Source organism: Telmatherina bonti (genome assembly GCF_933228915.1).
Source record: "Telmatherina bonti genome assembly, chromosome: 6".
Taxonomy (NCBI): domain Eukaryota; kingdom Metazoa; phylum Chordata; class Actinopteri; order Atheriniformes; family Telmatherinidae; genus Telmatherina; species Telmatherina bonti.
Window position 1 is genome coordinate 13,571,864 of NC_136624.1, and position 144,179 is coordinate 13,716,042.

Here is a 144,179-nt window from a genome sequence, read left to right on the forward strand (position 1 = left end):
CCATCCATCCATCCCTCCGGCCATCCATCTATCCATCCATCCATCCATCCATCCATCCATCCAATCCATCCATCCATCCATCCGGCCATCCATCCATCCATCCATCCATCCATTCATCCATCCATCCATCCGGCCATCCATCCATCCATCCATCCATTCATCCATCCATCCATCCATCCCTCCGGCCATCCATCCATCCATCCATCCAATCCATCCATCCATCCATCCATTCATCCATCCATCCATCCATCCATCCCTCCGGCCATCCATCCATCCATCCATCCAATCCATCCATCCATCCATCCATCCATTCATTTATACATCACCAATTATTCAAACCTAAATCGATTAACACCCATGGCAGACTATACTAAAGCTAAACAAATTACAATGACAGACCTTCTTATTATTTTAATACCAATGTTACTGAACCATAAAGGATAATGTGTCTCTCAAACTGAGGTTAATGTATCCTATCTCCGATTGACTAGTTTTGTCTCATGTCAGGTGTCAGTTATGTGGCACAAAAGTTTGTTTTAGAATTTGAATGGAAACAACTGAAACTGAATTAGTAAAATGATTTATGGAAACGGCTGCACTGTGGAAAAGTGGTTAGCACTGTGGCTCACAGCAAGAAGGTTGCTGGTCCGGTCCTCGGCTGGGGCAAGGTTTGGACAGTGCCATCTCTGTGTGGAGTTTCCATGTTCTTCCCATGAATGCGTAGGTTCTCTCCGAATACTCCGGCTTCCTCCCACCGTCCAAAGACATGCATGTTAAGTTAATTGGTTAGTCTACATTGCTCGTAGGAGTGAGTGTGTGTGGTTGTTTGTCTCTGTGTGGTCCTGCGATGGACTGGCGAGCTGTCCAGGGTGTACCCCGCCTTTCGCACAAACACTGCTGGGATTAGGCTCAGGCTTCCTCACAACTCTTCATCGGACTAAGCAGTTAGGATGATTAAGGAATGAATTTGGGAAACAAATGTTTCAAATACAAAAGTTTCAATTTTACTACAATACACATTAAATAAAAAACAAAGATTTAAATACAATTTCTAAAGCAATTATTCAAACAGGCATGTTCAGATTGAAATGGAAAAATTCATATTCAAAGATAAGGAATTCTGATTTGCTCCCTTGTGGCACAAAGTTCACCCCATAGAAATGGCTCACAGAAGAATTTTTTTAAAGTTCTGATAGAAATCAGGATCAACTCGAACCACTAAGATCTGATGCAGATCTACATTTCCTTTCTTCTGGTGGAGAGTGAAAGTGAGAAGTGTGAACACAATCTGTGTCTGGAATAACGTACCTCCTACCAACTGAACCAGGTCCCCAATCAGACCGAATCTACCGGACTATCCTGATGTGAATGCACCCTTAATGTTTCCACGGTAACGTCAGATATTGACCACAGTTTGTTTGTTGTCCTGCAGGACTTGTTCCAGGGATGCTGCGACATCTTCAGATCTAATCCATCAACTTGGTGAGTAAAGATGACTGTTAAACAAAAATAAAATATTGCCCACATTCAAAAGCTAACACACACACACACACACACACACACACAATGCAAAACCATCAAGGTGTTCATGTTATCAGCTGCATCATTACCAGATCTGATGCAGCAGGTACGCAGCAGCACATAGACCAGCCACACAGACTTCTCTGCATTAGGAGAAGTTCAGGGAAAGAGATCTGAGTATTAGCTCTACAAGCTGGAACATATATATATAATATAATCGCTCCGATGTCGCTTTTCCCTGCCAGAAGCAGACTTGGAAACATAATCAGTGAAGTGACCAAAGGGCTTGTCGGGCATCATGTTAGTATTGTGGAGAAGCGTCATTTTTGTGAAAATACTGTAGTAAAGTTTCTGTCTAGATGTTTATAAAAAAGAGAAAAATCGTCATCAGTTCACTTTGCAGAGCCTGTGGAGACGATGCAGCCGGCTTGCTCCATCTTTTTGTCGATTTTCCACTCAGTTGTTCACACACAGGACAGTTTGTGTTTTCTCTACATGGCTTCAGAAAAATAAAGTTTGTGCCATGCCACAGGTGTTAAATATGATCTCAGTCCAGTCTTGCCACTTTAAATCCCAAAATCTGTCTCCTTGAAGGAGACTCTGTTTTGATCTGCCGAAGCCAAAAGCAGCAATTACTGCAATTATTCATTTTAGATGCCATTATGCCAAATTTGGGTTTATTATTTAGTTATCTCAAGATCATGTTGCTCATTTTCACATTTTTAAAAAATTTTTTTATTAATATTATTTTCTGGAGAAAGTTTCCTTTTCTGAAGATAACCACCTACTGTAATGTTTTATGATAAAATGACCACATGACTCATTTTGGACAGCTGCTTTGTGGAACTTTCTGCTTTTCTTCTTGAAAAAAGGGACAAAATGAAACATGACATCTCTGAAATGTTGATGTTTTGGTCAGGAACTGATTCAAAGAAATCCATGAAACTCATCGAACCCGGTTGTTAAATATCATGACACTTTGGATTCACTTTACAGTTTGGCCTTCTGAAAGTTTACCATCAACAGAGATGCTCTGTTGTACAAAAGCATCTTTCTAAAGGCGTTGCTGTGGATGGGTAACTACAACAGTACGAGTGTGATTAGTATCCAGCCAAACACACTCAAAGGGAGGAGTTTTATTTCAGTTTTGGGGGAAAAGGTTTTGTTGCATCTTTTATTATATATTTTATTTTATCGCGGCTCGAGTTGGTCTGATTGTGCTTCAGTTTAGTTTTTTCTTGGTCTGTCTTTCTCTTCCTGAACTCCCCTTCTTCTTTCTGTCATTTTCCACTCATCCACCCTCCTGCTTTAATCTCTCCAGTGGTCTTTTTCGTTAACTTTCCATCCCATTCTACCTTTCATCTCTCTGGTCCTCGCCTGCCCGTCCTTCTCTTCAATCTTTGGTTTCAAATCCACTTTCCTGTCGAGCGCCGTCTCTCCTCCGCTGCTCTTATTTCTCTCTGCTGAGATGCCAATTAGTGTGGAAAATACAAACCTCAAAAAAGCCCCATGTGTTCATGCATATAGAGAAAAAGTGGGAGCAGAAATCAGATGGATTTGGGTCATCAGTGAGCAGAGCTCACTCAGCAACAGAAATTGTTATATTTTTTTTTCATCCTGGCTGCATTTTTAATGCTTTACTTTGTTCAGTAACTCCATCAGACATGTCTCTTGCAGCTTCTGTTGATCTTTGCAGAAGTGCTCTCTGATCTTATAAACTCATCTGAATTGGACTGAATTGAGACAGATTTTGGATTAAGTTCATTAGCAAGTTCGACAGATTTCCAATTATGAGAAGAAATGTAAGAAGAAAAGAAACATCTGCCCCACTTTAAGTTCTGTGCAGCAGAAGCTGCAGGATGAGCTGGACGCGTGGGATGGGATTAGTTTCTCAGAGGGCAGAGCAGTGGGTGACTTCTGTCTGATAAGCCACATCCTAAATGAGACTTTTTTCTTTTGGTAAAGCTGCTGTTTTCCCATTTGCCAAGTTAAACGTATTCCTGACATTTTATCCGTCCAGTCCCTCCGCTCCCCTGCTCTAATTGTGAGATGGTACGAGGTCGCGGGGGTCAAGTGAAGCAGCCGTTCTGTTATATGAGCTCATTTCCTACTGACATTGCCACTGCATGACCGATGCGACCTGCTCAGACCGTAGGGTATCCGTGTGTGTGTTTCATATGCTTAGTTCTGTCTGATACTTTGTGTATTATTCAGTGCATTTCCGTCCATCTCTTTTATTTATCTTCAGTCTGTGCATGGACAGATCCCCTGAGAGGAAACACTGTAAGTGATTTAAATATATATTACAAACGTTTTGATACTCTGCAGGTGAAAAAAAAAAGTTTAATTTTGATCAAATTAACTGTTTATTGCACATAAAATAAAATGAAAAAAGGCTTTATTAATCCCTGAAGGGAAATTATGAATAACGATACTTATAAGAACTACAGAAACTTGTACACTCACCATTAACTTTGTCAGGTCTACGTCTACAACTTCATGTGGAAACAAATATCTAATCAGCCAATCACATGGCAGAATTCCTATAAAGTGTCAAGCTCCACTGGACAAATGTTAAGCCAATGCTGAAGTTGCCCCCTCATCCACTAGGGTCTTCAATACAGAGCAAATCCCCTTAGACTCCAATGTTAAAAAGACCAACTTCACCGTCAAAAGAAACATGTTTACAGCCTGGTTCAAAAACCATTTTAGGTCTAAAAGGTCAGGTTTATCTTTGTGACGACTGTAGGGGAAGTGAATTCTTTTAAGGGGCTTTTCTCTTTAATTGACATGTCCCTGATCTCCAGCTGCAAGAAGGCAGAATGTAACACAATCTCAGTTTTTAGCTGGTTAACAGTGTGATTTAGCTTTAGCCCACTTAACTCCACTGATTAGCTCCTGTTAGCTCCAGTTAGCTCCTGTTAGCTCCGGTTAGCTGCTGTTAGCTCCTGTTAGCTGTTTTTAGCTCCTGTTAGCTGCTGTTAGCTCCTGTTAGCTTCGACTTAGCTCCTGTTAGCGCTTAGCTACCGGCAGGTCACAGTTAGATATATGTCAATCAGTGAACTAATATGAAACAGTACAATCTTTCCCCTAACATCTGATATGTTCTCAATGTTCTAATTAAAAAATTGCTCCATGAGATTCAGAAATTCAATTTATTTCAATTCTAATTTTATTTATATGGCACATTTACCACAACTTCCGTTGACCAAAGTGCTGAGTAAAATTAAAATCAAGTATGCATACCAAAGATATCAATTAAAAACTATTTTTGGTTTAAAAGAAAATACTATAAGAACAGGTAAAACACAATAAGCAGTTATAAACAACAAAAAGAAATAATTGCATTTTGGTTTTATCTACATTATTTTAACTTCTTGCAACTCTGCATTGAACATTCATATTTCTTCTAGTGTGTGATATATGAGCTGGAGCAGGTGGAGTGGGTTTCCCTGCAGTTATTGCTCAGTAAACCTTGTCAGGAAACACACTTTTTATGTTTAGCTGTTTATAAAAAAAGAACGGCATAAAGAAAGAAATTAGTAGCGGTATCTGTGTCAACCAAACCAAACCTCAGCTCCAGATGATAAGTAAGCACCAAATAAAATATTAAAAAAAAAAAAAAAAAAAAAAAAAAATCAGATTAATGGATCCTGTTATCAGCGGCTGTGTCAGGATCTCAGCTGGATAATAATGACTGCTCTGCTTTTGTGGAGCATCTAATTCAATAAAGAGTCCATTACTTCCTGCCTGTTAGTCCCAAAAGCCTCTGCTGCCCGCCTCTCTGGTTCTCCTCCATCACATCTGCTACTTTCTTTGTAATGTCGGCCTCTCACTCCTTTCTGCAAATTAAATCACTTCATTACTGTGCATGCTAATTAAGAAACAGAACTACTTCAGCACAAAGTGTATGGAGGCCACTGAGATCAGAGATGAAAGTGCTTGAAAGAGTTTTTGTTGGGGTATTCAGTCAGCGTCTGGGTCTAACTTTGCGCTGTATGTGACGCCAAAGAGAAGAGGGGAAAAAGATTTATTACATGTTGAAATCTTAGGAAAAATATCTTGAGTGGGCTCAATGAACAGGATAGCCTTCAGAAGGACCATCAAGCACCAGAACCTCCATCTGGGCCCAGTTTGTTGGTTTGAAGACTGACTCTGAAGTAGCTTCTAAAATCTGCTGCAAAATTAAAAAATAAAACATAAAATAGACTCATAATGCAGGTAGACAATCAGTGTTGTAAACATAAATATGTAAGTTCAATTCAGCTTTAGGCGGCACCGGTTCACAACAGTTAATGCAAAACACTTTTACAGACACAGTCCAGCTTGTTGCAGTCCAATTATAACCCAATTAAACCGACTAATATGATTTAAATTAATCTAATTTGTAGTAATTTATAGCGTTTATATAAACAAATTTATAAAAATAATTACCTAGGCAAGGAAACGATCTGCTTGGAGGACCGGAGGACATGAAAACTGACGGTTCTGCTTTGTGAGCGCAAATGTAGGAACTTGTTCCACAAAGATGGACCTCTTTTCAGAAAAATCTATTTGGTATTTTCTGTTTTCCCAGTGACTGGGTGGAAACAATATTCCTGTCTTTTTTTTATACCTGCATGTAATTATAAGACTTGTTTAGTCTCCTTTATGTACAATAATGCCAATTTGATGTTAAGTATGTAAAAATAAGGCAAACTTGGAAACATTCTGCATCCTGGTCTTTCTCTGTTGTGTGCCTGGTGTGGATGCAACATTTTATAAAAAAAAAAAAAAAAAAAAAAAAAAAAAAAAAAAAGATCTTCACACCTCAGAATCCTCTTACGTACTCAGTTTCATAAAATCCTGTTGGAAAAACAAAACAAAAACATGTAGTTTTATATGGTCTTGCAACAAAAATATAATATAAATATAATTCCACCTGATGTCTCATGGCTCTCCCCAGTGGCTCCACTGGAGTTTGAAAAACTGTGCGAAAATGAAACCATCTCAGTGAAATGCAAATATGGGTCCATTCAGCAGCAGAACAGGGGGATAATATCTACACACTCACTCAGTGGTGAATGATGCTCTTCTGCAACTCTTCTGCCGTAAACAGAGCAAAGATGCCAGGACGAGTGTGTGAGTTTTGTTCAGAGCAAAAGGTGGAAAATGAGAAGGGAGAGAGGAAAGGAAGCCCGAGAGCAGAGAGGAAGAGTTTGGTGTGTGGGTGGTGACAGATCTTTTATGTAATTAGAATTTTCTGACAGCCAGAAGGTTATGAAAGTTCAGGAGGAAACTTGTCGCACTGGAGGGAACGATCTGCGGAATACTATTTCTTCTTACAGAAACTGTCCCCAACTGTTTTCATGCATCGCACTCATCTCTGTCCAGTGGTCACATGAAGAATGTAAGAGCTGTGATTGGTTGTGATGCCTCGCTCCTTCCCGCCCTGAGGCATCCTCTGGTGTCGTGTTGTATGCGGTTTGTTTGTGAATTGATATGGAGCAGTGGCTCAGTAAACCAGGAGAGTAAACACAGAAGAAGGCTGCAGTCAGGAAAAAGACAATACTCTTCCTCACTTATATGGTCAAGTATGTGTAAATAACAGAGACTGGATATTAAAGATGGTCAGTGGCTCCATGATTTCACCCATAGGTTTCTGAAGAGTTGAACTGAAGCTCGTTGGGAAGTTTATACCATTGCCATCTTGGCAGCATCATGTGTGTCGTTTCTCCCTGAAAATACAAAAATGGGCAGACAGGTAAAGCTGAAAGGGGGTCTGTGGGAGTTGGGGTGGATGATTGACATCTAGCAAATTCCAAACCTGTAGCTAAGAGATATTCGAGCTAACCTGAAGCTAACAGGAGCTAACCAGCAAACAGAGGTAGGCAGGTTAACAGGTACCTGTCAATCAAAAGGACACGCCCCTAATTATGCCAAATTTCACGATGAAATTGGTTATAAACTGATGAGTTATGAAAATACTTCAGTCCCCCCACAGTTGTCATGAAGGTAAACCTGACCTATTAACCTAAAAATATTTTTTGTTGGTCATTTTAACCTGGGACTCTGTGGGGATTCGCTCTGTTTTGGAGCCTCTAGTGGATGAGAGGGGAACTGCATTTTCCTGCACTTCCACACAGGCTTCTTTTTTAACCAGCGCAGGATGCTGCTTGGTAAATAAACATCGACGGTTGCCTATCTGTCATCTCCAACCAATTCCCCTCTGGCCTCTACATTCAAAAAGGCATTTAGGTCCAGACGACTGCACCTCACTGGATATTTTCTCTTTTTCAGGCCATTCTCTGTAAACCATAAGAGATGGATGTGTGTGAAAATCCCAGTAGATCAGCAGCTTCTGAAATCCTCAGACCAGCAACCATGCCACGTTCGAAGTTAATTGAATCTAATTTCTTCTACATTCAGATTCTCTTTTTGAACTTCAGCAGTCTTCACCACGTCATGTCTAAATACTGTGAAGGGATTGGCTAATTAAATATTTAAGAAGCAGTAGAACAGCTCTTCCATTCTGCTTTAATCATAGGGAAATGGTCTTTTCTTAAAAGTATTAGTTGTTATTTTTCAACTAAATATCAGCTAATTTTCGTTAAAACACAAGTTTTTCTTTGGTCTCTGTTTTCCTCTGAAGTTGATACAACCTATAATAAAACTGTCAGGCTGAAATCCTCTCGCATAGCAGCTGCCAAAACTAAAGTCTGTCTCTGGTGTGTGAAAATGAAGGATTAAAATGACACGACTGTCCTGAAAAAGCTCTCAAACCATTTCCAAAGGATTCAGAAATGCCAGTGAGCGTCGTCACAGTGAATCTTCTCTAAATACAGAAGAAATCAGGAATTTTCAGTGCAAATTAAACTTTATGGGGAAAGCTTTGACCCCAAAACATCTCCCAAACATGAAAAAAAATGTCAGACCATAACAAAATCATGATGTTTTGCTCCTGCGACCTTCACACACACTCGTGCTGTAAGCAGTCACGTCGTGATTTATAAATGACAGGCGCATAAATATTTTGGTGTGATGAAATCAGAGAGCGTTGCAGCTCGTTCAGCTCTTTCAGCCAAGGCCGGGTCAGTTTGTGGAGATTACACGATGACCTGCCATAAACCCACACACATGGACACACTCCTGTTCCACACACTCAAATATCAAACATGTTGGATCTCTGTCATAAATAACTCATGTCTCATCATGCATTCCTCCTCTGTCTGACTCTACAAACAGAAGTCTGTGTTTCTAATATTGATGAGCAGCAGCTCTGAGCTGAGTCTAATTTCAGCATCATGGACGCCCATAAAAACCAGATCCTGGCTTTCAGGTGGGTTTTTGCCCAGACTGTCCGGGGAAGTCAGTGACGGCTTAGAGCCCAACGAAAAAAAACAAGTAACCCAGGAAATGAAGAAATGCTACCCTGGGTGGCTCCAGAAAGAATGAAAAAGCTGCCTGTGTCTTTTTGGTAAAGTGTTACAAATGAGGAGAAGCATCAGAAAACAAGAGCAGCGTCATCAGATTCACGTGTTTGTTTACTCCACCACAGCAAAGGCCATGTGTCAGCGTCCGTTTGTCTGTGTGCCTGTGTTAGCAACATAATTCATAAAAAATTATGGATGGACTGTGATTGAATTATCATGAAACACTTAAAAATACTAGATTGTGGGGGTGGATCACTGGATCCCTGTGTGGGTTTAGGAATTTTTGTAAAGGATTCTTTATGAAGAGGGGATTGTGATAGTTTTTTTTTTTTTTGTTTTTTTTTTCCCATTAGAGCTTTTAACTCAAAAATGCCCGCAATCACCTGAAAAAAAAGAAAAAAAAAGAAAAAAAAAGACAAAATCGAGCTGTGAACTCTGCACTGCCCTCTAGTGGCGGCATTGCCCCACAGACACGCCAACATAAGAGACACATGGGAGTGTGTGGGTAATGACACGATGACACCTGTCAAGGTTTGAAATGGACATTCCCATTTATATATGTAAAGGGAGCAGAAAAAATCTACTCAGACAACTGACAAGTACATAAAGCTGGTGAATATTTTATAATCAGTTACCAAAATGAATCCATATTTAGCTTATCTCAAACGCCTGACGTCTGCCTCTATGTCCCGGGGATGAGAATTATCATCCAAACTCAGAGAAAGCTACGATGCTGTTGAGGAGATCAATGTTAATGTAACTTCAACTTGAGGGTACCATTGATGCAGAGAGGCTAGTTTTGGAGAGGCGTACTGTTATCAAGGTGACGTCTTTTCCCATAATGAAAGACGTCACCTTGACAACATCCAGCAGGACGGGTGGTAGACGTCACTCTGAACAACTTCCACCATTTGGAGCATCATAAAGAGAAAGATCAGGCAGCGCAGACTGTTGAGCAGCTGAAACATTAGATTCAGCAGGAAAAACCCAACAATCATAGATTAATTCAAAAGTCTCTCAGTGGAAACGGGACTCTATCCAACATCCATGGAGTGTGTTTGAGCAGAAAAATCTACATTTGTTTCTATTTCCAGAAACTTACAGTCCATGTCTCAGCCATTATACCATGAAAATAGCTTGTTCTCAGCTGTTTGAGCAGGATGAGATAAAGAGAATTAAAGAAGGAAGATTCCCTCCTTACACTTCTGTTTTCCTTCTCTCAACCAGAGCCGACAGCGACTCATCAGGGAAAAGTCTGAAATACAATGCAAACTAAATAAAGTCTGCCACCAAGATGAATGTGTCTTCCCCTCTAATCCAGACCCTGCAGATTTGATCTGTTTTCATAAATTACCGTTCTTTCTCCCATATGATTACAGGAGGGAGATCGTTTCAAAACTCATCAGTGGAATTTAACTTAAACAATGTCTCCATGGCAACAGCAAACACTCATTTACTGTAACCTGCAGAGCCGCCTCTTTTGAGGAAGCGAAGTCGAGCTGAATTAGACACACACAGGTCCATTCACGTTCAGATTCATCAAGCAGCTACAGATTAATTCAGTGAATAAGAGTTGGATGTTTACCAGCAGGAAACAGCGTGTCGGAGACGGCGACGGTGAAGACACATCTGATACCTGAGATTTTGGAAGCTATTAAAAGCATTTTCTTCAAGGATTCTGACCCTGTTCTGTGGTCACTGTAACCAGATGGGATCCAAAGGTCTGATCCATCTCTGTGGATGTTAGCCTGGCGGCTGATCTGCATATTCTGTTATGGCATTCAAATATTCTCTGGCTGGCAGGAAGTGACATTTGAATCTGGGTGTGGAGTGGCCTGACACAAAGAAAAATGTCAGAGTCCGATCTTTTCACTGAGGCCTTGTTTTCTTTCCCTGAATGTGTCTTCTGTCAAACCCACAGCTTTGTGACAATTATTAAGAAATGACACAGATGTCGTGGTGATGCGAAAGTTTGACTGTCGGCAGACCGACTCTCTGTGGAATTTTAATTTGCTACAGCCTTGTGTCCACGTGACCATTCCTGTACTGTTAATATGAATGTTTAATGTTAATGTGTTGTGAAAAATAAACAGAGCGTCTACATTAAACTTTAATTATAAAGAGGAAAAAACTAGGTCGTTAAATAACCAACAAAACAAAGAAAAGAATCCAGATCAGACCTGAACTGAAGCTGATGTAGACTAATGGAGGTGTGTTTTAGTAGCCAGGCCAGTGAGACAGTTTTCTCCGAATGATCAGCTGCATGCTTTGTTTTTGTCAGTTTTAATTACTGTCAGAGGAAACTCATCAGTTTTAAATACAATTGTTTATTTTTAAAGTTAAATCACACATGTTTTTGCAAACTTGCAAATCAAGTCTGCATTCACCTCCTTCGGTCAATCATTTCATTTCATTCATTCCTTTTGCCACTTACGTTGACTGTTTTATTTCATGTTTAGATGACCATCAGAATCACTGGGAGTAACTCTGTGTACTTCTGAAATACATTTCCAGACCATAATTTAATTCCTTGCACAAGTAATGACATAAAATCTGCTATTTCCGAAACATTTGAGGTTTGTTCAACATGATGGCACCAACAGTCTTAGCTTTAGCTGTGCTAATGTGGGCACTGATAAACCTAGAAAATAGACAACTCATGAATGTTAAACTTAGTTTATAGTCCCTCCCACTGCTGCAGACACTGTGTTTTTCTTATGTCTTCTCCTCACGTTATCACTGTGGTGATAAATACGTTAAAAATATGGAATAAATGCCATTTTTGGACCTGCACAGGCGTTAAAAAGCTAAATAAAACAGATATGCATGTCTATATGTGTGAATACGTAGGGATATTGGTGTTATAACTGGTCATATAAAGGTCAGACGAGGTAGAAACAGCAGGAAGTAAAAGTGTTCGACAGATGTTGAATACAGTAAATAATGCAGATAACCCCAGTGTCCAAATGAATCATGCTGTGGCTCAACGAAAACTTCTGTTGGCTGGTAGAGATCCTTCCAAAGCAGGCAGATGTTAGTAAGGTAAAGGCGGAGGTAGATGTGGTGGAAGAGCAGCAGGGGAAAAAAAAAAACAAGCTCAACTTGACTGTGAATGTGCTTCCCCAGTCTTGGCGGGGTTCTCCCTCTGGGAAGAGGTAGACAACAACAAATAATCTGAACAAACAAACCCAAAACTTCTCCAGAGCAAAACATTTGAACATTGTCTGGCATTTTACCACTCTTGGTGAGGCAAAAAATGTTGCAGTGTGACGACTGCAGACTGGAGGTTAAGTAGACAGTGGTTGGTAATCTCCTGGGCTGCATCCATGACCAACACCGCCATGCCCAGCAGGAAATCCCCGAGCCACAGAGGAAGCAAAAGAGAAACAAAACCAAGAAACACACAAGGTTCCTGTCAGTTGGGGAGAAATGTAGGCGCGTTAAGGCTCATATATGCTGTAGGCAAGGAGGGACATGAAGCTGTCGACCTTTTTCCTGTGATTTACACGCGTCCCCCCGCCGCAGCAAATGGAGCAGTTCCATCAGAAACGATGGGGGCATGTTGAGCCGTAAAACTGATGGGCAGGCAGTGAAAAGATAAAAAAGCTGTGACAGACTTAGTGGCTCTACAGACCACCACCATCACTGCTCTGCCTCTTTTCATGTCTATTACTAAGAATTTGCATGACTGTGATCTTCTCCACTGTTGCCATGTTTACTTAAATCTAAAGCTGATGTTGAAACTTAGAGGTGAACTCTGGTGGATGCATTGGTGTAGAACTGTGCCAACATCAGTAATGCACGGAGGAAAGAGGGTAGTGATAATGGAAAAGGACTGAACTATTTACGTCCATATAAGGATCATAAATGTGCTTCTGTTCTGTTAATATGTAACCTCCTCCTATGACCTGGCATCTTCTTACAATGACTGCACATTTATGATTGTCTGCACCAAAATGCTTATAAATCAGTGAGTTTAATTATAACTGATGATTTTAATGATGATATTATCCAAAAGAAGCGTCCAGTAAAGTGTTTGAGGAACAGCTGACTGGATGTTCAGAGTATTCCCAGTTTGGGTCCCTTTGTGAGGAAATAAAATCAAAGTTTCTTGAAGACAGACTGCATGTTTGTCTCTCTACAGTCAGAATATAATGACATCATTCAGTCAGTCTGAGATGGGGTCCCTTTGATAGCTTATTGCTGGACGACAGTTTCCTTCATCTATAAGTGCTCATCAACCCAGCTGCTCAGTAGATATAGAACATAGTTTTGATGTATTGTCAACGCAGTGGAAACAACAGAGCAGCGATAGCTTCTGAGTCACCTGATGAAAAAACTCAAACCTGTCAGGGTTTGGACTCTTGGTGTGTCTTCATTTCCAGTTTCCTGTTTTATTTTGTAGTTTTCCTGTTTAGTTTACTTGTCTTGTTTCTTGTTTGACCTTTGTTTCTGTTCATTGGATCACCTGGTCCTCAGTTAAGTCATTACACCTGAGTCTCATTATGTTGGCTGTATGTATTCTCCTGGTTTTCTGTTCCCAGATCATTTTGTTGTTTTTGTCCCCTGAGTTCCTTTGGTTAAAATGAATCAGTCTTCAACCTGCATCCCAGTTCCTGACTCCTGCATTTGGGTCCACACCTTCACCTCCCCCATGTCACCATCGTGACACAAACCAAACTCATCAGTTTTCCTGCACTTTTCTTCTGAGCACAAATCAGAAAACTAATAAAATGGTTCATGGTCCCATTTGTCTTTTTGGTTTCAGAAACCAACATAAAACCAAGTGATGTTTCTGTTTGTTTCAGATGGAAAACAAACATTTCTTCCTCATTCTGCGCTGTCATGTCCTGTTGGGCTGGTTTTGACTGTTGATGTAACCGTCAGTTGGAGGTCAGGTTTATCTTGTGTTTAAGTGAAGACGGTGCCGAGACTCGCTGTTGTTTGTTGACATCAGCTTGGTATAATACAGCATAACAATACAAATGCATCATTGCATCCCATCTCTCTGTGTTTTCCTTCCTGCTGGAGGACTGTTATGTCATTGCACACACTGTCACGTCGGTGATGCTTTTCTTTCATGGTGTCGCCGCTGCTGCAGAAATGGCTCAGAAAACGGGATTCTGTTGTCTTCAGTGCATCCTGATGGCTGTCGGGTTGAATTTTACCATCCCTGTTTTTAACACCTGTGTGAGAGCATTAAAAGAATAAATGTCAGCAGCATCATCTTCCTCCTTCGCTCTGATCTGCAGTCATCGTGCATGTTAACAGAGTAATTACACCATCTCACAGTTTCTTATGAAAGGCGCTTGATTCTGCTCGCAGTCACAGGGAGGATAAATGTATGCGTCCGCACAGTTGTGCTCGGTCTGCGGTTTCTGTGGAAGTCTCAGTCGGCCGCCAGCCTTTGTAATCCGACGCTGCTGGCCTGGAACAAGCTAGGACCTCCTGTCTTCGGAGCACTGACGGGGTACGGCATGGATTGTGGGCACATGTTTTACTTGGTTAGAAATAAATTTTAAAAATATTAATTAAATTAAAACTAGCATGAAGTCAGATTGTGTGTGTGTGTGTGTGTGTGTGTGTGTGTGTGTGTGTGTCCTGTAAGCCTCACTATGTGTAAGTGGTTTTAGCAGGCTGGCCTGTGTGTGCAGGCAGCACATGTTTTCTGCGTGTGTTTGCTTGCGTATACATGCAAGCATGTGTGTCCACGCCGCTCTGTATTTGCGTATCTGTGTGTGTGTGTTCAAGGATGTTGGGTATAATTATCTGTGTGCACTTCAAATAAGCATTGAGTAAATATGACAAGGTCTCTGCTGTCAATTACCTGCCTCACACACACACACACACACACACACACACACACACACACACACACACACACACACACACACACACACACACACACACACACACATATTGGTGCAAACACACTAATTTGAATCAAACAGCATTTTAACTCAAACCTTTCTTATCAGCACTCCAGCAGACACTTCAAAATGTCCTTTTCAGGCCTTTGTCTTAAACACACTGACAGCGTGTAAATGTTAAACACAATGTGAAAATAAATTGGTCCAGGATGGATTTATTTGCAAGATTTCTTGCAAATAAATCTAGAAACTAAAAAAAAACTAAAAAAAAATATCCAACAAAGTTTTGGTCAAGACCAAATGGACAAGTTTTCTGCTGACTGTTTGGATGAATATTAATAACATAACCAATAGCAGAAATGAAGTGAAAGCATGAAAGCGATACTGGCATCGCCACAGGAAGGATATACATGCTGCTGGCAAAGCGTCTGCGTACGTATCATGGTGCCCACACATTCTTAGCTTATGTTTAACATGCAGGCCACACATGTTGACAAGAGGTAATATGTCATGTGTGCAAGATGCAATATTGACATCTACAGGTGCTCACGTGAACAAGACCATAAACACAAGTTTGAAGGAAGACTTAATGCTGGATAGTTTTGTAAAGTCAGTCTCTGACCTTGTTCCCAACTATTTTCTTTTTTGTCTACTTTTAGAATTGTTCCTCAACCTGCACAGCGACAAACACTAGTGCCTCACATTGGTAAACTGTTCACCAAACTGCCACAGGAATACTACGTTACTAGCAGAATAATCTTTTTACAAGTTCAGAGTCCTAGTGCTGTCTACTGCCCCCCAGAGGTGACCTCCAATATTGAAAGTTTTGACCACAGCTTGTATGCAGCATGAATATACGCAGATGTAGCTGAACGCAGCTGAAAGTATACCCCATCTCTTCAGACTGGAGCTCTAGCTACTCTGCATTTCTTGCAGTCATTATATTTCCCAGTAGATGTCACTGTGGACAACATGACACCACTGCATGGAATAATACTAGAAGAAGCTGTACAAGAAGTATAGCATCCAAACCAAGCGGCAACTTCTAGCGGTTAAAAGTGAAGCCTATGCGGAAGTGCATAAAACTGCAGTTCCCCCTTCATCCACTAGGGGCTGGCTGCAAAACAGAGCAAATCCCCGTAGACTCCCATGTTAAAAAGGCCAACTTCACAGCAGAAATAAACATGTTTACAGCCTGGTTCAAAGATCCATTTTCGGTTAAAAGGTCAGGTTTACCTTCATGACAACTGTGGGGGGAGTGAATTTTTTTTCTAACTCACTCGTTTAAAAGTAATTTAATCTCGAAATTTGGCATATTTAGGGGCGTGTCCTTTTGATTGACAGGTAACAGTCTCACGCTTCAAGTCAGAAGAACGTTGAACAACCGCAGTTTTTAGCCGGTTAACAACGGTTACCTCCGATGGCTGGTTAGCTCCCGTTATCTCCGGGTTAACTCGGTTAGCTCTCAGCTACAGGCAGCTCAGAGTTCGCTCGATGTGAATCATCCACCATGATGCTCACAGCCCCCCCCCTCTTAGCTCCACCTCTTTGCCCATATTTGTATTTTCCGGGTATGACGATGTGCATGCCCCTGCCAAGATGGCGATGGTAGGAACCGCCCACCGAGCTTCAATTCAGCTCTTCAGAAACTTATGGGTGACGTCACGGAGGCTACATCCATCTCTTTATATACAGTCTATGATGCAAACACAAAAGCGACTACACATCATGCTATCAAAACTGTCTGCTACATACTGTGTATTAGCTACACTATATACATAAGATGTGTTTGTCACAAATACATAGTACTTGAGTTTGTCAGCAGTTTGTTTTGTGGCATGCAACATTTTAGGCCTGTGCAGAAAAGTGTAAGTACACAATGATAGTACCAGTCAAACATTTGGGCATATTTTCCTTTAGAGTTATAAAGACCTTCTCCTCATCTAAAGATGGTCCGTGATGGCGCTTCCAGCAGAGACATTCTGATGGTTATTCATATGGCAACCTTTCAGAGGCTCTGCTGGATACACTGTAGAAGGTGGAAACTGCTAGAATACTGCAGGATGTTTACCTCTGTAGTGTGTTTGTTTCTAAATAGAAAAAAACACCATTCTCTTTAAAATAGATAATGTGTGTGTGTTATATGGACTAATTGTGTGTGTGTGTGTGTGTGTTACTAAAGGTAATGTGCTTTATTCTATTACTGCAGGTACATACCGGCTTATAGGAGCATTAAAAACATGATAAATGTCCTGTCACGGTGCATTTAGAATAGTTTAAAAAATTATGTATATATACCTCTACATATATTACACATATGAATATATCTTCAATATATTCACAATTAATCACATTTGAATGTTTTGATCAGCTGATAGCCCTAATATAAATATATGCATGTATGTATAGAAATTCTGCAAATTTTACATATAGAATATATAGGATAAAAGAAAACCAACTAAATATATTTGGTAGCACCATATGTATTATTATTAAATAATAGAATAAAGAGTTAATGAAAATGGATTTGTTATTGCAATCTTCATATAAAGGAGCAGTTCTCTTGTAGCATCAGTACTCAGCTCTGGTTTCTATTCTGAGGACTGCTTTCCCACCCCAGCCTTTAAGTTTTCCATATAAACTGTGCTATCATCCTGCATCCTGCTTCACTTGTTATTTCAGTGTTAGCATCTTAACATTAAGCCGTCTTTGTAATTACAGTGATTATGAAGAAAACTGGCAGCGTTGAAGCTTGTTGCTTCCCTGTCTGTTCATCTCTGTTACTTTAAATAAAAACTAAATCTTAATCTACTTTTTGATCTTTTTTTCCTTCTTCCTCGCTGCCTCGCTCTTAGTCAGACTGTGTCTTGCCCCTCCTCTTCCTCATTCTGGATTCTAATGTCTTTAAATAGAGACGTGTGTCACCCTCATCCAGACGTGGTGCACACACATAGATTGTCAGTGATGTCAGTTTCTCTTAGACACACACACACACACACACACACACTCCTCGCTGCTCAGCCATCCCATGCTATGACATCATCCTCTGATACCAAGATTAGCACACATGTATGGTTTTCAACACATAACAAGCTCTTGAACCAACAAGGACACTAAAATTTAAAGTTATTGACGATTATGAATGTATAAAAATGAAAAAGTAACTTTAGGTGATGTGATATCTGGATTAATTGTCAGATTTCAGCTTTAATAGCTTTGATTGCCTGAAAAAATATGAGAAAATACAAGAGCAGACAAATGACAGAAAAATAAGCTCTGTTTGACACTGAAACACTGTACAGAAAAACAGAGATGATTGTTCAAAAATATTAATCCCAGTATGAAGGTAAGATGTGCAGGAATTGCACGACTTTGGATATATTCATCTTTTTTTATTCACTTTATCAGCTGACATAACGAATATCTTTTCATTTACATTTTCTTTGCTTATCTTTGGGCCAAATATGTTAAGAAAGTAGATAAAGTGAAAATGTATTGGTGATGTGCTGAAAAATAAGAAGAGGGGGGTGGGACACATTTCTATGGGACATATTAAGCAAAAAAAGTATTTGTGGGCAAACATAAGCTGAGGTTCTAAACTGTTAAAGCAGGTAGAAGGTATAGTTGATGCTAATAACAGCTAGCTAGCAAGGTTTCATCTGAGTCTCATTTTTCAAGAAGGAATGCTTTCAAGAAGCTCTTAAAATGTTTCCAATATGAAAGGAGTATTTAATCATCTACAAGGGTTTAGGTCAACAGCAACAACTACAAAACTTCTTCACAACACTCAATGATTTTCTACTGTTTGGCTCCTTTCAAGCTACTTTGAATACTTCAGTCATTCCTGTGGAGTGTGGGCAGTATAGGATGTATCAGACCAGTAGCTCCATCTCAGATCACTTACTGAGATTGTTAATCCCCCATCGACATCATGATTATCCCTCAGGATAAATACGTCCACCTCAAACCAAATGAACTCAGCTCTTCTAAATAAACTCCCCTCCTTGATGCTAACAGCTCTCCCCACAGCCAGACAAATCCTCCTCTGGATCCTCCAGCTGAGAATGACAACAGATTGTTGGATTTTTAGGAAATAAAATGCGTAAAAACCAAAGTTGGAAGTGTAAGTTTAAGTACATTTTTAAATTGGATTGTTTGAGTTGGAATCTTACTTGAGACTTGAGAACAGTTTTTTCTGTGATCTTTAATAAAAATTTAACAGTTAGGATGACATGCGTTTTAGCATTAGCATGTGTTTAATGTGTGGCGTTTGACCTTGATCTGCAGTGATAGAATATTTTTTCTAGACACCAAAGAAATGAGGTTAAATGATCATAAAATTTTTAAGGTAAAGATATGGCCACATACTGATTTGACTGTTTCCTTGGTAACCAAGAAAATGGAGGATACAGGATAGAAGTTGGACACAGACTGTTTCTAGTGACTTTTTGTTTTTTATTGGTGTTCTTGGCTGTAAGCCTAATGTGAGCCCTGAGGTCACCCTGAGTGGAGGTGTTGGATTTGGATAAATCTACTTTAGACATCATTGTTAACCCAAGAACACGAATGTACGGTAGAAGGTGTGTAGCCGTTAAAAATTTGATGTAGCGAGGCTAAAAATCACCAGTGTTCTAGGTTCAAGCCCATTACATATTCTATCAGAACCGAGACCTTTTTTCTTGTTGTTGAGGCCACAAGAACATAGTTGCATCAGTTTTTTTTTTCATTGCAGACATGATGGGAGACATTGTGTGTCTTGGTCTCAACGCATTAACCAAGCAGAATTTTCTTCTCATGGCACTCCGGGAAGTATTTTGTGATTTGTCAGACATTTTAGCCAGGTGTGGTTATGGATGTGGAAAAGGATATGGCAGGAAGTTGTTACTTCTGCATCTTTGATAATATGAATTGATCAAGGTGGTGAGAAAGTACATGTAACATTTAAAGACACTGTAACATGCACAACCCCACCTTGCCATGGACAAAGTTTCTCATTAAACAGTAAATTAATTTACAAGGGGTTGGAAAATCGAATCGAAAAATCAGAAATTGGGATTTTTTTTGCTTCACAATTTTAAAATAGATTTTTTCTTTTTTTGTTAAAAAAAAATCTATTCTTTTTTTAAACAAATACAAATAAGCCATAATAAAATTTTTGTCATTTTTATTTTTTTCATTGATCTTTTTACTCATGTTCTTGGGCATTATAGCAGCAGAATGATGGTCTGGCCACTGTGTTGTTTTTTTCCTCATTGAAATCAAGAAAAACGATGATCAAAAAAAAAAGTTTTGTACATTTATTTTGGTTTTAATTTACAAAAATCATCAATATCGAAGAATTGTGAGAATTGCAATTTAAATCGAATCGGCACCCAAAAAATCGGAATCAGTATCGAATCGGGACAAAAGCATACCGTCACAGCCCTAGAATTTACACAGTAATTCCATGCATTTGGTCACGTAGGTGTGATCAAGACCATTAGCTATCTTTAAAGTCCATTTGCTTTCAATTACATCTTTTTTTTTCCAGTTCCAGAAAAAAAACAGCAAGGAAGTAATACAAAGTACAGTAATATATTCAACATTATTCAGTCAATCATAATCATAATCATAATAAAAGTTTCTGGTTTTGTTCAGGCTACTTGTTGGAATTAACGTTGGTTTCCCAAGTGTGTAGAATAGTGGCAATAATGACAGAGACTTTAGAGGGAGTGGGGTCATAAAAATACTAAAATAACAAAAACAAAAAAAAACAAAAAAAAAAAAACACTTCCCTGCATCTTTAACTGATGTCACAGGAAGATGTCTTACAAGTGGCTTGACCTTGACATCCTCATTGACCAACTACCAGACTTAAATCACCCGGATGCCGTTTTAATCTAATCAGCTTTAAGGAGTGAGTGGTTTGTCTGTGTTTAATCCAATCACATTTTAGAAACAAGCTGGAGCTGCTGGCCAGAATCAATTGGGGCTGGCCGCCTGGTAATCAAATCCAAGACAATGATTTACTGTATGGACATAAAACCCTGCCTCTTTGTTTCTTCATGTCTTTCTCCATGTCTCCTTTTTTTTCCTTTTAAATTCTGTCTCGCGTTCACATGCTGCATGTTTCTCAGGTTTTCATTCCGAGGGAGACAAGTTGTCGACTGGTCTAATGCTCTTTGTCCCTGTACTTGTTGGGTTAAACTGGAAAAAAAAGAGCCAATCTCTTTCTTTTTTTTTCTTTGTTTCTATGTCGTTACAATTCCCTACAAAAATAGAGTTAACTATAGAGAATTTATTAACAATTTGAAGAAACAAATTGTACTAAGCCAGTGGTTCCCAAACATTTTTGGCAGAGCCCCCTTTTCATCGACTGCAGTAATGTCAAGCCCCCCCCCCCCCCCCCCCCCCCCCCCCTCATCACATGAACCAAAGAAACTTATAAAGTCATCACTTTATTGGCTGCAATTTAGTTAACTGTAGTCGAAACCATCTGTATTATTATCCATCCTTCTGCTTCCGTGTGAAATGTTTTAAACCAGGAATCTTTGAGGACTTCTTCAGGTCAGCCGGATCTTCAATGAGATGAATAGAATAGAATAGAATAGAATAGAATAGAATAGAATAGAATAGAATAGAATAGAAAATGCTTCAGATGGTGAAGTTGTCCAAGTCTTCTAATTTTTACATTTACATTTTTTAGAGCCAGTTTGCCTCAGATTAGTGAACCTGTGCCCAGCTCTGCCTCTCTGACATGTTACTGACCTGTGGATGAAGATGAACCTAATTAGCTGTCAGACATTCATCCAGCTGTTTCTGATTTATCACAATTACATTTCCAGGCTTCTGCTGACCCTCTTCTAACCTTATGGAGAGCTCGTGTTTTCTATGAAATGGGAAAATGCCACAGTTTAAACATCTGATGGCTGTGTTGTTGTTTATCCTCCCTAAAACATGGCTGGGTGAAGTTTACAAATCATTATGTTCTCATTTGGTTTAGAGTTCACACAGCATCCCAAGACTGTTTGGAATTGAGACTGTACATAAAGTTTATTTTTTATTTATTTTTTTTTACTTTTAAAGTTGTCACGGTGATATAGCTTTTAAGACTTTAACCCAGACGTGTCCAAAGTCGGTTGTCAAGGGCTGCTGTCCTGCAGGTTTTTTATGTATTCCTACACACCAGACACAGATTAAATGGAACTAACAGCCTATAAAGGTCTCCAAAATGACTCATTATTTAAGTCTGCTGTGTTGGAGCAGGGATGCTTGGAATACTTGCAGGATTGTGGCCCTCCACTGGAGCTGGACACCTCGGTATCAACCAAACGTTGCCTTAATATAACTTTGACCTTCCCTCATTGCTTCAGGTGGTGAAAACCAGACAAAAAGGTTGTTTGGATATGTTTCCAAAATGATAGCTTCTCAGATGGTGGTTCTGTGGCATTTATCACATGGAACTGAGCAGAAAATGGAGATTTAAAACAAAACGTGACCAAGGATGGAAATACAGCCTGAGAAATACGGTGACAAATGATTTTTCAGGTTGTTGCTATGATAACTGAGTCCCAGCTCTGTCTGAAAACTAGTAAATATATTTTTCATCAGAGCTGACCTCATGCATGGCTGATCCAACACTTATTCCCTCAAGTCCATTTGTACAAGGACAAGTCCACGGCGTGTTACTGCTGGCTATGTGTGTGTGTTCTGTCATATATGAACCCAAGGGGGGGATGGGCAGGCAGGATTTTACTGCATGCTGAAGCATCTGAAAGAGCTTCAATAATTCATATGTTCAGTATTTGCATCTCTCCCACCCTCTTTCCCACACACACACAGACACACACACACACACACACAGGTCGCAGAGAAAAACCAAATAGATCTTTTCAAATGCATGCAGTCATGCAGCCAAACACATGCACACACTCCAGTGCGCACACATATCCCACCTTACCGACACACTGCACAAGAATGCACACGATTTCCATAGAGTGACTGAAAGTCAATGCCGACTCTTCCGTCCCACTTTTCATCTTTTTGTTTCTCTGCAGCTCGTCATGATTTTAATGTTCCTGAGGTGGAATTTCTTTGGTTAAAGCTACATCATTTTGTGTATATGTGTGTATATGTGTGTCTCTGGGAGTTGCGTCGTCATGAGAGGCTGCTTGTCTAGTGTGCCAGACAGCCTGCATCGCATTTGTGACCTACTTTGGTTGAGAATGTGTATTTTTCATGAGGCTGGGAGATGCTAACGCTCTCAGCGCAAAGTTTTCATGCAAACATTTCTCACACACGTACAGATGTTTCGATGTGAAGCAGCGCCCATTCACACACACCTACTTATTTATCTGTATCACCTTATTGTTGCCAAGGATCTTGGTTGGCATAGTGACAGATGCCTGAAGGAGGGATCTCCAGACAGCGCGCGCAGAAACATGAAACCACACAGATGCTGAAGCTTATTCAGAAACAGATCAAAGTGTGACACAGATATGTACATACACCCCAACAAAGACACACAAGACAGAGTGAAAGCGCCTCGTTAGCATGCGGAAAAGGCTGCTCTTCGGTTCTGTTTTGTCTGGTTTATGTAAAAAGAGGTACTTAAGTGCCATCTCGGCTGAGTGGCGTTTCCACGGCCCCCCCGAAGCTTTTGAAACAGAGCTGCCAATTAATTTTTAAATAACAGCGCTGACTTGTTGACTAGCTTCTGACACTTGAGAAATAATGTTAATTTCCACACCTCGCATGGAGCTGGAATCAGCTCGCCGCCGCGCCGCTGCTCAGGATGTTGGATCAATGTAGCGCCTTGTAGGCACTGTGGTGCTCTCCTACAAAGAGAATTTTTAACTGGAGAATGCATGAGGTGCACACTCATGAGGACTCTCAGCGCTGGGCTCTGACAGAATAAGTGTTATTAAAAGCAGAATGACTGGCATCAGAGGGAAGGCAAGGTCATCTTAACACCAATCCCTTTCCAGTTTTAAATAGATTTCTAACCATCATCCCAGCAAAGCCATTGCAGGTAAGGTCAGCTTCACAGCTCATGTGTTGATTTTCACTACAGCTGCTGTGCTGATTGACCAGAGTGTCCATGCTGGCATCAAAGCAGCCCCGGAAATTACTCAGCACCATTTGTGGGTCATTATTTTCACCTGGCATCAAAAATAATAGATCTTTTCCTGCAGTTTCCATTGAGAGAAAATTAAAAATCTAAATATCATTAGCTGTTGTAATGGTGATACACAAAGAGCTGAACATGGCAGAAGCGGCTCATTTTAGCTTGTTACAGGGAGACCAAAGGAGTGACCATCCAACACACCAACATGGGGGCAGTGACATTATCCACATGGGGACAGAATTACTTTTAGAGTTTAATTAAATTCAGCTTTATTTATACATCACCAGTTCACAACTTAATCACAGGGCAGTTTAACAAATATGGTCAATTCAATATAATCCAATTAAAACGTAAGCATTATAAGACCCTCATTAGTCCAAGTTACTGTGTTCTATAAAACCAGTTCATGAAATAAAAGAAAACTAACGCAATGCATATATTTCTTCTTGGTTAAATCCTCATGAAGTGCGCGAACAGACAGTGGAGAGGAAAAACTCCCTTTCATCAGAACCAGAACCAGGAAGGATGGCCATCTGTATTGACCAGCTGGGGATGGAGTGGACAGGAAATGGAAATGGAAATGAGTCAACGATCACTCTTGTGAATATAACTCTAACCAAGACGAGAAGAGAAAGTTTATTTTGTTTGACCCTCGGTTGCAGGAAGGTTTTATCAGTGGCCTTTGTGTGTTGAGTTTGCATGTTGTCCCTGTGTATGCATGGGTTCTCTCTGAATACTCTGGCTTCCTCCCACCATCCAAACATGTGCATGTTAGGTTAATTGATCATTCTAAATTCTCCCGATAAAGGTGACCGTGCCTGGTTGTTTGTCTCTGTGTTGCCCTGTGATGGACTGGCGACCTGTAAAGGGTGTACCCTGCCTCTCGCCCAATGAATGCTGGGATAGGCTCCAGCTCCCTGCAGCCCTAAATTGGACTACGTGGTTCAGAAAATAATGAATATTGTTTACATTTCATTTGTAGTTTTGTTGTCTAGACTCCCCAGAAGCTCTGTGTAGGGGCTCACATACATCGCATATATCAATGTGCAAAGGTTTTTCAACAAAATTCATATTTGTATAATCCCACTGCTTCTTATAACTATGCTAAAAAATGTTAAAACATTTGTATACATCTGCCTTTTATGTAATATAATAAGATTACAAACACTGAATATCAGAAAAATTGAATCATTCAGACAGATAAGCCAACCAGATGAAGTCTGTGCATCAGCCATGTGGGGTTTGTTCTTATTAAGTAGTAATAAACTTTGCTTAAGATGTTGTTTAAATATATTCAGTGAGGCTAGTTCTTTTATAGCGCTGTCAATCTCATTCCAGATCTCCAGGCTCTCGCACGCTACACTGAAGCTAGAAGACTTCAGCTCAGGCATCTTCCCATGTAGAAATGATTTCCCACTAGTGTTATAGTCCTGGGAAGGAGACGTCACTGGAATGAGCTGACAGAGTCTAGAATTGAATTATAAACTACACTATACATAATGCAAGAATTTTGAAGTATGTTGCCTCCAGTGAGCTTCACAAGCTTGAAAGTCTAAAAAAAAAAAAAAAAAAAAAGAGAGAGAGAGAGAGAATCAGAGGGAGCGTTACAATTTGCTCATGTGTGATAGCTGATCAAATAACTGGTAATAAAAATGAGTAACCCAAGCAAACGACATGAAACAAACTGACCTACAAATGACACACAAGGAGAAACGTAAGTAGTGGCTGATTAGCCCAAACAGAGAACGACAAAGGGGATGACATACAAAAAACTACCAAATTAAACAAAAGAAAACCCAAATTCCTGGTTCTGCAGCTATGCCATGTGTGAGGATTATTATTAACATCATTATTTCAGATGTAACCCAGTGGAGCTAAACGGACTGGTATAGAGTCAAAAACAAGAACAGAAACTTCAAAGCAGTGACTGACAAGACATTATTTCTTCATCAAAAAGACACATCTAACCCTAATGACTCTTTCTCTCCAAAGCACTCCTCTCAAGATCTGTACACCACTGTCGTAAGAATGGGTGTTATAAGAATGGATTTGTCAAGAAGTGGCACTTTTATACTCCCTGATCTCTCATCCAGAACATAACCTGCTCCGTTAGCCGTTTAGCATAAGTTACCGTTTAGAAGTGAAGCAGCATTGTAGGACAGAAACCCAGTTCATCCTCAAGTTAGCTTGATAAGAAGAAATCCAGCTTCCAGTACAGGCTTCTGCAGGGAAAGACAAGAAAAACACTACAATAATGATGGCGTAGCATTGTTTAAAACATGGTTCTTGGATTAGGTTATGGTTAGATTTATAGGGTAAGACATTCTACTGTAATAGTCAAGGAAGGCGTCAGCAGAGAGCAATGCTAACACGACCTTAATTGAAATGCTACACGCATCTACGAACATTACAGCAAATAGTTTGTACCACTTCAAAAATATTAAAAGTTATAAACTTTTCATTTCGAACTGACTTTGGTTCATGCAACGATATTGACCACATCAGCCTGCTGTGCCAGTTTATTTGGAGGGTTATTCAAACAATCAATAGGACGACTTCAACTCATTCAAGATGCAGCAGACAGACTTTTACACCAATACAGAAATTTTAAATTAGTCCAGTCCACTTCTACTACAAGACTATGAATAACGAAGAAGTACATCTCTGGCTTGCTCACTCTGTTGAGCCCAACCGGGTCTCTCAGGTCTGTCAGTTCCCAATATGAAATCCAAGCTGCCTTCAGTTCCTATGATCCACGTCTGTGGTGACCATTACAGCTGTGTCGGCATTCCAAACAGACAGTTCTTATTCTGCGATATTATATATACATACTTTATTCTTAATATGCTCTGTAATGTATACCTCTAGTACACTGTTTGCAGTGTACTAGAGGTACTACCAGTACTTGCAGTTTGGGGAGAGGCAAGGGCCTTGCTCAGGGTCCTACAGTGGTTTGCCTCTATTACCAAACCAGGAACTTGAACCTGGGTCCTCCAGACCAAAATCCACCTTTATAAACACAAGGCTACCCCCACAAGTTGTGTTCATATTTAACATCTAAACTTCAGTTTTAAAACTGATGAACTTTCCTTACATGGAAAGGTTTTACCCATACATAAAACTGAGCAACTTCCCTTTAATCCCTTCAGAATCCCTTCAGACTGTGTGTCTCTGGATTGCATCTGTGTGTGAAGTGTGCAGTTTTCTCCTTGGCTGTTAGGATTTTGCCATGTAACACACTCTCCAACCATTTCAATGCTGACTTTCCAAATATCAAAAGTTGCCATCTTTGTTTTTCTCTCTTTCCAGACTAAATTATCCACAGTCATATGACTGAAAATTATTATTAGGATTATTAAAACAGTCAATGAATGAAACCATTGTTCCCAACTTAAAACCACCATCAGTTCAAAAATGAATCATCTGAAACACGATGATGGAGTAATTCTGTAAAGTGTGATTGAAATCAACAGGAAGCATTCACTGAGATATTTGGCTCATAACAAGATTTTGATTGATCTGATGATAGATATTCATCATCAGATGAGCAGGGAAACCACACGCAGGTTTCCCTTTCTGATATTTAGATATGATCTGTTATCAGCTGAGCTCTTGTTGATTTTACCTTCATCAGGTCTAATTAAAGCTGTTCGTAATCAGATAACAGGTTTCAAACCTATTTCTGTTCCTCTTGTTGACACAGAACAGAAACAGGAGTGAGGGTGAATCCCACTCCTGCCTCCAGTCTCACGAGTCCAGTTCGAGCAGACCCAGAACCCGCCATCTACTCATCCCTCCGACAGCTCCAGAGCTCTCCAAGGGATCCTCACCGGCTTCTCCAAAGGGTTCTCTGTGGTGTTCTGGACAGCTCCTTACGGCTCGGGGCCTTGGACCTTCATGCGTCTCCCAGCGACAGAGTCCACTCACACCTCCACCCACCACACCAACACTTCTACCATGAGCTGTGAAAAAGAGTTTGGAGATGGTGCCATGGGGGTCACGCTCACGCTGCGCCTCCTCATGCACGGAAAGGTGAGAAAGAGCAGGAACATCAAGCAGTGCTTGATTTAAAGCTCCTAGTTTTCAGCATTTACCTTGAATAAAAGAAATCTGAAGAAATGAATAAATGATTTTAGATCAGAAAACGGGATCAGACAGATTATATACCAGTTTGGATCTGAATATAATAAATTAAAGTGCTTCATGAATATTTTCTTAACTTCCATCTAATATAAAATACATCAACTTTAATATCAGAATTGTCACAGCAGTGAATTAGTTTTTGTTTTTTTGCTTTTTCAAATTTCTTAATAATGTAAAAGCTACCATTATTATATCACTGTCCACTTTATCAGCTCCACCTTACTAGTGCTGCGTTAGACCCCCCTTTTCCTTCAGAACTGCTTTAATGCTTGGTGTCATAGAGTAAACAAAATGTGGAAAACATTCCTCAGGGATTTTACTCCATATTGACATGATAGCATCACACAGTTGCTGCAGATTAGTTGGCTGCACATCCCTGAGAATCTTCCATTCCACCACATCCTAAAAATGTTGTAATGGACCAAGATCTGGTCACTGTGGAGGCCCCTCGAGTACAGTGAACGGAAGTGAACTGAACTAAAGAAACCAGTTGCAGATGATTTGCACTGTGTGGCATGATGCATGACGCTGCTGGTTACCATCCAAAGATGCTATGCTGTGTTCATAAAGAGATGGACATGGTCAGAAATAATACTTTGGTGGTTCAACCATGGCTGGTACTAAGGCAAGGCAATTTATTGCATAGTACATTTCAAGTAAAAGACAATTCCACTGTGGATGGAAATCCCAACAACCATGCTGCATTTAAAATCTCCTAGATCCTCTCTTCCTCATCTACATCCACAACTGATGCTCAGTTTGAACTTCAGCAAGTCGTCTTGAACATGTCTATCGATCTGATTAAATGCACTGACTTCCTGCCATGTGATTGGCTGATTAACAGGATATTGGATACCAACAGGAAATAGCACAGGTGAACTTGATAAAGTGAAAAGAGTATTTCAATTTTGTACATTTTATTAGAAAATATCATTCTGATCAATATATTCTAAATTATGTTAATGATCTGGATTTAAAGGCTTCTCATCAGCAGTCGCTTTTTTAATTGATTTTGTTTTTTTAAGACGTCATCAACACACAGTCTGAGTTTGAAGTTTTTTCTCATACAAAAGATTCATTGTTGTGTGATTGATTCACGTTTCCTCTTTGTGGTTTTTGTTTTTTCCAGGAAGTCGGAAGCATTATTGGAAAGGTGAGTTCTTTTGCCTCTTTGACTGCATGTGTCATGGTAACCCTGGTCATGCGAGGAGCGTAGCTGTTCATGGCATGCAAAAGAAAAAATGTGAAGAAAACTCTCCATGTCAGGCAATTTAAGTGTTCGTTCTACCAGAATAGATTTTACTGGAGATGTGACTTTACTGCCTTAACACTGGAACAAATGATGGCATCTGTGCTAAATTGATTAAATGGAACATTACATTTGTAATAACTCCTCTTTAAACTAATCAAATCTGAGGCATCTTCTTCCTTTGGCTCTTTCTAAAACTGCATGCAGCTCAAGTTAACATTCGATGTGATCCTCCTCTGACAGCATCCAGCTGCCATGAAATGTGCATTAAAAGTGTGTAAAATTTCCAGTCAAGCCATGTCATCTAGATCTGTGCTCTCTGAGGAGCAGATTTCAGGGCTGGGAGCCAGGTATGGTAAAAAAAATATTATTTTTCCAAATATTACAGCAGAATGAAGTGTGATAATGACTTCTGCCACTGCAAATGTTAACAAATCTACCGTATGGGTTGATTTTCTTCACTATATATGTAGATTTACCCTGAATGTGTAACATAATCTGTGACATAAAGATGACTTAAAGGTTTCATTACCGTGCAGCAGAGCTGTAGTTGGGTTGTGTCAGTCTGTATTTGCAAAGTAGGAGCTGCTCTCCAGGGCTTCTTGCAGCTTTAAAGCGGCCTGTCAGGCACAGAGCAGAACTGATGCACACTAAGGACATCCTATCAGACTTAAACAAGTCGGCGTGACAGCCAGATAAGTCTTCCACAGCTCCAACCAGTTGGAAAAGAGAAACAAACATAATACTTGCAGTTCATTTCTGTTGTTTTTTATTGCTGGGACTTTGTCTCTGAGACGTTTACTTGTTAGACAGATTTCTTTTTCTCACTCGCAGACACTCCGACCTGTTTTCAGCCCAAAGCGCCAAGAGGATGCTCCAGGGCGTCCCAGTGGCTGTTGATTAGTAGGCGCCAAGCGTCACTGATTCATGTTACTCACCTGGATATTTTGAACATTTTACACTATATCTATTGGACAGAACATGAGAAAAACCAGGATCAGAGGTGAATTCAGCTTGTTCAGACTTGTAGTGGAAATTCAAAGGTTTCTGTATCCTCACAAGTCAGAGAAGGTCCACCAGGTTACCCATCAGTTGGCCCTCACTTTCTGTGTTCATTTGCTGTGTTGAAGTGCTCAGAGATGCTGTTCTGCTTCAGAGCCAGTGTCTACAGTCATCCCTACGGTTCCTGTCTCCAATCCAGGAAACCGGTGCTATCATGGCATCCAGAATATTCTATGACACTGAAAATATGTCCATGATTTTATCTTATCAAGGATTGTTTAGAAAGAGGCTCGTTTTAGTTTGCTTCATAACTGGGGTCTTGGTTCACTTGCAGGTGAACCTTGTTGGGGTTTGCCTACAACGTGAAAGCTAATGGACCATCCAGTGAATCAAAGACAGGAAGTGAATGACATAGAACGCATCATCGAGCATCATGTTAGACGTCTCAGTACCTTCAACTACCCATAGTGGACAGATTCTAAAACAGAAATTTCTGAACTGCATTGCCCATTCCTGGTCAATCAATGAGCAAGGTTTTTGTTCGTTCTCTTTTTCTTTTTGGTCAGTGATCATTTCAGACAACATCACTCCTACTGAGCAGTTGATCTTAATATGTTATGTTGTCCAAGGGATTTTGTCCACTTGAGTAAAAAACCAGTAAAATGAAGTAAGATGCAGTATTTATTTAAATTTCCTGCCCAGTGGAACCAATCCCACCGTTTAGCCTTGTGTTAATGTGCCCATCAATTCCTCCAGTTGAGCCTGAACTCTACAACCAGAGTTCTGACTGGCATGACCGAGATTAATCAGGATTTTCCAGTGTAAAATTTCCTTTTTGAATTTAAAGTTCAATGTTTTCTCCCATAAAAATTTAGAGAACAGTGCAAAATTTTAATTACTAACAAATTACAAACAATTACCCTGAATTGGTCACTCCGAAATTTGTGAAAAACTAGCAATGCAAATTCAACCAGTCCTCCTGAATTCTGCATGTTTTTGCAATTTTGTCTGATCACATAAATTTAAAAGGAGGTTTAACCAATTAAAGCACTACTCCACATTACCTGATATATCATAATGCATCATCAATTTTACTTCATGTTCCTGATTGTGGTCATGCATGAAGACTGTGCTGCCCAAATCACCACCACACCAAGGACCGACCACTACATTTCCCAGAGTTCTGTATGAAAGTGGAAGTAAACTGTTTTGTAGCACTGCAACAAACAAAAGTCATCAACTGCCAGCCTTTTTTTTCCCCAACAAAACTCCCCCAGGAAATGTCTGAGAGAAAAAAACCATGACAGAGGTTGAGCAAACAGATCTAATGATTATCATTAAAGAATATAAATATTCACAAAAGAAAAAAAATATGCTGTAAAATCCTCAAGGTGCTGGAGTTAGCCTCAACATATACATATATATATATATATATATATATATATATATATATATATATATATATATATATATATATATATATATATAGGACTAGAAATCCAGAATGAAAGGCAGAACATTTCCACTATGTTTCCACCTACAGGCATGATTCAGGACAGTTTAGTGTGGTTTGGACTCTGTTCATATCCACATCCAATTACCATTACCTGGCAGTTGGGATATATGCTGGAAAGTTATAGATGCATCAGCTGCACAGTGGCGTGATATTATAATGCCGTCCTTGATTCATAAAGTGTCATCAGCAACACTGAAAATAAAGGCTAAGGATGACGGACATCCAGCAGTTTCCCTTCTTTTTTCTTGGCATGGAGCTTTAAACAACCAAAACATCCATTAATAAAACATGGAGCTGTTCCAACTATGTTCGTTTTCTGAGTTGGATGGGAAGTGATGATTCTTTCAATAAATCAGTTAATTGCATTTTGCCAATCTTCACCTTTCTGGCTTGGACTGGTAAGACTGGACATCAGTGGACATGTCCCAGAATAGCAGGTCAGATTGCAAATATCTTCTCACCTTTTGCTTGTGGAAATGCAAAAAATTCTGGCCCTCAGGTCTCTTTTTGGGACCAGCTCCTGCTTTTTGTTGGTGACACAAAAACTCTGTTAGGTTGGGTTGAGTTAAGTTGAGTTAAGACCAAGCAGGTCTTATAGGAATGTCACCACTATATTTAAAAGATCCAGTATAGCATCTCAGCATGAACATAAATGTGAAGTTCAAGCGGTCAGAGTTTATTACAGTAAGAAATGCTGTAAATTCCATTGGTTCTTTTGGTAAGGGAGGTTACTGTCTCTCTGGAACATTATTCATGTTCTTAGACGGTTCTAAAGTTGAATAATGTCTGAACTGGCGCTAGTACCAGTTTAGACCTGGTCCAACAAATCAGCACCAATAGACTGACCAAATAATTGCTTGTTGATAGGCTTCAAATGGAGGCCAGCAAGTTCCCATGGTGCAGATGATGCATTAAATCAGGGATCTTCAGTTCTGGTCCTCAGGGCCCAGAGTCCAGCAGGTTTACCAAGTGTTCCTTTTTTTTCTTATAATTTTTTTTTCATGTAACCTTCATTTAACCAGGTAAAATCAGTTGAGAACAACTTCTTAATTACAAGGATCCTGCTGGAACACACCAGACTCAGACTCAGACAAGCTCTGCATATGTCTGCTAAATACTCATTGATTTGAAACAAGTGTGTTGCAGCTGGGGTACATGGAAAACCTGCAGGACTCAAGTCTTCGAGGACCTGGATCCCTGTTTTACACTCCAAAACATCAACGAGACTCCCAACAGTGGCTGATTCTCAGGTCGAAGTTTGATGTGACGCCCCTGTTCTGACTTTGTTAACTTGTTTCACGAGCAAAACAACCAAATGACATTCCTGAGAGGAACACAGTGTCAAGTATGATCGAAAGCTTGTGTGACTGAGTTCAAACATCAGCTGGAAACCCTGAAATCTCTCTTTAGGCAGCATCAGGCATCTGAATTTGATTCAGGTGGCCATTTTGCGTTTTTGGTTGACGGAAAAGCCAACAGTCCATTGGGTTCTGGATCACCTGTGGGGGTTCTACTATCCATGCTGAGATGCCTGGTAGAAAAGCAGCGAAGGAGAGACAATCATCATCTGAATTTCCTACAATATCGTTTCACACCCTATGAAACCTGATTACCAGTTGTAAAATAGGAACACAATTACACATATAACCCACACACACGAACATGCCATTATAAAACCTAATCCTCATTCTGAACATCATAAATTAATACGTCATTGTAATACTTATTCTTTGTTACCTCTGTAGCATTTTTCGAGCTTCCAAGAAGATTGTTTCAAACTCTGTTTTGTGTCTGTTGTCTTTCCACAGAAAGGAGAAACCGTGAAGAGAATACGTGAAGAGGTAAGACTCCACCACCCGCCATCCACACTCTTCTTCTCTCCTGTTAATCCATAGCACGACTTCAAATGCAGCTCACATGCATCTCAATAACGGCAGCATGCTCTGAAAGAAGCACGGCTCAGAGATAATCTATGAAGAGGTGACGAGTTTGAACCGTGGGAACATCGGGGTATTTAGCCGTTTAATCGCCTTTTAATCAGCAAAAAACTTCTGTTTGCAATGATCACCGAGACTACAGCGACATGTCACTTTTCCATCTGTTTTCAGAATGCAGCAGACATCTGAAGGCTTACTCATGGTGGCGTTTGCACATTCAGCTTTTCTCTGCAAACAGAAGCATTTAAAATGGCTGTGAAACTTGGAGCTGTATGTGTGTCACTCCCTGTGGAATAGCTGTCCTCTCTGACTTCCTGTCGTGTTAAGAAAAAGTAGTGGATGCGAATGCAAATAAAGCGGCACACAAAACGGTGAGGACAAAGTAGAAAAGAGAGGTACGAATAAAACAGCCTTTAAATGGAAAAGTATTACTGTCTTTATCAGGAAATAATGTCTGCGTAAAAGCATATAAGGCAGAAAAATAAACAATTTCTTGATCCGAAGGAATCATTCGTCTAAGTCTCGATCAGGATGAAGGAGTGTTGGTGTAATCAGAGGAGGGAGCACAACTCTGGGAATATTAGCTATATCTGTGTGACCTGAGCAGCTTTGCTCAAACAGCAGGGTTTGATCCGACTCCCCGTTCGGTTTCTGTTGAGCAGAGCGAAGAGTTTGGTCAGGGACTTGGACTCCACTGGTGCTGCCTTTCGTCATGGATTCTGTTTAGATTTTTTATGGGCAGAAACTCTGAGTGCAGCCAAGGAGCGGGAGGTGTCTGGTTCAGTAGGTTCGGGATCACGTCGCTGTTTTTAGAGGGTGATGTGTTTTATTGGCTTCTTCAAGCTGTGGCCAGCTGTCAGGATGAGCATATATACATATATATATATATATACATATATATATATATATATATATATATATATATATATATATATATATATATATATATATATATATATGTATATGTAGCTCTATCACTCGTTTCTCATTTTATAAGACTCTTAGCATAGAATATTGGGACTTAATATCCCCCGCTCTCAAAGTTGTTTAAAATTTGCTAGATTGTCAGGACATCTCTTGCTCTCGGATCATTGTTCATTTATTTATTTTATTTATTTTTGGATTTCGGTTCTGGCTTTCAGCTGGTCTGCTTCAAAACCTTAAAAGGATGCTATTATGGTATTTCAAGTTTTCTGAGCTTTCTACAGTGTTACAGTGTTGAATCCTCATCAGACATGTGAACGGCACTGTTTTTTATCACCTAAACGCATGTTTGAGTTTGAGTTTGAGTTCCAGGACGCTCTCCATTCAGTTTCCGTGGCGACGAAAAACGCGTCGTTTTAGAGAGTGTTTTCGACTTGGAAATCCTTGTGACGTCCCGGGGAATAAGGTTCGGTGATTGGTTACCTTCTACTGGTTAACAAGGGCATGTACAAATACACCAGGCGGGTGGAAAACGTCGGATAAAGTTATTTCCAACGATGGCTGGTGAGTTTACCAAAGAGAGACATCCTGCTGCAGTCGTTGCTGTGGGTTGCTGTTTTCCACTTCGTTTTCAGGCTCTGATTCAGGTTCCAACATGTAGGGCTGTATGCTATGTGTTGACATTGTATTTTGTTTTTTTATTGAGTTCATATTAGCCTAATCCTTCTGTTTACGAGATGTTACAATGACGGCGAAAGCAGGTGCGGTGCGCGCTCCCGATGTAGTGCAGTGGCGGGAGGCGGGGCTTAATGTGGAAGAGTCTCAATCCACTCGTTTTGCCCGCAGGCTGATCTGACAGCCTACGGAGAGGGTCGGTCTGAAGTAAATAAAGCCATTTGTGACAATAACTCCATCAATCCCAGCCCTTCTGGTCTCAGAAATAAAAATAAATTAGCCTGAAATGCACATAATAATCTTCTTCTGGTGAAGCTTTTTTGTTGATGTGAACGTCTTTTAGAATTGATTGTCATTGTGAAAGATTATACTCCTCTTTAGCTCCAGCATTCTCACAATAATCTAAAGGTTTCAGGGGAAAAGTGAGTGGTATTTGGAAATGTTCAGAAATTCAATTTGAATAACACCTCAGTTTCAGTTGAAATAAAGCAACCCCACAGCATGATCCCACCACCGCCATGCTTCACAGTGGGAATGCTGTTGTTTTGGAATTGTTGCCTAAAAGTTCAACCTTAGTATCATCACAGCTGAAAATATTTTTCCGCATGATTTTGGGAGACGTGACATTGAAATTTTTTATTATTTTTATTTGTTTTAGTTGGCCCTGTAGCCAAGTTTGGATATTTTTACGTCCATCTCCAACCCTACCCAGTAGTCTAGACACATGGACAATACGGGATATTGGTAGCATGTAGAGCAACTTCCAGTTTTTCCAGCAGTCCCTCACTGTTGCTGTAGGTAGTTTGGAGCTTCCCTGAGTACTTTTATTTCCTCTTTTCATCAGTGTTCTTTGCACAGTCTCTTTTGTTCCAGAGTTTCACCTGTTTTCCCTTCTTGTCCTTAACGTGCTCCATGGTAAAAATGTCTTGGTACTTTTCTCCTGACTGATACCTTTGAACAATGGTTAATGGCTTGTTCATGCAGCCACCTTATTACACAACATACACAACATGTTGAAGGGGATGATTTTCCCCTCTAACAGGTTCATTTGTTTTTTAGTTTAAGTGTTCAGGTTAAAGGTCACATTAAAAACAAGAACTCTTTGGTGATACTTAACTTTTCTGCTGAGTGTTCACCCTTTAAAGGACATTGATGGGGTTTTGAAATGCATGATTTGAGTCTCCAAAGCTTACATGGTTTCAAAAATCTCTTTCTGTCACATTTTGATGTCAGCCTTGTAATGTGTTATTGTCTTGTAGTCCACAACCATCTCAATTTCACAACCACTGAAATCCTCCGAGTCGTTTGCTTGAGCAGATAGTCTGTTTACTTCTCCCAGCAAGACATTTGTTTGCAATCAGGCCTGAGCTGCAGCTGTGTGAATACTTAAACATGCAGATCGATAACCTCAAATGGTCTGCATTCATGTTGGTGAAAGCAGAAATCAGACTCATCAGCGGCTTGCTAAGCGTTGCAGACCTGATGTGAATACTGGAGTTTTCTCTAAATGAGCAAAGCTGCAGAGACTTCCAGAGAACAGCTACTGTATAGTCCAGATTTTTCATCCAGCAGGAAAACGAATGTTCAAGAGACTCAGGAGTGCAAACAAGAACGTTTGTGTGAGCATTTATTGTAAAATGGTTTTTACATAGTACTCAGGAAAAATACAAATTATTATGTTGCACAAGCTGACTGAAGAAAAAGCAGCGTGTCAGAGCGCCAGAAGCATGAAGCAGAGAGAAATCTGTGAGAAATGACTCAAATCAGGTCACATAACACTCTGTTTCAGTGAGGAAACAACATTTCTGTGTTTTAATCTAAATTTACTCAGTTTAGTTCTCTGCTTGTCTGGAATAATGTGAAATAATAACCACCCAAATTTCCTCAGGAGGAAAAAATGAGTTTGGAAATGAGGATCCTCGGAAAAAGAGGTTGAGGATGATTGTACATGAATGAAACGCAGAGAGAGAAACAGGAATCCTTGTTTTCTTTATTGTGTCCAAAAAACTTAAATGGTTCAGATTCAGATTCTTTATCATTGTATCATTGTCATTGTACAATATAAGAGAACGTAAAACGCAGAAAGACTTAAAGCGCAGACTTCTTAAATACTAAATGAATACTAAACAATGTAAAGAGTTCAAATATGCATACTCAACACACTTGCATACCCCCACACATAATAATAACAATACATTTTATATTTAATGCACTTAATAATAAGAAAACTCAAAGTGCTTCATACTAAAAGGTAGAAACAATAAAATTGAAATGAAATAACAAAACACAAAATGAAATGGAACACGAGGATAAAAGTGAATATTGAGTTTTATATTGCTTAATTCATAGTAAAAACAGGGTTTAAAACCATACCAATGAGAAAGTAATCCAAAAATTCTGATCAAAAGGAATGTCTAAAGTATCTTTAATACCTTAAGGGTATCAGGGAGAGCATCAACGGCAAAACATAATAAAATATAAGAAGGGATGGAAGACACGGTGGAACACATGCTAAATCTGCCCAGCTTCTCTTACAGTAAATAACCTGTCATTCATCTTCAGGTTTTAGAAGTTATATTGGTATTCAGAGTTAAGAGGAGCTTTCTCAACATCATACCCTGTCTGGACTGAAGGTTTCTAATATGCTGTGTTTAAGCTCAGGATCAGTAGACTGAGAAGCAGCTCACCACAGATACAGAACTGAGTTAATGAAGAACTTGAGGCTCCATTCGGCAAGCGCCCCATCAAAAGGTAGAGACTGGTCGAGCCTATAAGGATGAGGGGAAACACTAAACCTGTTCTCAGGAGAAAGGGAACAATGGTTGCTACATACAGTAGCTGCAGCTTAACTGGGCTTGTATCACACCCACAAAATTAAGAGAGCTGTCAGTGGAAACAATGGAAAAGACTCTAAAACACCTTGAGGGAAGTAATTCATCCCAGACTGTGGGAAAAATAAAAATGGTTGTTCTCAGCAATGTGTTACAATTTGGAGCGAGAACAAACAAAATGGGAAAAATGTAAAAAGGAAACATGCAGGTTAAACAAGGAAGATGTCAAAAACTTTAAATCAACATCAGTGGGAGTTTAAAAACTCTGAATAAGCCCATCTTCCAGGAGACCACCAGATAAAGAGGCAAATAAAATACTGTTTTTGTCGCTATGCTTCAGTCTGACAGCGTAACACACACACACACACACACACACACACACACACACAGGGAGCATGAATATTTAAACAGATATTTACCTCTCAAGGACAAACACTGAATACATCTTCCCCTCATTACTCTTCTTTATTCTCAAACCTGCTGCCTGAGTCCTTCACTCATTGTTTATCCATGCTGACTGATCCAACACACACACACACACACACACACACACACACAGCATGTAAGAAGTTGCTTTTCAAAAAGCCGTCGATGGCCTTAATGTCAGGTTAGTCTCTCCCTAATAAAGCAGAGTAATCCGACTGAATGACACCGCTGTCCATCCTTCCTGCGCTCCAAATGAAGAGTAATGAAGACACCCGGCCCACGCTGAAATGGCAAGACATCACACCGCTGCGCTCATTAGGGCAACACAAGGAGGACAGAGGGCTGATGGAGAGGAGATGGATGGGGATGGGGGTGAGACTGGATAGATTCTGAGTACAATGAGGGCCCAGATTCAGACTAACAGAAGCCAATAAATATAACCCAATTAGTTGGAGAAAGACGATGCAAAGAGCTGCTCTGGTGGGATGATGAAATGTTCATAATACAAATACAAACCCCACGAAATGCTGCTTTTATTTTCAAATGAAATAAATATGTAAGTTAGTTCCTTTAGAGTCCAAGCGAACTGTTTTCAGCATCTGCACAAACTTCACTGCACATAGAAAAGATAAATGAATCTAGAATGTGCTGCAGAAACGTAGTCAGTGGTGGGCGGATCGGGTCATGCCTCCATTGTGTTCCAACAGCTTCTGTTAATGACAAACCCTTAAAGCTCCATGAAGAATTTTTAAGCAAAATTGAATGCAGAAGCACAACTCTTAGATAAAGAGAACACAATCATGCAGGATTTTTTTCAGGAAAACCTCAGTTGTCAGATTATGAGGCCGGATTGATGTAAGGTGAATTTATCAGTATTTAAACCATGGACAGTCAGAATTCTAAAGTCATCTTACGTACATTATTTTTATATTTACGCACACATATTTTGGCAAGTTAAATCACTGTCATATCACATTGTTATGGACACCACCATGGCAACGCAACAATCAACTGGTTAAGATTAGCTGACTTTAAACAGGTGACTGAGAGAAATGCGCTGTTTTCCATTAAAGGAAAAGAAACATCATCTTTCATCAAGACCAAGACAAAATAGTTCCTATACTTAAGCATATTTTGCAAGTTTTGTAAAAAAAGAAATAAACACTTGTGGGATAAATAGAGTCTCGAACACCACGCCACAGTGCAATAAAACCATGTAATACACAGATCTGAGTTGTTTAAACCTTAAATTTAGCACCACAAAGACCAACCAGAACTTATTAATAATAATACTTTATAAAAATAACACAGAGATAAACATTAATCGAGCCTTTTCTGATCTGCATATCATCTTCTCAAGTCTTGGCTCTCAGGAGAAAAATGTTGGCATTGAAACAAACACAACAGAAACTAGTTACATATTTACATCTTTTCCTCCGGCTGTCGCTATTCATAATTGTTTATGCTAGTATTAATCACCCACTATCACAAAGCCAACTCCACAGGTTGTTGGTGCCACTCTACATGAAAAGATCTTCTTGGCTCTAGTCCAGCTATAGAGGACCAATAGTTGGTTCTTTTCAGTAAAACATACAGGTCTAAGTGGTTCGAGTTTTTCTTTCTTGAAACATTTTGAAAAAATAAACAGTCCTCATTGGACATCCTTGTTCTGGGTCAAAGTTTTATCAGGAGGTGGTGTCATGATAATTCCAGAGTCAAAGTAGAGGTTCCTTACCATCATAACAGTGATAACAATTTTTTTAATTATAAAAATGTGATAAATATTGGTGTTATCATGGTCCACTCATTGTGGATTTGTCAGAGTTCCTGAGGAAACGGAACATTTTGAAACTAATTTATAAACCTCCTGGACAGAATATAAATGTCTGGAAAACTTTGCACTGTTCCATGTCTTTTGGTGAAAAAATCATGGCAATATACATTATCAATCAAAGACATGAGTAAGAGTGCGCAGTAGACAGTGGTGGTCTGTATACCCATTATATATTTTGACTTAATCCCAAACTGCCCTCACACTAACCGTCCTTTTGCATCTTCTCAAACAGGTTCTGGTATATTTATAAGTCCCATCCTGAACCGGTACAGTGGGCTAGTGGACTGTTCAGCGAGTCTGCTATGCGCCACACTGGATGGATTTTTTAGATGGTTTGATCGCAAAACAGAACAGGAAATAGCCTTAAGATATTAGTTCTGAATGTGTCCTGAATGAAAACTACAAAAGGTTTAGGAAGATAGAACAAAACAGTAAGACTTACTCTATGCTGTGGTTTGATTTGATGTAAGTACAATCAGCAGCATTCATGTTTTTATTAGATATGGTATTTGAAAGATTTGTGGAATCCATTAGAAATCGTTTAAGTATAATGGAACTCCTGTCATTGTCATGGTCACTGAATTTATAATGTTTCAGGAACAGCTGAGATAAAAGAGCCAGCTGGTGCGGCTCTGAAAGTAACATGATGTCAGTTTCACCAAGTCAGTTCAAACAAGTTCAAACTTGTAAAAAGAAAAAAGTTAAAACCTAGTAAGATGTCTTACGATGACATTCCAATATTAGGATAACATATGTGGATCACGCACAAGAAGACAACCAAAAAGTACAATTCTGCAAAACATGAATGGTGGTAGGTATCTGTCATGTCACGAGTTCATCTGTGTCGCCATTAACTTAGTGTGTAAAAAGGAAGTTAGCAAGTTATATAATCTCAGTGACATTCTCCCGATTTGTGCGTTTTGCAGCCTGTTCTACAACACTACCGCCATACACATGTCCATTCCCATGGCGACAAGTGCTTTTCTTTTGGAGGGAAAAAGGCATCCCATTCCTGCCCATGATCTATATACCCCCCACCCCCAACCCCACTCTTCCTCCCACTCCAATTAAAGGTCCATCACACCTGTGAGTGTGACTTCGCTAAGAGTGACACTCTGTAGCAAAGCAGTAGCATTTAGGGGGCGGTTTGGGATTAGGCCATTGTTTTTATTTCCTTCTCTTTTTGTTCCTTTCCCTGGTGGCACATCAGCTATATGGCACAGCACTGCTCTCATTGTTTCCAGTGGTATTGCTCTGTTTGCTTTAAATGGCCACACATGCACAAAAGGCTGATTTAGCTTAGGAGGAAGACCAGTCATTTACCAAACGGAAGGTCAGTCAGGCTTCCCTGGACTACATCAGTAAGTGTTCTTGGGCAAGACCAACAACCCCTGCTTTGTGTATGAGGGTATTAGTTTGTTGTGTGAATGTGTGAATGTGACATACAGTGTTAAACACTTTGAGTAATCAACATGGCTGGAAAAGTTTTATACAAATTTTGCCATTCTTAGGAAACCCTGGAAACAGATGAAATTACTTGCATAAATTACACAAAAGATGTCCATCCCCAGCATAGAGCTTGAATGGATTTTCACTCTGAGCCCCTCTTGGACGACCAATCGTTCCTCCCTATCTCCATGGGAGAGTCCTGACACCCTGATGAGGAAACTTGTCTCCTGCTTCATGTCTTCCTCTTCCTCTTCTTGTTGGACTTGAATGTACTACTTGAGACAGGGTCTCATTCCTGACCTGGACCATGAAGACTGTGCTCTCTGATTTGAAGATGCTGATCCTCCAGTTGCTGAAAGTCCTGGCCTGATGAAACAGCCAGGACCAGGATCTTCTGTAAGAGCAGAGACTTGGGGTGCCTTAGCCCAGTGTCTGAGATCTGCTGTCCTGCAACTTTTAGATACATCCCGTCTCCCACACACCTGAACCAAATGAAAGGCTTGTCACCAGGCCTCTGCAGAGCTGGATTACACAGATGAAGAAATAAACAATTTGAGTCATGTGTGCTGGAGAATGGATGAATCTAAAAGTTGCAGAAAGGACTTAAACACTGGACTTGAATTTGTGTGTGATGACTCTATATCAGGGTTGGGCAACTCAAGGGCCGCAGCAAGTTTCCCTGCTGCTACCCATTGACTCAAATCAATGGTAATTTGAAGACTTGTGCAGAGGTTGATGGCAAGCTCTTTATAAATTAAGTCTGATGTGTGTCTGGTGTGTTGCAGCAGGGAAACTTTTAACACTTGCAGGACTGCGGGCCTTGAGGACTGGGGTTGCCCACTCCTGCTCAATATAAGAATGGGGAAAACAATACTGTGCGGAGATTTATTCTGTATATACTTTTTCTTTAATCACATCTGCTGCTGCTTCAAAACTCAGCTGTCAGACATTTAACTGGTACCAAAAACAAAACAAAAACCAAAATAGTACTCCTGTTTTGCCTCTTTCAGTTGGCTTCCAGTCAAGTTTAAAGTTGATTTTTAAATTATTTTGTATATGTATTCAATGCTCTGAATGGCTTGGCTCCTGAGTACCTTTCTGACTTTCTCTCTCAGTACGTTTATATCAGACCTCTGAGATCTTGTGAAGAGCTGCTGTTAACCTGCATCTGCTTTTTGCTCACTGCTCATGGTTGATTTCCAAAGTGCATCCTGCTTTTGTGATGGCAGACCCAAAACTGTATTGTTGTCAGTCAGATGTGCTACTTCTAATTACACTTTTGAAAGACTGCCGAAGTCTTATTTGTTGGATATTTTGTGTTGTGATTGTTTTTTTTAAATGTGCTTTACAAATAGACTTGACCTGACTTGACCTCTAATATATTCAGACACACTTTTATGATAGAACATGCTGCCGTATAGCAAGAAGGTCGCTGGTTCAAGCCTCGGCTGGGGAGGGGTTCTAACAGTGGCCTTTATGTGTGGAGTTGGCGTGTTCTCACCATGTTTTTGTGAGTTTTGTCTAAATATTCCAGCTTCCTCCCACCATCCAAAGACACGCATGTTAGCTTTGTAGTCACTCTGAATTCTTCCTGTGAGCGAATGTTTGTTTGTGTCTTAGTGTTGGCTCTGTGATGGACTGGTCCAGGGTGTACCCTGCCTCTTGCCTGCTAATTGTCAGGATAAGTTCCAGCTTGCCTGTGACACTGAATTGGATTGAGCGGAATAGAAAATGAATGAACAGATGGAAAAGAGCACGTGCCAAATAATCATCTTGAACATTGAAGCAGCAGCAACAGATATTTGCAGGTAGATAAAAAATAGGGAAAAAAAAAAAAAAGGATTTAGTCTTTGCAGATTTGGAAGTAATTGAGTTGAAGCTGCCTAATGAAGACAAAGACAGGACCATTTGGAAGCAGGAAATGTCTTTGGGAACTAAGCTCCGAGTTGGAAGTGACGCAGAATTATGTAGCGCCCATGAAACGAATCCAACCTCAGTGAGGCTCATTCAGCTCATTTCACTGAAACGTTTACTGAACTGAGTCAGATTGGAGGGAATTGGATGAGTTCATGATGCTGCTGAAATGTGTTTCATTAAGGGACCAGTTTGACTTTTAACTGACTGAGTGAATATGAAGCTAACTATCACGTTAAATGTGTCACACAGGACAGCCGGAAAATATCTCCTCTTTCCAATAACATTTTGGTAATAAAGAAGCAGCATGAAGCAGGTGTGTGTGTGTGTGTGTGTGTGTGTGTGTGTGTGTGTGTGTGTGTGTGTGCGTGCATGTATTGGGGGGGAGTTAATAGAGACAGGAAGCAAATGTGAATGAAAAGGGAGAATGGGAGGATGAGTTGGAGAAGTAATTGATAGGATCAGGGTTAAGTAGGAGGATCAGAGAGCAGACAGGACATGATGCATGGAGTGACTGACACAGTGAGATAGATGGAGAGCGGGAACAGGAAGTACTGGTAAATAAACTAAATGGACAAAAGGATGGGTGGATGGATGAATGGGAGACAGAGAAAATTGTTATTGTATTTTGATTGCACCCAAATTATTCTATCCCTCCTCTATTACCACTTGCAAACACACAGCGAGACAAAGAGAGTCTATCTGTTTTGTCGTGAGAATAATAAGAGAAAGCCGCACGATAATAAGACAGAATATAACTGCAAAATAATACACAAAATTAAATCCACGCACACACTCCTAACTTCACAGAAATGTGGACAAACTGGGTGTAGACCCTCAAACTGTTTCTGTTGAGACACAAACAAATAAAAACAGTGTGTTTGATTCTGGAGTTGTAGTTTTTACAGCTGGCGTTGTGTGTGAATGAGGAGAGAGATTTCTGTGTTCTGCTGGTAGATGTGGGAGAGACACTGCTTCTTGCTCATCATCCCCACAATCTGAGTAAATTAACAAGAGAAGCACCCCCCCCCCCTGTTTGCAGACCCTCATAGCATTCTGCAGACAGGCTCATGTGATATTTTACTGCAGACACTAATGAAGGTTAAAGTGGAACTATTATGTGCATTTCAGGCTAATTTATTTTTATTTCTGAGACCAGAAGGGCTGGGATTGATGGAGTTATTGTCACAAATGGCTTTATTTACTTCAGACCGACCCTCTCCGTAGGCTGTCAGATCAGCCTGTGGGCAAAATGAGTGGATTGAGACTCTTCCCCATTAAGCCCCGCCTCCTGCCAGATATAAGTTGCCACTGATTGGTCAGCTGCCACTGCACTACATCGGGAGCACGCACGGCACCTGCTTTCGCCGTCATTGTAACATCTCATAAACAGAAGGATTAGGCTCATATGGACTCAATAAAAAAACAAAATACAATGTCAACACATAGCATACAGCCCTACATGTTGGAACCTGAATCAGAGCCTGAAAACGAAGTGGAAAACAGCAACCCACAGCAACGAATGCAGCAGGATGTCTCTCTTTAGTAAACTCACCAGCCATCGTTGGAAATAACTTTATCCCACGTTTTCCACCCGCCTGATGTATTTGTACATGTCCTTGTTAACCAGTAGAAGGTAACCAATCACCGAACCTTATCCCCCGGGACGTCACAAGGATTTCCAAGTAGAAAAACTCTAAAACGACGCGTTTTTCGTCACCATGGAAACTGAACGGAGAGCGTGCTGGAACTCAAACTCAAACGCAAACATGCGTTTAGGTGATAAAAAACAGTGCCGTTCACATGTCTGATGAGGATTCAACACTGTAACACTGTAGAAAGCTCAGAAAACTCCAAATACCATAATAGCACCCCTTTAACACTAAATGTGATGTAATTATATAGCTGCAAAACTCCTCTCAAATCTTTCCTTGCTGTAAAATATCATTAATTCATAGTGTTGTTTTTTTTTAAATAAAATGATCATAATTAAACCAGTGAATTATTACATAACTAACTTTAATATAAACACTAACAGCATCACGTTCAAAGTCACTTCCTCAGTTTGAACTTCAGCATGTTGACCATGTCTACGTGACTAAATGCAGAGTTGCTGCCGTGTGATTGGCCGATGATACAAAACACATGAATTTTCTTTGGTTTTACATTCATTTAAAAGAAAAGATTTGCATTTGTCAAGCGTTTTCTGATTTCTTGATGTATCTTGTTTTTTTATTTAACTCGTTTTTAAAAAAAAAAAAAACAACTAAATAAGTTTGCTAATTCCGGAAAAAAAAACCAAAAAAAAAAAAAAACCCATCAGAGCGGATCCTCAAAAAGTTTAATTATCAGTGTTTATCTGTAATTTCCCACCTCACACTTTAATTTCCTCCTCACACCGTCATCCATCCTCAGGCGGTTATTGCTGCACCTTCTTTATAGCTTCACCTTCTCTTATTTCTCCTCAAATATTTGCACCACCTTGTCTTTCTTCTCTCCTCCTCATCCATCCCCCTTGCTCTCCTCTGTCCTCGTCTTCCTCCTTCAACCCTTCCTCCTCTTCATCCTATAATACATTTCTTCACTCCTTTCCATCTCCTGGGCTGGAATCCCATCTTCGTCTTTCCTCCTCTTCCTCATCAAAATCATCTTAATCTTTCTCTCCCTCATCTCCCCCAGCTATCTCCTCCGCCCTCCCTGTTTTCATTTCCTCCTCTGTCCTCCTGCCCTCCCTTTCCTGGAAACGTCACTCTGCTCCTTGGCTCTTCTCATGCGCTTGCCTCCCTCCCTCTTCCAGCCTCCTCCTAATCCCTTTCTCCTCCTCTATCACAGGTGAATCTCCTTTAGGGAGCGAGGAAGGAGCAGTGTGGTGAAAATGGTTCTCCTCCTCTTCTGTCTCAGCCCATGTATCCCTTCCTCCCACTAATGTGTTTTCTCTCTCCCCTGCCCCCCCGACCCCACACACTCTTTTCCTTCTCATACCCGACCCCACTATCATACACCTCCTCTTTCTGCTCCCCACCTGCTTCCTCTCCTACCTCAACCCCCCTTTGCTTCACATAACTCCTTCATCCAACTTTATCCTCTTCCTTATATCCCTCTTTGCCTCCTACCTGCCCTGACATCCACCCCTCCCCCCTTAAAAATGAAAATAAATTTCCTACAACACCCCCCCCCCTCCCTTGTCCCTCCATCTCTGCCTGGCCCCCATGCACCCCCACCCCCTACAGAGCAGCGCCCGGATCAACATCTCAGAGGGCTCCTGTCCAGAGAGGATCATCACCATCACGGGTCCGACAGACTGTGTCTTCAGAGCCTTCACCATGATCACCTTCAAACTGGAGGAGGTAAAAGCACTTTAACCAATCCAGTCAGACCGAGATTAAAGAGATTAGAGAGGAGCCCGGACCCCTCATGGGACATGTGCAAAATCACATCTGATCTCTCAGCACCTGAGTTTTGTATAGAAAGATACTTGGCTTTCCTGCCTGGAAATATTCCAAAACCACATTTTCCATGTAACAAAGTACGAATTCCACTTGTGTTCCGCAACGTACATGTTGTTTAAAGTTTGTGTGTTTTCCCTGAATAGGTGGTATTTGAGAGTTTTACATATGAGAGAGGAATTTCAAATTCTGTTCTGGGTTTAAAGCAGAGCCAATGAAGAGGAGCTAAAATAAGGATCTGATAAAAGGATCTGACAGGAGTTTTTAGGAACAGAGCAATAATAAGAAATTAAAGCCACAAGCAGCATCCATTGGGTCCTCGCCTCATGCCGAAGAACCTCCCTCCCCACATTGTGGACTATGTAAAGGACCAAACACTTTTATATGCCTTTATTTTTGATGCAGATCCATTGTATTTCTATGGGGATATACAATGCACTTTAAGTAAAGAAAGTGGGCATAAATACCAAGATGGTGGACACCCTGTTGCCACAGTAACAGGTGCTTAATACACTTTATGCTTCTCATGGGAGAATTCAGACGTGTGTCTGAATTTCATAGCCCTAGGCCAAAGTAGATGTTTGGGGCACTCGGGACCCTCAAAAGGACACGCCCCTAAATATGCCGAACTTCAAGATTAAATTACTTTTAAACGGGCGAGTTAGAAAAAAATTCACTCCCCCCACAGTTGTCATGAAGGTAAACCTGACCTATTAAACCAAAAATGGATTTTTGAACCAGGCTGTAAACATGTTTATTTCTGCTGTGAAGTTGGTCTTTTTAACATGGGAGTCTATGGGGATTTGCTCTGTTTTGCAGCCAGCCCCCAGTGGATGAAGGGGGAACTGCAGGTTTATGCACTTCCACATAGGCTTCACTTTTAATCGCCGGAGGTTGCCGCTTGCTCAGACCCTAATGACAGTAGTCCAGCATGGAAGTAAGAAATCCATGGACTGCATTTCTGCATCAGTCTGAGACGGATACCCCCTCGTGTTGAGAATATTATATTGGTGAACTTGCTTGGTCCTAGAGATCTGTATCGTATGTGAGTAAAATAACAGATGCTGGTCCGAATAGAAGTGTCATGTCACACAGCACTGCATTGCTGTGCTTTGTGGTCAGACAAGCTGGTGGAGGCAGCTGCTGGTGGGTCTGATGATGAGCCAGAGCTGGTAACTGACACACTGGTGCAGTGAAAAGAGAAGCATCCATCCTGCATCTAACTTGCATCAGCAGCTGGCTCAACTAGGAGTTGATGCATTAAGGTAGCTGAGGCTGAGAAGTCAGCTGATGTTCACGACTCGGTGCTCAAACCAACCAGCCAGGCATTTGGAGTGTTTGTTGTCAGGATAAATTATTGAAAAGGTGCTGAGCAAGATGACATGCAGAGTTCTTTCTATCAGTCACTGCAGTATAGCAGGGAAAAAAAGTTTCTTAAAAGAAAAAGAATCCAAATAAACACACAAAACTGACAAATTTCTATTTGTTCAGTAAAGCTAAACACAGAAAAGGTCAGCAAGAAATGTGTTACAAACAAAACAGAAATATAAAATGTGTTTAAAATGACTTAATGTTCTGACTGAAAGGCAGGGATCCTCCGTTCTGTCCAACAGCTTCTTTTTTATCTAATATAATCACAATAAATGGCAACGATGAAAAATTTTTACATCATTTGTCACATCTGAACTGGAATTGTGTCGTTTCTGCTGGGACTCTAAATCATCACAAGTACTGCTTCAGCTGGAAAACTGACAAATGGAAGCATCGCCGCAGTGGCTTCTTGTAAAATCCAGAGCTGACAATCCATCATCAGATGTAGAAAGTCTTCAGGAGTCTGGCTGAGTGTTGGAGCAACAATTTCATGTTTGGGTTTCCAGGAATTTCCAGGACCACAAGTTTTTCACTAGAAATGTTCTTCCCGAGTGAACATTTAGAAAATATCTCTGAATGTTATATTATATTCACAGATATCTGAATACATAGAAAAATTAAAACAGAAAAATTCTAATTATTATACAAATGTTTATCTTAATTTGTTATAAAGTCTATATGAGCACAGTCACCTCAAAGCACTTCTAAAGGTGAAGTTGAATCATGTCTATTAAATTTAATTTATTTCAAACAAATCCACTATATGATCCCATTAGTCCAATTAATAATACCTGTCTTCATTTCAACTATTTCCTAAAAACAAAGCCCAGGAATTTAGTGGATTACATTGGATATTTTCTTTGATTCAGTCTTCCATTCTGAGCTTCACAGACAGTGGAGAGGAATAATTCCCCTCTAACAGGAAACCTCCAGAACCAGGAAGGACGACCATCCACCTGGACTGTTGGGGGTGAAGAGGACAGGCTACATGGGTCAATATGCACCAGAACTGAATATCTGCTGAAAAAGAATGAAATTAAGACACACAATTTAAAGAAAAAAAAAAAAAAAAAACAATGTCAGATTTTTTATGGGGAGTAAAGAAAGCAGAGAGGAGCCCAGTGCATCCTGGGACGTCCCACAGCAGCCTCAGCCTATAAATGGACAACAGTCACCAAGGCAGACCTAACTATAGCCTGATCTTAAAGGTAGAGAATGTGTCTGCTTCCTGAAGCCAAACCAGGAGCTGCTTCCACAGAGAGGGTCTGAAAGCTGATGGTTCTGCCTCCCATTCTGCCATCAGTTCCTGTAGGAACCAAAAGTAAACCTGCAGTCTGAGAGTGAAGTGCTCCGGAGGTTTTTTTTTTTTTCTGGTCAGTTGACTGTAGAGGCTGAGTTGAGCAGCGGTGCCAGCAGCTAATGCAGGGATTGATGGCTGCAAAGGAGTGAACTCTTAAAATAGATGAGTGGTTGATTTCAGGTTACTAGAAATAAAGCAACCCTGAATGTTGCTGAATCAGTTGGCAAATCAGTTCATTTGCCAACGACCAAGAAATCTGCCTCCTTTGTTTCTACTGAAACATTTGCGATGCTCATTTTTCTGAAGTAGAGACGGAGCTCCATGTGTGCCAAGCCATGCCAACGTGCTTCTGGCTGTGGAACATGTGAGCATCTTGTTGTCATTTTACAAACATGTTGTATGCGGAGGAATAAAATCCCAGCAGCTGGTTTTTGAATCTCGGTGATCCTGATGGATAGAAAATGAGATGCAAATGAAATGAGTGGAGAGGAGGAACGGATGGAGGCAGAGTGGACTGATTTAGAGAGCGGCGAAGAAGTGGCAGGAGGGATTTAAAACTATGAAATGAGAAGGAGCTGGAGAGGTGGTGGAGAGGGATTTAAAGAAAAGAATATGAAAGAGATGGATGGAGCCGAGGAAACAGCAGGTTCTATGAAAAGTTAATGAGACTGAAATGAAGAGATTATAAAACACAGGTATGCGAGTGTGGTCTGGGGATTAAATGAGGACTGGATTCAGAGAGACTGTGCAGTCTTTTAACCTGCTGAGGCTCAGGTTTAGGATCTGAAACTGGCCCAGGAGACACGTTTCTGTTTACCCACCAGGTCAGGAGATCATGCTGCCTCCTGTTAAAAGAGATGGATCACTGTTTGTTAAGATAAATGAACCTGAAACTGTTCTATATATTACTGACCAAACTCAAAAGAACCAAACAGGTACTTTTATATACAATATCTGATCAAATGAGTCTTTATCACCTGCAATTCAATTCAATTCAACTTTATTTATATAGCGTCAAATTACGGCAAGGCCATCTCAAGACGCAGACAGGAAAAAAAATATAATGAAAGCCAATTCATAATAACCTATATAAGGAAACCAACAGATTGAGTTGGAGGGTCCAACTCAATCTCCCATCCTGAGAAAGCACACTACCGACAGTGGGAAGGAAATAACAAAAACCTGCAACATTTTAACAGAAATAATTTTAACAGAAATTTTTGCTCCTTTTAAAGAGAGTAATTACTTTTATCCATCAGTGCACAATATTTAAATACATTTACCATCCACTTTATCAGGTCGATCATGGTATTAACTCATACCTCCTTTTTCCTTCAAAACTGGCTTTATTCTTGGTGTCATAGATTCAACAAGATGTTAGAAACATTCCTCCGAAATTTTGCTTCATATTAACATGAGGCATCACACAGTTGCTGCAGATTTGTCACATCTGCACATCCATAATGAGAATCTCCTGTTCCACCACATCCTGAAGATGCTCTGTTGGAGATATGCTGACTGTAGAGGCCATTTGAGTACAGTGACCTCATCATCATCTTCAAAAGAGCAGTTGGAGATGATCTGAGCTTTGTGACATGATGCATTATCCTGCTGGAGGTAGCAAACGGAAGATGCTACACTGGTCATAAAGGGATGGACATGGTCAGCAACAATACTCTGGTAGGCTGTTCTGGTTAAATATGTATATAAATATGTTATATGTTAGTTTTAACCAACTCAAATTGTGATAACAAATGGGAAAAAAAAAAAAAAAACCTTTATCATTACACCAGCAGCAGCCTGAACTGTTCATACAAAGCAGGATGGATCCATGCTTTTATGTTATTTCCACAAAATTCTGACTACCTACTGAATGTGAAGCTAATTTGGAAACCAGGCAACATTTTTCCATCTTCTATTGTCTGGCTTTGGTGAGTCAATGTGATATGTTGCCAGTTTTCTGTTTGACGTGGGAGGAAATGTGGGCCTTCAGTTTGGTCATTTTGCTTTACAGCACTATGTCACACCCTAGCAATAGATACCAACACACCTTCTTCAATATGTGCCATGGCTAGAGGATGTTATCAGATGGAGAAAGGATAATGTTAGATTGACTTTTACCGACTGCAGAGATCTTAGAGAAGAGTCAGGAGTAAAGATAGATGCCAAATTAGCCTTATATCGGAGCGACAAAGTGAGAAGATCTGGCAAAAGCACTGCCTTTAAGTGGGATCACCACTTAAAATTAAAAACCTGAAGCTCCATAAGCAAACCTTAAGCATACTTGAACTTTCTGACTTTTCCAAAAAATTGTTTTTAACTTATCAATAAGTCATTATTTGCATTCTGAGAAATTATCTATGGTATGTTCTGTTTCCAAGCATTTCCAACATCCATTAAATTACAGTTGTAACTGCTTGATTTTAGATGCGTTCAAACTAAAGATGTCTAATACTATCGGCTGATGTTGGCATTAAATGCAACATCGGATATCATTGGCATTGGTTGTTTACTTTTTTATCGACAAAACCTTTACACAAGATGTTGATATTATAATTCAAACTCTTCAGCTAAGTCACCTCTAACTCAAAATGACAAATATAAGAGACATTGTGAATAGTTGTCCAGATATTTGCCTTGATATTTTTGTTTGTTATGTTTAACTCACTCCAAAAAATATCAGTATTTATATATTGGCATTAGTTGATATCAGTATCAGAAATTAAGAGTAGCATAAAATCAGTCTATCAGATATTGGTTAAAATAAAAAGTCAAAATTGAACATGCTTCTAAATATAACATCCAATTCAAATAATGTAGTTCATACATTAAGGATATGGATGATGCACGACCAGACTCGTATGCTGTAGAAAAATAAATGATTAATGACAAAGACCTAATAACTTCATTTAAACACTTTATTTATCATAGAACACAAACTTGTAATAATTCTACTTGCAGAAAAAATACAACAATAAAGCCAAAAGAAAGATGAGCCGAAAGCAAAATATCATGACAGAAAGAAAACCAGAGTACCTTTTGGTTTACTTTTTAAGTGTTATTGAGATTCACCAAAGAAACTAAGTCTCTGTTTCATGTTTCCCTTATGCCCTGCAGAATGTCCAGCAAGGTAAGGAAATGGTCTGACCAATCACAGATCCACAATTCACTTACCATTAAGGACAGGTCAAACATGAGCGATGAGTCCTTGCTTGGGGCCATCCCTGGACAGAGTCCTCTGGAGGTGAAGGACAATCAAAGATGAAGCTTAGGGTAAAGAAAAACAACCTGACCAATAGCAACTAAATACAGGCTTGTTGGGGACCGCTGGCGAATAGGTCGGTGCCATGAAGAAACATCATAGCAAACACAGACTTAATCCAGACAGCAGAGGTCTACAGAAAACTGATGAGTTTTCTGTTTCTCTCCATTAATATTTTTTTTAATCCAGAGGGAAAGCTCAACAGCATTCCCATTCTTTGGCTTTTTCTGTGCTCTTCACTGCATACTTGGAAAAGCAGCTCCTTCATTTCATCTGACTCTAAACCATTTTGACTCAAGGAAAATAATATTACATTTTCTTAGCTAACTGCAGTAACATAAAATAAATAAATAAAAGCTTCTTTTCTACTCAGGTAAAAAAATGCCAGACTTCAGTTTACTGACACAACAGAGCATTAATTAGGTGCAATAAAATCACAAATAAAAATTAGATAATTCCATTAAAACATAAAAAGTAAAAGACTAAAACTGCACAAACTCAGAATAATCATTGGAAAATGTTAAGGCCAATATAAGAGCCTGGAACTTTAATTTTCACATGACTTAGGAGAGTCCATACAGCTGCTCTGAAGGTTTGAGAAGGAAGAGCTAAACCTGGTATGAGAAAGTAGGGAGCGTTTGGGCACATTTTTAACCAAGCGACAACCTCCAGCGTTTAAAAGGGCAGCCTGAAGACGTGCTAAAAATTTCAGCTAGGCACTCCAAAACAGAGCAACTCCACATTGAGTCCCATGTTAAAAAGACCAACTTCACAGCAGAAAAAAACATGTTTAAAACAGGTTTAGTAGGTCAAGTTTAGCTTCATGCTAACTCTGGGGCAGTGAATTTTTTAATAATTCCTCCGTTTAGAAGTCATTTAATCTCAAAATTCAGCATTATTAGGGCTGTGTCCTTTTGTATGACAGGTACCTGATATCCTGCTGCATGAAGGCAAAGTTTAATACAACAGTGTAGCTTAACTGTTTTTGCTGGTTCACTGCATGATTTAGCTTTAGCCCACCTACCTCTGTTAGCTGGTTAGCTCCTGTTAGCTCCAGGTTACGTCAGTTAGCTCCTAGCTACAAACAGGTCAGAGTTTGATAGACGTGACTCATCCACCCTGACCCTCACAGCCCCCCTCTCAGCTCTAACTCTTTGTCCATTTTTATATTTTCTGTCAAGATGGCAACAGTAGGAATCACCCAATGAGCTTCATTTCAGCTCTTCAGAAACCTACGCGTGACATCACAGAGGCTCCTATGTTTTTACCATGGTTAAAATGAATGTTTCCATGGAAACAAAGACAAAGTCTGCATATAATCTGATGTTGAATCATGGAGATAGTACACGTTTTGAAAAATCAATCTAAAAATGGACGTAAAAGTAGACTGGAATATGACATTCCCTGAATAACATCATTTCCTGTTTTTCTAGATAATAAACCATCTCACAGAGAGGAGATGGACATCACAATAGTCCTGCTTTTTCAGCTGATCACAGTTGAGTGAATCAATATGCACATCAAGTCTTCCTCCAGCTTGTAATGCGTCTTCTTTGTCCATCTCAGTGCGGTCCAGTCAGTTAAAGGTTAGCTCGGATTGAACAGACAGCTTCCACACTTGTCCATCATCGCTTGAATTTGGATGCAGATCACAGTTTATATTTGCCCCAGTCAAGTCTCTGTCTTTGACCTTCTCTTTCTGTTTTTCATGAATAACTCTATTCCCGTTTTTTTCTGATTCATGGAGTTCCATGAATCTACATCATTCAGGTTGCCGAGAACAACACGATACATTCTGAAAATGGTTTGGTTTCATATCCTCGTGGGCAATCTGACATTTCAGAATGAGTTTCTGAGGCTTTGGATGAGGATTCCAGATCTTTTCACTACGACTGAAAAGTTCATTTCTTGAACACAAAGATTTACACTCCATCTCCTTTATTTCAGTCTGCAGTAATCAAAACTGTTATATTTCCAAAACGTGTAGTGTTTCAGATTTTCTGGTTGCTTTTTCATTACAACCCCAATGCCAAAAAAGTTGGGACACTGTATAAGATGTAAATGAGAATAGAAACAATGATTTACTAACCTTAACTAAAACATTAGACCCAGAAATTTACTAAACAACATATCAAATGTTTAAAATAAGACTATTTTTTTGTGGAAACTTTTTATTTTGGATCTGATTGCAGCGATACATATCTAAAAAGTAGTTCCAGGGTGTAATTTACCTATGTGTAGCATCACCTCTTCATGTAATACACTGTCTGTAAAGGTCTGGGAAGTGAGGAGACCAGCAGCTGTAGTTTTAGGGGAGGAATGTTGCCCCATTCTGCTCTGATGCAGGATTCTAGCTTCTCAACAGTCCTGGACCTTCACTGGTGGATTTTTGGTTTCATGATGCTCCAGATGTTTTTTTTATCAGTGCAAGACCTGGACTGCAGGCAGGACAGTTCAGCACCTGGACTCTTCTCCTGTGAAGCCCTGCAGTTGTGAAATATACAATATGTGGTTTTGTATCGTCTTGCTGAAATCTGCAAGACCTTCCCTGAGAGAGACATTCTTTGGATGGGAACAGACGTTGCTCTAAAACCTCCATGTACTTTTCAGCATTGATGGAGCGTCACAGATGTGGAAGTTCTCACAGGTACTCATGCAACCACATACCATCACAAATTCACTGATGACAAGATGGATGGTCCCCTTCATGGTCCCAGTGTCTCCAGGACTCTGTCTATGGTTTCCCAAAAGAATTTGGCATTTTGATCTATTTGACCATTTTAAATGAGCTTTGGTCCAGAGAAGATGTTTCTGGTTCACACAAGGCTTCTTATTTGCATGATGCACTTTAAGCTGTATTATGTGTTTCAGAGTGAACTATGCTCACAGACAGGGATTTCTAGAAGTCTTCCTGAGTCCGTCATGTCTATTCTTAATGCAGTGCTGCCTGAGGGCCCCAAGATCACCAGTATCCAGTTTAACCTCTCCCAGTGCGCAGAGATTTCTCCTGATTATTTGAGCCTTTTAATAGTATTGTACACTATCAATGGTTGGATCTTCAGGGTGTTCATAATTTCATATTGAGAAACATTCCCCAATCTTTACTTCTGAGAGACTCTACCTCTCTGAAATGCTCCTTCGCTTTTTTATTTGTACCATATACTTTTTTAGCTTTTGTTTACCACCATTTCACCTTATTGATACGTTTAAATGCCATAAAATTTAAAACAACCTAATATTTTTCATGAAATGATGAAATGTCTCAGTTTCTACATTCCATCTATTGTTTGTGTTCTTTCAGCATCCCAACATGTTTGGAGTTGAGACTATAAAAACTTTACATGAAATGCTGTTTTTCACAGGAACATCTTATTTATAACACTTAACAAACTGCTTCTTTTAGAAATGCAAACACAAACATAATTTCTGGTCTTCGCGTTAGTCTCATCTCCACCTCTCAATTATTTCACCTCCTACAACTCTTCTCTATTAGTCATAAAGGCTTCTGTCACTCTCCCACTTTTTTTAATTGCATCCCATCTTTTCCTCTTCAGCAGCTCTTCTTAAACTGCCCTTCCCTCTCTTTTCTCATTACTAACCATCTTCCCCTCCAGCAGCTTTTTCTTCCATCCTCTGTTCAATCTCCCTCTCCACTCTTCCTGTAAGACTTTCCCCCCTCTTTCTTTAATTAACTCAGGTAATAAATAACGGCCTAAATCACCGGCTCTTAATACGATTGGTTCAATCAATTAGGCCGAGCTGGACTCGGCGCAGACTTGCATCTGAAATGTAAATAGCTGCCTCGTCTGGGCTGCCCATCAGATGTACGTGGTCTGAATGAAATAAGTCCCCGCTGCAGATATTTCTATCATCAACAGTGTTGGTTTGTGTCCCACTCTGAGTGCAGAAACAGTTTGGTGGAAGAAAATGGAGAGACAGCAGATTCTGATGCTGATAGTTGATTATTTTGGAGATGCACACGTTCGACAGGTAATTTTTCTTGTTTCCTGAACTGAACTTGTTTTGTTTGTCTACCGCGGCGCTGTGTGACGTGATGTGAGCAACTTTGGGTGATTAAGATGGTTTAGGGGAGTTTTATGAACTTCCTTGGCAGCTCGCCTCCCACGTATTTCTGTAGGTGTATGAAATCATTTTATTCAGGTTTATTGTTCTGCATTGCTGAAATAAACCACACATTTAGTTTCTTTTTCCATCTCTGTTTACTCTCTTGTCCTTCCATCTTCCTGTCTGTTAATACTTTTTTTTTTTTTTTTTTAAAGAGATTCACATTTTTATGTGTCTCCTTGTATTTTCTGGGCCTTTTTCTTTTACGTAAAATGAACTGTCATTCGACAGCTTTTTTTTTTTTTTTTTTTTTTAATTACACAGTTTCTGTTCAGACATTTGTCTTTGCACAACCATCAGACTCCTGTCATTCATCTTTGCATTTTTTTTCTAATTGGATTGTTTGTTTCTCATCTTATTTTAGCTCACAGACAGCTCAATGTATACTGCTACTGTGAATACCTGCTGGATATGAAAGTGTCAGAAAATGAACAAATAATAAAAATAAAAATCCAAAACACAAGGATTCACCTCCTGACAGATAAGGAAACGAGGATACAAATCACACAGACCTCTCAAATCTGGACAATAGAAGGTGGAGAAATGTTACCTGGTCTGATGAGTCTCTGACTGACCATAACTCGTGAGTGACAACTCAGTTTGGCTATATTGTTACCAAACTTGCATTCTATGAAATCCATGAAAATGTGGATCCATCCTGGCTTGTATCAACAACTGAGACTGCTGGTGTAATGGTGTGGAGAATATTTTACTTTGCCTACTTAAGGCCAAATTTTGCATGTTTTAAACTCTACAGCCTATCTGAGTAGCTGACCATGTCCATTCCTTTATGACCACAGAGTAGCATCCTCTGATGGCTACTTCCAACACGATGATGCACCATATCACACAGCTCAACTAATCTCCAACTACTCTTTTGAATATGACAGTAAGTTTGCTGTTTCTAACACTAAATTCAATCTTTCCAACACCTTGTTGTATCTATAACACCAGAAATTGAAACCAGTTGGAGTTGATAAAGTGGATGAAAACATGTATCTTCTTACAGTCTGGTTATTGTACAGTTTTATAATACACAAAAAAGCAGAGTCCAGCAGATCCCAACATAAAGCTTTGTGTCTGATTGTAGTGGAGACTGAGAATGAATTCCTCCACCACATTTTGCCCCCTTTGAACTTTCTGTTAATCATGTGTTTTGATGCTTATGACGTTGAATGTGTGAGAATGCAGAGCACCTTATCTTCTAGCTTGTGATAACGTTGTGATAGACGCTCAAATCCACAGGGTCATGATTGAAACACGGATTCCAAAGCTCAGTTTAAAAAGAATAAAGTGAAAGAGACTGAAAGAAAGAAAGAAGTATCAAAAAAGAGATTTTACCAAGTCACTATAGTTTGATGTCCATTGAGTGAGAATGTGTAACTTCTTCTTTCTTGAAAGTGTTTGTAGTGACTGTGTGGTGATGTACCTCCACCTTATAATGTGGTATCAAGATGTCATAATTATTTATTGCTGTAATACCAGGCTCCTTTTAACCAAGGAGATTAGCTATTTTAATATGCATATGAATTTTAGTTCACTTTCAAATTTATGTTTACTAGACCAAGTTTTTGCCTACACATACAGCTGCCTCCACCCACGCAAGATTCTAAGCTCATCTATCACTTACCTCTCATTACCACACCCAGCTCAGATAAAGTAGATATGAACAACTACAGACCGATTTTCAATAACACCTTATCTATTTACATGTTCCACAAAGATCTAATTCTGTACAGATGATGCCCCAATCTCTCTCTCTCAATAAATCCAAAATATTTTCCATGAGTCAAACTGTCTCTGGGAGGTAAACTTCTGGATTGTCAGCAACTCTCTACAGTAAGACAAGGCAAATTTTTATATATAGAACCAGTCATGTACAAGACAATTCAGTCAGCTGGTTGTGTTTTTATTGTTTTTTTTTGTTTGTTTGTTTGTTTGTTTTATTGAAATGACAATTACAGACAATCTCATTCAATTTTCAGATCCATGTAAAGAATTTTGGAGTTTGAGAATCTAAATTTGAGCTAAATTTCTATCAACTTATAAATGCAGAGGGACAAAAAAAATTACATTACACAATTTCATTACAGGTCTTTTTGATCAGTTCTTTATCTTCCGACACACAGGACCTGTTTGTCTTGTATGCCCCAATCATATGCATAAAGTCCCCCAATGACTATACTCCTAGGATCAGTGGAGAACAAGAAGGTACAAGTTTGAGGAAGGAGTTTTGTAAATATTGCTAAACTAAATTCTGTCTTCTCCATTAATGAATTAATCATTGGACTGGCGAGCTGTCCAGAATGTACCCTGCCTCCTCTCACCCAATGATTACTGGGATAGACTCCAGCTTCCCTGCAACCTTTAATTGGACTAAGTGGTTAAGAAAATCAATGGATTGATGAATTAAAGACAGTAATTCCAGCCTTAATCACTTCCCTGTTTATTTGAACTTTCTGGACTTTGGTATGAGTCAGCCTTTTTTTATTACACCTACAGCTGGTACAGACCTCACCAGCCAGAATTCTAACTGGTGCCACACTGTCCTTCCTGTTTTCACCACCGTCTACTACCTCCATGTTAAATAGAGGATTGATTTTAAGATTCTTTTGGATGCCTTTTAGGCTTTTCATGAATGTGATCATATATCTGAAGTCCTTATTCTGACTCCAGACCTCTTGGAACTGATTCCAGCTGTCCCCCTGTCAGGATTAGTTAATTAAAGAGATTACATCTTTGTAGTAGCAGCTTGGAAACAGCCTTTCAATGTCAATTATTCTCATTTATGAACACAGAGCTTTGATCTAATGTGTTTTGGTTTTTTTTTTGTTCTTTTTCAATACACCTTATGGACGTATTCATCCTTCCCAAGAAGTAAACAGTTAGATCTGTTTAGTCACACCTGTGATGTCTTTCTTTTGACAGATGGTCGAGTAGACCATATGTCATCTCCCCTTAGGTGGATGAATCCAGACAAAATGAAATAATATACGTTTTCTCCTCTTCTCAGGACCTGACAGCTTTGGTAGCTAATGGCACAGTAACCAGCAAGCCTCCAGTCACCTTGCGGTTGGTCATCCCTGCCAGCCAGTGCGGTTCCCTCATTGGTAAAGGCGGGTCAAAAATCAAGGAGATTAGAGAGGTGAGTTGGTGGAGCTGAGATGACATCTTTCACTCAATAACGCAGCAAACAGTGTAAATGAATGAATAATGAAACTTGTGTCCAATAAACATTTTTAGGATTTTAAACCTTTAAATGCCAGTTTGAATATCTGAACTCCAGCCTAATGTTATCTAAAAAAAAAAAAAAAAAAAAAAAAAAAAAACACAAACAAAAACTTAATTTTCCATATGATAAAAGTAATGTTTATGATTGAACACTTGCAAATTAGAAACAAAATTGATATGATTCCATATATATTCTTTATGTAGCATAAGAAACTCCAATATTTCTCTAGCTTAATACTTAAAACTGTCTTTGATAACAGAGAAAGCTCTCTTGCGTCGCATTGCTTGATTCTTTTAAAGGAATCTAGAGCTGACCTACTCTATCCTACAGTCATTTAGCAGACACTTTTCTCCAAAGCAACTTACATCTTAGAGTGAGAACACCACAAGAAATCAGTCACAGGGGACATGCTGTGAATCCAGCTGGACACAGGTGCTGCTCTGTAGTATTAGAGGCAGTTGGTTCCCTTCCCCTCCCTACAATTTATATTTTGTTTAATACAATTTCATCACACAATATCTTATTTGGGAAAGATAATGTCGCTTATTCAGAGCTGCATTGGGTTAGAAAGAGTTGTCCAACTCTTTCTAACCCATTCTGACGAGAAGAAGAGTAAGAGATAAGCTACGTGCAAAAATGCTACTTGAATAACGGAGTCTTTAGCTTTCTCTTTAAAGTTGATAAGAACTCTGAATTAGAGTTTGGTAGATCAATTCACCACCAGTGATGAACAGAAAGAATGAGCCTAACTACTGATTCCGCACCATGTGTGCGAGTACTAGGCGTCTTTCACTGGCAGAGTGCAAATGTCAAGAGAGTGTATATCTGAATTAAGTAGAGAAAGTAGGCAGGAGCCGTTTGGGTTATTGTTTTGTAAGCCAGAAACATTGCTTTGAAGTTTATGCACACTGCAACTGGAAGCGAGTGAAGTATGATTAGCACCGGAGTGACCTGAGCTTGAAGGCCAGATGTGCTGCTGAATTCTGAATCATCTGCAGAGGTTTAACAGAGTATGCAAGCTGACCTGCCAGTAAGGAACTGCAGCAGTCAGTGTGGAATCACAAGAGCCAGAGAACCAAATGTTGTGTCTTTGTTCTATCAGGGCAGGGTCTGATCCTCCTGATGTTATAGAAATCAAACTGGCAATACTGGGCGACCAAAGGCAACATGGACCATAAAGGTCAGCTGGTAGTCTACCATGACACCAAGATTCCTAGAAGACATAGACTCAAGTGTGATAGAATCTAACTGTACACTTATTCGCAGAGGTAAGAAAAGACTGGCAAGACAGACAATAAGCACTGTCTTGGGCAAATTTAGCTGAAGGTGGCGAGCCTTCATCTACGTAGATGTACCAGCAAGCCATGTTGAGTTTCGCATTAAGGTGCTTGTATCGTCAGGTGGGAAAGAAGGAAAAAGTGATGTCATCTGCATAGCAGTGGTAGGAGATGCAATTAGTAGATTAGTAGTTTTTTTTTGTTGTTTTTTTTTAGTAGATTTTCCAGATATTATTGGACTGAAAAGACCTAAATGTGATCATAAAGAATGATTTTATAGGGTTTGACTTAATCTCCAATTAACATCTGTCATTTGCTAGTGAAGCCATTTCAAATCTGATTGTTTACTGTAATGGTACCATATAAAAGTAAACACAAAGATTCTGGTACAATAACCTTGGTCTACCTCTACAGACTACTCCCTTACATTCAGATAACTGTCTGCAGAGATCATTGGTTATCTTTGTGCCATCCATTATCCAAACTGCTTAATCGGATAAAGGGTCGCGGGGAAGCTGGATCCTATCCCAGCAGTCTTTGAGCGAAAGGCAGGGTACACCTTGGACAGCACGCCAGTCCATCGCAGAGCGGTTATCTGAGTGCTATATTAAAATTTTCCACTACAGATCAGCAACTCACTGAGAAAACTTAGAGCCCCTGGGGGTTAGACTGCAACCAGCATCGATTTGGACTTGACTAGGTCCTTCTGATATCAGTTCTCCCCATTACACACAATACACTGTTTTAGAGACTGATGTTGCAGACATTATCCTGTAGGACAACCCCTTTGAACACTTATTTGTTTTGATTTTTCCAGGTTAAATTAATGTTTGTCAGACTAAAGCCTTTTAAAAGAAAAAATATTTTTTTTGGGACCAAAGCAGATCAGAGTTTATTGTTCAGATGTGTAAATTGTGGTCAGTAGTGTGAAAAGGAAGGTAGAGCTGAACAAGACCTTGAAAACCTCACAAAGCTGCAACTCAACAATCATTTTGCTCTACAAATTAGGTCTGACAGTTTCCATAGCAACACAAGAAGCTAAATAACAAATTGCACATTAATCTTAAAGAATTGTTTTCACAGATGTTGGCTTACATTTCAAACACATGAAACAAACAGCTTCAATTTACTTTGATTTGCTCTGAAGGTCTTAAGAAATACTTTATTATTTGTGTTTTATCAATCAATACTGAGCGTGTGTGTGTGTGTGTGTGTGTGTGTGTGTATAGACAACAGGTGCTCAGGTGCAGGTGGCTGGTGACCTCCTCCCCAACTCCACAGAGAGGGAGGTGACAATATCAGGAAGCCAGGACGCCATCATCCAGTGTGTTAAACTCATCTGTACTGTAATCCTGGAGGTACGTGTTCGAGCTGCACAGCAACATTAGCTTCATCTCAGAGATCAGGAACTTAAACTGAAAAGTAGTGACATTATTTTTAATATCCAGCTGTTTCACAATGTTTTTTTGTTATACATGATAACAGAGCAGATATTTACAGGAAAACTGACTTCTTTCATTTGGTCTGAAATGGGAATGGACGATTCGGTCCTCAAAGTCCATTGTGTTACAGGTTTATAGGTTTCTCTGCTGAAAAACACCCGATTCAAATGAATGAATCATTATGCAGAACTTCAAAAGAAGGTGTTAGATGTAATGGATTTGAGTCAGGTGTGTTGGAGCAGGCAATCATCTACAACCTGCAGAACAGTAACAGTCAAGCACAGGAGTTGCCCATCCCTGGTGTGACATCTTAAGTTAAGTCAGAGGTGGGAAACTCTGGTCCTCGAGGGCCGCGGTCCTTCAGATGTTTGGAGTTTCCCTGCTGCAACACACCTGACTCAAATCAATAGGTACTTAGTCGGCCTGTGTAGAGTTTGTAGTAAAGCTCCTCACTAGTCTTCTAGTTAGATCTGAGGTGTGTTGCATCAGGGAAACTCCCAACACTTGCATGACTGCAGCCCTTGGGAACCGGAGTTACCAACCCCTGCTTTCAGCACATGGGAGAATGTAGTTTCATCATCTGGTCCAGGTTAAAAAAATAAAACTGCAGATTAGTTTCTGGTTATAAAATACACCCGCCAGCCATTTTATCAGATCCACCTTGCATGTGCCAAGTTGGACCCCTTGCCTTTGTTCTTGCTGTCACAGATTTCACAAAGTACTGGAAACAGTGACTTGACTCCATGTTGATGTGACAGCATCACACAGTTGCTGCAGATTTGTCACATCTGCACATGCATGATGAGTATCTCCCGTTCCAACACTTCCCAGTTCTGCTCTATTGCATTGAGATCTGGTGACTCTGGAGGCCATTGGAGCACAGTGAACTCTTTATGTTCTAGAAACCAGTTGGAGATGATTTGAGCTTTGTGACATGGTGCATTATCCTGCTGGAAGTACTTAACTGCTGGAAGTCATCACTGCTTAGGGAGGCTGTGGTGTTTAAACCCTGCTGCGTTTGTACTAAAGGGCAAGAGCGTGCCAAGAGAATATCGCCCACACATTTACACCTCCAGCAATCCATACTGTTGAGACAAGGCACCATGTTTTCAAGTTTACTTCAAATTATGAGCTAAACATCAAGATACCTCAAGTTTTACTATCCTGTAACCTGTACATACCTTCTCCAACACACCTGAATCAAATGAATGGCTCATTTGCGGACCTCTGCAAAGCTGAATGACGTGCAAATAAGGGAATTGAAATCAAACTTTATTTCTTGAGCACTTTTCATGCCACGGCCAACACAAAGTGCTTTACAAGATAAAATCAAGTCAAAAGGATTAAAACAGTAGAAAAAAAACATTTCAAAACAATAAAGACACAAGCTCTTTCCACACACTCATACACACAGATAGACAAAGAGCAAACGCCCCCCCAATCCCCCACCCCCACATTCCCCACAATACATCATTCCCCAAATACTCTTTAACTGAACGCAGGTTAATAAAACAAATAAAAACATTAATTAAGTGATAAAAATTCTGACTTGGTGCTGATGTGAGGAAACGATACCTAGGGATCCATCCACACCAGTAGCCAGTCCCCCGCATTCATTCAGCCTTTTACTCAGCATGCAATTCCAAAACAAAAAAAAAATGTTTGTTAATTTAACCAAATATTTCTCAGATGTTTTTATCTGTTTGATTCTATCTCATTTGTTTAACCTGCAAGGTTTTTTGTATGTACAGTTTCAGTAATCGTTTTTATGACAACCACCTCCAGCACCGTCATCAATATGTAGCTATTATCTGCCAACAATCTGTCAACACGTCTGATGTGAGTTAACACGTTTAAAATGTGGAGCTTTTTCTGTTAATAAACTGAAAAATGATGTGACATAAACATGGACTTCTCTCCTCATCCCAACATAATGTGTGGTTTAAAATCACTTCATGATCTCAAACAAAGCAAAGCTTTCTTTCCAGTGCAACTTGATGCTAATTCTAATTGTGGACAGAAGGTACTGAGGTCCACCTGTCTGCTTTACGTTGACCTCACATAAGAGCTTTTTTGTGCCATCCAAAGTCCTAATAAATCTTCAAATGGAAACACTAAAATCTATAATTCATGGCTGTAGCATAATTAATCAGGGGCTGCACTCATTCAGATTAGCTCCATGGTGGAGAATTGAAGCTGAATTGATGAAATCAAAGGCTTCAGGAGCTCGTTAGCGTTCCAAGCACCTTAATGTGCACCCAGAAAGAAGGAATGAAAGAAAGAAAAGAGAGAAAGAGAAAATGCTGATGTTAGCTAAACTACTTCCCTTTTAAGTGTCTGTGGACTCTGCGTGGAGATCCATCCTTCAGCTCACAGTTTGTTTGATCTCATATCAGAAATCTTTTGATCCGCTTTTTGCCCTCTAATGGATTGTTGTCTCTATGCCTTCCACCCGGTATACATGCTGGGATGGGATACACCCCAACAGAGAAAATGCATGAAAATTTGCTTTTGAGCTGCTGAGCTTTAAGTTTTACCAAACAAAATGTGGATCCACACAGGAGGGATGATGCCGAGATAAAAAGTAAAGGCACAAGGACATGCCAGAGTACAGTCTGATAATTATGAGCCTGACTGATATCAAACAGGCCAGGAAAGAAAAAGGATAAGGAGAAATGCATCCCTTCAGAGAAACTGCTATCCCGCAGCGTTTAGATGCATCCCTTCTCCAACACACGTGGATCAAACTTATTGGCTTGTAAGCAGGCCACTGAGCTGACTGGCATGTGGATGAGAGAATTCTGATTTGTTTCAGGTGTGTCGGAGCATTAAAACAAAGCTTAAAGTAGTGCTAAATGTGTACAAATAGCAGGCTGATGGTTTCTCTGCTCACAAAATAAAGTTTTATTCTTTCTCGTGCAGTTCATAAATGCCTCCTAATGATTGGTAGATAGATTCTACTGTGAAGATGTTCTGTTAACTGGTTCTGTCCACAGAATAAGTCTGTGGAGTCATAATAAGTGACAGCCAATCAGAGAGAGGGGCAGAAAGTGAGGTTGGAAAATGTTTGAAGATGCAACACAGTCCCCACCTCTGCAGTCTGAGAAGTTTCGCAGTTGAGCAAATAGCATCTGAGCATGATTTGACAGTTAATCTGATCCCCGCAGCATGACTCATTGGGACACATTTGGTCACAGAGAAGGTTGATGAACCATCTCTGCTCCCCAGAACAGTTTTTTTTTCCCCTCTCAGTCCAGAATGCCTCTTCATAATGTTTCTTCTCACTTGCAGGTTCTGGTTTACACTTATTGTTTAGGACATTATTATGCATATGTTTTCAAACTACCATCAATAAATACCATTGAGGAAACATGTCACTTTAAGCATCCAATCAAAAGACACTTGTTTTGGATGTTATGAACCAACAACACTGTTTTGCTGTGCCTTTTTTCCCACTATTTTCATTTTTGCTTCAAATGGTCAGCTTGGTTTTTAAATGTAAAATGAATGTAGAAGCTCAGCCATTTTAATCAGCATCCAGACATTATATTTTCAGGACAACCTCAGTTTTTAGATATGGGGCTATATATGATATGGATCAATAGATATAGCAACATAAAGACCAAACAGAACAAAAACAGAATTTGTTACCTACAGTATTTTGTAGAGAGAGCAGGTCAGAACAATCCAGGAGGCTCCAGAGGTAGAGCTAGAGTCTGGTCCAGGTCCAGGTCCAGGTCCAGGTCCAGGTCCAGATTCACGGCCAAGTCCACGTCAGATCAATTCAAGAGGGGCCAGAGGCAGAGGGCAACCTCAGGCTCACAGAGCAGACTCAAAGACAGGCCTGCAGATAATCTGACAGAGAAGTGAGGGTTGCATGGTGTCTAAGTGGACACCACTGGAGTGGAGCAGGTGAGATGAATTGTGTTGATTGATGGTAATTGCAGTCAGGAGAAAGCATGCCCAAATAAGGCATGAGCCAATGAGTCAGACTGGAAACAATGACATCACCACCCAAACAAACCTGAAATTATTTTGAAGTGAGGCCAAACATTAATACTTTTTTTTTTTTTAGAAGAAAAGGTCCACAGTTACCATGTAAAGATTTATTGTTCCTCACTGAGACAGAATTGTGTGACCTTTATGTCACTTCTTCCATTTAGTTTTTCTAATAAAAGCCAGGAGAACACAATAGACAACAAAGTGCTCCTTGCACAGTTATGACTTGAACAGACACTGCATTGGTAATCAATATGAAGACATTTGTTTTAGACTCGCCCGCTCCACAGTGAATAAGCAGAGAGGCAGCACAGAAAGATGTCGTAAAACAACAATGCAAAAAAGACCAGTAGAACTGCACATTAAACGTCAAATTCTTTTTAACTTTATCAATACTTTAATAATATAACCACGAGAAGACATGCTGGGTAGAAATTCTGTTCATCAATGCTGACTCTTTAAACCAAATACTTGCTGTTTTAGTGAGCGTTACGTCAGCAGAACAAATGATCCTCTAATATAAGCTTTCTGCAACAAAATCTTTTCCCCAACTGTGAGGAATAATTCAGCTTTCTGTCTGAGATTCATGTTACTGCTGTTTCTGTTCTGCAGAGATTCAAACAAGTCAGTAAAACTGTGTAAGGATGTGAGCTCTCAGCAGCCACTCGAGCATGGACCAACTATTTCAAACATGTGGTAATAAGGCCTTGACAGAACTTCAAATATTTCATCCGCATGCACATTTTTTATAACCTTAATAGGAACGTTCACATGCATGATAAAATTCCATCCAGTAATTTTGTGATTTTTTTCTTTTTTTTTAATGAGATTGATTTTGTAATATTTGCATCTGATAGATATATAATTGACCAATCAGAGAAGGGGCTGACTGATAGATCAACAGTGCAGGTATAACTTTCACTGCTATTTCATTCAAGCTTTGTATCATCATGGTTTAGAGTCTTTGTTGTTTCTTCTTTGGTTCTTCTGGACCTAAAGTCCATCCTGAAGCAGCTGTGATCCAGCTTCTGCTCCTGGATTAAACAATGAAACTCCCGAAGAACTCTCTGTTCTACAACAATATGGACCCAATGTGCTCTTCTGGTCTTTTCTTCTGGTCTTTTTCTTTTCCACATCAAGCCACTGTGGTTGTGGCTTGATGTGGAATCCACCTTGCAAGTTTGTTTTTAGAATTTTCATAATTTATTAACAATTTTGCATCGCACTTAGTGTCCATGGACAAAAGCTTTGATAATACCTCCAAATTATTTGCAACTTTGTATCGTTTATTCACATTGATCCCAGTGTGAGAAGGCCTTCAGTCCCACTGAAAGGAGATGCAAAAACACCTTTAAGAAGGTTTGACCTCCTGCATGAGCAAGGACCTATTAAATACCTCAACACAGCACTGAGACCGTCCTAGTTAATGTCTTTAATGGCGCAGTCCATCATAATATCCTACTAGACAGACTGAACAACTGTGTAGGACTATCTGGCAAAGTACTTAAGCAGTTGGAATCGTATGTTTGTGTCTATAAGTAACTACAAAAATGAGTGAGCTAAAATAACCTCTTGAGTTCCACAAGGCTCCACTTTAGGCCCACTGTGGTTTGACCCTTGCTCAAGTTATGAAAAACAACAAATACGTCACTGTAATCATGTCAATGACATACAGATTTTTATAAAAATTACTACAGAAGTAAAAGAAATAATATATGTGTTTCTGTGCCAGAGTAAATTCACCTGGAACACAGTAAAACATTTAAATTGCTATCTCCTTCTCAAAGAAAACCTTGTTTTCAGTGTAAACCAGAGGATACCAGTCCAATCCATCTATGAGTAACATAACATCTGATGAGAAACTGTGCAAAAGTAGAAGCTAAAAAAGTGAAGCTGGGTAGTTTTTAGGGGTGTTTCTTTTACATTAGTGTTATTAAGGTTAATATCTTAAAATCTCAGAAACCCATTTACCAATCTTAATAATGAACCTTTCTGTCAATGTTCAGAGTAATTGGAATCAAGGGATAGTCTTCAAATCCACCATTAAGCACCATGAAGACCCAGAAAGAAGTGAAGCCCAAGACAGTATAGCATAGGAAGTGGTAATACTTCAGCATAAAACCTCCTTAATCTCAATGGAAACTACCAGGACCTTCATGATTCTTGTCAAACAAAAGCAGAATTATCACACTAGCAGAGTTTTTTTTTTCTGCTAAGATAAAACTTTGACCATAAAACAACAAACTCTTGTCCCACAGTGATAAGACACACATTGCTGTAGTCAGCAGAATGTCTACTTTCATATGACACCCTGTTTGTGTGGTTTTGCTTGAAGTGGAGAAATTAGCACAAACTCTAAAGTGGACAAAGCTGTTCTCATGTTTCTGTTACATTCCCATATAAATGTGTGAACTGTGAACTGTGCCAGTGCTTGATAGAGTCTTTTGCTCAGCTTCTCTCCATGATTTTGGAATGCTTCTTGTTAGGATCGATGCTTATTCATGTGCAGACATCTTCTGTACTGCAGGTATCTCATGCTGCCCTCTGTACTGGGAGCTCTGTGATGAATAGGTTGTATTGAAAGGACTGATGTCTGAGCAGGATTTAGAAGCACTTGCCCCATGTATTTATTTTTAGACTAATTCTCTGTAATGCTCCCTTTTATCAAACAGACTGTTGGTTCTTCACACTGTCACTTTTATTTCTTGCATTTAATCTGCCTTTTTCTATTATGGATTTTTGGCATCTGTTTCTAGCCTGGTCTTCATTCTATTACAACTTCTACTGATAATCTTAAGGAAGAGGAAGTGGTGCATTATTGACTCTGAAAAAAGTTGTGTTTAGCAGTCCTTTTGGCTATCTGGTTCACTCGTCCAACATACAAGGCTTTTACTGTTTTTCTGTTCCATCAAAACAGATCTAAGACTCATGGTGAGCACTGCTTTATGGTGTAAATTTACCTCCAGGTTTCTGTTCACATCATTCAGATGGGAAACAGGAATAGCAAATGTGAGGATAAAATAGTACAAAGCCCAGTTTTGGAGATTTAATGCTGGAGGAGGAGTGAAATGTGAAATGTGAAATGTTCGCCAAGATGGAAAGATTTTGTCCCGTTTTAGTTCTTTTCTTTTTTATTTATTTTAATTGTTCTGTTCTGCAAATAAACTGTACACTATGCCGTAGACTATGTCGTCTGACTGATGGGAAGGTGGGGTTATTCGGCAAAAGTGAATGTGTGTTGGACGACTAACAACAGCCTTACTTATTGTAATCATATTAAAATGAGCAGGAAAGAATATAATAAACACAACATCAAGCCACACAGCAGGAAATATGTTAAGCATCACTTTTTTTCAGTTTTTAATGATGAGATGTTATGTCAGTAGTTATTTAAGATCTCTCAGTTGTCTCCGTAACACAATCCAAACAGCAAATGCAGCACACAGTTGACAATCAATCAACAAGCCTTTGATTTATTTTTAGAGAGGGTGCGCGACATGACGACATTAGACATGTCGGTGAAGGTAAAAATAGTTAGTAGTGACAAACAGAATAAAAAAACATGTCTAATTAGCCAATATATTGACTATTGATGTCAGCGGAAGAAGGAACCTGACTCTACGCAGCTCACCTGCAGCCATGAAACTAACAGGACTAGATGTTCTGTCTCATATGTAGATCTCATCATTTTTTAACCAAACGCCTCTGGCCTGGAACAGGAAGGCATTTGTGAGTGGGAATGGAATAAATGGAAAGATACAAAAACAATTAAACAATATGTCAGTATTTTTCTGATCAGCTTTGTTGGCAAGATTAATAAAGATTAGTTTTAGCTAATAAGGGTTTATTTGATATTCACTACTTGCTTCTTTTTCATCTTATTACTCTTTCCATGTTTTCCCATCCATCTGCAGTCTCCACCGAAGGGAGCAACAATTCCATACCGACCCAGTCCAACGCCGGGAACAGTGCTACTGGCAGGAAACCAGGTAAGCCAACAGTTAACTGGGTTCAGCCATGTGATTTTATCAGATGGGCCGTAACTACAGAGGAAAACCATAATACCTCATTTCCACCTCCTCATATGTTGGAATGAGTCAAACCAAAGTCCAACCATTCCTGTCAAAGAGATGCTGAATTTTGATTTTATTGAAAAAAGTCTACCAATTATAAAAGGAACCTTTCCTTCATTTATACCATGGCAAGATGTGGTCAGTTAGGCCACCTGAAAGGGTCCTACTATTTCACTCCTTCTTACTCCAGCCCAAAACATCTATCCATGACATGGTAGACTTATTGGGACATGATGATCAGCCACCAACCATCCAGAACTTCATTGATTTGTACAGTCCAGTGTAGTACATCGATCATCAGGGAAAGAAACTGTTTGACAGTGAGTCTTTATGTTAGTTGCATTTCTGAGTCTGCTGAAAATGTGTCTGTGTGAGCGTTGGTTAAGGGAGGTCCAATTAGAGCTTTATGCACAGTATCCTGCATGAGGAGATTCCCTAGCAGCTTAAGATACGTGCTGACTACTCATCAGGGGCTTTTTAACATCAGTAAGATCCTTCTTTTTTCCCATACTAAACTGAGTCTTTTTATGTTTTATCCTGTCCAGCATAATAGCAGAAGAATAATGGTCTTGCTGCTATGTTGTGCCAAACAAATTAGCTTTGTCAAGGGAATGTAGTGGCTTTGATGGAAATAAAGCTTTGCACATTTAAACCCCCCTTTGATACCTGAGCATTGTTCTTTATTTTAACTACTGCCAAGTTACATGTGTATGCTAGACCTGACAAGGGTAAACAAAGGGAAAGTCTAAAGAGAAGTAAAAATGGGAGCAATTTACACCTTTATAAGGGAAACAGAAACCAGAAAAAAATTAAACGAAAACATCCTGTTGGTTCTGTAAGAAAACAAACCTGGTAATCATCAGGAGGACTTCTCAGAAGACCAGCTGAGTCAAGGTTCAGTCACACCAAGCAGAAGACTGCCAACACAGAAAACAAATTTAATATAGAGACTGTTTAGTTGGGTAGTTCAGGGTACCACCAACCATTCATTTAACCCTCATATCCACTATAGTACTCATGATTTCCAACCTTCCATAGACAAATTCTCATACACACCCAACCCCTACTGTGGAGTTTAACCCAGTCGAGTTGTATATATAGTTGTATTTAACCAATGGTTTTAGGTGAATGGATAGCGAATTCGCCCCATGTGGAGCGCCATTGGGTGTTTTTACAGATAAACAGATAACTGGAGTGGTTTGTCACATTTTTTACTCATTTGGGTTAAGCTGACAAAAAGAAAACTTTTAAATGTGGACCTGTATGTGCAGTTTGCTAAAAAGACAGAAAATATGTGAAGATTCATCTTTCATCTGGAAGTTTCACTCTTCTTCGGTGTCACTGCCTCAGGCTTCTACAACTGTCTGTTTAATTACATGAACTCCTTTCTGTTGATTACACAGTCTGCTGGGACCATTTAGAGCTGCTGCTGATTAGAACTATAACTGATTTTAATGTTTTGCTATATGGAATTCATTTAGGTAATTATATTGTGTTGTTAGTGTATTACTATCAAGCCAGGAAAAGAAAGTCTTGATTAACTTAGTTTACATTCATATACAGACAAATGGCTCTGTTGCAGGATATTCCAGCAGCAGGAAGAAGTTCCTTTCTGCCTGGTGCTGGTAAATGTAGCCGATGTAAACACTGTGAGGATGGTAAAAATGAGCTGCGTTTTTGACAGTGTGAAAAGGAAAACGGAACAGTTGCTGACATTGTGAGATGAACACGAGTGGAGATGAAGATGAGGGTTTGGTCAGTCAATCATGGTCGGTTTTAGTAGCTCCAGTCAGGTCAGCAGTAGAAGGATTCTTTAAAAATAGTAAAACTGTAAATTCTCCAAATGATCTGCAAATAATTTTGTTACTGGTTACCATGCTATTACACTGATCGCCCACCCCATCAGCTCAATTGCTTGTTAACACAAATATCTAATCAGCCAATCACATGGAAGCATCTCAACACATTTAGATATGTAGAAATGATCAAAATGACTTGCTAAAATTTAACCTAAGCATCAGAATGAGGAAGGAAGGGGATTTAAGTGACTTTGAATGTGGTATTTTAGAAACTGCTGATCTACTGGTATTTTCACACACAATCCTCTTCACGGTTTACCTAGAATGGTCTGGAAAAAAAAGAAAATATCCAGCGAGCAGCAGTTTTCTGGACCAGAATTATTTGATGTCAGAGGTCATGGGAGAAGAGGCAAGCTGGTTGGAGATGATAGAAAGGTAACAGATAGTGAAATAACCACAGGTTCCAACCAAGACATACAGAATAGAATCTCAGAACACACAACACATTCAACCTTGAAGCAGATGATCTCCAACTGTGGAAGACCACACTGGGTGCTAATCCAGTCAGCTAAGAACATGAAAATGGGGCTAAAATTTACACAGATCCCCCAAAACTGGACAGTAGAATATGGAAAAACTGTTGCCTGGTTGGATGAGTCTTCATTTCAGCTCCACATTCAGGTGGTGGGATCAGAATCTGGTGGAAAAAACGTGACAAATCGGATTCATCCATTGTAATAATGATTCAGGCTGTTGGTTCAAGGGCGTGGGGTATATTTTCTTGGCAAACTTGTGACTTTTGACCAACTGAACATGGTTTATATACCACAGTCTACATGAGTCTGACTTTTCAGTACAGAAGAGAAGCAGCTTGACGCTAAAATCCCTCCAGATTTGTGAGTTCCTCACCTGATTGGTAACAGTTGCCACTCAGATATGGTGCCTGTAGATGAGGTTTGAAACGTAGAAGGAGCAGCAAATGGAACCTCTGACTTTCAGCTCAGCCCCTTTTTCACCACAGTGGATCAGTGCAACGTCCTCATTCATGCTGTTGCAGCTCAAATCCATCTATCCATCTTTTGGCTCCATTCTACAATCACTCTACTGGGTTGGAAGCACTTCATTTTTTTAGCCAGACAATGTGCCATGTCACAAAGCTCAAAACATCTCCAACTGCCTTCTTGAATATGCCGATTAGTTCATTGTACTCCAACGGCCTCCACAGTCGCCAGATCTCAAATCAACACAGCAGCTTTGGCACGTTGTGGAAAGAGTGATTCTCATCATGATTTGCAGCCGACAAATCTGCAAGAACTGTGTGATGGTATCATGTAAACATCAAGCAAAATCTCTGAGGAATGTTTCCAACACATTGATGACTCTATGAAGCCAAGAGTTAAAGTTGTAATAGAATATTTTCTTCACTTTTATTCTCTGCTTACCACCTAAATGCATGTACCTCATTCCACACACACGTAGATTTATTCCTGCAACATTAAAGTAAAAAATCTTTCATTAAATATTCTTTAGGTTTCTCTCAGGACCCAATTTCAGAAAAATTTTCAGGGACATAAACTCCACTATTTAATTGGTCATAGTTCTTTTTTCAGGCTGACTGCTCCATCAGAGCTCGGCTGTGTGAAGTCCGAGGTGCGGATGATTTTCCCAAAGAGCTCACAGATCCATGTGTACTCTGTCACACATCAGTGAAGCGGAACAGAGACTGTTTGAAGATGGATGTTTCTGTGTTGTTATCTGAGGTGTTTGCTTTTTTTTTGTGGTTGAACGGTGTGCAGCTTGGAGGTGTTACCGAGTCCATTGTGTTTCTGTTGTGTCAAAGCTTAAAATGCTCCTCACAGGTCCCTCTTTGAAATGTCAAATCTTTAATACGCTGCGGGAGATCTGATGACACAAGGTCACTTCTAACTTTGTGTGTGGATGGTGTCCTGACAGCATTTAGAGAAACACTTTGTTTCGGTTCTGACAACCAGGTCAGGTTAAAATGAGTTGTGGAGACACGCCCACGCCCAGTGAGCTGTCTTCAGATTGGTTCTGTCTGTTGAAAAAAAGTCAAAGCTTATTGAGCAACAACCTTTGAAAATCACCATGGTAACTGATGAAACTTATATAATGCAAAGACCAATGTGAAAGCTCTGTCATGTGGGTTTTCACGTGGTCACATGCTTTTCCTGTTTTTTGGGGGTTTTTTTTATTAGTTTTTTACATGTTAAAATAACTTAAATATTTGGACTTCATGTGAAAAACTAGCTACATACATTAAGAACAAGTAGTTGTTAAACACTTTCATGGTAATACAGCATGAAATCTGTAAAAATCTTGATCTTGATCTTGAGAAGAGAATACCCATATAAAACCTGTGGGACTAAATGTGGGAAACATGAAATCCATGTTTTTTTTATAGGGGGCTTTTGTTGTTTTGTATGTTTTTTTAGGAAAGCTACTAAAAGTGAATAATAAAATGGCTCCCTCTGTGTTACATCTGAAATATGAAATATATATACTTTTAAATGAGCAGATATGAATCTGTTTCTGTCACATACATGAACTGAAGTCCAGCTTATTTCTCATTACAAGTTGTTGGATCATTTAACAGCTTGCTCTAACTGAAGTCTAACCCTCACACCTGATGATGATGTTTAGATGTGTGAAATGCTGGTTGCTCTGCAGTGGGGAGGCTCTAACACCAGCGTTGACTCTGCTTGTGTCTCTCTGTGCTGACTGAAGGTGTTCGAGGCTTCAGACTTTGGCTCTCATCCCCTGTTCTCAGTGGCACAGGGAGCAGTGGACCTGCAGCAAGTGAGTATGTCCGCCTTAGGGCTTGGAGCTTGGGACACTATTTCATTTCATGAAAAAATAACTAAAGAAGATGAAATATGGTCATCTTATATAAAAAAAAAAAAAACATATATAACCTCCACACTCTTCAGCACTAGTGCTGTTATTATTCAGTTAAAACAAATCAGTTATATAATCAATACTCAGTTGTGGAAGTTCTTGTTGGGTCCAACATGTGACAACAATCTTAAGTATTCCCTATGGTAGGGGGAAGATGGAAGCCTTTTTTGACGAAAAAAAAAAAATCCAATTTGTAAAAAGAAATACCTCAAATCTTCTAAAACCTTGTTGGGTAATGTGTTCATGTCTAAACGGACCAAGGTAGATATTTTTGGTCACATTTCCAAATGAAAAAGAAAACTTTGCATCACCAAATAACACGTTGTCCACAGTGAAGCAGGGTGGTGGGAGGATCATGCTGTGTTGTTGAATGGGGACTTTTGTCAAGCTACTCTTGGCCCAAAACCCTCTAGCATCTGTTACAATCTGAAGCTGACCCTATGACCCAATGACCCCAAACAGACATCCCGATCAACAAGAAAAACTGATTTTCAAGAAGAAAATAGAAGATTTGGAACGACCCACAGTCCAGAAGCTAAATTCAGCTGAAATTCTGTGGGGTGACATGAAGATGAATTTGAGCAAGAGATGTCCTTAAAATCTCGCAGATATAGTGTGTGTAAGGAAGAGTGGGAAGTTGGGTAGAGATAGACGTGAGTCCCATGTCAGAGTCCGTCATATACTGGGATTGAATAAAAACCACTTTATCCTAGTACAGGCCCATATTTCTTTAATATTGTGATAAATACAGTAGTATTTGTACATTTAGTTGCCCTGAGCTGGTCAGCTAAGCTTCCCCTGGTCCAAAGGGCCTGAATTTAAAAAAACTGTGCTGTTTCTGTGTAGATTGCCACTCTGCTTGCAGTCGTTGGCGGCATCGTATAAAATCACAGAGGTCAAGGTTCCCAGATTAACACCTCCGCACAGAGGGACTCGGTGAATATAAATCATCTTTTGTTCACCAAAAGCTGACAAAATGCAAGCGTCATTGCCGCCAAGGCTGAGTGAGGATGAAGGCCGCGGAGTGAAATATGAAAATCTGAGAATGGGGAAGGAAAAAAGGAAGACAGGAAGGTGACAAATGGGGAATAGCCTGAGACAAGAGGGCAGTCGGGGGGGATTAAAGAGAACGGGACACACCTGAGAGAAAACAATGGAGAAACCAAGTTATTGTTCAACTTATCTGTCAGTCGGTAGTTAAACCTTACAGGAAACATTTCCATTTAGGATTATTACCACGTTTTTCCACTTAATTTGCTCGCTGGTTTAAAGGCACAAATGGCACAAGAGTAGAATCGTGTCTTCATAGAAAATTTTTCATTTCACAGTTCAGTTTTCACTTGCTTTGATTAGATGTTTCAGCAGGATCTTCCAGCTGCTCAGACACACTAAAACACACCATTCACCAGTCAAAATCTTCTCTGCACTGCTTCTGCTACATTACCAAGAAATCTACTCTGTTTAACAAGTAAATAGCTGGTTTATTTATACCCTCACATACGACCCACACACTAATTTGGGATTTAGGTCTACATAGAAAACAAATTTACCTGCCTTTACTTAATTCAGCTTTAAATCTAGGGATTGAGAAGGCTTTTGATTGGATAGAGGGTCGACATAAATTACCTAGCTGGAAAAAAACAAACTCCACTTCCTGCTTCCTTTGTTTTTCAGCTACAACATAAAAACCAAATAATAAGAACCATTTTCACTTTTATTTTGATTATAATTTCAGCTCGACATGAGCAAACTACTTCACTTTTTTCAGCAGCTGAGGAGAAGAAGGAAGATACCGGAGACAAGAGGCATCAAACCAGGCAGAATATGTGCATCATTGAGATGGGACAAGGGAACAAGCGTGTGCAGCATGTCTAGAATTAACTTAAAATAAACATTTACATGATAGACTAGATTTGATTTGATTCAATTAGAGGAATTAATTAAATCAGATTTAAAATTGGAATAAGCAAGCCACTTACTTTGGAAATAAGTTATATTTGGAATTGAATGAGGTGTTCACATGGTTATTTTTCATCTCTTTAAGCAGATTTAACTGTTATTCTGAATTAAAGAGGAATAAAAAAGACTCTCATGTAAATGTGGCCAGTGTGGGAAATTCCTCATTTCAAACTTGTACGGTTTTTTTTTAGAAACTGGAGCTAATATTTGGTGGATCTTTACTCTTCATCTGCTGCTCGCTCTGTGATTGCTGTTCCAACAGCTTTCATGTCAAGGACGAGACAAGTTGTTTGGATCAGTCTATCCACAGCTGAGTGGTCTGAGGCCAGTTTCCATCACTTCCAGTGTCACCATCATTAGCTAATTGTCCTTCAACAGACACTGAACCCCCAACGAGCGCTTCGTGTTAGTTTAGAGTGTGCCTCAGGCCAGATTTCTGCTACATTGAAGTACTTTTCATCCACCTGCCCACAGTGTCTGTGATCAGACGGTGTGCTGCTGCAGCAGTTCATGGCTTCATAAAATATGCAAACATCTCTTCTCTCCATTTTTACTCACTGCTTCTTTGTCTCCTACCTTTGGAAATCATCCACAGCTCCTAATATTAGACCAGACTTCTTTTGATCTGAATGTCGGACAAACAGGCTGTAATACCTTAAAAGACATCATGAAATCAAATCATCCTTAACTTTTTATGTAAACTTGAGATGTTTTTTTAGTACATGCCCAAAAAGACTGTGTATATCAGTGCGTATGCTCTGGAAGTGGTGCATCATGGGGCTCTGAGATCTCATTTTAGATCTTTTAATCATCATTGTTTGTAAAAGAAACATGTTGGATGTGTTTTGCTAACACATCGGCTAAGATATTGGCATATTCTCATTTATGGGGCTATTCTTGGTCTATTTCCTTTTTACCTGTTGACCTTCCTTCCCAGCAGATGTCAGATTATTATTGCAATAGACAATCTGGTAATGTTTTAGGATTTTTTTCAGGAGCGCATATGTCCCTCCAGGGTTACCATAAACAAATTGTTGCCATTTTTTTGTTGGTTTTCTAGTTTTTGGGAAACAATGAATTGATGGAGCTGCTGGTGAATGCTGTACCCATTTCTGCTGTTTGGTATTAAACTGCTTTTTCAGGTGAACCCAGCTCAGTTACATCACAATAAATCATCCCAAGATTAGAATGAAATTAATTTACATCATGATTATCTCTTTCCCATGTATTGGTGATCAAGGGCCACAGAGTAAACATAGAACAAAAACTGTCCACTATTTGGTTATTTTCAGTCAACCTTTATCTTGCTATACTTTCATACAACATGATATGCGTTCACTGTGATTAAAAGAGTTGTAAATGTAGTTTAACTTTTATCAAAACAAACAGGTTGACCAAAAATAGAAAAAAAAATGGCTTGATATTTTAAGGGTTAAAACCTAGACTTTATCTAAAACATAGGGTAAACATAAATACTAAAGCTTGTTCCATACTCCACGAGAAGCAAGAACTGAGTTGTTGTTCTAGAGGCTGCAAGAACGAGAAAAAACTTCTTTTTCGTCAGGTCCATACATACTCCACAAGAAGCACGTCTGCAGCGGGGAGGGGTCATTGCGGGGGTCGATGTCTGCTTTTATGTTCAATAAATCCAGTTGTTGCCTCCACCAAGGAGTTTGTTTTTCCTGGCGTCTTTGTGCTCAAGATAACTCAAAAGGTTACAGACGGATTTTTATGAAAGTTTCAGGAGTTGTTAGAAAGGTAAAAATGAAGAACTGATTAAATTTTGGTGGTGATCCGGATCACCGTTTGGATCCAGGAATTTTTAAAAAGGATTCTTTAAAGTGGAACTATTATGTGCATTTCAGGCTAATTTAATTTTATTTCTGAGCCCAGAAGGGCTGGGATTGATCAAGTTATTGTTACAAATCGCTTTGTTTACTTCAGACCGACCCTCTCCGTAGGCTGTCAGATCAGCCCAGCGGGCAAAACGAGTGGATTGAGACTCTTCCGCATTAAGCCCCGCCTCCCACCACTGCACTACATCGGGAGCGCGCACCGCACCTGCTTTCGCCGTCATTGTAACATCTCATAAACAGAAGGATTAGGCTAATATGAACTCAATGAAAAAAACAAAATACAATGTCAACACATAGCATACAGCCCTACATGTTGGAACCTGAATCAGACCCTGAAAACGAAGTGGAAAACAGCAACCCACAGCAACGAATGCAGCAGGATGTCTCTCTTTGGTAAACTCACCAGCCATCGTTGGAAATAACTTTATCCCACGTTTTCCACCCGCCTGGTGTATTTGTACATGCCCTTGTTAACCAGTAGAAGGTAACCAATCACCGAACCTTATCCCCCGGGATGTCCAAGTAGAAAAAATTCTCTAAAACGATGCATTTTTCGTCGCCATGGAAACCGAACGGCAAGAGTGCTGGAACTCAAACTCAAACTCAAACATGCGTTTAGGTGATAAAAAACAGTGCCGTTCACATGTCTGATGAGGATTCAACACTGTAACACTGTAGAAAGCTCAGAAAACCTAAAATACCATAATAGCACCCCTTTAACATTGTGCTTGGCGGAGGTTTCAACTCTCCGAGTGCTTTTCTAGTTTCACATTTAACGAGCAACTTCGTCCGTTGCAGGGCGGCTCGTGCACTCGACAGGGAGAGTTGTGCACGTGGCTGGGTCCGAGTGTTTTAGTGCTACATGTAAAAATGTTTATACTTTCTCACCACCTCGATCAGCTGTTTTATTAAAACAATCCATTCTACCTGCAACAACAAAAACGTGGAAGCAGCAACTCCGCTTCATGCTGGTTTTCTGTGTTAACCACGCCCACCTCAAATGTCTGACCAATCACACGATACTTCTCGCAGCCCCGCAAGAAAAAAGTTCTGCCAGCCCGGTGTATCAAGAACTGTCTTCAAACACGTCCGCGAGAACAAAAGGACATCATTTTCTTCTCGGAGCCTCGAGAACAAGAAAAAAGTTCTCGCTTCTCATGGAGTACGTAACAAGCTTAACTCTAATCCAACAAACGAACCAAAATCAGCAGTAAGACTAAATTTCAACAAGCCTTTACTTGTCCTGGCCTGTATGGAAGACCAGAATGGTACTCGTGAGACAGAATGGCAGGGAGATGTGAATTAAGAAAAACAACACCAAAAGCCACCTGCAGGTATTAACAGTGTGGGTTAATTAACTAACTCAGACTCTTCATGACAAGTCAAACAGATCAGCTAAACGACCAACTGGTTGATCTGAAGACAGATCCAGACTATCAGGGACTACCAGCTTCACAAAGTTTAAATGATGTAGGGGTTGAGTGAGTCTGACCAGGTACAGACCACCCTCGTTGCAGGTGTCTTCAGGGACAGGAAGCAGACAATTGGACGTGTAGACAGGTTGACAAATAACACTGCAGCCTTAAAGACAGAAAAAGACAGACATGTGCAAACTAGAACAGAAGAACACTTTATTCCATCATGCTGACAGCCCTGAATGCCTGACAGCCAAATTTAGCTAACCGAGTGAGTGCACGCGCATGTGTGCGTGTGTGTTGAATGGGTGAGTGGGTGCATGCAGGTCTCTTTATCAGGCACATCGCCTTGGGAGTGTCAGTTAAAACAACAGTAACACAAGCTAATGGAGGCTCAGTGATGCTGATGGGAGGACAGAGGGAGGGATGAGGTGACAGGCTGGGACAAGACCAAGAGAGGAGAAATGTGAAAAAGCTCTCCGGAGGTGACAAATCAATGGTTGGACAGTTTTAAAGGCTGGTTTTGCAGCGGACTGGCAGACACGTGGTGCATATGGATGCTGCTGCACCAAAAGTCTCAACTTAAACAAATGGCCTGTTTTAACCCAAACCAGGAAGTTTTTCTGAACGTTAATGCTTGGTTTTAGTGTAATTTATCTAAATACAATGTCATCATAAAAGGGATGATTGGGTCATTAGGGATTTGTTTGTATTAGCCCTAACAGCAAAATGGGGAGAAGGACTACTGAAATGCAATTGTTTCTTGTTGTTATTCTTTAGGATTCATATACTTTTGTCAAATATATTGCCTTTTTGGAGGCCAGAACATGCCCCCAAACTCACCAAAGCTAACATACCCCTAAAGGCACTATGTGACATTTCCTATCCTAGGATGAACAGGCATTTTCATGCAGAATAGCTGCCACAGTACAACCTATTGTGTCATTAATATTTATGAAAGTCATTTTTTACATGGTAAGGTTGTAGACAAATCACCTCTGACCTAAAACCAACAGGGAGATGACCAAAATGGTTTAAAGTCTGGCTATTTCCTCATGTCACATGTTAATGTATTCTTCCTACATATTTCATTGTACTGCCAACAACATTGATAAATCTCAAGGCAGGTGTAATTAAAAGTCCTTAAAAAACTTCTCAGCATGGGTGGGACTTCAAAGTCATGAAACATATAATTGATATGACATTAAACATGCTATGCACAAAATTACACATGTATGGTTCTAGTCACATCTACATGTCAGTATTAACATCTACTAGCCCCGCCCACTGGTGACAATGATGTCATAGTTAGACTCAAAGGTTCATTGACTCTTTTGACTAAATTAATACTAATGTGGTCAGTGAGAAGACCACAAGTTGATGACAATATTCAGTAAAAGCTGTTGTTTAAAACAGCAGGGCATGACCGCAGCACCATGGCAAACTTTGATATGATACCATGACAGAATTGGATTTTCATTCAATCACCTTCAAACTTACAGTGCTTAATTTGGATCCCTCCCTGAAAATGTTCATATGTCACTTTCCTGTCTGAGTCACATCTCTGCCCACTTACAATAGGAAACGTTTTCTTTTTGTTGTTGTTGTTGAATGTTGCAGTGACTATATCTATATTGCAGTATGTTAAAGGATCAGTGTTATATTTCTACATGTTTTCTGGCTTATCTGTGGTGTTAAAACAGTTTCATCAACTTAAATATCACCCCTTAGTGGCTATCATGTCATACTTTCTGGATTTCCTTTGATGGCCAGATTATCCAGGCAGTATTCACTACAATCACCTTAAACTGACAAGAAGCAACTCCAGATGATTGCAGGGTGAGATTGTTCAGTTATTTATTATTTAATGTGAGGAATGGATGAAATGATAAGCTGGCAAAAGTCAAGCAGAGATGCCAGCTTGGGGACAGCAGCAGCTGCTTTCCAGGCTAAATGAGCAGGTGCTAGTAGTAAGCTTGCTAGGACTCGGTCCTGCTGAGTGAGCAGGCTTTGGCTGCTCTCCACCTGGACAGAGCTGTTGTCATTAGCCACCGTCAGCCCCATCCAACCCCTTCTCGCTGCCTGCACCAGCTTCTCACCTCATAGTGAGGGGAAATTTGCATAGTATAAAGGCATGTAAAGGATCTAATAGTAGTGTCAATACACATTTGCACTAAAAATCTCCATTTGTTGCTTCAACAACTTCTCAGAAACATGGAGTTATTCACACACGCAACATTAGCATGCATTTACCAACCTTAGCACATATACTTCTTATAATGTGCACAAAGTACAGCCATCAGCAACTTAGTCTCAGCTAACAAAGTTGGAGAGCACAACCTTCATCACCTTTCTAGATGTTTTCTGTCTCCACCTTTAACTAAACTTCTCACATTGCACATTTTATCATGGGGTAAACGGAAAATGTTTGTAGGGTGTAATGAACATGTTATTCATTGGTAGATATTGAGTAGAGATTACTCATATCTGGATCCAGTACTGACTTAGATGAGTTGAACTGGTTTTGTTGTTATGTCATGCTCAAAAAACAGCCTGGTTGCAAAAGGTTTTCTGTTTGTTTTCAAACTGTGGACAACAAAAAATACCAGTTATCTTAGTAAAATGATTAGATACCAACAGAAAACAGTTTTTAAATGATATATTACATGTGTCACGAGGGCTTCACTGATCACTTCTCACCTGTGCATTCTGGTAAATTGTAAAACCAGCACAAACAAGAAGTCTTCTTCCAAGTGGTATAATCATTATTAAACCTCTGCGTGTCTTAATAATTCATGTCAAAATTATTACTGTGGAAAATGTCTACAGCAGTTTTCTGTGATATCGATGTTCAGTCCTAAATTGATACTGTACATCTCAACAGCTCACTGACTCAAGCATTCATAGGTTGAGGTGGCCCAAAAGAATACTAAAAATCATTAAAAACAACTTTAAAAAAACATATTGCCATGCCACATATGTTGATATACAAAAAGAGAAATGCAATTTGAACAGTATGTCTATATGTGCTGCTGGACCTGCAGCAGTTAGTTGGCAACTAATCTTTAACAGAAACTGCTGTCTGAAGGGAGCTTTTAAGCTAATTTAAAAACTTTGTATAACAGCTGTGTCAAACGGTATAAGCTATGGCTCAACCAACAGCGTGAAAAGGTTAGACCAAACTTGAAGTCTAAAAACGGGGAAAAAGCAATCCATCTGCTCCCAACTAGTGTTTGCTACAGTCGTGTCACCTGAGTCCCGCCTCATACTGAGGTGATGGCAGAATCAAAATAACTACCGAGAGCAAGATGTATGGGGTGGTAGAAGAAGAAAGAGGATGAGGGGGATTCAGTGGAAAGAAAGAAGTGATAGAGTGACAGAAAAGGGAGTAAAGGAGGGTTAGTGCTTTGTTAAAAGGCTGAGCGAGGAGATTTATATCTGTAATTCATTATTCAGCCTACAGACATGCAGAGGAGGCAAAGTGATTGAGGGAGCGATGGAGGGCAGTAGGGGGAGGACTTGTTAAAAAGTTTAATGTAAAAGTAACGTCACCTCATTCTTCCCCTTCAGGGAAGCTAACAGTGTTGAAACATCTGTTCCTTGGACTACTGAAAGTCTCCATTTATTGCTATGACAACAGCTCAAAACATGGAGTTACTTGCACAAGCAGCCACAGTTGGCAATCACAATGCCCACCAAACACACACGTTCCCTGCAGTGTGTACATAGAAAAGTCATTAGCAACTCAGACCAAAGTTTTTCTTTGGTAAATTGCTGCATTATCCACCGGTAAATACAGCTGACTGTTGTGTATAACTCATCTGAATGGTAAGTTTGTCAAATATTGTGTTTATAAAGTCAGGATTTTATCACCACATAGCAGCAGCCGTCAAACGCTTTATATCTGCTCAGCCCCTCAGTACCAACTAAGCATGGTTTAAACACCACAGCCTACATGAGTATTGTTAAGTATTGGTTGTTTAGCCATCCTTCTCAGATACCTGAAACATCTCAGCTCACTCCTTTTGAAATGGAAAAGCAGTAGCTCCCCACCAAAGTCATTTGAGCTTTGTGAGCTCCTCACCAAATCAGCATCTATGACACCCTCCTTTCAGTCACTCCCTAGACCTGGTGGCCATAGGTTAAGATTAGAATGTAGACAGTCCAATAAATAAAACTCTTTGGCTGTCAGTTCTTCTCTTTCTTTTCCACAATGGACCAGTGTAGCGCCCTAATTAATGCTAAAACTGTCATCCATTGGCCTATCTCTTGCCCCAGTCAATTGTCACGCATAAACAAGGTACTGAAAAGCTCTATCTTTTTTAAAGAATAGCACACCATATCAAACGCTTACGTCATCTCCAAATGGTTTCTTGATCATGACAACTAGTTCACTCTACTTCACACCGTCACCAGATCTTAATCCAGCAATCACCTTTGAGATGTGATGGAACAATAGTTTCTCATCATGGACAAACCTGAAGCAACTGTGTGATGTTATCATGTTAAAATGAAGAATGCTTCCAATACCTTAATGACTTTATGCCACCATGAATTAAGGCAGATCTGATGGTAAAAGAGGTCCAAGTATGATGTACCTGATAAAGTGTCCAGTAAATGTGTTTACTGTGAAAGTAGAGTGTTGTGAAGAATAAAGTAGTTTGTAAAGGCTAAATCACCACTGCATCTGTTGTTGATGTTTGATTGAGTAGATATGAACATCATGAGTTGTTTTATTTTGTTGCAGCATGGAACTTTTTCATTCAGGTGTGAACTGTGACTCTTCACTGTGTATGACTGTTTAGTTGCAATCTGCAGATCAGGGAGAGACTACCAATATCAAGGACACAAAGAGCAGGTTGATTAATCTCATGAATGCTTCTCTCTCTCTTTGAGGCTTTTCTTTTTCCTGCCAACAGGCTTTTTCCACATCCTGAGTTAGCAGTGGGAGTCAAAAGTTCAGCAGCAGTGATAATGCAGTCTGCATCAAGGATAGCAACTTTCAAATCTATTATGTAAGGTGCAGTGAATCTCAGGGAGATGCACAAACAGGTCTCCAGAGACTTTTCCATGGACACACACAACTTTGTCCCCACTGAACATACACCATCTCCTCCTAGCTTCATTAGCTGCTGCTGGGTGTGTTTCTCATCTTAGGAACTCATTGTGGGGTCTGGAGAGGTGTTTTTTTTTGTAGTCATGATCTTGCAGACAAACAGAGAAATGATTTGATTAAAGAGTTCTGAATAATTCACCTGGCACCGTGCTATTTTTATTGCAAATTTTAGTTTTAAACTGGAGACATTGAGCTCATAGTTGACTTATTTTGCATTAGATTATAGTGACTCTAACAGCTGTATATTTTTAAGTCTGCTGCCTTGTGAAAGCAACTGTAGATTAGCTTTCTGTTCTGCCAGGAATTGAAGTTTTATCGTATTCAATATGTGAGACAACTTGTGAGATGCTTATACAGTTTTCTCGGGGCTAAATCAGAAGTGTCCTGATCAGCAGTTGGTGTTTATAAAAGTTGCCATTCAACTAGAATACAGGGAAAATAATCCAATTATCACTCCAACTGAATGCATTTATTCCCATGTTTCTGTAAATTGTTTTTTTTTTTCTTTTCATAAAAATGGTAACCGGCATTCTGTCAACATTTTCTTTTCTACCTGTTGGGGTGGTCTTTGTCTCCAAGCTGTCTTGGTGACTCTCAGAGTATTCATATTGACTAAACTTGTCATTTAAGGTTGTTACGTACATACTCATTGAGAAACAAGAACATTGTAATTGTTCTCCAGGCCAGAAAAACAAGTAAAAAGTTGTCTTGGTCTGGTTAATTCATACTTCACAAAGAGCTTCATCTACGACAAACCGGAGATTACTGTGAGCGGATGGCTGTGTTTTTATGTGCAATAAACAACTGATATCGTTATTTTGGAGTTGTGCACGCAACAGGGTCCATGTCTTTAAACGCCACATCTGCTGTGTACGTTTCCATACTTTCTCACCACCTCAATCAACTGTTTATCAAAACTATCTTTTCAACCCGCATCAGCAGGTTTTCTGCCAAGTTTTAACTACGCCCACCTTAACTGTCTGACCAATTACACAACACTTCTAAGAGCCTCACGAGAAGGAAGTTCTGCAACAAACATTGCAACATTTGACAAGAAATTGCAAGATGCTCTCATTCATGTCAATGAGAACAAATGCAATTTTGTTCCCATGGCCTCAAGAGCAAGAGTTCTGGCGGCGCATGGAACTAGCTCAACAATGCTACTTTCAACTTTCAAATAAATACTACAAAAGGAAAAATGACTTTTTTTTTTTTTGCTATGTCATCAAACCACACCTTGTTTTAAAAACATAAAAGAACAAAGTGATCCACAGTGAGATGAGTGAAAAACTGAAGATCTCGCGAAGACCAAACTGTCCCTCTTTGACCTTCATCTGGTCTCAATAATTTGGTGTAATCTTACAAAAAGTCAACAACCAAATCGTAGTGCCCTCCTCAACAAAGATGAATAGAATATATCAGCAGATTTCTATGCAAATTTCAGTATTTTCAGCTTTCAGAGGAATGACACTTTATGATTTATAAATAATTCAGAAGCTACAGAAAGCTTCAGCTGAGTTGTCAGCAGGCAGTCACAGACTTCACTCTTTACTTAGACTGATGCAAAATTCAGTCCAGTCGGCTTGTGTTGCCTGGAGAGTCTAACTTTCATGTATAGAAACTTAAAATGTCCTTATTCAACCAGCATTTGAATGAAGTCCTCTAGTCTGCTTCTATGTGTTGATTGACAGTTAAAAGATTCATTTTTGGAGACTTCAGTGAGGAAATCAAACTGTTATTCTCTGCAGAAGTAAAGACAAAACTGTGCTGCAACCATCTTTGACACATCTTTGTTCGATCTGTTTCAGGCGTATGCAGTGCAGAGCCACTATGGCATTCCACATTCAGAGGTAAGACACTTTTTATTCATCCCGATGATGGTCGTTTTCTGTAGCTTGTCAGAGTTGTTGGTCTGTTTTAGGCTGACTATTTCATGTCATTTCTTTCTGTCAGTTAGCAAAGCTGCACCAGTTGTCCATGCAGCAGCAAGGCCTCGCCCAAATCAGCCAGCCGGCTGCTCAGGTCCTGCCTGGTATGTGTGCACATTCTATGGCTTTTACGTTTGTTTGTTTTTTTTCAGCTGTCTATTTTGTTTAGCCACCATTGCTAACCAGTCAGAGAGCTAATCTGGACTTTAAAATTGTCATTAAAGGTTTGTTTATATCAACTGGTGTACATCATGTGGTCAGCAGGTGGCGCTGTAGACAGTTCTACATGGTTGCCAATTACCCTAATAACATTGTCAATCCAGATAGCAACAAATGTTTGGCTGAAATATGGTCAAAATGACCATTTTTGTCTGCATGGTGGTGCAATGGCTAGCACTGTGGCCTCACAGCAAGAAGTTCGGGAGTTGAAGCCTAAGTTGGGGGGAGGTCCAGACGATGGCCTTTCTGTGGGGAGTATGCGTATTCTCCCCATGTATGCCTGGGTTCTCCCCTGGTACTCTAGCTTCTTCCCACCCCTCAAAGACATGCATGTTGGGTTGATTGATTTCTCTAAAATTTACCTCGGCATGAATGTGAGTATGAATGTTTTTTTGTTCTTCTCTGTGTGGCCCTGTGATAGTTTGGCGACCTGTCCAGGGTGTACCCTGACTCTCACCCAATGACTGCTGGGATAGGCTCCAGCTTCCCTGCAACCCTTAATTAGACTGAACGGTTAGGAAAATGAATGAATTACCTTTTTTGTTTGGCCTTGATTGATGCCATTTACTAAATAATTTACTTGTACATGAATTGGTCTTAGAAACAAAATTTTATTTGATTCAAAATATAAGTATAGCTGCTAAAACTCAGCCACATTACGACCACATGTGGCCCACAAGTAAATTGCCATTAGGATGGCGTTCCCATATGAGGAACACTTCTGCCTCACAAAATTCTCTCTGTAGTCCACATCCAGGCCAGAAACTGACATCTGCACCACATGTGGCCCATAGGACCATTGCCATAATCTAAGCCAACCGGGAATTGACATCTGATCCACTTCTAGCCCATCACAACATGTGCTAGTGCTACTGCTAAGCCATAAGTGCCAAAAGAAGCCTGGATTCAGCCCAAATATGTCTCTTCTGTGTGTGACCTCTGACATCAACAAGACATTTAAGTCCCGAAAACTGCTGCTCACTGGATATTTTCTCTTTTTCAGACCATTATCTGTAAACCACATGGTTGTGTATCAAAATCTCAGTAGATCAGCAGTTTCTGAAAGAATCAGACCTCCAACCATGCCTCACTCAATTCTGATTCTCAGTTTGAACTTCACAAGTTGTTTTGGGCCATGTCTTCGTGACTAAATGTATCGAGATGCTGCCATGTGATTGGCTGATTAGTTCTTTGTGTTGTAACTGGACCTAAAAAAGTAGACCGTGAGTGTATCTTCAGTGATTACAACCTTCAGTACACGTTCCCACTGAGGCTTAAAGAAGGGTTGCAGTTTAAAGAAAAATGTACGGTACACACACACACACAGAGACCAAATCATGAAAAGATTTCTGATATATTGTGTGTGTGTGTGTGTGTGTGTGCATTTAACTTTGAAGTCTTATATTTGTCCTCTGACACAAACACTGTTTGAACATTTAAAAAAACAGATTTATTCAGAAACCTCATTTCCATTTTTAGAAACAGTTTTATTACTTCAGGTTTCATCATTTCTCTGTCACGTCTGCAGAAGACATCTGAAGGAAATCGGCTATTTTATCAGACACAAAGTTCACCTTTCAAACAGCTCCTCTCTTCTGCCCATCTCTCATTTTCTAAGAAAAGTTTGGAGCATTGCACCATCGTTATTTGAGAGCAGTGCTGGGAATGATAATCAGAGTGTGAAGGCTTCGACTGGAAGCGTCCAGCTGGGCATATGTGGTCGCTGCAGAGCAACTCTCTCTTGTCTGTCATTGCATGCGGCTTTCTGGACACATTACTTAGACTTCCATCTGCTCTGGAAGAACATGACTGCTTATTGACTAAAGGTGGAAATCAGGTGTGCGTCGTTCCAAGAGCTGATGTAGACACACACCTACATTTCAAATATTCTTCAATATTTAAACGGAATGAAAACTGAGCAAAAGTTTATTCTCTAAGGTTAGGAGGCCAATCTGGCTTCAGGTTGACAGGTTCAGTGTCTTGCTTTAGGTCACCTGGGCAGACTGATGTTTCTGCCACTGAGGATGACGCGGGTTCTGGTGATGCTCCATGTAAAATAAAATACTCATGGAAGTGGATGGGAAAAAAAGGGAAAGGAGAAGGAAAAGACATGGGTGCATGACAGATGAAGAAAGATGGAAAAGAAAAGGAAAAGCAGATCAAGGAAAGAATCAAGTCTTCCCTTTATTCAATCTCCATCCAGACCCACAGGAGTGGAGAGGAAAAACTTCCATCATAACCAGAACCAGGAAGGACGGCCATCTATCTGTATGTGTTGGGGTGAAAAGGACAGAAAAGAGGGGTCAACAAACCCCATAACTCTAAGCCATGCATACCTGCTGAGGAAAAGGTTGAGAAACAGAAATTAATAACAACAATGTCAGATATTTGTACATGGGGAGTAAAGAGAGCAGAGAGGAACCCAGTGCATTATGGGATGTCCACCAGCAGCCTCAGCCTAAAACAGCAGAACTAATGAGATGGATCAGGATCCTCAAACCAGACTTAACTATAAGATTCATCAGAAAGAAAAGTTTGAAAGTTTGATCTTAGAAATAAAGAGAGCAATTAGATGAATTGACAAAACAATATAAGTGTTTCTTTAATTTGATTTTGGTAAGACAAGCATTTTCACCATGGTGGTTCAGCATCAGTTTGAAACGATGTTTTATTTTTACTTTAAAGGCAATGAAGTGGAGATCAAACAAATGAAAGTAACTGATGTTGTTCTGAGAGGTGTGAGATGTTGTCAAAGTTTTTTCTCAATTTAGACGTGAGTACCATTAAAGAAGTTGAGTGACATGATGTCCTACATCCCTTTATCTTATCCAAGAAAGATTTAAAGGGATACTGTGTCACTCTTAACCCAAACATTAGCCTAATATGAGTTATAATGGATCATTTCTGGGGTCAATATACAGTGCTTGACAATGGCGCTCTGAGGGGGTCACCCTCTTCTGAAACCATTGTAACTTTTCAGGAGCATCTCATGGGATCATGTGACTTGGAGTGCTTGGCTTTACCGCTTGCCCTTTATAAACACAGAGGTCTTTGCTTTGTGCTACTTTTCCCTCCTCTTCGAATGAAAGTTTTTCATGGGTAAATGACGTAAGAAGGTAAAAACGGTGTCTGAGGAGACCAGAAAGAGAAAGCAGGTAGAGGGATCATTTCAGAGAATAAAAAACAGGTCAACCTTGCTCAAGAATTTGCTCGTTGGAGTCTGAGAAAGGAGTCTGGAAAGGAACAGTGTGGATGTGACACCCACTGTCTGTTTGCCTTATTAGTATTAGTAGAATGGTAAATTAGCTCTTTGCCTGTTGCGCAAAGTGATGTGACATAAATTTTTCACATTTTTCTTTTCTTTTATTCAGAACACTGGCAGTCAGTGCCTGATGAGCTGCAGAACATTGCAGAATATGTCGATGTCTTAATTTTGCTGTTTAAAAGCTACTGGCGTCTAGTTGAAGCTAATCGGCTCCGGACCAAAGCTAACACGACTCCCTAACATTTTGTACCAGTTGGGCTGCTTTGCATGCAATACATGCATTTCAAATACAGTCATTTCCAGGCTATAAGCCACTATTTATTTTACATTATTTAAAGCCTACAACTTAAATAACAATGCTGCTAATGTAAATATTTTTACTGGCTAATGCATCATTTTGCTCTTCATGCACGAACCCTCATAATTGAGAACACACAAATAAATGCATATGATACAGCCTCCACGTTAAAGGCGATCAATGTGGCTGCTGCACCCTCGGTGAACATGCGACTTACGTTCAGATACGCTTTATAACCTGGAAATTACTGTAACTCTTGTAAATATCGAAGAAATAACAGAACAATTAGCAACTAGCCTAACTTATTTTTATGCTTTTCATACACTATTCAATAAGAAGCAGTACTAGTTTTTATTGTTTGTTTGTTGATTATTTGATCCCTATTAGCTTTTGCAATGCAGCAGCTAGTGTAATGGCCCATGAGCTAGGGCTGATGCTAATGTTTTCATAACAATAAGTTATTGATCAGAACTATAACTTATATAATTATTTTTGGGGCAGTTTATGCTTTGTGTGAGTTTTGTTGTTTCTCATGTTTTTTAAGTTAGTGTCACAGATGGAAACCGTTGTTTATTTTTGCTCATGTTTTGTGCCCTGTGGGAAGTTACAGGCTTAGTGCCCCTATTGACCAAAATTCAAACAGTATCCCTTAAAGCTGATAAATGGAAGACATTTCAGTTCAGTTTGTGATATCTGGGACTATCTCCTGTTGTAAACCAGCTTCTACACAGCCAAGTGAATGAAAACATGGGAAATGTGAACGGATTAAAACAGTTGGGATTAAGAGCTTTCAAGAAAATGCTAGATTGTTTCTGCTCCTATAGGTATGCATTTTGGAGTTTCATACTGTTGGTAGGTATGTTGTGTAAACAAACCACAAACAGCTATTTTACACTATCATGACCCATAATCTTCATTGGAGCCCAGTCTATGTCATAATCATCAGCAAGATGACTCGGACATCCTGTTGGATGAAGCTAAAGCAATAGCTCAGGTTAAAATGAGCTCAACTCAGTGTTGTAGCTTACAGACAAGGACCCTAACCAACTAAAATACTTTCCAAACATTAACAAAGTAATCACTGCAAACTCTGACATTATTTTACTCAACTCCTTCTGATCCCAAAAAAAGGTTCACAAGACACATTTCTCTACACCTTTTAATGAAATCCTTGGATTGCTATCCTTTTTTATGATTTAGTGGAAAACTTTGAGAGACTTCCATTAGTTTCATTATCTACATGACTGAAACATCCAAAACCAACACAAATAATGGTTCACAGATGAACAAGACATTCACAACGGAGCCCGGTCTATAATGATCCGGTCGCTTCCTGTTGCACAGAACTAATGAGGCAGATGTGATTTCAAGCAAATACAAAACATTCTGGCCAGAGTTCCTTGAACTGGAGGTGGGATTATGAGTGACAAGCCAACATTTTAATATTTAAATTGCCTGATCCTGTAACTGTTTATACTGTAATAAGTCATTCATAGTCACGTGTTGTCCTGCAAGTTTAATCACCAACTGCTGCAGTTATGTCATATGTTTCTCACTGCTGCTGTTGTTACTCTTGTTTTTGGTGCTCCCAATGATTGTTTTGTTTTTCTGCAGAAGCTGTAGGATTTTAAGTTTGTCACATGAAGCTTGTTTCATGTAACTTAGCAATAACCGGAAGAAAGAATAACATTCAAACATGTTTGTGTGTGTGTGTGTGTGTGTGTGTGTGTGTGTCTGTGTTTTGAACTCATGTTTTCCGTAACTTGCAGTGATCCCTCTCTTTTCTCTGTCAGGAGGGGTGGAGGCCAATTCCCAGACCACATCTCAGGAGCTCCTCATTCCAAATGATGTAAGTAAAAATGCAAACTGAACAAATGATCAAACTGCAGTTGTTTTGATTTCTTTATGTTGGCTGCAAACATCAGATTGAAAAAGCTGCAAAGATTTTGATCTGTTGTTCTAAAAGCACCAGAGCTTCCCATGCAGAGAAAACCCTGAACACATCTCCCTGTGCTCATCCTTCTGAAGTGAACTCTGAACCATTTACTGTCACATCTGATGGGCGTGTTGACTGTAGTGAGGTCAAAGCTGAGACCTTTTGTTCTTTTGGCCACCACATATCTCTCCTGACTCACCCCCCGCCACCACCATCCATCCATCACAGACACTGATCCATCCGGTCTGAGCTCAGCTGTTTCATGTTTCATCACGTCTTCCTTCAGCTGATTCACAAACAGTCTGATTCATTAAACAACTCTGGCTAAGCAGTTTCAATGTTTCTGCAATGAGGCTTCGCGCTTAAAGCTGGGTGAGGTAATCTTGCCTAGAGACATTTTATTTTACTCTGGGTGAAGGGGTTCCTCATCCCGTTAGTAGTCAATACATTTTGTAATCATAAACAATAAGAAATATAGTTAGACGCCTCAGTTTACTGTAAATCTGTAAAAACTCTGATCAATCCCAACATTGGGACCAAAATGGAGTTGATCATTTCTTATATTTTGTAAGCTTCTTCTCCCGGCTCCCCTCCTCCCCCTCCCCTAGCACATATCTAGCCACACCCTGCATATAAATAGCGCATTAGGATGAAAATACAAAGTCGTGAAGAAGAAACTGGGAAGGTAAACGTGGCTGAGAAAATGCAGGAATGATTTCCTCAATCCAGATTGGTTTATTTGCCTCCAGCCGCTAAACAGCTGAGAAAGACAAAATCATTGATGGAAAAAGCTTCAAACTAGAAAAGCACTCGGAGAGTGTAAAACCTCCACCAAGGCTTTTAAAAAGTTCCTAGATCCAAACGGTGATCCGGATCGTCACCAAAATTAAATTAGTTCTTCCCTTTCACATTTTCAACAACTCCTGAAAATTTAATTAAAAAAATTATCTTGAAAACAAACGGATAAATGTCAGTAAAAACATAACTTCCTAGGCGGAGGTAAAAAAAACGCCTTAGATCATGCAAAGAGCAAAACTAGAGGGGGAGGATCCGAGACATGGTGCCACTTTCACATCTTGCTAGCTCCCCAACATTACCCCAGCTGGTTTAAATCTATTTTAAAATTAATTTAAAAACTTTCTCTCTCACTATTGTGACCTATAATCTAAGCATTTTAATTTAAAAGCACATATGTCAGGGGAAAAATATAAAATATACGAAAACACACATTTGGCTAGTTGCATAAATTTGGGCAACCTTGATTTGATCCTAGCATACACTCTTCTTGTTTTCACACCCATGGCTGCCTGCTGCGTGTCCGTGAACATGCCCCAGGACCATCACCAAGTATGAATGATACAAAAAACATTACTTCCCACATTTGACATTGCTTTGCATTGTGGGTAAATACCCTAGACTGTATATAAAAAGGTGGAGGGAATCTCTGTGATGTCACCCATAGGTTTCTGAAGAACTGAACTGAAGCTCAGTGGGTGGTTCCTACCACCTCCATCTTGGAGAATGTTCTGTCTTTACACTTTTTTTTTTTACTTTGAATTTTAGAAAAGCCCAAAAGGTAGTTAATTTATTGGCTGCCTTCTTTTATTTTGCTGTTTTTGCATATTGAAATCCGATTTGACTGGGAATGTCAAAATGCCTCTAAAATGTGCCCCTCAAGCTCACACCCAGCACTCACCCAGCATGTTGTGAATCCAATCAGAGTGCATAGCCTGAAGATGGCCCAATGCACACACCCGGCCAAATTAACCCCCCACATTCCACAGTCCCAAAAGATGAGTCAAAATGCTCCAAAATGCATTGGGCTCGCTGCTACAACAACGCCTTGTAGCCAGTATGAAAAAATCTAATTTGGTCCAAAGAGAATGGACAACACACTCACTGTGAATCAGTCATTTAATCCTTTAATTAAACTGCTAATAGGAGTTATGCCCTGGTTTTTCTGATGTTTTCAATGTATCTGGACCAATTTACTGATGCAAATCATTTCATTTAGTTCAAAGAGTCATCATCACTGTATTTTCCTTCCAAACTAAATGAACACTTTAAAATTCAGAAGCACTCAGTTATTTAAATCAGTCAGTGAGCACATCAAAGTTCAGGTTAAAAGCTTCCAGCAAAGTTAAATCAAAGACAGATGAAGTTGTTGATTCTTGATGTTTTCACTCTTAGACACGATGAGGTTCCTCTGAATGTGTGATGAATGTCTTAAGGATAAGCATCTGAGTCTCCCCACCAGTCAGTCAGGACCTTTATTTTATATCAGTCTGAATCTCAGGCATATCATCAGCATTGTGCTCAGATCCTATAAAGCCACAGCTGTTAAAATTCAGTTGATATGAAGAAGTCAGTCAAAAGTCAAGCACAGTTTAGAAAGTGTATGTTGATTTCACTGATCTGAACTACTGGGAGCACCTTACCCTGCTTCTGTACAATACTGTTGACTCTTATTTAGTGTCATTTGGTGGATCGGATGATTGTAGTCTGACAAAAACAAAACATATTCCCAATTTACCAATTTATTCATGTAGCAAACAGGCTTCAGTGTCATGTGGAAGAACCATATAAAGTCACAACACTGGCAACATCATATTTCCATCAGAAACAGCATCTTCAGCCTGGCAGGATGATCAACCTTTCTGTTGGTGCTGCCACCTTTCAGATATGCAATAAACAGCAGTTTCGAGGCTTCCTCTAATGTCTTTGTGTGGATTTAGCATGAAAAACACATCAAACACGCAGACTCATTTACTCGTTTACGTATGTGCACATTCCCCCAGACAGTATACAACAGAACCAGAAACACAATAGCACAAAGCAGAGAGAGGCTTAAGACCATGGGCATGCAAGTGTGTGTAATATATATGCGTGTGTGTGTGTGTGTGTGTGTGTGTCACTGAACAAGGCCAAGCAGAGCAGCTTAATGACATCCTATAGCTCACAGTTAGAGGTTTAAAAACAGCCCTCTCTCTCTTTCTCCTTCAATAAACCTTTTCAAATTACAAGGGCAGCAGGGAATCTCCCAAAAATAGCCCTAACCTCATCCTCTCCCCCCTCCGCCCGTCGGCTGCAGGCGGATTTTACCCAGTGGTACTTACATAAGAGAGCTACTCAGAGGGGGAACGTAGCATCCTGTGTAATAACCTCACATCTCCAGAGCAGTCGACCAAATGGAAAGAGCTTGTTTTTCCAATCAGGGCAGCAGTAATTTTTTCTGTTCAAACAGTTTTATTCAAATCGCAACTACAACAGTTGATTTATTTAATTAGATGAGCAGCAAAGTTAACAGCAAACTAATTTAATTGTCATTTAACTATCTAATTAGGAGGCAGCAGTAATCCATATGTTGTATCGGACCATTAATACGGCCTCAAGATAATCTTCTTGTGTTCTGATTAATCTAAGTCCAATGTCTGGTCACAGGTAAAGAAAGAAATTGTAAATGAAAGAGACCAAATTAGTTTCCTCCTTGATGTGGTTCTTTAAGCATTTGACCGGTGGGAGCTTAGAGTAGAACTGTTGTTTCCTCTAACCAAATCTGTTTGTATAGCACAGTTAATAAAACAACCAAATGTGACCAAGTACTTAACAATTTTCAGAAGCAAAGGCAATAATATGATAAGATATTTACCATAAACAACAACAATAACAGCAAAGGAGCGAGGAGATTTAGTTTTCTCATCACAATGTGACAGGGTGACTTTCATTTGGAGTTTTATGGGCACTTCCAGAGCAAGGTTATTTTTCCTTTAATCTAGTTTGATTTAAGATTACCAAAGAAAAACTTGTTAACATGCCTTATATAGAGAACATCAGGACTACATGTTTGCACAGCTTGGGTGGAAGACTTTCGTCATTCATTTGAGTTTGCATCAGCTGTTCCCGCCAGCAAGTGACTGTAGATGGCACATTCTTGACGAGTTTGTCCATATTTTTGTCTCTGTAGGTCTCAGAGAATCATTTTCCAAACTTTCCAACAGGGAAACCAGTAGGTACAAAAAGCAAACTACTTAAATGTCAGTAGTTGTTGTAGCAATCACTAACTAGGACTACCAGTTACTACCTTGGACTCAATTAGCCTAGGCAGTAACTTATATAATAGTAAATTTATTTGACATTTTGGAATAAATTAAGTTTTATTCTTTTTTAATGTAGCTCCCCATAAAACAAGACAAGATATTAGCATTAGTAGCAACCCACTGGACTAGATGCTTTCTTGGCTTGCCATTATGTCAAAGCTAAAAAGCCTGTTCACTGCTGTGATAGGAAAACATGTCAGACCTAGCTAGATAAGGTTGTGATTTATTTCATCTTATCTACGTAGTGATGATGCAGTAGGTTATAACCCACAATGGATCTGGTTGTTACTGCTGAATACTTTGAATACTATGAAGTCTTGTGTCTCATGTAAACTGAAGCTAACCTAGCTTACCTTGGCACATAAATAATAGCAGTAGATATGCTAATGGCTAATGTTGTTATTCACAGCAGAGGTTTTCCTAAATTGAATGAGTCACCTTCTTATTTTATACACAGAATACTCAGTTGTCAGCATTGTTAGCCAAATCAGTAGTTAGCATCTAGCTATGCTAGTCAGCCCTTCCCATCGGACAGCCTAGTTCAGGTGTAGAAGATGTACATTTATCCTCCTTTGAACATCATATCTGTTTCATCCATTTGTGGTTGGGCACACTGTGACAGGTCATCACTAGCACAGACAAACACAAAGCAATAATTAATAAAAAATGTACAGCTGTTCCTTCGTAGATTTTTTTTTCTCCACAGAGATGACTCAGTCCCTGAACTTTGTAAAGTTCACCATGTGATAAATCTATTTTTAGTCATAACCACCTTTTGGAGCACCGTTTTAAAAAGTCTCATCATACTTTTTTTTTTCAGTGGTCAGGTTGACTAACATTACAGAGTTCCCAGTCCTTTGATTACAGTCAGCATATTGTCCTGGGTTACTAACAAGCACTGACACATGAAGGTTAACCTGAGTAGACACAGGTACAGCTGGAGTTATGTGCTTCTGGCCGAACTGCCAGTGTGACGGCGCCTCTGCTGGTTATAACTCACAGGGGACAGCTTGTGATTCAACGAGGTCAAGCAGCGGCCAGAAGTGGATTTCACATAAATGGTCGTGACCTGGCTGTTGTCAGCTGGCACTTTGTCTCCCAGAATGTCATTATAGCCACACACATGCTTACATTATCACAGCCCCTTCTAAGAATAGCTCTCTGCGGCTTGTTGGTCAGATGACTGCTGGTGCATGGCGACGAAGAAAGAGGAGAAAAAACTAAAGATGATAACAGGAGGTAAGATACTGGGACAATGAGGACAACGGACTGAAGAATGGGGGGAAAAGAGGGACAGAAGATCCTTGTATAGACATACTGTAAAAGTGAAAAAACCTCTTGTACTTTTGTGCTAATGCAACGTAGAAGTTTGATTGAAAAAAGACAAAAAGCAATGATGTTCTGAGAGAGTTCTCTTCTCTCTGTGACAATGAAAATCATCATGGCTTTTAATGTTGACTTATAAGCATATAAAAATTGTAGCAATTTTGATGATTTCAAGATGCTTGACCCGATACCAGGTCCACCTGATGTATGCACCAGTTCATGTTTATAAAATGTCACTGAAGTGACTCCAAAGGAATTTAGTCAAGAAAGTATTTATTTTATAACAATTTCAAAATACATATGCAACAATTACTTTGTCAACATGAGCAAGACCTGAAACAAAACAAAAACATCATGTGATTTGTTTGCTTCTCAACATAGTAGGTGCCATGTAACACTAGAAAAGCCACACTGTCAGATGATACCAAGGATAATCTTATCTGGACTGACAACCTCACTTCAGTCTAAAAAAACAAAAACAAAGCCAACCCTCACATTCCATACCCAGCGCATCATTTTGCATATTTATCACAAAGTAACTCGCCAAATCCTGAAAATATTCTTACCAAAAGTGATATTTTTTATTTGCTTACCATTTTGTGGTTATTTTCAGTCTGTCCACTCTATTTTTCAGCCAAAAATTCCCAGTGTCTGTGAATTTTCACTACATATAGTAGTGAAACTGCATCATGCGAGGCCATCTTGTAATTTCTCACAGCCGTTGGGAGTTTAAAGATTGTTGACATTCTAAATCTCACAAGCTTTTGAAGGATAACTTACACCTGAATGACACATCATCCACTGAGTATATATCTTTGTGCATAAACGCAGAAGCATCACTGTTATATGACAGCTTTGGTGATGCAGCTAGAGATTACTGGCGACCTGTTCAGGGTATACCTGCCTCTTGCCTGATGATTGCTGGGATAGACTCTAGCTTTCTGCAACTATGAATTTGACTAAGTGGTTAAGAAAATAGATGGTTGGATGAATGGATGGATGGATTTTGAAATTTTACTCATTAAAAACAAAGGCTGAAAATAATCAGCATGTCCAGGAGACCTAAAAAAAAACCAAAAAAAAACTAATGATGCATTACATCCATATAGCATTTCACCATTTAACATGTCCTTCACAAGACCTGTATTTTTCTGCCTCCTTTGTGAAATGGTCAACCAGTCAAGGCAAATGACTGCCCTCCCTAAGCCGGGTTCTGCCTTCCTGTTAAAATGGAGTTCTTTCCTTTCCACTGTTGCTTTATTCATGTTCAGGATGAGGGATTGGATCAAATTCAAGATTCAATGCAGTTTGTTGGTTTTGAACCATTGAACCAGTGGCCTTCTTGCTGTGAGGCCACAGTGCTAACCACTGTGCCATCGTGCAGCCCGAGTTTATGTATCTGTTAAGTGCCCTCAGATTATACTGTTGTGAGGTGACCCTAATTAAATTAAATTAAATGTAATTAAATGTAATTAAATTTAATTTAATTAAATTTATCCTAATTACAAGTATCCTCATAACTTTAAGAGCTGTATGTATAATATTGGACTCAAAAGGAAACTAAAACATGTGAGAAAATTATTGAAGAGGTTGCTGTGTGAGAGAAAATTCCACTGGAACAGACTAGAAAATATAAAAAAAATATATAAGTGGTTATCTCCTCCTGAAAGAAAATCATATAGGTTTCAGGAAAAACCAGAGGAAAGCAGCCCAATACATCTAAGAATGAGTCAAGTAATGTTTTATGAGATGGGATTGTGTAAAGGTCGGAGTTTAAACAGTTAAACTGGGTTGTTTTCCAGATATATCTCAGGAAGCCATCAATTGATTTTGATGATGGACAACTCTATCAGTGGTTAGAGTCAGAAGATCTGAGGGATAACATCCAAACTCACAATAGAAACACCATGAGGATACAGAAAGAAGGTAGTTTTTCATAGGAGGAGTGAAAATGTCACCATAAAACCCCCTTCAGGCCCTGTGATGGACTGGTGACCTGTCCAGGGCTTACCCTGCCTTAAGTCCAATGATTGATGGGATAAACTCCAGCTTCCCTGCAACCCCTAATTGAAACAAGCGGTTTAGAAAATGGATGGATGGAAAGTCCCCTTCATGTTCATGCAAACTACCAGGACCTTCATGATTCATGTCAAACACAGGCAGCGTTGGCTGCTTACTCCCAGAATTGTGGTTCCACTAATGGAGTACAGTCTGGCTTCAAAGATATATTGCTTTGGCAACTAGTCTGATATAAGTAATTACTGAATCTACAGTTATGATTGTAGTCTGGAATAATATACATAATTCACATATCAAGAATCTTAGCTTTCCAATGGTGTATAAAGAACATCAAAAAGAAGAAAACTGCTTCTGTCCTTCTCTAATTAATTCATGCGCAGTCATCCTCAAAATCTTTCTCTAAGGACACTGATTTCCAAACTAACATCTTTTTCCTAAAGAAATTTTGGTGGTTGTTTTTTCATTCTTTCCAAGCAAGCAGGGAACTAAATAGAGTCAATTAGAAGTGGATAAAATGATTAAATATTAATGATGAAGTTATTTAGTCATTTAGACCCTCATGACTGATGATCTGTGCAAAATCAGTAAAATGCCTCACTATTGCTTAGTGAGATCATTTTTACTCTCTGACGTTGACAGAGATTATTCCTTATTCAAGTCCTATAAACATACAAAATCTCTAATAATCCTAGTTTTTTAAAAGGGAAAAAAGATTAGTGTCAGAAAATCTTAATTTTTGTTCTTTGAAGGAAATGCTTTTACTTCCTGTTTGGTTTGAAAAGTGAAACAGAAAGAACACTGTTGCCATGGATACAGTGCAGTGGTGTGAGTACAGGGTACAATCAGTTTATTCATTCAAACTGTTGTTGTTTTGTTATATAGAAAACAACATGGCTGTATTTGTTACTAAAAATCACTTGTTGTTGGCATAGCAACAGCTGGATCTAATGTTTGAAGCTGAAAGGAAGGGGAATAATGAGGGTGTTGTGGAGCATAAAGGTACAGCAAGTCAGATCATGTGAAGTCGGCTGAATTTGACTGATTAATTTAGAATTCAATAGAGTAATACATTGGCAAAAATGCAATGGAATATTTGTTTGTTAAGTATCTTGAAATGCAACCTTAATGTTCAGAAGATGAAATACGGGCTTGGAGACACAGGTTGAGACATATTTACCGTCTGAAGTGACCCAGAGGTGAACGCAATAAATATATTGGCTATTCATATGTCTGCTGCGATGTGTCTGACAGACAAAGCTTTATTGTGGCCAGTTTAGCTCACAGATACTAACTGGGATCATGTCAGGAAGACGAGGCAGAGTTCACCACCTGCTGCTGGTTCATACAGACAAATAAAAGCACGGCAGGACAAAGAGGATGAGAAATATATTCAAAGGGTTAGGGTTCAGATGGAGGCAGATCTCATTTCACCAGAAGATATTTTACATTTTTCGTAAGCTGGTGTCAGAAGGAAGCTAATTTAGTCATAGCTGCCTCTGTTGTTTGTATGTTGAGACAATTAAACTAGTTCTCTTGTTTTGGCTACAGACCAGTAAAATAATCAGATAAATGTAAAAATATGCAGGTAAATCTTAACATGAATTGACATATAAACTTGCCTTGTCAGTACTGAGTTGGGCCTTTTTTTTCCTTCAGAACTTCCTTAATTCTTGGTGTCATAGATTCATTAAGGTGCTGGAAACATGCCTCGGAGATTTTGCTCCATGTTTTCATGATAACATCAGTGTTCCTGCAGATTAGTCAGCTGCACATCCATAAGGAGAATCTCCAGTTCCACCTCATCCCAGAGTTGCTCTGTTGGATTGAGATCTGGTGACTGTGGAGGCCGTGGGTATACAGTGAACTTATTGTCATGTTGAAGAAAGTAGTTGAGATGTTTTGAGCTTTATGACATGGTACATTATCCTGCTGGATAAGCCACCCTTCCTTTGGGCCTAAGAATGAGGCTCTCCTCAAGCAGAAGAATTTAAAGGTTCAGCGTGTAAAAATTACCGACATCTAGTGGTAAAGATGGGCATAGAAACGAACCAAGCACAGTTGTAAATGGACAGTCAGGGAGTTTTTCCAGACATGAAGAGTTTTCAGCTGTGAGTTGATCCAGAAGCCTCAGATGCCATGATGGTTGCATGACAGGTAGTTACTTCAACGTTAGGCCCATCAGGGGTCGTCAGGATTAGGCTGTAAAAGCAGTGCCAAGCTGGACAAGTTCATTAACGTGACAAGTACAAGGATGGAAATTAAAATACACTGTGGGTTCTGACTTAATTGTTTTTATCTCTATCACTTCCTATTGTTTTCTTTTGACCTATATATATTGCAATTTAATTATAATTGACACTACAATTTTATTGTTCTTAGGTCTGCTTGTGCAATGAGAAAAGAAAGCTTTCTAATTTGATCTTATATGTATGGTGAGTGTCTGAAAGACAATTATAAATGTATGCAATGTATTATTGATTATTAATCCATTCATTCATTATCCTAACCGCTTAAGCCGATCAAGGGTCACGGGGAAGCTGGAGCCTATCCCAGCAGTCTTTGTGCGAAAGGCAGGGTACACCCTTGACAGCTCGCGAGTCCATCACAGGGCCACACAGACACGCTCACACTCACTCCTATGGACAATTTGGAGTACCCAATTAACCTAACATGCATGTCTTTGGACGGTGGGAGGAAGCCGGAGTATCCGGAAAGAACCCACGCATACACGGGGAGAACATGCAAACTCCACACAGAGAGGCCACTGTTTACACCTGTTTAAATAAATTAAATCAGGACTAATAGGTTAATTAAAACTGTTGCACAAACATGAAATCAAAATATGCTGTTGCGCCGTCATGATGCACTGCACACCTCAACTTCATCTTAATCAATTCCACATCTTCTGCCTCCTCTTTTTCACAGCTGATTGGCTCAATCATCGGTCGCCAGGGAACAAAGATAAATGAGATCCGGCAGGTATCGGGAGCCCAGATCAAGATCGGCAGTCAGATCGACAGCACCAGCGACCGACACGTCACCATCACCGGCACACCGATAGCCATCAACCTGGCTCAGTATTTAATCACTTCATGGTAAGCATCCACAGGAGTGGCAAAAACCTGCTTCCATGCAAAGATTTTCCCTGCAGACGACTCGGTCTACGGTTACAGCTGAATGGTACAATCTTCATTTAAAACAAGAAAGCAACAAAATTTTGCTGCACAAGTGGTAAGTTTGTGTGATTATTCTTATTTATGCATAATTTTAATTCATACAAACTGAAGCAGTTGTGGTCCAGAGTTAGTCAGTCCAATCAATATCTCATTTAGAGGTCATAACAGCTCCAATCGTCTAATGAGCCTCATTCAGTTTGTTCATTTATTAGTATCTGTTGTAAATCTTTGTTTTTTTGTTAGCTGGGCTTCTGTTGTGAAGGTTAACTCTTTCATCCACTGCCACAAGCAGGCTCAAGCAGCTGGGATGTGCTCAAGTTTTGGTTCTGGTTAAAACAGGGGTCTTTGAAATCTGGATCTAGTTAATGAAAAGATGCAGTGAAGACTCAAACAGCAGAGGTCAGAGTTGTCTTTTGGATAACAGTAAAGCAGCGATGCTATCATTAACATCTATAGCTATAGATGGGCAGATGTTATATTTAACCCTTTCATGCATAGTGACCATAGTGTGAACGCCTATTTACAAGCTTTTTCTTGCATATTCATGAATGAGGTTGGTATTTTTGTAAATAAACCACTTCAGTGTATGTTAGCCAGTCATCAAATACGTTTCCACTCACTAGAGAATAACAATATATATGATATGTTTGAACAAAATGTTATTACGCAAGTTTGCCTTCGTGATAAATAGGAAAAGAAAATGATACAGCTATATCTTATAGAAGATTTACATAATATAATTTTTTTTTCAAATATTTTATAGAATACATTAAAATAAATCATAAATTATGATAAATTCTAAATTTCACTAATAAACAAAAAAAGTATCATTCCATATGTCTGTAGGGGTAAAATATTGTATTTAAAAAATGTTGCATTGTTTTGTTTTTTTTTGTTTGTTTTTTTGTTTTCTGGTTTTTTTTTTTTTTTTTTTATTAATTCATGCATGAAAGGTTTAGAGTCACTTAAAGCGATCATGTTCCAGAGCTGCTGCATGTTTTAGCTATTTAAAAGAACATTAATCACAGCGCAAGAGATGATGTATGCATGCAGCAAACCATCCTCTGGGTCCTCCTTTTAGAGCGAGCAGGTGTGTGTTGATGCAAGTTGTAGCTTCTTTATCTTTTCCGCTAATCCGCATGCTCTTTTCCACTCGCTCTTCTATAATGTGGACATGTCTACATTATCACAAATTGTGGAACCACATGTGCTATCAATAATATATAAGAATTTCCATAGGCTTTGTATCATTTCCTGCCTTCTATATGCCTTTGCCACCCATTTTCACCTTTTTCCAGACATAGAATTGACTATTGAGAATGAGTCTGCAGGTAAAATCGAGGATCTGAAACAATCACCCCAATGAGTACTACCAAACAACTTCAATTAATGAATTGTTATGAGGTGGCTGTAGCTCTTGAGTTTGACCATTCTTCTCAGTCTACATGTTGAGGTATCCTTGGAAAAGATTAAATCAAATGAGTTTGAGGAATATGGATATAGATAATAAGAATAAACACAGAGCACCACCAAAAGAAGTGCCATAGTTGCAAGCAGGGCAGCGCTAGCTGTATGTAAAATATCAGTTTTCAGATAGGTAAAATATTTGGTCCGTATTCAGTTCTTTCCAAACACACTGACTTGTGTTTGTTTCACTAGTTTTTCAGATATGAATTCAAATGTAAATCCATCTAAAGAGCTGAAAATGTACTAAATGAGTTCAAAATCAATTCTATATTAAATTTGGGAGCCTATGGAGAGAGGCAAGAGTGGGGGGGGGGGGGGGGGGGGTAATTATTCTGTTTTTGGTACCAGTTAAAAGGCCGGCATCTGTGCTCTGAGCCAGCTGCAGATAAGATAAAAGACAGACTGAAACCAACATGCAGGCAATTACAGTAATCCATCCTTGAAGTGATCAGGACTGTAATATCTGCAGGTCATTAGTGAAAAGGAATTATTTTAGTTTTGCAATATTTTCTCAGTGAAAAATCAGCTTTTTATCACTGAAATTATCTGCTTATCAAGTTTTAGTTTGCAGTTAAAAATGACCCCATATTCCTGGCTTGTTTTGTTGAGATGAATTAAAATGGCCCAAAGAGGTTTTTTTTAAATCTAATGAGGAACTGAGAAGGCTGAAAGAAAAACAACCTCTGACTTACTGTGAAATGAAAACAGCTATTAGTCATCCAGCATTTTATAAAAGCAAATTTGGAGCAATATGATTGGTGAGTGTTATTCTAAATATAAGAGCAGGTAGATTAATGAATCATTTGCAAAATAATCAGTCATTACAATCAGATTCATTATGAGTATCCGTCTCAGATATCAATGTAATCTATAAGTCAGGTAACAGTCTGAATTCCTAAGTTCACCTCACCAATTCATGGAGGGAGCTTTAATGGTCATACTTACTAATTAAAAATATTGCAAATTTAGATCAAGTTAAATATGATGATGTAGAATCAGTTCATGAAATATTCTTATATATATGTATGTATACATAAACATAAAAAAGCCTACTAGAAAGATTTCCAGCATTAAATGTCATTCGGCTAAGAAGGGAAGAGAAGATAGTGATAGACACTCCAGTGGAGTGGAAACCTTCCCAGTTCATCAGTCTCGTCTGTATCTTTGTCAAGTGTCATTCTGAAAATGTCCACTGGCTAAAATACTGTAATTCTGTGTGACAATGCCACTCACATGAAGAAGGTGAATGAAGAAGTGGGAATCTTCAGCTCAGGTTTTGCTCTGACACTGCAGCTTGTTCATCATGATGGGCTAAATACACAGCACAGCGTTAGCGATACCCTCACTTATATACGTAAACCTGTGGAGCATTTTGAACACTTGCAACTAGCACAGTCTCATTTGTAGGATCTTTAAACTAGACTGGATTGTGTAGCAAATCAGTTACACTGAGACATTGTAACCAGTTTCAACAGCAGCTTCTATGATTAGAAGTACTCTTCAGTAGAAACGATTGCTGTGTGTTAATACTGCAGACCACAACCTGTCAGGATTGCTGTCAGACTATCTAGTGTTTCAGATTATTCACATACATGCTGCTTCTCTTTTAAAACATTCTCTTTGGCCTTAAATATAAAAATTTGTTCTTACTACCAAGTTATAACTATTTTGTTTCATTAAGATTATGAAGCAGCTACAAACATTGTCTTTGATTTACTCTCGAAATTTTTTTTCTAATAATTTTGAAAACATTTAAAGTAGTTTATCAGGTGCCCTGTAAATAAGAAAGTATGTGTGATTTACCACAACCTGATAAAACCTTACACACAAATAACAGCAGTGATGGGGATAATCACAATATTGTTCAGATAAACAGATTAGGTTGCGTGCTATGCAGGTGTCACTTTTGCTGCTCTTTCATTCAAACTTGGCATCTTCATGGCCGAGTGTCTTTATTATGTCTTCTCTGCTTCCGAAAGCAAGTAGCTAGCTGCTAAAGCAGATTCTGACCTAAAGTCTGTCCTGAAGCGGCCGTGGTCCGGCTTCAGCTCCTGGCTTAAACAATGAAACTCCCCAAGTTCTCCTCCCTTGTCTGAAAAATGATGAACCCAGTACCTTTTTTATCTTTTCCTTTGCAGCGTCAGCACACACATTGTTGGGGCTACATGTGGAATCCACCTTGCGAGTTTGTTTTAGAATTGCCATTATTAACTCAAAATTTCGCATCACACTTGGTGTGCATGGACAGAAACTCATCTGAATTATTCACAGTTTTGTGTCCTTTTTTTCACAGTGGTCCCAGTTTAAAAAGGCCTTAACCCTGTAAGGGGTCAACTGGTGTGCTGTCTAAACTGCATAACCAATTTGAATTATGTAGCAGGACTGGATCAAAGGAAGAAGTGAAGCCCTCCATTGACTTTCTTTCCAATTTATCTATGAATTGTTTTTCTTTGGAAACAATTACAACAAATTGGTTTCAACTGGACTTTATCTCTTGAAGTGCATTGAGAGGACTTTGTTGTGAAGTGGTGCTATACAAATGAAGCTTCAATAAGGTCGCAGTTGTCACAAAAATCTTGAAACGATTACAACCTCAGTGCTCACAGTGTTCATTGCTTTTTTCATGTTCTGTTACACTTTTCCAAAAAGCTTCACCATACAAGTCAACTCCCTTTGTGAAGCCAGTGGAGGCTTGTTATAAAAAATGCAACACCTGATTTTTCCACTCAAGTACAGTACTTCAGTAGACGATTACATATTTTATCACAGGTTAAGTTAAGCATCATCACAGCACAAGAGTACTCCTCTTTGCAGCTGCAGCATCTATTATATGAGAAATACTCAATGATAAAATGAATGAAGTACTGCATCCATAGCAGAGGACAAGTTAGCATCTCTTCACCATTTTATCAGCAATGTAACAGATGTGAATCTCACCACCGGGCTGCTTTAATACAAGCTTTCACCTGCATTAATATGCACACTCACATCTGAAATATAATTTTTCCACTAACTGGTCCTGTTGCTGACAGCAGGGGAAGCAGGTTGACACACCAATGTTGACCTCATTGAGTCTGAAATGTCAGGTCAGTCGAGGTCACAGTCGCAGCATCACAACATTTTCATATTTTTCCATTATATTTGTTTAATCAGTCTCAGACAGATGAGACTATCTGTCAGAGCTTCGTGCATCTCCATCATCTCCTGACCTGGTCGTCCATCAGCTGACATCAGATCAGCATTTCTGGGTATTTTGTCTGTTAGTGAGAAGAGCAAGAAGGGAATTCTTTTGAGACCACATCGATGAATTTAACTCAATTGTTTTCTGGTTCACGATGGTTTGATCTTTACCAACTAGTTTGTATTTCTTTTCACTCCTATTGTCCTGCGTACATCATGGAAGGCTGGAAAAATTCATTCATTCATTTCCTATACCACTTTATCCAATTTAGGTATGTTTATGTTCCTAAAGCTGGAGCCTGTCTAGCTTTAGGATTTTAGGATTTAGCCTCCCAGCTTTAGCGTTCGTTGGGTTGGGTTGCTTAGCATCAGGGAGCCTTCTTGCTGACTTACTTAACCTTCTTTAGCCGTGGTAATTTAGCCTTTATTAGGCAGGGTATCTTAGTCTTCATTCAGCGAGATGACTCAGCATCTATGGGGCTGGTTCCTTTCATCCAGGTGAGTGAGCTAAGTGCATCGGGTAGCTAGCTTAGTCTTTGTCAGGCTAAGCCATTTTCTGACTCAAGTCTTGCTAGTAGACCCAAGACTTCATTTCCAAAGAATGTGTCATAGCAATGCACTGTAGTTTCCTTAGGAATACACAAATTCTTGACTTTGAGTTCAGATCTAGACCTTTCAAGTCAAGATGAGTCATTTGTGGTGTTGTTGCTGTGTGTTTTATGGGCTCTTTTACTATTTGTGAATTCCAGTCTACGTCATCTTCATCAGAAGATTTGTGAAGCTAAAGTATTGGCTCAAGTACAAATTAGCTCAACTTGTGAGTTGTTGCTTAGTTACATCAATCGTGACACATAAAACCATAAAGTAGCGATGACTTTTATCACCCTGAGAGCTTTGAATTAGCCCCAAAACGTCGTCTAACAGAAAAAGGACCACAAAGAAGAAAAAAGATTTACAAACCTTAAACCAAGCCACCACTGCAAGCTGCCAACCAAAGCTTCACAAGTCACTTTGTTATATATATAGCTTTTTGTAAAGTTTTAGCTCAGCCTCTTTTTTATGGCTTAATCAGAAATCCTAAAACAACCTTCACTATTTTCACTTCCTTTTTTTTTATGCCTGTTAACCATTTTATAATGGAAAGATAAACTTTCCCAGTTGTTGTCTCTACATTTCTTATTGTCCAAAATATTCTAAACATGGAAATGATTAAATAACACAAAAGGGCACTGTTCAGAACAGTTGTCAGTGATTGCTGTCCTATAAATCTAGCCTATGAATCTGATCAAAGTTTACACCAACTGATCGAAGCTGTCAATGAGTCAATGAACCAATCTTAAATATTCATTCATATGCCCACAGTGGTGACTCAAAGTTTATGAAGTCTTTAAATATATTTTTCTATATCTACAGTATAAGAAAAATAGGACTAAAGGAATAATCATATGATAACTGAAGTCCTGAAAGTGGGTTCGAGAAAGCAAATGAGACAAAAATTCCCCATGTTAATCCCCTGTTGTTCATCTGAGGTTGTGTTTCTGTCATTTAACAACCGAGGATGTTTCCACGATGATTGCTTTGAGATTTTCAGGCTGTAGTTGATGATTTCTCAATATATTTAACTCTCTATTGAGTGAAACCAATGTTTTTTGTTCTTAATTCGTTCAAATTGCAGTATGATGACGAACTTGCAGCAGAGACGCTGACGTGGACGCGGAGGAATGTTCTCTGAGTAACTTCGTCCTTTTCCTGTTTTCTGCATCAGCATCATCTCAGCTTCATGCTAATGTGTCTATAATGGTTTTGTTTCCTCCTCCCTAAGCCCCCTCCCAAGCCATCACCCCAACTTATACAGCACACCCCCCATCCGTACAGCGAACTCCCCTACAATAATCTGTTGCAACCTCCAGCAAAACACACCTGTCTTATGATTTTGGTTTGTCAATTTTTTCATTTTTACTCTCCAAAAGATCCTGTTTGTTTTCTGTTCGGGTTTTACTTCATTTTTAGTTTTTATTCTTGATTTTTTTTTAACATGTCTTTTATTTAACCCTCTAACCCTTCTTCATCCAAAATTCCCTCCCCTGACCCCTCTCCCTCCTCCCTCCACCCTCCGTCCCCTTCCCTGTCCTCCTCCACCCTCCCTCCCTCCAGTTTAGAGACCGCCAAATCCACCGCCCAGTCCTCCTCCATGCCGTCTCCCGTTGACCTGACCATGAGCTTCACCCAGCCCGCCCCCCCTGCCTCCGCCTCGTCCTCCTCCTCCTCCCCCCTGGCAGCGATGGGCGCCGCACTGCCCCACGCTCCAATCCTGGGCGCCCCCTATGCCCTCCCCCTCTCCAGCCTCCTGGGAGTGAAATCCATCCCCTACCTGGCACTGTCCACCCCTCCTGCCTCAGCAGCAGCAGCGGCCGCCGCAGCCGCCATTGGGGCGCCGGTGTTACCAAGCTCGGTGCCGACAGCGGCGACAGCGGTTCCCGTTTCAGCTCAAGCGGCCGCCGCTCTGGCGTCCTACACGGCCAAGATCTCATCCTCCACCAACGGGATGAAGAAGCCAGAGAGACAAAAGTTTGCACCGTACTAACAAAGGAAATGCGTTTCTAAGGTAACGCTGGTATTCTTTCATTTTTCTATTTACATTTCCTGTTATACTTTACCATTTTTTATTTCTTTTTTTCCTTTGTATTTTCTTTTTAAATTTCTTGATGCAACACACGTACCTTACTCCGCTGCTCATCCCTTGAATGCATTTTCTAGACAAATGTGGCTCCGTTTATAAAGAAATAAACAGGCTTGATAAGATTTATGCTATATTCTTCCAAATGGAAACATGCAATTCTTTAATTCTTTGGAGCCAAATCATCAAAAATGAGTTACATTCCAATCAGAGTTGGTACAAAAGTAATAAGAGTTGGAAATGTGGCATTTAGCTGATGACCACTAAACCTTCTCTGGCTGAGAATGAACATCACCATGTTTGTTGCTGTCATCGTTATTTACTGAACTTTCTCTGTCCATTTATACCAAACAACATCTCCAGAAACACAGCTGTTCTGCTACATGTTTAGTGGTGCAACTGTAACAAAGGTTCCCCCTTCAAACAATTTTAGCTGCACAAATTCATTTCATAATATAAAAAGAAACTAGTTTTCTGTTAGAAATAGGTTCACCACCCAGAACCATTCCAAACCCTTTAAAAGTTTAAGGGTCTGTTTTCTTTTATACCCAGTCAATGCATTTAAACGATCATCCATTTGTTTGGACTACACAAGTCTGAGCATCACATCATTTTTCATTAAGCTGACAACTTTAATCTAAATCCTGTTTTCTCTCTTTTTGTCCTGATATGTTTCTGCAGGGTTGCCAGATGTTTGTAGCGACTGATATTTGAGATTCTCTGGGCCACACAGCCTGTAAAAGCCATAGAGACTGTCAAGCTTTCCCTCTTTTCGTCTGTGTCCTGCTCCTAATCCTGTTGTATACTCGTATATTTATTAACTGTTCCTGAATATTCCCTCAGAGTTTATATCACTGGTCACTAACACGTAGCTGAACGACTCAGCTTTTGTATACAACGATGTCGACCTTGTAAATGACTGTCCTTCCTGCTTCTTGTCTGCTCGATTTCTTTTCTTTACTTTCAGTATTTTGTTTTTGTAAAACTTTATTTTTGAAAAAAAGACACAATGTTTTAATGTCTTTTTGTTATCTGTTTTCTTGTTCACAATAATAATTTAAAATGTGTTTAAATTATTTTTTAACTTATTAAGGAGCATTGCATCTGCAGTTATAGAAAAAAAAAAAGATTTTCAAGATGACTGCAGGTAAATGCTGTAAAACTGTGTTTTAGTTTGTTTTTTTAAGTGTGTGAACAAATTTATTTTGTTTTTGAGGAAAAAGACATCACTGTACCATTGATGCTAATAAGAAGCTGTTTTTGTTAGAGTAGAGTTTTCACTCATGAACTCAAACTGGACTTTGACCATAACAACATGCACACTGTAACTGGGGACATGTTCAACGTCTGGCCTGCTTCTCCACAGAACTAAACTGAAAGTAAAACCGGCAGCAGACTGATGCCAAGGGCTCGTCCTTCTCAGGTTAAAACTAAACAAGTTTAGTTGTTTTTCTAAAGCATCAGAATCAGGAAAGCTGCTTCCAGACCAGCATCAATGGACTCCCAGTCACGGAGGTTGGGTTGTTGGGTACTGCTCAGCTGTGGCTTAAGTCTGATACATACTCCACCAGAACCGAGAACTTTCTTCTTGGTTTCAAGGCCTCAAGAACATAATGATGTCATTTTGTTCTTGCAGATGTGATTGGGGACAGTATTGCATAATTGGTTGGCCATTCGAGGTGGGCGTGCCTTATGTTGAAAAGCATGAGGTGAAAAGTTGCTGCTTCCACATTTTCTTTAGTGATCCCCGCCCCACTCTGACCGAGCTTCTCATGGAGTACGATTTGACTCAACCAAAACCAATTCCTTGCTCTTGTGGCCTCGAGAGCAAGAACAAAGTTTCTCGTAGGGTATCTAACAAGTTTAACACTGAGAGGACATACGAATCAGAATTGTCTAGTGTAGCTGGTGTGATTGGGAAGGCATTTCTAAAATATTTCCTTGGTTTAATTTGATTTGTGTTCAAACTGCACTAAACTCAAGCAGACCAAACAGCCTGTACAATGTTGTGTAGTTAAAACAGCTAATCCCCAAAATAACCACTGATCAATAATAAAAAGCAAGAAGAAGAAGAAAACCAGGCTCTTTGATTGGCCAGGACTGAAAGAGGAAGTCTTTCTGGTTCTGTCGGCTCTTTCACTCTTAGTAAGAAGTAAACTAAGGAGCCACACCATGCGGTCTTGGGATTGCTAATTCTATTGTGTTGCATAGAACATTTACATTTTTATGGAACCCATGCTCTTGACTTTAGTTTTCCTCCTACTCAAACAATGCTCTCCATTGCTTCTTTCTCTTTGATGCTTTACTCCAGTTGGAATATGTCGCTTCCAGTTTGGTCCAAGTGGACCAGAGTCTGCTTCTTTGCTCTGCATCAGAATGCAGTTGGTGTTTCACCATACCAAACCAATTGGAATATCCATGGAAGTCAAATTGAACATCTTTATTATTTGTGATTATTTCCACACCTTCAGATTTAAGAAATTATGTCTGTCTCTACTCTATGGGAGTATTGATAGTATTAAGTATTTTTTTTCACCCTCAGATATACTGTAGTCCACTCCTGCTGGATTGCTGCTGATTGATTCAACCAAACCAACATAAGCAATCTTGCCTAGGAAGAAGTGGGACATTTACAGAGTATTTCCACAGTTTACATGTGAGTTCAGTGCTGAAAAACGTTCAGCTTCTACAAGGCCAAGCAAATGAAAACATTTACATGTTTGGATTCTGTTGTTAGCGTGTAAATGGGAGACAATAGTTGAGATGAATACCTTTCATGACAAGTCCTCCATTGTTTCTGCTTTTCCGAGTACGTATTTTACTGGTTTTTATAGCATTGTTGCCATGTATTTGGTGTAAACAAGCCATTATGGGTTGTTTTACTCTTTCATTGCCTGTATTCCTAATAGGAGCCAAACCCTATTTTGATTTTTTATCAGGATTGCTACAACATCTTGGTGAGTAAAAACATTAGCTAAAGTTAAAATTCATTCAACTCATATGTTGTTCCTTAACAACCAATTTGACGAGAAAAACCAGAAAGCAGCTGTCACTCTCATGCTCTGTGTTTTTATTGAGTCCTAATTTTGCAAAAGCTAACAGAGAAGGACCTCAACCAACTGTAGTAAAGTTATCTCTAAACCGCCACTGCAAACGATGACATGATTTGACTCAGCTTCTTTAGATCCCAACCAAAGCTTCACAAGACAATTGTGTCTACATCTGTTCTTTAAATCTTTCTCCCTTTTTAGGATTTTATGAGAAACCTTGAACCATGAGTTTCATGATCTGAATAATTAAAATGATCAAAATCAATATAAATGTCTACCACACACTCTGTGGTGGACAATGAGCTGGAGATGTTCCGCACTATGAAGCTGGTTTGACTTAAGTTGATCTGGATTAACTAATCCTGCAACACTAGTAACCATCTCAGTAAATCAAACTTAAGTCTGGATATGTCTGTGTGTTTACATAAAGTCAGCATCATGTGACCAATTATGTATTTTCAAATAGAAATTATTTATTTCTCTCCTGAAATGACTGATGTTAGAGTTTCTCTTTGGACCAAATTAACAACAAATAGGCCCCAGAAAAGAGGTTTAAAACTATTAAAGCTAATGTTTTTGTCATCCGGCTCTAGAATGAAAAAAGGTCTTTAATGGTTGAACAATTTTAATTAGCCCAGTTTGATAAATTTTATGTGATGAACATGAATATGAGCGTAGCCTACGGACGACTTCTGATGCTGAATAATGAGTTCGACATGTTCCACATTTATTTCAAGGAAAATACAGCAAATAAATAATACTTCAGTGATACTACTAATACTTAAATACAAAAATGTCAGCAGGAAAAAGGTTTAGGCTTATTACCAGCTTTGCTGATTTATCTCTCATCATGATTCTTTTGCGTGGAAGTCAAACAGATTAAGCTTTGTTTAACAGACTCACGTTCTGAACATTGATGACTTTTTATCAATAAACATGAAGTGATTATTCAGGAGTTGGAGCTTTCAGCATCAGTTTCCAGCATCTGTTGCCATAGCAATAAAACACTAGAAGGGAACCAGTTTTTAAAACAAAGTTAGTTGGCTCTATAAGCTACTAATCCTGCCTTGTCATCCAGATCTCCGTTTCATTTGAGGGTTTTTTTTAGCATCAGCATAACATTGATCAACACGTTGGTCCATGCTGCATTCCTATTGGCTGGCTGGTAGACAGGCTGGATGTGGCAGAATGCTCATCCTAAACTTGCATTTGGGACTCTAGTTTTCAGCCATCCCCAACAATTCTCTCGTCTGGGACAGCCAAACATCGCTCAGTGTGTGCCGGCGTTACTCATTGTCGTTCTGTGGAGGAGTGAAAGTAGAGAGCAGTAGTGTTTTATTTTACTTTCTCCAGCTGAACTGATGCCTGATGAACAGTTTTACTGCCAGAGTGTCAAAGACTAATGCTGCATGTTTGCTTGGCCTCACTAACACACACACACACACACACAAACACAAACGTAGATACACACGAGAATGATGATCAGTGCAACCACACACACGGGCCTTGACCTTTGTGAACTAAAAGCAATACTAAACAGTCGAAAGAGTAGCAACACATTGCAAAGCAAAATACTAACAAATATGTTCATGTTCAACTTGATGATCATTGATGCATAATGTTCTCTGTTCTTCTGTTTTTAATAATACTGATGATGATGATGATGATGATGATGTGGTATATTTAACACACTCACTTATTTTTATGAAGTCAGATTTCCTTGTTGATGAACTGTGGACACAGCATTTAACCCATTCTTTACTCACTGTTCTCATTCGTCTTTGTTTCATCGTCCATGTGTCCTTCGTCCATTGGCATGAGTCTGACTCGGACTGACGTCTATGCAAAAACATCCGTGGTTCGGCACGGGGATCCCTGCTGGGTTCACGTGGATGCTGTGCAGCAGATGACGGCTCGGACTCAACACATCCTGTCCTGAAGGGAGAAATCAGTTTGTAAAAAGGTTCTCTAGACAATCAAAGAGGACTAAGTAGATTTGTGCATCCACCTCCGTTTAAAACTCATACGTCTCATCTTTTGGGTTCATTTAGTGTTAGTTGTTTAACGTACTTAAGAGCAATCCATGTTTCACTCTGAGTCATCCGTTGAGTTTAGGAAATCAGACAGGAAATTTGATGGGAAGCTACGCTAAAAGTGACACCAATGAAAGACCAAAATTTCACAATATTAAACCTCCAAACTTTTATATAGAGATTTAGGTGATTTCAAAGCTATGGATTTTTTTTAACACCACTTAAGTTTTAAGTTTTGCATCAAAAATCTGTTTACTTTGTCCCTGGATTCTCAACCAAAGTGCATGTGTCTTTGTTAGACTCGATGCCAATCATCCTGGCCCTGGTCAAACGGTCATAGCCGTACTTTTCTACAAAACTGTCAGTACAGGACATAGAGAATCGTGTTCCTCCTTCCTCTGTGATTGGTTCTGGAATTGATGGGTAAAAATTGAAGAAACGTTTGCAGTTGCAAAACTGACTATAATTTACAGATTTGGAGAATTAATCAATACTAAAAGATTTTATTTGTACCTGTATTTGTTGTTAGTCTGGGATATGGAGATACAAGTTACTAAACGTATGCCCCTGTCCAAGTTCCATTGATGGGTTACTATTGGCATCCCTGTAGTGAAAACTCTTTAAGCGATGGTACATTTTTTCTAATAAAGTAATCGATTAACTGAATCAAATCTCTGAAAGTTGTTTAGTGCAAAACATGAAGATTTTTAACTCCATTCAGAAAACTCTGATTGCAAGGATTTTTTCAGGATGGAGATTATATAAGACCTGTACCAATGAACAAGTTCCAGCACTTCCTTAAAAGTTTTGCCCATTTCCACCTGTGGTGCTGTGTAAAAATTTTGATCTGACTCCCATTTATTTCATATTTATCTTCCAAGCAGTCAGATTTGACTGTAATCTCTTAAAGTGGTCTTGATCCATAGTTCTCCAGCTTTCTGAGGGTCTTTCAAAAATGTTTTCCCGATATTTTTTTTTTTTTTTAAATCTATGAATCATTCAAGCAGAGAAAAGTATCCTAACTTGAGGGATGAACTGGTGACGTGTCAACACATAAGGGACAATTTGGCAAAGAACCGGTTTTAATAGGATATTTAAGCTTTGTTACCAGCAGTCTTGTTATAAAGACACATATTTTATGCCCAATGCTTTAGTTTAATCTCTGAAAAACAGCAAAAATAACACAGAAAATATGATGTTGGCATTAACAATACTCTTGAAACATTGAGGGATAATCATGACTGAGAACAGAACAAAAGGCAGAAACAGCTTTTAAAAAGTCCTTCAAGAAGCATGGAGACCTGTTCCTTATGACTATATTGAGGAATGGTGGGAACGAGTTTGGTTTTAGTAATTAGTCATGTGTCCAGGACAGTTTTTAAAACTCAATAAATGTAAGAATGAAAAACAATTAAAGGACACCACTGAAAAAAAACTGGAAACTAAATGCCCCAGACATTGATATCAGTCTTTAAAGGGTGTCAGTGTTTGTATAATTTCTACAAAGAAGACCTTCAGAAAGCCCCTCAAAAAGTCTGCAGAACTATTCCTGAAGAGTACCTAAAGAAATAATAGAACGCTTTTTTCATATTTTATTCTAAAAAAATAACCCAGAAATGTTTGCTAGTGCTGCAGCATCACTTTTATAATCACTCATTCGTCTTGTAGTTGTTGTCTTGGGATTAGATCTGTGGAAGTGAGTCATAGATCAGTGTGACGACACTGCAGATTTCATGCAACATAAAAAAATGCTTTCAAGGCTGAATCCTCTTAGACATTTTTTCCCTTTACTGCAGCTGCATTACACTCGGGAGGGTGTAATGAGAGAGAAGGTTAAAAAAATTGTGCAAAACCAAACTGCATACAGTAATTTAATGCCTAAAATGAGATTAAAACATATTTCATATTGTCACCCTGCTGCAAGCTACACAATTTTTTATCAGTTGAGAAAATAGAGACAAAGTTTACAGTGTTCAAAGAAAAGAAAGAAAAAAAACCCCACAAACCCGCAGTTAAACGTCTGAGCTATGAAAGATTCGCTCTTCAGTCGTACCCAGTTAGATTTCCTTCCTAATTTGAAATACTGAAAACACTGTGATGGTTGTCTACAAAAAAATTAAAATAAATATCAGAACAAATAAATCCTTTGAACTATTGTTTTTAAAATAACTTCCAATGAAGATTGTGTTGGTTTAACAAAAATGTGAATTTGAAAGTTTCCTGCTTTGCCAGAGTTAATCGATAAGCATTCAATTCCATGATTGGCAATTATTTAAAAAACAGCAAATAAAATCCAGACCCAATTTTTAAAAAGGAAGCCATTAATGGACCAAAATAATCACACAGATTGATTTTGTGTTCGTCAGAGGAGTTAAGGAATTGTTCTTCATGGTAAACGTGTTACAGAAATCCGAGTTTGGGATGTGAACATGGAGACATGAGTCGTTCTGTAAAGATATTCTCGTTCCAAGCTGTGTGTCAATCAGACATACATTCACTCTGAACCAACGGCGAAACAAAAAGAGTTTAGCAATGAATATTGTATTGAACTTGAACATGAAAACTCCATTATGACGGGATATTTTCTGCTTGGTGTGAAGTACTCCCATCTCTGTTTGAATTCTGCTCCCCTGTGAGGATGGAAAGCTTTGCTCTTTGTGTAACAGCCAGATGTTTTTGTGGTTCTGTTTTCTTTCCATTCATACCATGTTCTAATAAATTAACACAGAAAACCAGGTGGCTTGTCTCTGTTTTGTCCTGCTGATTAGCTTCAAAACAGTTTAATATGCAGCAGAGGAAGGTTTTTAAACAATGATTGCAGGCAAGGACTGGAGCTACTACAGTGAGAAGACATGGTTTGATTCTATGTAAGATTTTCAAATCTTCAAATGGTCACTAAAGTGTGTATTGTTTTGATATGGGAGTTTCTTGTTTTAACCAGCGCCTGGCAGCAAGTGTTGCCAACTCCACCAGCTGATGGCTAACTGCCTTGAAACAACAATCGTACAAAACCTATTTTTCCAAGAACAACATGGTGCTGTTAGCTTAGATGCTAACAGTGTACTGATGAGAGAAAAATGGCCCACAGCTGTCAGCAAAGCCTATGTAGAACTTCTTATAAATAAATCAAAATAATGTCAAGTTTGCTATGTAAAGCTAAGACATCATAAACTATACACTTTATTTAACATGCACTTTAAAAACAGCTATAGCATTGACCTAAGTCCTGCAAAATAATAAAATGAATTGAAGGAAGAAAGGGCTCATATATAGCAAAGGAAATACAGCAACAAAAAATAACATAGCAAGAAAAGTAAGAAACAAATTGAATGAATTACACAAAATGAATAAAATAAGTCAAAATATCTCTCTGGTTAAATGCCCGGGAGTAAAAACGAGAGAAGAAGCTGGTCTGGTGTTGGTAAGTCAGGCCAGGGTCTCGGTCCCCCCTGTGAGGGCTTTTTCTTTGAGCAGTGAAAATTTGGTGTGTAATTATTTAACTTTTAAGATGCTCTGCTTCTGACTTACAAAACAATAACTCAAATGCCATCTTCACTCCTTCATACAGAGCTACACTCCCTAGACAGTTACGCTCTCCCAGTGAAAGACACCTAGCATTACCCGCACTACGTGGGGCTAACACAGTAGCTAGGCTCTGTTGTTCCACAATGGTGGAATGACTTGCCAAAAACTGTCTGATCTGCAGAGTCTTTATATACTTTAGAGTCTTTATAGAACAAGCTAAAGACTGAGCTCTTCAAGGAGTATTTCCACACTTAGTTTAACTCTTCTACTCATGAGATTAAGTTGGAAAGAATTGTCCAGCTGTTTGCCACAATTCAGCATTGAAGAAACTGCGTCCAAGATGATATTGTGGGATGAATTGTTTTTCAGATTTTAACAAAGAGACTATTGTAGTCAGAGAAGGAAACAAAAAAATAATAGCAATGCACGGCTTTTATCACTACATGGCAGCATCTGCATCCAAATGGACTGTCAGCAGTCTGACTAGCACTTACAGTATCTATGATGTCCTCTACTTTTTGATTTCTTGCTTGTGATGCTCTCACTCTCAGATGTAAGTCGCTTTGGATAAAGGTGTCTGCTAAATGACTAAAGAATAGAATAGAATAGAATAGAATAGAATAGAATAGAATAGAAAGCATTTTGACCCATTTTCTCTTTCCCTAACTAAGTGAAAGTATTTTCTGAAACATTCTTTAGCCTTACACTTATTAATGTATACACCAGTAAATAGCTGAAAACTCAGTGGTGTATTCCAGGGAAACTATAATTTTCAGTCAACTCACATTTACTTGCTGTGTTTAAAAGACGGCCTGCTTCGTTTTAAAATCCACAACAATACTCATGAAGATCCTTTGATATGATCACTTTCCATAAAGGATTATGTCTGAACCATGTCAGCAGGACAAAGAAACTTGGGTGTGGAACAAAAACAAAGTTCAACATCATCTGGAGGGGTGGGGACGGGGAGGCGGTAGAGGAGGACTGGACGTCACAGTCAGAGGAATAATACAGCAGACTGATGATTATAATTATTACAATGATCATTATTATTTAGTTTTATTTCACTTTCAGTGTTTTAATCTATTTATTCATTGATTTTAGTGATTGTACTTTTATTTGTTTTTTCCTTGGGGATTATCTATCTATTTATCTGTCTATCTATCTATCTGTCTATCTGTCTGTCTGTCTGTCTGTGTTACTTTGTTTTGGTTCCACGTGAGTTGTAAAATGAGGCGTGTTAGTGGGGCAGTACAGCAGGTCATCAGTGATTTAATCAGTATTCAATGTCAGGTACAGTTCAGGATCATCCGCATGAGAATAAAAAGTAATTTCATACAAACACCAGATGTGAACCAGTGTAGCCATGTAAAATGAGAGTATCAGTGGACCTTAGACAGAACCTTGTGGGGCCCCATGTTTCAATACACAGGGCTCAGAGGGTTTTATTCAGAAGGACTCAAGACAATTTCTTCCACAAGTGTGAATCTCACTACTGGAGAACTGAGATGCAGAAATGCACAAAGCTATCTTGTTTATGCAACAATACACTGTATTATGATCCACGGCATCAAAAGCAGCGCTCAGGTTTGACAATAATAATGCAGAAGATAAAGTGGCCGCTGAGTGTAGGTCACCTTCTCAGATATCTATGCAAACACACACTCTGTGATGGCTGAAAGCATGCACACGTAGACAGAATGGCTGATTGTTTGCTTTCCAAACAAACTGACGTTGATTTTGAGTAAAAATGAACAGCTCTTGTTGCATCTATTCCCTCTTTTTCAAACACACACACACACACACACACACACTTCCTGTTCCTCAACACAATCTGGCCAAGCAGCTACAGAGATAAAGCTGAAGAGTCAGGCAGACAGTAATTACATGGAGATGGTCTCCAGTCGGCATTTTAAACAACAGTTAAAGCAACTCGTTTTCACCAGCATCCTTTGCCGACATAAAGCAACTTGACCGCTGGAGATAATTACACAGATGTCTCGTTGTGCACAAGCTTGCATCAGCAGTATGGAAGAGCGACGCTGTGCTGACTGGGTTCCATGTAATTTCTCTCTGTTTAGAGTGTGACATGTTCATTACTCCTCCCGCTGTAGTCATTAAGGTTCTAATGCAACCAGCCCAGAGCAACCATGAGTTAGCAGCATTTATAGTATCGCAAATTTACTCCTAGCATGCCTAAGATACAGATACATGTATAAAAATAAAGAAAAAAAATTCTACCAGCTGGAAGCTGACAGTTTTTCGTTTTTGATCAAATAAAATATTTCCCAGTCCAATCCTCTGTGTTTCTCAGTCTGAGATCCTCACTGCAGGCTGGTATGGATTAGCACTTTTCATCCTTTATATCAATGTTTTTCAACCATTGTGCTGTGGCACACTAGTGTGCCGTGATAGATCATCAGGTGTGCCCTGAGAAATTACCCAATTTCACCTGATTGGTCTAAAAAGCAGCTCTGTGTTCATCCAGGGCCCAACTGAAAGATAATAAAATGTATTTTTCTTGTGTTTATCTTATTTCTATTCAAGGCAACTTTGACAAGACAGACTTTATATTAATAATATGGGCTTTTTAATAAAAATTTAAAAAAAAAAAAAAAACATTTTGGCTTGTGGTGTGCCTTCATCTTCATCTTCATCTTCATCTTCATCTTCATCTTTGTGCCGCTTATCCGGGGTCGGGTCGCGGGGGCAGCAGCCTAAGCAGGGAAGCCCAGACTTCCCTCTCCCCAGCCACATTTGCCAACTCTGCGGGGGGGATCCTGAGGCGTTCCCAGGCCAGCCGAGAGATATAATCCCTCCAGCGTGTCCTGGGTCTTCCCCGGGGTCTCCTCCCACAGGGACGTGCCTGGAACACCTCACCAGGGAGGCGTCCAGGAGGCATCCTGACCAGATGCCCGAGCCACCTCAACTGGTTCCTCTCGATGCGGAGGAGCAGCGGCTCTACTCTGAGCCCCTCCCGGATGACCGTGCTCCTCACCCGATCTCTAAGGGAGAGCCAGGCCACCCTGTGGAAGAAACTCATTTCAGCCGCCTGTATACGAGATCTCGTTCTTTCGGTCACGACCCACAGCTCAGGAACGTAGATTGACTGGTAAATCGAGAGCTTCACCTTCTGGCTCAGCTCCTTCTTCACCACGACAGACTGGCGCAGAGTCAGCATTACTGCAGACGCCGCACCGATCCGTCTGTCGGTCTCGCGCTCCATCCTTCCCTCACTTGTGAACAAGACCCCGAGATATTTAAACTCCTCCACTTGAGGCAGGACCTCACTCCCGACCCGGAGAGGGCAATCCATCCTATTCCAGCTGAGGACCATGGTCTCAGATTTGGAGGTCCTGATTCTCATCCCAGCCGCTTCACACTCGGCCGCGAATCGCTCAAGCGAGAGCTGGAGATCACGACCAGATGAAGCCAACAGGACCATGTCATCTGCAAAAAGCAGGGACCTAATCCTGAGGCCACCAAGTTGGATCCCCTCAACACCTTGGCTGCACCTAGAAATTCTGTCCATATAAGTTATGAACAGAATCGTTGATAAAGGGCAGCCTTGGCGGAGTCCAACCCTCACCGGAAACGAATCCGACTTACTCCCGGCAATGCGGACCAAGCTCTCACACCTGTCGTACAGGGACCAGACAGCTCGCACAAGGGGGTCCGGTACCCCATACTCCTGGAGTACCCCCCACAGGAGCCCCCGGGGGACACGGTCGAATACCTTCTCCAGGTCCACAAAGCACATGTAGACTGGTTGGGCAAACTCCCATGCCCCCTCCAGGACCCCAAAGAGGGTAAAGAGCTGGTTCACTGTTCCACGACCAGGACGAAAACCACACTGCTCCTCCTCAATCCGGGATTTGACTATCCGGCGGACCCTTCTCTCCAGGACCCCTGAATAGACCTTACCAGGGAGGCTGAGGAGTGTGATTCCCCTGTAATTGGAACACACCCTCCGGTCCCCCTTCTTAAAAAGGGGGACCACCACCCCAGTCTGCCAATCCAGCGGTACTGCCCCCGATGTCCACGCGATGCTGCAGAGGCGTGTCAGCCAGGACAGTCCCACAGCATCCAGAGCCTTAAGGAACTCCGGGCGGATCTCATCCACCCCCGGGGCGTTGCCGCCAAGGAACTTTTTGACCACCTCAGCGACTTCAGCCCCAGAGATAGGAGAGTCCACCCCTGAGTCCCCCAGCTCTGCTTCCTCATCGTAAGATATGTTGGTAGGATTGAGGAGGTCTTCGAAGTATTCCCTCCACCGACCCACAACGTCCCAAGTTGAGGTCAGCAGCTCCCCACCTCCACTGTACACAGTGTTGATGGAGCACTGCTTCCCCTCCTGAGCCGCCGGATGGTGGACCAGAATCTCCTCGAAGCCGTCCGGAAGTCTTTCTCCATGGCCTCGCCAAACTCCTCCCATGCCCAAGTTTTTGCCTCGGGCATGGGCCGAAGCCGCCCGCCGCTTAGCCCGTCGGTACCCATCAGCTGCCTCCAGTGTCCCACAGGCCAAGAAGGCCCGATAGGACACCTTCTTCAGCTTGACAGCATCCCTCACTGCTGGTGTCCACCAACAAGTCCTGGGATTACCACCACGACAGGCACCAATGACCTTACAGCCACAGCTCCGGCTAGCCGCCTCAGCAATAGAGGCATGGAACACAGCCCATTCGGACTCAATGTCCCCCGCCTCACTCAGGACATGTTCGAAGCTCTGCTGAAGGTGAGAGTTGAAGCTCACTCTGACAGGGGACTCAGCCAGACGTTCCCAGCAGACCCTCACAACACGTTTGGGCCTGCCATATCTCCCCCACCATCTGAGCCAACTCACCACCAGGTGGTGATCAGTTGACAGCTCCGCCCCCCTCTTCACCCGAGTGTCCAAGGCATGTGGCCACAGATCCAACAATACGACTACAAAATTGATCATCGAACTGCGGCCCAGGGAATCCTGATGCCAGGTGTACATATGGACACTCTTATGTTGGAACATGGTGTTCGTTATGGACAATCCATGACGAGCACAGAAGTCCAATAACAAAACACCATTTGGGTTCAGAGGGGGGGGACCATGCCTCCCAATCACTCCCCTCCAGGTCTCACTGTCATTGCCCACATGAGCATTGAAGTCCCCCAGCAGAACAATGGAGTCCCCAGAAGGAGCACCCTCCAGCACTCCCTCCAAGGACTCCAGAAAGGGTGGGTACTCTGAACTGCTGTTCGGTGCATAAGCACAGACAACAGTCAGGACCCGTCCCCCCACCCGGAGGCGGAGGGAAACTACCCTTTCATCCACTGGGGTAAACCCCAAGCACCAAGCTAGGGGCTGATGAGAATGCCCACACCTGCTCGGCGCCTCTCACCATGAGCAACTCCAGAGTGGAAGAAAGTCCAGCCCCTTTCGAGGGTACTGGTTCCAGAGCCCAAGCCATGCGTCGAGGTGAGTCCAACTATATCTAGCCAGAACCGCTCAACCTCGCGCACAAGCTCAGGCTCCTTTCCCACCAGAGAGGTGACATTCCACGTCCCTAGAGCCAGCTTCTGCAGCCGGGGATCGGACCGCCAGGGTCCCCGCCCCTTGCTGCCGCCCAGCTCACATTGCACCCGACCCCTACGGCTCCTCCCGCAGATGGTGAGCATACGGGAGGTGGGGCCCATGTAACCCTTTCGGGCTGAGCCCGACCGGGTCCCGTGGGTTAAGGCCCGGCCACCAGACGCTCGGTCTCGTACCCCACCTCCAGGCCTGGCTCCAGAGGGGGGGTCCCGGTAACCCGCGTCCGGGCAAAGTAACATTTCTGCCCGAGTTTATGGTCATCATAGGGGTCTTGTGAGCCGTACTTGGTCTGGTCCCTCCCCTAGACACCTGTTTGCCATGGGTGACCCTACCAGGGGCATAAAGCCCCAGACAACATAGCTGCTAGGATCTTTGGGACACACAAACCCCTCCACCACGATAAGGTGACAGCTCAGGGAGGGGAGTAGTGTGCCTTTGGCTGCTTTATGTGACCGGAACAGAAAGGAACAGCAAAGATGAAAGGTCTTAGAGATGAGATGCCAAGGGAACACGGGGAAGACAAAAATAGCACCTATACGGATTAAATAAAGATAATAGTCATCACAAGGACTCACAGTCTCTTAAGTTTTAAAAAAGGTTAAAAAAAAAAAAAAAAAAAAAAATCTTTTAAAGATGGAGTGTGTAAGATTTTCAATATTTTTAAAATAAATTAACTAATAAAATAACTACAATCATAATTAGAAGGTTTTTTGAACATGTAGGTTCCAGTCTGTCCATATTTGGTGCGTTATTAAATTACAAGTTTAATTAATGACAAATCACAAAAAGCACTTTTTTTTTTACTGGTAGGCAAACATTTAAGAAGGGTCTTTGTCATTAATTAAACTTGCAATTTAATAACACAGAACAGACTGGAACCTACATGTTTAAAAAAAAACTATCTAATTATGATTGTAGTCATTTTTTTTAGGTTTTTTTTTTTTTGTTTTTTTTTTAAATATTGAAAATCTTACATACTCCACCTTTAAGCAAAATCAGATTTTACTCATTTCATTTCATTATGACACCCTGCCAATTATTTTTATCAGAGGACATTATATGTATTGTAGTGATGACACATTTAGCCACTCTGCTGGATGAGGAGAGAAAACTGCTTGTCGCGTGTTTCAATCCAGAAGCCACAGTCCATGTTGGCTGAAGTTCCGATTTACTTTCAGTTATCTTATAAGGTTATGCACTGAGGACAGGTCACATTTCTGATCAAAGACGCTGAAACAATAAGGGGAAAACAGTAAAACCTTTGTCATTCTCCTGCAGCCACGCTAATTAAAATGCCTGCAGCTGCCATTTAACACATGTGATGCACCTTTCTATCATCTTTATATGACAACACAAAATGAAAAATGCAAGTGAGAAAATCAACAAAAGGCTCCTACATTCATTTTTTTTTTATTGCTATAATACTATGTTGCCAAACTTATCATATTTGATACACAATTTTGCATCATTTTATGGTTAAAACCTTGCTACATCTCTTCTTTTTTTTTTTCTTCTCCTTTTTTAACCTGTCCTGTCCAGCATCTCAGCATACAGAACAGCAATCTGCGTGCCATATTTTTGCCAGACAGATTTGCTCTGTCAAGGGAGACATCTCATGTAAATAGCTGCCCTTGATAATCTGAATATTTTTATTATTGTGATAATTATTTTATTTTATTTGTTTATTTATTTATTTATTTTCCTTTTATCATTTTGCAATCATCGTCAGTCTTGATATGGCCGAGCTGGACCTGGCAGGGAAAGAGGAAAAAAAAGAGGAAATGAAAGGAGGAAAAAGAGAGACAGAAAAGAAAGGCGTGTCTAAGCTGCTAAAGTTACAGTATTTGCAAAGCAATATAAATTACCATAAGGAGATCTGTTACTGCTACATCTGCTACATCTCTTCTGCCCCCCAAGAAATACCAGGTTGTTACATTTTGTTAAAGGGCCAAGTAAAGACTGCAAATCAAAAAAAGGACTTTTGTTACCAATTTTTTCTTCATGGGTTGGGCTGCAAAGAGATAACCTAATAAACTGTAAATATTGTCTGATGAAATGCTAAACTTTCTGGGCAGACCCTGGCAAAAACCTCTGAATGTTCTCAGACCATTTGTTCATTCAGAGACACCATGGTAAAAATTATGGCACAAATATGGCAGATGCATGTATGTTTTTCAATGGCAAGTAGAAATAAATGATACCTAGTACCAAATGAAAACCCGTTTTAGTTATATATTACTTTTTTTTTTGTCGTTGACCATTGCTTTTTTTTTAACAAAATGCTTTGTTACACACTACCTACCGTTAAGCACCAATGTGTGCACCCAGCCTCCATCACATTGTCTGCTCCTTGTGTTTGTTACTCAAAACGAATTAAACACGAAGCCACATCCCCTTTCATCAACCTTACTTCAGGATTAGTGTCTTCTTTGGGTTTACCTAGCTGGATTAAGATACCTCTTTCTGTCCTTCAGAGGCTTAGACACCAAATAATGGACAATTTCCCTGAGTTTTTTGTTTCCTTAAACAAACCTTCTGTTACAATAAAATAATAAACTACAAAACAGTATTGCTTGAGGGTCCGTACATTTCTTTGCTGTTTCTGGTAAAGTACTGCATTGAGATCTGGTGACCGTGAAGGCCATTGGAGTGCGGTGAACTCTTGTTATGGTCAAGAAACTGGTTGGAAATGATTTGTGCTTTGTGACATGGTGCATTTTCCTGCTGGAAGACGATTTCTTACTCAGAAGATTTTACATGGTGGTCATAAATGGATTGACGTGATATGCAACAAGGTATGCTGTGGTGTTTTAACAGTGCCACAATGGTACTAAAGGGACGGAATTCCAACCTAATGCCAGCAACAGAATCCATGTTTAATGTTGTCTCCAATAAATGTTGACCCTATTATATGAATGTTTCAGGTTAAATGGAAAGTCATCAGGCCAGATTACATCTTTTTATCTTGTTTTGTCCAATTCTGCTGAGTTTGGGTGAATTGTAACTTGGGATTTCTGTTCCTAGCTGTCTGGAGTGGCACCCAATGTGGTCTTCTGCTGCTTGTAGACCATCTGCTTAAATGTTGGACGTGTTCCGTGTTCAAAGACAGTATTCAGCATACTTTGGTTGGAACCAATGGTTATTTTTGTTCTGTTTTCCTTTTCCACAATCAAATCTCCCACCAGTCTGCCCATTTTCCTCTGACACTAACAAGAAATATTGGTCCAAACAACTGCTGTTCACTGGACATTTTATCTTTTTCACACCATCCTCTGTAAAACTCTGGCTATGGTTGTGTGTGAAAATCCCAGTAGATCAGCAGTTTCTGAAATACTCAGACTAACAAGCACGCCATGTTCAGTCAATCAAATCCCCTTTCTTCCTCATTTGGATGATCAGTTTGAATTTCACCAAGTCGTCTTGACCATGTTGTGTTTCTGCCATCTGATTGACTGATCATATATCTGTGTTAACAAGCAACTGGACAGGTAGGCCCGATAAAGCGGGCAGCTAGTATATTCATGCCAATGCACCATCACACACACTCAGTGTCTGAGCAGTACAAGTGACCTCTGACTGTAAATGTAATCCAATCAACTCTTGGGGGCCAAGGATGACACAATGACACACGCACACACCAATCCCAAAGGGGAAGATGCTCCAAAGGTCTGACAAGGCAATCACAAGACCTTATTCATCACACTGACTTACAGCAGGAGGAGCAGGAGTAAGAGGGGGAGGAGACAGGATGGGTAGAGGTATAAGAAGTGATGAGAGGAAGGATGAGAGCAAAACCAGCATCACAACCTGCAGCCTCCTTCTGACTCTTCAACACAGATGCAGCTGCAGACAGAAGCTACAGCCTTCATCTTGAAAACATTCTCGATGTGGAGGACCACCGCGGTCACCGTGCAGGGTACCAGCAGCAGGAGAGATATAGTACGTCTGGCATTTGCTTTGGAATACAAATGTCACACCCTAAACACAAGCCATGCAAATGGAGAGAGACTGTTACAGATGTCATCTGAAGGCAAAATCATCCGTCACATCTTAAAGGGCAAAGAGGAGCCCCCGAAACACAAACAATAAAACATCAACCAACTTCAAATGGAAAATGGGTGTTTTATTTCACTCTCACTCAGTTCACACAGAAAATTTTCAGCAGCTTTTGGTGCAGTTTCTTCCAGATGTTTACACATCTGGATAATAAACCAACATCATGTTAAAGGTGGAGTACGTAAAATTTTTAATATTTACAAAATAAATTAACTGATAGAATAACTAAAATCATAATAAGATAGTTTTTTAAACATGTAGGTTCCAGTCTGTCCATATTTGATGCGTTATTAAATTACAAGTTTAATTAATGACAAATGACAAAAAACACTTTTTTTTTACTGATAGGCAAACATTTAAGAACGGTATTTTGTTATTAATTAAACTTGTAGTTTAATAACACATCAAATATGGACAAACTGGAACATACATGTTTAAAAAAACTAACTAATTATGACTGTAGTTTCTTTTTTAGTTAATTTATTTTGAAAATATTGAAATTCTTACATACTCCACCTTTAGAGTATTGTTGCTGCTTCTGTAGTTTAATATAGAGCAGTATGGTAACTAGACTTGGTTTAAACTAGACTAGACTTAAAATGAGTTAATGATTTCCACAAAATGTTCAAATGTCTTCATTTCAACATCTGATGTCATGTTTATGTTCTATTGGGAATAACATGTGGGTTGGTCAGATTGGAAAATCATTGGTTTGTTTTATAATATACATTTTACACAATGTCCTTCTTTTTTTTTTTTTTTTAATTATAATATAGTGCATTAACTAAAACAAATCATCAAATATTCCCCAAGGTCATTAAGGTATCATTGTCTTCTGACCCAGAGGTGGATGAACTGATAACTAAACAAATCTTCTGTTTGAAGGCATGCAGTCTGAAGGTAAAAGAAAAGTTCATTTAACTGTAAAGCATTACAAAAAACACACACACAAAAACCAAACATAGCAAAATAACAAGAAAAAGAAGGGAAAGAAATCCATCACCAACACTCCTGCTGTGTTTATCAACTGATCAGTGCTGAGTTAAATGTGTTTTTCTTCTACTTTTCTCTACATAGATTCTTAATAGAAGCTTCTGCAGTAAAAACGATTAAGCAGCAAAAAATTTCAAGTACCTCCTACAGTACTACACTCTGCACCCTGATCAATGAACATTATGAATTCATAACCAAGTTCTTGTTTGAAATGCATTAATATATGCAAATATAGAACCACAAAGTATCTGATGCAAAGTGTACACATTCATTCCTGCAACTGAAGTAATAAAATGATAACTAATGTAATATAATGATGATCATGATAGGAGCAAGTAGGTCTTCATGAGCTAAACATAAAATTATCAGAAGGTTTGTTTTCTGACTGAAAATGTGTTGAATTAAAACAAAAACAAACAACAGCCCTGAGTGAATAAACATGCTAACACACACACATACACCTGTATTTATCACAGCAGTACTTTGATTAATAAATGGCTGCAACATTATGGCAGTGAAAGGATTTTCTCTGCATACCAACAGCCTCACACTGAGTTAATGACAGCATGGCTGCCATCTTCAGGAGCGATGACTCGAGGAATCCACGGACAGATTTTTAGCGCTCTAATATGCAGCAATAAATTGTGATTGTAGGAAAATGGCCTGGAAAAGCTGAAGCATTCATTATATTTGATGCTATGACTCATAATGGGAAGTCATGTGGTTCTGCCAGCCCAGCCCTTTGAACTTTTCATCAAGGGCTAATGAAACAGTTAACCCCTGTTTTTTTGTTTGTTTATTTGTTTGTTATTAATACTCAATGAAATTATGAAAAGAGGGTCACAGTACAGTTTATGTGGAGCTTTGCAGATGAGTTTCTGCACCTGTTAGAGCATATGGGATGTTTTGTTTTGTTTTTTTATGTGTAAATACCTTTAAAGGTCCAAGTTGAGGGATATAGTGCCATCTATTGGGAGAAAATTAAACCTGCAGCAAATGAAAGTGTGTGTGATCTCAGAAGTTCTGCCTCAGATCCACAACATCTGATGATTTATCACACTGTGTCATTATTTAATAAACAAAAAAGGTCTAAAAAGCTAAAGATCTGTATAAAATACCCCACCCTTAGCCAAGCTCAATGCACTCAGTTTTTATCATCAGTGTGAGCTCCTATTTCGAAGCAGATGTTTACTACTCTGCAGCAGGCAGGTATGTTTTAGCATAATTTCATGGAGGAAAGACATCAGCACTCATCTTACAGAAAAAAACTGCTGCTCCTTGTCAATCTGGAAAGGGTTATAAGGCCATTTCAAAACCATTTGGAGTCCTGGAATCCTTCTGAGAGAGAGATTGCTCACAGGACAGCGCCCAGTCTCCCCAGCAAGTTCAGCTCAGATCAGACCATGCAATACTCAAAGAAATTGGTAAAAACCCAAGACCTACATGTCAGACTCTCCAAGCCCCAGTTAGCATGTTAAATGTTGAAGTTCATGACATTCCAACTAAACAAAAGACTGAACAATAATGGCCTGTTTGGATGGGCTGCAGAAAAAAAACCTCCATCCATCCATTTACCTTGGCTTAGCAGACGTCAGGTTGGAATGGTCAATGGAATGCAAGTGAATGGTCAAACTTCACCTCAGCAACTGAAATCTAAACTAAATATAAAAAACTAAATCTGAGGTGCAAAAATCGGCCAGAGCCTCCTTTCCAATATCCTGAAGTAAACTTCCCAAAGGAGACAGAGAAGTATGATGCAGGCAGTTGGGGCACACGCTCCAGTCTGGCATAAGTAGTGGTCTGATTAGGCAGATCCTTAACTCTCAGCAATACCCCCAGCTTGGTTCTCCACCAAGGCCAAGAACTGACAGTGATAGACCCTGCTTTCCCTTCCTAAGGCCTTGAAAGGTTTACTAGAACTACTGAGAGGCCAACCAAAAGCCTTCTGTTGTGGTCTTGCAGATTCCTCTCATGGCCAAGATTAAACTTTGGTAATCCCCAAAAAAATCAAGCGTGGAAGATATCCTATTTCAGTTTGACAGTTTCCCATTTGGCTGGTGCTCCTACAGTTGTTAAGGTGGCAATCAGCTTACATCTGCCATGCCACATCTAAACAAACCAAAAAACCTTTACTTGCAAACTTTTTTTTTCGAAGATTGTGCCGTTCAAGAAAATCTTTGTATCTATGATTTGCTATTAGCTGAACAAATCCTCCAAATGCTCACTAGTTCTCTTATAAATAGACATGTTTAAATAAAGTCAGCCTTTGTGTTGTTGGGGTTTTTTTTTTTGTTGTTGTTGTTTGTTTTGCTTTATTTTTCAATTAAAGAAAAGTGTTAACATTACAGTAAGAATTGGTCAAATTATTAAATTAAAAAAAAAAACTTTAGAAAATGTATAAAGCATTTTTGTTATTATATAATAAATATTAAAATATTGCAGACATTAAAACATTAAACAACATTAAAAACATTAAAAACATATTTTTGGGGGAAAACTGACAGGTCACCAGTGAGACAAACAACCATTCATGTTCACACTCATTCCTAGGGACAGTTCAGAGCAGAGGTGCCCAGTTCTGGTCCTCAAAGGTCACAATCCTGCAGGTTGTCCCTGTTCCAATGCACGTGACTCAACCTAATCACTCACTGTCCAAATCTTTATTGGCAGTTGGATCCATTTAATGCAAGCCAGGCATGTGGCTGGATTTACAGTAAACCCAACATGCATGTCTTTGGATGGTGGGAAGAAGCTCAAGTACCCAGAGAGAACCCACACAAACACGGGGAGAACATACAAACTCCACATTAAACCTCTCCCCAGCTGGGGCTCAAACCAGCAACCTTCTTGCTGTGAGGCCACAGTGCTAACCACTACGCCACCACGCAGCCTTTGTCTGAAATGAACATTTGATTAGAATGAAAGCAACTCAGAATGATAAACTGTAAAAACTCTTTTTGTGCAGTTTTATTGATGTCATTTTGAGATGGTTTCCAAATGTAATGACTTCTAGAATGATCTTTTTAATGTGGGCAGAAATGAGCTTCCACCAGAGCTTTAAATGTGCTGCTCACTAAATATTTCATTAACCTACTTTTACTTCAATTTTAAAGTATTTAATACTGGGAATACTTAATCAGATTGATCTGATTTATTGGGAAAAACATAAATAAATCAGAGAGGATGCTGAACTATGTGTTCAGTTCACACTTCTGGTCTATGTTACATATTTCCACCATTTATTTTTATGGGTCTCTGGATGTGTGTGTGTGTGCATGTGTGTGTGTGTGTGTGTGTGTGTGTGTGTGTGTGTGTGTATGTTTAATCTGCTTGTTTTGCTGCCTGTCAAATATAAAAAGCAGCAAAAGAAGTGATCGTGTTCAAACTCTGAACCACCTGGTCAAAATCAACAAGCTGAATTTACTTTATTGATTCCACGGTAACCTCACTTACAGCAGGGAAAGGTTGAACACTAATTAGGAATATAAATGTACGACTGCAATAATTAATGTAACTCAGCAAAAGAGAATCAATTGCCAAAGATTTTAACAATGTTAAGTAATTCCTTAGAAACAGACTCTGCAGCTTCAGATTTATTTCCTTCTCTTTGGTGATGGGATTTGATTTTTACCTGCTTTCGTCAGAGATTTTAAAACAGTCAATCGTTTTTACATTACACTCAGTAATAAACAGTAAATATACCAAAAAAAAATGGCCCATTATTAATTTAATGACACAAAACTCAAACCACTATTGACAGAGTGCAAATATTCACTGTGGACATTTTTCAGCTACAATCAGCATTCAGTTTAAACAGTCTTTTAGCTACAGTGCTGCTTTGCATTTGTTCTCACATTTCAAAAAATCTCTTTTTTAAGCTATACCTAATTATAAATCAGTAACTTATTATGCTTCATGTAAATTTTTCAGTTTAAAAGTCAGCCAAGTCCTTAAATTTTAAAGCTGGTTTGTATGCTGGGCTGCTTTATTTACAGTCCTGATGGGTCTTATTATAAGCCATACCAATTAAGATCAGTTTTATACATATTTCCCAAAGGTCACATGGGTCATGTGAGGAAGAATCAAAGAACAATAAAAAAGAGATGTTTTTATATAGTTCAAGAAAACTTTGTATTTCAAAATTATTGCTAGCAATTACCAGATGTTAGACTTAAAATATCCACTCACCGTCCACTTCATCAGCTCCACCTGATCCACTGTTTGTCGTCACAAATATATCATCAGCCAATCACATGCCAGCAACTCAATACATTGAGGGTCAGCCTGCTAAAGGTTTGTGTGTACTAAAACATGTGCAAACCTATTGCACACACAAAAAAAAGAGTAAAAACTAATTTGCTTTTATAAATTTGCTGCCACAAGTAGTTTCTCTGGATGGTTGTCAGATTTCTTTGTTTACTGGTTTTATCAATCAACACCTCCAATTCCAGGGTCAAATTTCCTTTTGAGCTTTTCCTCCAAACTCGCCATGCTGCAAACCATGAAACACGCTAAACCCTCATTTAAATAAGAAGTCTCCAACATGTTTGTGCCTGCTGCCCTTTGACGTAATGACACTTAGTTCAACACCTGCAAACCGTGGTTCAGCCCTAGAAACGTAAATTACTACACAGATATTGGGATTTTAGTAGACCTGGCTCTTAGTCATGTAGACATGGAAAAGATGACTTCCTGAAGTTCAAACGTAGCATCTGAGAAAAAGAAAACAAACGGAGCATCTGAAAAGGGAATAAAAGGAGATGGAAGTGGCTTTGAACCTGGCATGGTTGTTGGTCTGAGTATTTCAGAAACTGCTGATCTACTGGGATTTTCACACACAGCAATCTGTAGGGTTTACAGAGAACGTTCTAAAAAGAGGAAATAGCCAGTGAGCAGCTGTTGTCTAGAGTAAAATCTCTTGTTGATGTCAGAGGAGAATGGACAGACTGGTTAGAGATGATAGAAAGGTGACAGGAGGTCAAGTAGGCACTGGTTCCAACCAAGTTATGCAGAAGAGAATCTCTGAACACACAGCTGGCGAATGTGGCAGAGGAGAGGGAAGTCTGGGCTTCCTTAGGCTGCTGCACCCATGTCCCAACGCCTGATAAGCAGCAGATGATGGATGGATGGATAGATGGATAAATACATGGATGGACTGGCCATGTCCATCCATCTATGACCCCAGTGTAGCATCTTCTAATGGCCACTTCCAGCAGGATAATGGATCATGTCACAAAGCTCACATCATCTCCAAATGCATCCCTGAACATGATGAGTTCACGGTACTCCAAAGACCTCCACAGTCACCAGATGTCAATCCAGTAGATCTGCCCATATGAACAATCCACATGGACATTTTTGGGGAGGATAAAACTTTCCACCAGGACATCATTTCAGATCCTGTTCACCTGCTAATAGTTTTTAGTCCTAACACTTCTCCAGTTTTCCTGCTTCCTCAGATGTTTTAAGGACTTGGCGCATACGAGGGTCAGATATGCCAGTTGTCAGCTTACTGCTGTCTGGGAATCACCTTGTTGCTGCAGAAATCCTACTTTCTGTAAAACTGCTATTTGGCAGCTGCTGTTCAGAGATAAAACTAAGAAAAACTTTTTTCAAATTTATCCTTGAATGATTCATAACTACCTTATAAATATTACTACTACTATTACTACTACTACTGCTACTACTACTACTACTAATAATAATAATAATAATAATAATAATAATAATAATAATGTGTAGGTTGCAGTTTAAATATATTATATTGTAACCCTCTGATTTATGAATTATTCAAAAAACACAGCCACATTTTTCACATTCAATATTTTACTATTTTCTTTGTCTTTAATGTTATTTGACGTTTTATTTCATTTATTTTATCAACTATTCTACAGAAATAATTCTTAGATAATATGTTGCCATATTTAAAAATTTTAAAAATATTCTATTAAATTGACTCGTATCATTTCTTTGTCTTGTTTATCACTGAGGTAAAGTTAGTTATAACAGGTACATGTATGTAGGAAATTTCATATTAAATTTATTTATTCTTCAGTGAGTGGCAGGGTGTTGGGTGACTCTCCTAATGTCCACTGAAGTTGCAAAATTGCATATATGCCATCCTCACTAATGAATATACTGGAAAACATACTTTAAAAAGGCGTCCACTGCGTCCACCATGCATCAAAGGATTATTTAGGTTATCATGAAACTGCATATAAATATCTTTAAATGTTCTCTCGGAGTAAATAAGCGTAGACATGATTTACTATCAAATCAGCAGCAGAAAATTAATGGTTAAATATTATCTACGATCATCTCACTGATAAGCTTCAGATAGCCAGGTGAACTAAGAGGTTATTATAAAAATGAATTCAATAATTAAAAATATTTTCAGACAGTTGAGCAGCTGTGACCACGAAACATGTTCACCTAGAGCAGGGATGTCAAAGTCAAATACACGGAGGGCCAAAAAAACAAATTGGCCATAAGCCGAGGGCCGGATTGGTTCAATGTTTATTAAAACATATTGAAATGATTGCACGTAGCCTATTGAACCAAGACCTAACACAGTGTATTATTTAATGATTAAATGAATAATCGGGAAAACATTTTTCAGCAGGCACACAGACAAGAACAAACTGCCTTCAAAGAAAAATCACATGTCCTGTACATTAAATGAATAAAGTAATATTTTCTTATGGCTTTGTCAGTAAGTTAAAGAGAAAACATTTTCAACAGGCAAACAGCAAAAAAGCAATTTTCCTTCAGAAACAAAATACGTTCTTTATATCAAGATAAATGCATAAATGAAACTGCATGCAATATAAACTGAAAACGCAATATTATCCTGCTCTATTATCCTACCAATTACTGCTTCAAATAGTAAAATGAGAAAATATAGAATAAATCAAATCAGTTGTATTATTTCTCATGGCTCTTATCTGCAATTTTCCCTGAATCCATTAACTGAAAAATAAATATAAATAAATAAATAAAATACAATAAAATAAAATGCAAAAATATATGGCACACAGACAAAACAATACTTTCTGTGTGTTTCTTACGTTTCATGGTGCCTTCTTAGATTGTATTCTTTCATTACAGCCAAACTTTCTCCACACAGAAGACACACAGGTTTGCCATTTACCTCAGTGAACATGTACTCTGCCTCCCACCTAGCTTGAAACCCCCTGTTCTCGGCATCCACCTTCCGTTTAGCCATTTTTTGGGGAGGAGGTAGCTGAAAGTTGACATCTGCTCTGACTGCTAATGAATGATGGAGCAGAGGTCCGCTTGCTGCGCTGCAGTGAGTTCGCGGGTTACCGTTGCATTGTGGGAAATGTAGTATTGGTGCGTGCAAAACACCAGCAGGTGGCTACAGCCTGCGGGCCGGTTCTAATACTAATCAAATATCATCCATAGATAATTCTTTCGCGGGCCCGCGGGCCTTGACTTTGACATATGTGACCTAGAGGAGCTGAGTTCAGTTCTACCCGGCCTGGTCCTGGGGAGGAAACTGCAGCCTTTTCTGGACCAGTGCTGCCCTCATGTGTTCAAACATGATTCCTCCAAATGAAACATCGATCACTGTTTCCTTGGAGATCAAGGAATGACTGGAAATTAACTCCAGTCATGATATTTATGCTTGGTCAGATTTTTTCTTCTGCATTAATGTGACCAGAAAAACTGCACAACTCAAGACTTTGTGTCACTTTGGCTTTTAATCCCATAATTTAAAAGACAGAACCTTTAGTTTGGATGTAATTATTAATTACAATCAATATGTGAACAAATGCTTTAAACAAAGATTTTAAAATTAAATTGTGAGCAATTGTCCCTCTTTTTCTGTTAGTGCTGTGAACAGTTGTCTTGTGGTTGTCATGGAATCGGCAGGGAAGTTCGCATCTGGTGATCTTGGCTGGGAGGTTTAAGATCAGCAACATTAGCTGGGGGGTTATAACGGTCTTGTGATGTTGGAAGTTAGCAGTCAGGTTAGAGGAAGGGGAAATCAGAATTCAAGATAACTTTATTGTACGTTCCACAATAGAAACAGGTTTGTCTGTGACAGCTCCAGCACATGTACAAACATTTAAAACATTTACTTGCAGACTGTTTCTTACAGTTTCCCACCGTCATCGGAGAGGAGATTAATGACTTCTTGGTTTTTTCAGGACAGCCAGCTGTGTTGGAGCAGGGAAAGATAGAAAACCTGCAAGACTGTGGCCCTCAAGGACCAACTTTGGACCCTTTTTCACTCCGCATTTGATGACAATCAAATAAGAACAAAGTTTAATCCAATTAAAGGTCGCAGGGATCACATCCCAACCCTGCAACTGTGGGGCGAGAGGCAGGGTACATCCTGGGCAGGTCGCCAGTCCATCACAGAAAAATAGTATTTATTTTGGTTTGATTAATAGCAGTGTGTAAACCGTAACTCTGCTGTGACGTCATGTTGAAAGAAAAAGTTTTATAGTTTGGTTTCTCGGGGTTGGAACAGCTGGAGAAATTCACATTACAGATGTTACTGTTCCATCAGATGAGTCTGAAACGCTGAGCTTTAAGGTTGGAAAGTTGCGTAATACATCTTTAAGTCTACGAAGATGCTGGTTTCTCCAGCAGGACTCACTGTGCTTTGCTGCAGTTTCATCAGCAAACCGAGTGACCGCCGCCTGCAAGATGGAAGAAAGTTCCACTTCTTGGTTTCTGTGAGATCAGCTGTTGCTCTTTTCATCTCTGTCAGCTGCTCCTCCCGGACTGATGGGATGAGATGTTGCTCCACTGTGCCCAGCACGTTCGCAAACAAACCTCCTGTCATTTCCCAGTGGCTCCCAGACCTGATGGTGGTGAGAAACATTCCCACAGATATGACATTCAGTACATGATGGAATTCCACAGGAGTCGGCAGGATTTCTTTGACCTAATCCAGTTGAATGTGTTTTCAAGACAATCCAGTGTGAACCCTGAAGTAAACATAAACCTCTGCTCTGTCAGCATCTCCTCCAGTGTGGCCAAAACTGAGGCTGTTGCCATTATGATCCATCTTTGTTGCTTGACAACTTCTCTTTAAACCAATCTGCATCCCACAGAAGAGATGGATTAAGTCCTTGAGGATGGTGATGACCAGGTTGGACTATATGTTGTGCCGTCTCAGGGCTGTAACTGCTGGGATGGCACAAGGTCAACCCAATGATCAGCTTGCTCTGGGAGCCAAGCTGTAGGACGGAGGACATATACTTCAGCTCAGCGCTCATTACCTTACAGAAAACATTCAGAGCGAGGCCAACCTTCATCCTGTCAAAACGACTTGCCTTAATGGTCGCAGCTGATAGATGAGGAGCTATTTTAAACGCCATTTCCTCCTGAAAGGTCAGCAAATCCTTAATAAGGAGAACTGAAACCTGAAGGGAGCTCATCTTTTAACATCTTCTGGAATAATGAAGACTCGACCACGGATTCTTTTTTTTCCCCCCACATTAGAGGCATTAAATAGAAACAGAGTTCCCTGTCCAGTAATGCTGGATGTTGTCTAGCCCATACCATTTCCACATGACATTTCTTCGTTTTAGTGATGACAGTGAGCACATATATCCTATTGATGCCGCTCTCTGTAACATCTCAGTAATTATTGCTCTGCACTCTGCTCCATTTGCAGATTTTCCACTGCAATGAAATGGTACCACTTGTGGAATGTCCTAGCCCCCCCCCCCCCCCCCCCCCCCCCCCCCCCCCCCATGTCAAAACAGTTATGTGGTCCTCTGTGTCTTTTTTTTTTTTTTTTTTTTCATTATTTCATTCTTATTCAATTATTTATTGGTTTTTACCTGTTTATTGGGATTGATTTTAAGTTTATTACTTCGTATTTATTGATATTTCAGTATTGTAACATTGTTTTTGTTTTATTCTGTGCAGCACTTTGGAAACTGTTTAAGTTTATAAAATGTGCTATATGAATAAAGTGAATTGGATTGGGTTGGACTTGTCTGCAACGACATAAAAATACAAGCATGTGTGGTTACTCCTGTGCGACCTGGTAGTCACATGTCCGTTTGCCAGTCAGCGGGTGCAGATCAACTCTCTGTGTGATTACTGTTTCATGTACAGTCAACAACCTTTCCCTTTCAAGGTGAGGCGATCCTTCTGCCTTTAGTTTTACTAAATCAAAGACTTCTGCCAACAGGTCTGACTTAAATTACACGTACTGAATCCTTGGTTGCAGGATTTTAATTCCTGCTGGAGAAATCATCAATTCTGCCTTTTTTTTGTTGTTGTTTCATTTCTTCATTTCATCCTTTTTGTGTTTGGTCTATTTAAAGTCTTAATTTGGTTCTTGGATAAAGGTTTTCTGATTGCAGCCTTCTTTTTTTTCTGACAGGTTGTAGTATGTGGACTTATCAGTTCTCCCTTTCAGTCTTCACTAGACATGCCCTCTCCTTCTTCACTCTGACTTTCCCTTCTTTTAATACCCTCCTCATCCTTTCTTTCATTTGAAACTGCATGGTACTGTTCATTTTACAATACCTAACAGATATCTATTAAATAGAATACTATCATTTATAAGCATATAGTTTTGTGCCTCTGTTATCTTTAACACAGCAGCTGTGATCAGAAGCTATGCTCTGTATTTACAGGCTGAAGGTCACACCGTAGTGCAGGGGCTCCGCTTTGTTTGACCTCAGGCTGATGCACATAGCACTTTTCATGAGTGGATAAACTGGTCCGCCCTAAAATGCACCTGTAGAGTCACTTGATGTTCTTTTCAACACACAAAGACTTAACTGTAATATTAAGTTGTGGTTAAATGCACAATATTGAGACACTACAAACCGAGGATGGCCAGTTTTGTTATTCTGCAGCTTTTTGATGCAACTCCCCAACGCACCTTAATCAAATGAAGAACTCATCAGCAGGCCTCTGCAGAGCTGGATGACATGTTTGATTCAGGTGTGCTGGAGAAGGAACACATCTAAAAGTTGCAGGATCCTCCTGCTATGAACATTTAGTGAATATTACATTTTTAAAAGTGAATCAATAATGTGTGACCGTCTTGACAGAATCAATGTAAACTAGTAATGACATATTCATTCATTCATTATCTGAAGCACTTAAAGGTGGCGGGGAAGCTGGAGCCTATCCCAGCAATGATTGGCCAAGAGGCGGGGTACGCCCTGGACCGTTCTCCAGTCCATCGCCGGGTAATGATACATCATAGATCACATCATCATCTGCAACCACAGCTGTTGGTGATCATAATAAAATAATTCCTGTAACGTAGACTTGGAGAAAAGACTTCAATACTCATCTAAAGCCTCCCGGATCTAAGCTTATTTTCTTTACTCTGTCGTTTTCTCCCTAACTCTCGTTCTTTCTCAGTACAGGCTGACTCTAACGGAGCCTAGAAACTCCCTTCAGCCAGACAACCTGCGTTGCGTCTCAGCTCCCAGCTCTTTATGTTTAATTCACTCAACATGAATGTTGTTAGTAGTGTGGTCTTTGTGGAAAAGACAAAAAACTGTTTTTACCTCCATTTTTTACCCGCTGGAGCGTCTCCATGCAACACGGTGTACCAGAGTGGACTGTAGATATAAATAATATACATTAAAGACAAAACATAAGAACAAAAAACAACTTGACAAACAATTAATTTTGTCCGATTTGTAAGGGATCCATGTAGCACATAATGATATAAAAGTATCCTAAATATTTTTACATCCCAATGATTTATGTGATTTTTATCAGTGAAAGACATCTGTTATCTGTTGGCATGTTTGTCGCTCATCAATATTCTACAGACGTGATGCAAACTACTTCAACAGAAATGTACTTTTATTACACCGTTCATAAAATTCACTGCTATAATTATTCACCTTGAAAAACCCTTGGAGGAAAATTTGCCCTTTAATAAGCCTAATCATACACACAGTGATCAACCATTGGTACATAATCATTCATATTGCTGTGATCATATTGAAAAAGAAAATCTGTGCAATCATTTTCATTCACTGCAATTTGCAATGTAAAAGAAATGTGCATTTTGAGGTCTAATAATTTACAATTGAATGGAATAAAATCATATTAAAATGAATTTGATCCATCTTTTGCAGGGATATTTATCTAACAGGAATACCTTTTTAATTCCTTGCAGTATTAAATGATGGTCAGGTAAACTCATCAGTGCCATATTATAATTGGATTACACTGTAACTAATCATATAGTACTAAAGTGTCCTTTCCTCGCTACCTGCCTCCTCATCTCCTCTTTCTGAGCTGCCTGCAGCTTTTGTTCTGTCACCTGACAAAATCAAATAATGATTCTTTATGATGAAAAGAGTTTTGGGCTTAGAGACTGTTATTATTATTATTATACACCATTATTAACGACAAGACGACAGTTAAAGATTTCTTCTCTCTGAATCTTCTTCAGTTTGGTTTCTAAGTTTATTTAGAGGCAGAAGAGATCAAGTTGCCATTGTTACTATGAGTTATTGCATTTTATTTATTCATTTTTATCAGGCTCTATTTGTTACTTCTCTGTGTTGTGGGGGAGGAGGCTGTTTTCTGTCGGCAACATTGGCCCACCGTGGAACAAACCAATAAAATAAACATCTAGAAGAATGTGTGTCATTTTCCACAACCATTTGCTAAACAAGAAACTGATCATCGTTGCTTCATTTGATGAATGTTTCATTTCACATTTCTGTCTTCCTGCCGTGTTTCCATCATTGCTGACTTTGCTGCTCTGGAGCTCCATGAAGCTGTTTCTCTTCTGTCTAGAGGTAGATAATGTGGCTGAAACCATTTTTGAGGGGAAGGTGTGGAAATGAGACCAGCTGCCAGTCATGATGGCCGAATAGAACAAATATTAAGAACTGATGTTCTTAATATTATGTTGAAAAGTCTGCCTCTGAACGCTTCATGTACCTAAACAGACTACCAACATTTCCTGCAGCCATGTCGATTTCATGATGGCT

The 144,179-nt window shown here is 39.7% G+C and overlaps 1 protein-coding gene across 1 annotated transcript; it reads left to right on the forward strand.

Moving 5' to 3' along the window:
* The first annotated feature begins 27,728 nt into the window (after window positions 1-27,728).
* On the forward strand, window positions 27,729-112,787 carry pcbp4 (poly(rC) binding protein 4). Its single transcript, XM_079242617.1, has 14 exons — window positions 27,729-27,941; window positions 29,182-29,205; window positions 33,628-33,660; window positions 47,040-47,156; window positions 60,327-60,458; window positions 63,052-63,180; window positions 71,178-71,252; window positions 75,881-75,952; window positions 88,206-88,247; window positions 88,351-88,429; window positions 93,901-93,956; window positions 104,411-104,580; window positions 111,463-111,913; window positions 112,667-112,787. Exons 1-13 carry the CDS (start codon window positions 27,807-27,809, stop codon window positions 111,890-111,892), a joined length of 1,494 nt encoding a protein of 497 aa, XP_079098743.1. The 5' UTR covers window positions 27,729-27,806; the 3' UTR covers window positions 111,893-111,913; window positions 112,667-112,787.
* Window positions 112,788-144,179: the final 31,392 nt, after the last annotated feature.

Coding starts and splice junctions, on each gene's coding strand:
- pcbp4 (XM_079242617.1), top strand. CDS start 27,807: ATGCGTCTCCCAGCGACAGAGTCCACTCACACCTCCACCCACCACACC. Junction 29,206..33,627: donor TCGGAAGCATTATTGGAAAG/GTGAGTTCTTTT, acceptor GTCTTTCCACAG/AAAGGAGAAACCGTGAAGAG. Junction 75,953..88,205: donor GAGCAGTGGACCTGCAGCAA/GTGAGTATGTCC, acceptor GATCTGTTTCAG/GCGTATGCAGTGCAGAGCCA.